Genomic DNA, 144,179 nt, shown 5'->3' on the forward strand with positions numbered 1-144,179 from the left:
TAATTGACCAACTTACCACAGACCTCGATTTATGTCTCCTGAATGATGGTTCCCCTACCCATTTCAAATAAATTGTTTAAATGGCTCTGAGCACTATGGGAATTAACATCTGAGTCTGAAGAGCCTAGAACCGCTCGGCCACAACGGCCGGCCCTACCGTCTTCAGTGTTGCTCATGGCACCTTCTCTGCTATCGATCTCACGATCTCCCCCCTGCCCTCGTGGCTTCCCTACACTGGTCATCCTATGATGACCCTTGTGGTAGTGACCACTTTCCAGAGATTCTAGCGTACCCTTGCTGCCACCAGGCAGACAGGCCCCCATGTTGGACATTCTGCAGGGCCAGTTGGCCTTTATATATGTCTGCTGTCCACTTTGACACCTCCCTCATGATCTCCATTGATGTAGTCGTGCAAGGCATCTCTGCTACAATTATTCATACTGCTGGCAGTGCTGCCCCCCTATCCACACGTCCCCCTCGTCGTCGACTGGTACTGTGGTGGACCAAGGATGTCACAGTCGCTGCCCAGGATCGCCAATGGACGCTGCAGCCATTTAAGCGACCCCTTCACAGACCCACCTCCTCGCTTGTAAGCATTTCCATGCTAAAGCTCGTTACCTTATGGAGCAGAGTAAAAAGGAATGCTGGGAGTGCTATGTTTTCTACCTGGGGACGTATGCCTCTTCATCACAGGTTTGGCCCAAGCTCTGTAGCCTTCTGGGCTGCCAGCGACAGTCAACTCTCTAGGGTCTTAACTTCAAAGGTGATCTGTACACTGATCCATTGGTACTCACAGAACACCTTGCGACACACTTTGCAATGACATCGTTGTCCTCTTTTTACCCTACTGCCTTTCTCTGGCAGACTAGCAGAGTTGGACAGAACCCCTCTGTCTCATCTTGCACCACGTTGAGCCCTATAATGCAACCTTCATTGAATGGGAATTGGTGCCGGCTCTTAGATCTTCACGAGACATAGTCCCAGGCACGGATTTCATCCACAATCAGATGATCTAACACTTCGGCGTCCCCCAGAGGCAACTGCTCCTCAGGTTCTGCAATCACATTTTGTTCACAGGTGTTTTTCCATCACAATGGCGAGACAGTATAGTTATCCCCATCCTTAAGTTCTGGAAAAACCCAACGTTTCCCAACAGCTACCGCCCCATTAGCCTAACGAATGTTCTTCATAAACTGCTCGAAAGGATGGTAAACTTCAGATTATGTTGGGTACTCGAACCACGAGACCTTTTGTCCTCGTATCAGTGTGGCTTCCAGGCAGGGTGATCTCCCACTGACCATTTACCCTGATTGGAATCAACCATTCGACAGGCACCTTTCCATGGTCTTCTTTGACCTCCATAACGTGTATGACATGGATTGGCGCCATCTCATTTTAGTCACCCTCCATGACTGGGACTTCCCTGGTCCCCTTCCGATTTTTATCTGTGAGTTTTTATCTCGCTGGCTCTTCTGAGTTCAAGTTGGCATTTCACTCAGCACCTCTCAGAGTGAAGAAAATGGCATCCAACAGGGTTCTGTGCTAAGTGTCACACTCTTCCTCATTGCCATCAATGGACTTCAGACCTTCGTTGGGCCTGGCATTGCGCGTTGACAGATTTTTGAATCTAGTGCAGCTCCCACTCGGTGGCGCCTGCTGAGTGCCGGCTCCAAGGTGCCATCCAAAGAGCCTCTGCGTGGGCCACAGCCCATGGCTTCCAGTTTTCTCCCTCCAAAGCGCAGGCTATGCATTTTTGTTGTCGACTCACAGTACACCCCAATCCAGAAACTTATTTAGGCAACCAGCTCCTGATATTGTAGTACAGTACCGTTTCTTGGGCCTTATTTTTGATAACAAACTGACTTGGTTGCCCCAAATTCGCCAGAGGCTATATGTATGGGGAATCTTAATGATCTCCGCTTCCTGGCCCACACTCTTGGGTTGCAGACCACTCCACTCTTCTCCATCTTTACCGTGAACTGGTCTTGTCCAGACTAGATGTTGGTAGTCAGGCCATTTGAACCATTTTTTGAACCAACTCCTTGTTTCTTAGACAATCGCCATTTGCCAATTCCGTGACTATCCTGTGCACCCTATGCTCTTTGCAAATGAGGGTTGTATTGATCCTAACACCTACCCGTGCGTGAAATTGCCGGTTGGCAGGCATCTCACTTCCCTCTGTCAGGATCTCCATCTCCTCTCAATCGACTGCACCCCATGTCTTTCCTCGCCTAGTCCCCCTTGTCTGGTGCCTAGAACACGGATTAGGACTGATTTATTCCAGTGTCCTAAGGTCTGTCGCTCCTATGGTTTATGGGCGTCTTGTCTGTATCGTCCTTCCAGAGTTCCAGGGTGCCACCATCTTGCACACTGATGGTTCCAAGACTATCGATAGGGTGGGATACGCTTTCACATCTCCTACTGGCTTCGAAAACCATTTATTGCCGAGATCATGTAGTGTGTTCACAGCAGGGCTTCTAGCCATTCACAAGAGCCTTTTTTTGGAATAGTAGTGCGTCGGCAATATAGTGGAATTTTCCGTCAGTTTTCGAGTTGCTGATTGGGACGTTTAAGCACGACCACTGTCGCGCGGGTGGGAATGTTCTGTGTTCAGCCTGTACGTGTGCTCTTGATTGAGTCGGCCCTCGCCTTTCGGTCGGAGTAGGTTACGAGACTGAGCTCTCGCTGCGCTGGACAGCCTGCCTTCCGTTGGCTGTCTAATATACTTTCATTTGATTGTAACTGTTTGACGAAGTTTCTGAAGTTTCGACTTCACCGTAACTTTCCGAGTACAGTTATCAATTGACGGTTCTGCGTACGAGCGGCCTATGTTGTCCGTCTTGAGCAGTTTTGGCTAAAGTTGACTGTATCGGAGTTGCTGTGTGACTTCGCCTGTTAAAATCAATCACTGCACCGTCAGTTATTTTGTTATGGTTTTTGGGCGCAAAACTGCTACGTTCATTAGCGCTGTACCGTCAGTGATTGTGTAGCGAGCCTTCTTCGTCTCCCTCAGAGGCGCATTTGTGTTGCTAGGAAGTCTTTAGTCTGGAACAACCAAACCAGGATAATTTGTTTCGGGCTATACTCGCGACATTCTCGGACGCCGAAGCAACCAGCCATCGCCTCCGTTACGCCAGATCGTGTCCTTTCAGTTAAGAAAACAGCTTGGTAATCTATGTCCGCAGCACTGGAAGATTAGGGAATTTTGCTATGTGACAGAGTTCAGCAGAGCGCATGTGTTCGTCTTTTCTAACGTGGTTCTGTCTTGGGTGTTCATTGTCTGAGTTATCACTACTGTAGCAGCAATTAGTGTTAGGTTGGATGGGTGTTTCTCTTAAGATTTGAGATGCAAGGAATTGGGTTCACATACCAGTTGGACATAAATGTCACAAGCTAGTTTATGGTCAACTTCACTTTCAAAGCATTTATTTAAGTATCCAATTTGACGTGTTGTAAATGTTTCATGTATTTTGTTTATTATTTTGATTTTAGCCATAATAAATCAAATTGTTATTTGGGACAGAACTTTCATTCTGTTGATCGGTAGAGCAACCCTTTCGTTTCTCACCACATTAATGAAACTTTTTTATCAAATTAATTTCTATCAAATTAAATTATTACAGGTGCCAAACTCTTTTCTACTGCACTTGCAGGGTCGATTAGAGTCAGTTTGCGTTTATTCTTAATCCATGTGCAACAGCAAAAGTCGGAGTTAGACAAGGGGGGCTTAGAGCATCATTTCCATATGAAGATTCTAGAAACCTTCATTTGAGATGTTTAAGGGAAACAGGACAACCTTTATACACAGTCCTGGAAGAGTACGGCTTTCTAATTCTTTACAAATGTTTACGCATTGTTGCCTACTGGTAATCTCCTTAATCTTTCTTAATCTCCGATTTTCTTATTTTTAATGTTTATTGTGACTTTTGTGGAAAACAGTTACTCGACGCAAGTTTAAGAGGTGCAAGAAGATGAAGAAATATATGCCCGCTAGCTGTGTGAAAAGAACAGAGCAACAAAGCTGACAGCTGTAACGAAAACTGTTTACGCGGTGAAAGCCCTGCTCGCGTGGCTCAGGCGGCATCACCAAAGGGAAAACAGTTCGGCTCGCGACGTTTTTCAGCCAGCGCTCTCCCGCAGTTAATTTAATCCCGAGTTACGCCGGAGACATTGGCGCGAAATCAAGGTGAGCGGTTTCCGCCCTGGGGTGTGTCGATTATTTCATTTCCCGGGAATTTCCTCGCCGCCTGCCTTCTCCTCCGCTCTCAGATTTTACTCAGCAGAGGTTTCCCGGCTGCTGAACTCCAATTTCCAGTCTGCAATCAGCCGGCGCTGCCGCTCTGATTACCGTCTGTCGGGGATCATTAGGGGGGAGCCCCGCGGCGTGTGACGTCGGCGGGACCGGGGCCACCCTCTGAAAGGCGAAGCCCTGCCCTGCCGTGCCGTGCCCTGCCCTGCCCTGCCCCACCCTCCTCCTTCCGGTCTGTTGTTGTTGCGGACGATGGCGGGTTCGACGGCCGACGTTCTTTCATACAATTATGAACCGACAGCGAAACTCTCTTGCAACAACTTTCTCGTACTTTGTTATACAGGATACTGTGAACACTCAATTTGGGAGCCAAACAGAACGCCCCAAAAGTGATTCTTCATTACATCACATTCGTTATACATGAAGGAACCCGCGGAATGTGGAAAGAAGTCAAGGATGTAGCACCCTGTTATTTCAGTGCAATGCATTTATATAACGTATCATTATATCTTATTGTGTTGCAGTGCTAGTATTAACTACTAGCTTAGCACCCACTGCTTCGCTCGCGTTTGCATAGTAATCACATAAAAAAAAATTAGGTAGTAGGCTTAAAAATCCTACCCCAAAATTAATGTATTAATGATCTGTTTCTTTTCCTATGAAATTTTGACAGTTTGTCGAGATGACTGTGAAATAGCTTTCTTTGATTTAGTTTACAGTTTGCAATGCTTTCTAAACTTCCCACGCAAATTAAGACTTCTAAAGCATTGACTTACTCGAATGTACTTCTGACCAAATAGTGATTCTGGTGGCTCGAATCAAAGTTTTATTTTAATCACTCCTTTTGCGTTTTTATGGTGATATTTCGGTAGAAAATTCCATCCCTTGACATATTTCTTTATATGTGATCGAGAAGTGAAATACCAGTTTTCTTTGATTTACCTTTCCTTTTTTAAAGAAGTTTTTTCTTAAAAAGTTTCATCCCTTTTTCAATCCTTTGGGTGTTGAATTTTGGAAAACCGTGAAACATGTTTTTCTTTATCTCTAACAGACATACCAAATGCAAATTTTCATAGATTTAGCTTTGCAAAAGCTACCATATTTGATAATTTCATAAAACTTTGCAACCCCTGTTTTAGTCCCTTGTGGGGTTGAATTTCCAAAAACATATCTGATGGAGAAGTCAAATATGCTTCCATAGATGTAGGTCTAAAATGCTTTAGCAGTTTTTTAACAAAGATTTATTTTCAAAAATTTCCAAAAATTCTGAAACAAGTATTTTGTTGTGTCTGATTGAGAAGAAATAAGTTTGCTAACTTCAAAAATGTCTTAGTAGGGACACATTTTCAAAAAGACTTTCATACCCTACTTCATACCCTACTTCATACCCTACTTCATACCCTACTTCATACCCTACTTCATACCCTACTTCATACGCTATTTCATACCCTGCAGGAGTAGGATTTCGAATAACACCATCTTAAATGCCGCCTGCAGTATAAGATCAACACATTGTGCAAATTTCAAGTTTCTGTCCTTAGTGACATTTGCTGGGAGATCCTGAGTCAGTGAGTCAGTGAGTCAGTGAGTCGAGACGTTGCCTTTCACATGTAGAGATGAGATAAGCTAAAACAATAATGTTAAGATTTTCTGAGCAGAATTTCTTCAGAGATTTAGGAGTTGCCGAGCAGAAAAATCTTTTATTCAGACTTAAAATTCGCATTACCCATAAGAAATTTAACAAGAATAAAAATAAATTCAGTCTAGATACGTTTTTTCGGGGAGTCGGGGGGAGGGGAGGGGGGAGGGAAAGACCGGGAAGTACTGGACAGTGAACTGTACCGGATAAGAACCGTTTCTAGTCGCTAGCATAGCGACAGCAACTGTCATTCCACTCCAGTGTGATCTGCTGAGGAGCAACAGCACTCATGAGATTTTGGCTCAAAGCAACAATGCCGGCCGCAGTGGTCGAGCGGTTCTAGGCGCCGGAAGCGCGACCGCTACGGTGGCAGATTCGAATCCTGCCTCGGGAATGGATGTGTGTGATGTCTTTAGGTTAGTTATGTTTAAGTAGTTCCAAGTTCTAGGGGACTGATGACCTCAGATGTTAAGTTCCATAGTGCTCATAGCCATTTGAATCATTTGAAAGCAACAGTGCTTTCCAGAGTGTCAAGTTATTTGTTCCTAATGAGTGGTTGGGTGCACGAACTTAACTTCGGAGTGTTGTTTTCTTTGCAAGTACATAGTATTAAATTCTTATTGTGTCTTTGGATACAACTGTTACTTTTTCTCTGTATACGCAGACTGCAATAATATCTGCTCCAACTAAAAACAATGGGAATGTTAAACTACCACATCAGTCCGTTCGAGTTATATCGGGCAAAGCAGTTTCAGGTTCTACTATTCATAAGACACCAAGAAAAGTTAGATTTTTACGGTCTTCTTTCTTCAGCAGGCAAAGGTGGAGAAGAAAGGACATAAGTGAACAATAGAAAAAGTGAGACGTCGTGAAATCACAATCAAGGAAGCTAGTGAGAACTAGTACATTAAGTTATGGACTTCAAGCTTTTTGGGAAAACTAAGTTTTCCATAGCCAAAATGGAAGCGAGTAAAGATTTTGACTATACTTTATGAAAAGTCATGCGCTCTCCAGGTTGATGACAGGCGAATCCATGAGATTGAGGTTGCAGCGAACAGCAGGTTTCAACACGGAACAAGTTGACGTATCCTCTGACACAGCAAGAGAGCTGACGGACGAGTTAAAATTTATAGCCATTTACCATACTATTATTACTTTTTTGCCAAAAAACAGCTCTTAGACATTTCCATTTCATGTCTGACACACCCCTCCAACAATTTAAACAATCAAAGTGCCAAGGGTGGCAGAAAAATTTGAAAATCTAAGAATTAATAAAATGTTTCGAGTTGTTATACCGTGGTCGAATGGATTTGAATTTAACACCCGTTTCATCCCCATGTGCGGAGGACAATCCCAAGAGGATGAAGATGATGTGTACCACTCTTCCTCCGTGGGCTGATAGCAACGGCACACGACGGCTGTCGACAACGGCCAACGGCGCTAGCGTATTCAAAACGTGTGACGTTGAGAGGTGGCATGAGCCCCCTCTCATATTTCTATCTTACGATTCTCCTCTCTAGTTGCATGCGGTGGAGGGTTGCTTTTCCTTAACACGCGTACTTCCCACGCAGCGTCTCTCGTCACCCGGGTGGGCCGGTGACAGGCGGGCTCTGTGGAACGGGAGAGAGTTAAGCCGACGTGTGTGAGGCAGTCGAGTGAATGCTTTTCAGACGCCGACATTGTCAAGAGACACGCCCGCTGGGGTGTGAAGTAGCGGCTGGGCTAGAGGTTCCGTTACTTCAGAGAAACTTTGCGAAAACACTTTCTGGCGGGCTACCAGCGAGGCGTGGGAATGACTTGTGTACCCACGCAGTTGTGGCGGGAAAATTCCCGCACTTTCTGCAAAATCAGCACAGAAATTGGCGCCAAGAATCTCCATTGGTGGAATGGTAGTGCTCCGGCAATGGAGTGGAATTTCCGCCGGTTTTCGAGTTGCTGATTGGAACGTAACCACGGCCACTGTCGTGGGGGCGGGAATGTTCGGTGTTCGGCCTGTACGGGTGCTCTGGGTAGTCGGCAGTCGCCTTTCGGTCGAGGACGTCGAAGCAGCCAGCCCTCGCCTGCGGTACGCCAGATCGTGTTCTGGGAGATAAGAAGACTGTTGGTAATGTACGTCCGCAGCACCGGCAGATAGGGATTTTTCCTAGGTGATAATCAGAGCTCAGCAGAGCGCGCCTGTTCATCCTTTTCTAACTGTGTTCAGTTTCGAGTAACAGCAATTACTATTGGGTTAGCTGTGTGTCTCTCTTGAGATTTGAGTGGAAAGGAATTGGCTCCACATACCACTTCGTCTTAAACCTCAGGATCTAAGTTAGGGACAACTTCACCTTTATAGTGTTTGTATGAATCTCCAATTTTAGCCAATTTGATGATTTATAAATTTCCTGTGTTTCTTTTACTATTCTGTGTTTAAGCTTAATAAATCATATTGTTATTTTGAACAGAACTTTCATTCTGTTAATCGATAGAGCAACCCTATCATTCCTCACTATGCTAATGAAACCTTTGTTTATTTAACTTATGTATCAAATTAAATTATTGCAGGTGCCAAACTCTCTTCTACTCCACTAGCAGGGTTGATTAGAGTCAGTTCGCGTATTTTTTTTTATCCTTGTGCAACAGCAAAAGTCGGAGTTAGAATAGGGGGGGCTTAGAGCATGATTTACACATGTGGATTCTAGTAGAATTTAGTGATAAATACACTACTAGCCCCGGCACCTCGCATAATATGGCGACCCTTGGCCTCGGATCTTTCCTGTGAATCTCTGATAAACAAACAGGATTCTTAGTAGGAACATTCAATTTTTTTTCTCTCTATTTTTTTTAATGATTAATACCCAAGTTTTTTTTGTTTTGGTAGTTCCGCGTTTAGTTTTAAGTAGCGGCGCATGACTACAGTTTTTGTTTTCAGTGTATATATTTTTTGTTCATTGTTTTTTTTGTGTTTCGCTGATGTGGTGTCTGTACCGCATCGCACTTTGTCGGATTTGTGTGTGGTTTCTGTACCACATCATATTGTGTTTGTGATTACAGCGTTGGAACAGCGTTGTTGAAATTTTATGTTTATGTGTAAAAAATATATGGAGTAGATTAATTTTATTGTGCATTTTAGATGAATTTGTTTTTATGAATGATAACGAGAAGTAAGGCACGACTATTATCGGGCGAAGCTAAAACAAAAGAGGATAGCATAATGGATAAGGGGCAGTTTACTGACGGGAATAGGTTCGGAGATGAGATGGGCACATTTTTAGGAGGACAGGACGCCAGGGGCATTGATGAGGAAGGTGATTTGGACGCGATCTCAGAGCAGCGTTGCGGCCGTGATTATGATAGTGAAGTAGAGGATGAAACAGAGACAGGCACACAGGTCGAGACGGTAGCAGAAGTTTATAGTCAAACGAACGAGTGCAGACAGAGGCCAGCTCGGTCACGTCAGAGCTCTAGCGCCCAGGTGTCCAGAGTTACATCGCCCATGTTTGAAGAGGATCAAGAAGATGACGTAAACCCAATACTGAGCTTCCTACGATCAATGAAAGAAGAAGCTGACGAACAGCGTAAGAGGGAGAAGGAAGAAGAGGAGAAACAACGTAAGAAGGAGAAGGAAGAAGCTGACGAACAGCGTAAGAGGGAGAAGGAAGAAGAGGAGAAACAACGTAAGAAGGAGAAGGAAGAAGAGGAGAAACAACGTAAGAAGGAGAAGGAAGAAGCTGACGAACAGCGTAAGAAGGACACGGAGGCAATAATTTCGCATATAGGGGAAATTCGTGGGGAATTATTAACAATAAAGAAAGAATGTGGAGAAGCAAAACAAATGTCAATGGTAGCACAAAAAGTAGCAGGCCTAGCCAAAACTGCAGCAACAGGGGCAATGAAAATCGCAAGAGTAACTCTTAAACTCGCAGGGCGCTTGCGACGTGCGACACAAGTCCACTCGAAATCCCTAGCGGCCTTAAAGACTCAAGGTAATATTGCGGTTACGAACATCACGAAACGAATGAAAGAAGTAGAGAGTCGGATAGCAAAACTAGAGCGAAATGGGCACACGAGCACTGCGCGTTCGGATACCAATGATGGAGCACACAGGATTGTGTCTCCGAGGAAAAGCCCGCCGTGCTCTAGCCCAGTGACAGCGTGCGGAACAAACAATGCACACGCAGAAACAGCGAGTAATAGCTCCAATAATTGCAGCCCACTTAGAAGAGTGAATGCTGAATGCCACTTCCACTGTGATACAGACGTAGCACATCACAGTTATCAGCAAGATAGATCAGGACACTCCGCAGACGTGCAAGTATCGGAAACGTCTGACAACACCAGTGCGAGGATCGGACAGAATTTTGATCACAATCACTTCCTGTCGATACTCAAATTCCAGAAGTTCAAAGATAATGGAGGGTCGATGCATCCGAAGAGCTGGGTGATGCAATTTACTAATTCATTACCGTCGTCATGGCCAAACCAGGCCAAATTAGAATTCATGTGTGGACACATCGAAGGCCAAGCCGCGGAAAAGATGCGGGGCGTGGCAGCGACGTGTCGGACTTATCAGGAATTTGTTGGTGCATTCCTGCGGACCTACTGGTCAAAGGAAACGCAAGACAGGATTAAAGAGGAAATAATATTTTGTCCTGAACTGGAAGTGTCCAGGCATAAGAGCGCAACCAAATTTTTTGATGACTTACTCAAGAAGAATCAGTTTTTAGATAGTCCATACAGCAACGGAGAAATTATTAAATTTTGCTTTTCGAAATTGCCAGTTAGGTATCAACAGACACTTGTCGGGAAGTGTGGATCTGACATAGATGCATTCAAGAGTCTACTGCGCGAACTCGAAGTAGTCTTCGATAAACAAGACGCAAAGGACAGGAAGAAGGCGCAAAATAACAAATACCACGGGCCAGCAAGGGAAGACGACAACAGATCGCATAATCGCACTGGTCAGTTAGGAAACCAGGGTTACCGAGATCAAGGTTACGCTATTCAAGGTTATGGAAACCAGAGACACGGAAACCAGAACGTCAGGGAACAGGGTCAATCCAGACAAGCAATCTGGGACAGGAGGAATGACGAACGGCAAAGCGACCGTAATTGGAGGGAGCGAAATCAAGGACAACAGGAGAACCAGGAGATTGAAATTAGACCTCCAAATCCTAATGCACGTCAGAGGAGGGGGAGTCTAAGAAGGGATTGACGCTAGTCCATAGGACTCCACCACTTCTCTCACATAAAGGAGTTCGTAGAATAGTAGTAGTGTAAGAAATGTACATAGTAGAATAGGCAAATATATGAACCTTTGTTCGGGGAACAATAATCGTTACATTAATAGATTAAGATTGCTAAAGTATTAACACGCTGCGTTGTCTTGCATAAGAATTTACTGCTGCTATCCTCTTTTTGTTTATGTTTGCGATCTCCAATGTCGATGGAGTAGGAGACACTACCTTTTCATGAGCAATGTTTTTGTCCTTTCCTATCTGGTGTCCATGTTAAGGGATAAGGATGAGTGACGAGACGTCGCACAAACGGGCGCATACAAGAACGTGCTCTTAGAAGCGTTCTGAGAGGTCGTGATACGCTCCATAGCGGCCACAACCAGTTCGTGAGACGTTCATACCAATGCTTGCAGGCACGCGTCAGTGCACTGCACGATTGTGGTATATTGCGCGATTTCGAGGGTGAATATGGGCAGTATAGTTTTTGCAGAGCTGCGCCGGTATCGTTGTCTTGCAAGTCGGGGTGAACCTGTGAGCATTTGACTCTAATGGTGCCCTAGACGAGAGAAATGAGGGCATAAAAGCCTACCATGCTAATGTGCTGGTTGGGGATTTAGCGTGCTGCTCGTTTTTGTCACAGATGAATCACCAAGGAATTGTACTTGGATATTCGTGACATACTGTGTAGCTGGCGTGTGTTGGGTGTCTGAATCCTCAACAGGAACCAGTCCTGGCTTGGTCATATTACATTGCTTCTGGAAAGGTGTACTTCGATCGCGAAAACCGCTTCACATAGAGAAGGAAGTTGCAACTATAAATTTATTGTCGTGTATAGCCATGGCTAACCCAGTCTCTGGAGTTTCAGTGAGGCGTAATGAAAACTCGGAGGTCATGTCGTACGGCGCGCACATCACTGTCGTCAATAGCGGCGAGCAGCAAGACATCTCAGCGTAACAGGAACTATGTAAGGGTATTGTATAAGGTAAATAAAAAAATAAATAAATAAATAAATAAATAAATAAATAAAATAAAATAAATAAATAAATAAATAAATAAAAGGGAAAGTACGATACTAGGATAAGTTAAACTGTAGGATTTAACAATAACTAGATTAATATTGTGGGGGTTTTCTACCACAAGTGTGGCGCGCGCCTGTTGAGTTGCTATTTTTCAGGTCACCAAACCACAGACCCGAGATGGAGGGACGACGGGCGAGCGAAAGTAGCGTAGTTGCATGTTCTTTATAGCACAGTAAAACTTAGACCTGCATAACAACATAATTTAATTAAAAGACGTAGAATGTAGATCGTTGGGATATGGTAGTTAATTCTTGAAGCATGTCTACTGTCGATCTATATAATTAATAGTAATATTAGTGCGGGCCCGCACATTTAGTTGTTCATCCACTACAAAGCATCAGTTATCACACACCATGTACTTACTGAGATCGGTCTCTACACGTATATCAAAATAAATTATTTCCATGTCTAGATTAGATGTTATAATGATTGCCATAGATTAATAACTATAAAAGTAAAATAAGAGTGTCTGAAATGACAGACCATCAATGTTTCATTAGGTAAATTTATTATAACATAGAAGGTCATGGGAAAAAGTTAGGCATAAGACTTTTGTAAGAATTGTACAGATGACGAGGAACGTGGCAATGCAGAGGCCAGCCAGCGCAAAAACAAGAGGTCTTCGGCTACCTGCTAGAGGGCGAGCGTCCCGTCCTACACGCTGACAGTCACCCGGCTGCTTACCTGAGGGATTACACGGGACCCTCGCCCCGCCACAAGCGAAAGTGGGGCTGGCCGTTGACCCTGACACGCGACAGCCTGCTAGCTCTCCGGACGCGGCAGCCGCTTGGAGGGATTCCCTGCGGCAGACCACGTTGTCGTGAGTACACGAAGAACATCACATATCGTGTCAGAACCTGCGCCTCATGTGCCTCAGGACAGAAAGGGACGCTCTATACTCACCTGTTTGGGTTTTTACAACTCACTAGCATTGGCCGATCTGCATACACAAAGCAGTATCGTGCCACACTAACAAATGTATGGTCTCATGTCTTACTTCTCCTCTCTATTAGAGAGCAGTTTTTAACAATAGTCGCTCCTAGTTCGATCCTGTATGGATGACCTCACACACTTGTGGAGTCACTCCACGTGCCATCATCCCTCGTCGAACTGCAATATTGGGAAACATAAAGTTCTGTCCAGCGAGAGAAGAGACCTAGACTAGTGATGTATCCCAACGAGTAGACCTCAGAGACAATTAATCGACGTGAGGAGAGCCTATCACTGTGTCTTCCTACCATACGGCCGTGATCATATGCGTGGGTCTGACTACAATCTCAACAGCGTACTGCAGACACTCCAGAACTCACTATTGCTGTTGCCACAACGTAGCAACTACAACCGACGTTTAGCCTTATGTGATGTCAGTACAGTGGAATCAGTGAAGTGCCACGGATATTTCTAACAATGTGATTTAGTGCCTCATTCTCAGCACAGTCGTGAACTTTGTGCAATGTGCACGCACAATTTGATGCCCCATGAACCTTGTTTTTTTTGTTTTTCTTAAATTTCTTTCTCTTATGTTGTTTCTGTAATGTATGTTATACCTTGTATGCGTTTGTGTTTTACACTGTAATTCTTATTACAGATTACTGTATTGTTCTCCACATCATGTTTTTTTTGTATTTTGTGTTTATTGTTGTGTGTATGCTAACAGTGTGCCTGAAGTCCCCATAAACTGAAGCAGATACCACCACTGTCATTGTGAATGGACCATCAGTTCAGGGAACATTTTGTAAAGGTTATTCTTGCTGCAGGGAGACAGAATGAATCGGAGGTTGTAACTAGATTCTGAAAACTCACAAAGAGATTGTTAACTTAAATATTATCATGTGTGAGTGAGGTCAGGTTAGTTTAATGATTAAAATTGTTGTAACATCTTGGGCATTTAATTGCGGAGCACTCCAACTCTGATTGTAAAGAATAAACTGCTCCATATTTGGCTCAGATGCCCGGGCCATGTTTAGAGCGTGAATGTCTGCGTGAATCGGTGTTTGGAAGGGGCTCCCTGGGTATGGATGTGTGATGTGAGTGTTAGTGTTCCATATTAAGAAGGTGAAGTTGGCTACATCATAAATAATCCTCCCTCTATGAGTTGCATTTTTCAGTTGCAATGATCTTTTTTATAGAGTGCGGTATGTGGAGTCACTTTGTAAGATTGTTCTTGGGCGATTGACTCACTACCTTGCTCCTAAGTGAGCCAACCGCTCACCAATTACAATCTAAAATGGCGTAGGGGCAATGAGAGGTGGCATGAGCCCCCTCTCATATTTCTATCTTACGATTCTCCTCTCTAGTTGCATGCGGTGGAGGGTTGCTTTTCCTTAACACGCGTACTTCCCACGCAGCGTCTCTCGTCACCCGGGTGGGCCGGTGACAGGCGGGCTCTGTGGAACGGGAGAGAGTTAAGCCGACGTGTGTGAGGCAGTCGAGTGAATGCTTTTCAGACGCCGACATTGTCAAGAGACACGCCCGCTGGGGTGTGAAGTAGCGGCTGGGCTAGAGGTTCCGTTACTTCAGAGAAACTTTGCGAAAACACTTTCTGGCGGGCTACCAGCGAGGCGTGGGAATGACTTGTGTACCCACGCAGTTGTGGCGGGAAAATTCCCGCACTTTCTGCAAAATCAGCACAGAAATTGGCGCCAAGAATCTCCATTGGTGGAATGGTAGTGCTCCGGCAATGGAGTGGAATTTCCGCCGGTTTTCGAGTTGCTGATTGGAACGTAACCACGGCCACTGTCGTGGGGGCGGGAATGTTCGGTGTTCGGCCTGTACGGGTGCTCTGGGTAGTCGGCAGTCGCCTTTCGGTCGAGGACGTCGAAGCAGCCAGCCCTCGCCTGCGGTACGCCAGATCGTGTTCTGGGAGATAAGAAGACTGTTGGTAATGTACGTCCGCAGCACCGGCAGATAGGGATTTTTCCTAGGTGATAATCAGAGCTCAGCAGAGCGCGCCTGTTCATCCTTTTCTAACTGTGTTCAGTTTCGAGTAACAGCAATTACTATTGGGTTAGCTGTGTGTCTCTCTTGAGATTTGAGTGGAAAGGAATTGGCTCCACATACCACTTCGTCTTAAACCTCAGGATCTAAGTTAGGGACAACTTCACCTTTATAGTGTTTGTATGAATCTCCAATTTTAGCCAATTTGATGATTTATAAATTTCCTGTGTTTCTTTTACTATTCTGTGTTTAAGCTTAATAAATCATATTGTTATTTTGAACAGAACTTTCATTCTGTTAATCGATAGAGCAACCCTATCATTCCTCACTATGCTAATGAAACCTTTGTTTATTTAACTTATGTATCAAATTAAATTATTGCAGGTGCCAAACTCTCTTCTACTCCACTAGCAGGGTTGATTAGAGTCAGTTCGCGTATTTTTTTTTATCCTTGTGCAACAGCAAAAGTCGGAGTTAGAATAGGGGGGGCTTAGAGCATGATTTACACATGTGGATTCTAGTAGAATTTAGTGATAAATACACTACTAGCCCCGGCACCTCGCAACGTCACGCCACTGCGCGGAAGAGGAATTTTGCTGTAGTCAGTGACGAGCCAGCGTGTGATTCGGACATTAAAGAAAGCTACCATCCCCCTTGAAAATGTTCTCCGCAGATGGGGACGAAACGTCGGGTTTTAAGTTGAAATACATTAATCCATAATAGCTGGAAACATTTTATTAATTCTGACATTTCCGGCCGTGAAAGCTTATATTTTACAAATTTAGCAGCATACATTTTTATGGCATCGAGTTTTGTAACTTTGCCAACTAACGTGCCGTAAATAGTGTTCGGTGTGAAGAATGTTACAGTCCATTTGTAGAAATTAGAACCTTTACCGACTTAAAGCTCCTGTTTAATTTATATTTATAAACAAGTGGCAATGCCTCGTAATTGCTAAACTGGTAAGGGAATTGGATATAAGTGCTAATGTTCTTCTTCCTTCTCTCTCTATCATCCTTCCCCCGTCTGTTTGTCCATCTCCTCCTCCTCGCCACCCATATGTCTCCACCTCCTCCTGCCCCCACTTTCCATCCATCTCCTGCTGTCCTCTCTTTTTGTCTATTCCCTCCACTCCATCTCTCTGTATATCTCCTTTTCCGTTTCTCTCTGACATTGAGCCTACCTTCTTGCTAATACAAACGAAATCTTGATTGGATATGGAAATTGTTTGAATAGAGAAATCGATTGAGATCACTGTTACAAAGAAGACAGAAGAGAGAGAGGGAAGATCCAACGAAGAGCGGCACATTTCGTCACGGTTCCGTTTATCCGGCGCGAGAGTTTTGCAGAGACGCTCGACAAACTCCAGTGGAAGGTGCTACAAGACAGGCATTGTCCATCACAGACAGGTTCACTACTGACATTTCAAGTGAGCACTTTCCTGGAAGAGTCGAACAAGATATCATTTCCTCCCACAGACATCTCAGGAAATGATCAAAACGAGAAAATTTGAGAAATTAGAGTCAGTACAGAATATTGCCGGCAGTCATTCTTCCCATGCTCCATTCGCGAGTGGAACAGGGAAGGGAGGATCGGTTAGACGCTCCAGAAGTACGCTTCACCACACACGGTCAGGTGACTTGCTGAATATGATGCAGGTATAAATGTATATGGGGTATGAGAAAGACCGCTGCTGGATCTGTCAGGATAGTAGCTACAACGAACTATATGGCACAGTTTTAATTTGCGAACAGCTAGGGTTGGAAAGTATGGGACGATTAAGATTCCGTTGTAGAATTTTAAAGATAAGTCGATAAGCCACAAATACAACTGTGGTGTCACCGCCAGACACCACACTTGCTAGGTGGTAGCCTTTAAATCGGCCGCGGTCTGTTAGTATACGTCGGACCCACGTGTCGCCACTGTCAGTGATTGCAGACCGAGCGCCGCCACACGGCAGGTCTAGAGAGACTTCCTAGCACTCGTCCCAGTTGTACAGCTGACTTTGCTAGCGATGGTTCACTGACAAATTACGCTCTCCTTTGCCGAGACGATAGTTAGCATAGCCTTCAGCTACGTCATTTGCTACGACCTAGCAAGGCGCCACTACCAGTTACTATTGATGCTGTAACACATGTACCGTCAAGAGCGATGTTCACCAATTATGGATTAAAGTTAAGTATTCCAGAAGATACGTACGTTTTTTGCTAGTCTCAATTCCTTGTCCTGTTCCACACCTCACGCCAGCCTGCGTGAGTTTAAACGCGTGCCTTTCGGCTTACTTATAGTGGGTTGGCTGTCTTGCCAATCCACAACAACAATTTTCATGTTTTCTTGTAAAACTAACTGTGAGGAAGTAAAGAAAACAGTACATTGTTCTGGGCGAGTCAAAAGTCTTTGGACACCTTCATAAGTTGGAACATTAAAGGGAAAATTGAAATGCGATGATGGGAACATAGGTTTGATGTGGGGCCGCAACTTCTGTAGTGAATGTCGTTCATGGCCACCATTTGAAATCCGCCATTTTGGATTCAAGTCATTTTTTTTTAATGGGAGGGGGGATGTATGACACATCAGATAACACTCGCTTGAGCTCTGGATGGCAAATGGTTCAAATGGCTCTGAGCACTATGGGACTCAACTGCTGTGGTCATAAGTCCCCTAGAACTTAGAACTACTTAAACCTAACTAACCTAAGGACAGCACACAACACCCAGCCATCACGAGGCAGAGAAAATCCCTGACCCCGCCGGGAATCGAACCCGGGCGTGGGAAGCGAGAACGCTACCGCACGACCACGAGATGCGGGCTGAGCTCTGGAATTTAGTGGTGTAATTTGTTTTCGCCTATTTTGTACAGGTTAGAGGTTATTAATGTTCAAAGTTGGGAAACTACCTTCATACCGACTGCTACAACACATGTTCTACGTGTTGTCCAACCTGTGCAGTGCACAACTGTAGTCTCCGCAACCACTCTGACTGCACACGGAGGAGAGTGTCTCCTGCAATTTGGTGACAGGCGTGTTGTATGCGTTCCTGCAGGTGTCTCAAATCAAGGATGCTCTCAGCATACACTATCTGCTTAAGATGTCCCCATAGATAAAAATCAAGGGGCGTTAAGTCAGGGGATCTGGTGGCCACTCCACTACACCTCAGCAACCAATCCACTTCCTTGGCCCTCCAACTATTCACGGACACCAATGCCATAGTGTGGAGGGGCCTCATCGTGCTGAAAATAAGATGGGGAAAATGCCGTCAGCGTTCAAAGTGGAAGGGAACACAAGGTCCTGCACCGGCATCAGGTACTGTGGTGGAGTTAAGGTGTTGTAAATGAAAAATGGCCCAATGATGCGGGTGTCCCATTCGCCACACCAAACCATCACTTTCGCTGGACTATATTATTGAATTGGAGCAACCCATTTCGGATTTGCGTCACTCCAGTATCGACAATTATGTCGATTAAGCTCCCCGTTCAAAGTGAAATACGCTTCGTCGCTGAACAGTATGCCCCTGGCAAACGAAGGATCCAGTTCGTGTTTTTCAGTAGCCCACAAGCAGAACTCCAACTGGCGATCAGGGTCATCCTTGTCAAGTCGACGTTACATCTGCAGCTTGTAAGGATGCCACTTACTGGTGTGCAATATCCGGGCAACAGAGGTTTGGCTTATTCCACATGCTAGCGCCACGCGACTGGTACTTCGTTTAGGACTTTCCACAAACGACGCAACAACCGCAGTAGCAGTTTCCTCATTGGTGGCAGTCCTAGGTCGCCCACTACGTGCACTATCGTGAACAGAGCCCGTCTCCCGGAATTTGGTGATCACGTGAGCCACCGTGTTGTGCGATACCGGTTCTCTGTCAGGGTGCCGTCTGATGTAGTCAGCTGCTATTGTTCGGTAGCTGCGTTCCCCTGATAAAAGGATGATTTCGATCTTCTGTTCACGTGTCAGTCCCATTTTAGATCACCTGGAACAAAGAGAGACATGAGTCAGTATCAAGGTAACTTTGAACATTAATAACGTCTAAACTGTACAAGATAGACAAAAACAAATTACACCACTCAATTCCAGAGGTCAAGCGGGTGTTACTTCAAGTGTCATACACCCCCTTCCCATAAAAAAAAGACTTGAATCCAAAATGGTGGATCTCAAGATGGCGGCCATGAATGACATTCACTCCAAAAGTCGACCCCACGTCAAACCTATGTTCCCATCATCACATTTCAATTTTCCCTTTAATCTTCCAACTTATGAAGGTGTCAAAGGACTTTTCACTCGCCCTATTGTATTTATACATATTACATTTTTGAAATTGTGATTTATTCTGTACCTATTCATGTATCTACTCTGGATAATAAAGAATAAACTGAACAGCAGATTGAGGTGGTACACGAAGTAACTTTACAGTTTACAAAAGCTTTAGAACGCAATCAACAAAAAATTATTTAGTTCCAATACAACCTTCTGCAACATCATAATATTGAAAAACTTCCTCTAAATGAAACATTTTCCAGAATAGTTTTTCGACGGGTTTGGTATGAGAAGTTTACAATCAGCGTATATCATTAGTTGTGTTTTATGGCAGTGATATATAGACTTGAAATGCAAAGACCATTCACAAAATTTAAGTGGTCAGTGAGCATGGGAGAGACTGATATTGGGGGTTAATAGAACAGCCTGGTGAACTACGAAATGGATCATGAAACGAACTGAGGCAGAAGGCGTAATTATGACTGAAATTAAAATCAAATGGAGCCGATTACGACATACCAAGGCGAATTAGTAGTATCTGAACTGAAGAATTACCTTGATGCATCCTAGGATATAAGACGAACTAGACGACCTTATTGAAAGTGAACAGGCGACATTATGAAATAGGCAAAAACAATATGGATGGGAATAGCTGAAGAACGTAATGTGTGAAGAAACGTGAGCGATTTCTTTATCAAGCAATGGATAGCTGGTAGTGGTGGTGATAGAACGGAAAGTTTGCAAGTCCTCTTTGCCCATTATACACAGCCTGAGGAATAAGTGGCAAGTACAGACTGCATTCTTTTTGGCTGTTTATTCAATCTAAGAACTACTCTGTTCGTGTACTTCTGACACATACGACGCATTCCATTTTCATCACAATAACAGTGAATTCGAACTTGCATCCGTACAATTAAATAACTAAAACATGTCCTCCACCGATAATTAACTAGCCCTAAGTCACAAGCACACGAAAGCGGTTCCTTCCTCATACTTCTTTACATACATGCCAATTCGCCTATGATTTCAAAGCCACAGATACACATGTGCCTAAGATAGGCTTCCAAGAAGTCACATTGGAATGAAAATATAAACCATGACATAAATGTTTGCGCATCAGTTACTAATGTTATTCAAATCAGTTCTAAACCAAATGTGAAGTACCTGGATTATTACTCTACTAGGAGCTGCTGCGTTAACGCCTTCAGGACAAGTTACGAAAATACGCGGATAAAGTGTTAATGAGAAAAGAACAAGGGTCCCCCTGACAAAATCGAAAGGCGCGTAATTTCATAAAAGAAAAGGTACCGGAATCTTCCCTTTAGGAAATAGGCATCTATGGGTTCACTAATGGTCACAGAGCATCAGCCAGGGGCCGTAATATCCTACTGATTCATGAGATCCGGAAGGTAGCAATAAGTGGCGAACGGTAGTAACCATGTTGCTTGATTTACTAGTGGCGTTCAGTGTTATTTCTTTGCATCGCCTGAGGAACAAGACACGAGCTTAGCAATACAAGACAAACTTCGAAATGGAACTTGCTGGACGGTAGAGTTCAGAGCATGGTTCTTAACGGGGAAAAGTTACCATTCGTGAAAGTAGCTTAACGCGTGTTCCAAGGGGTTGGTGCAGCACCGTTTCTGTTCACGATTTAAACATACGACCTGCTGAGAAACGTAGGAAGATCCACGAGCCTGCTCTTGCATACAGGGTATTCCAGACCATAGAGCCAGTCATATATGATGTAGAGGTCCCAAAACACATCATTTTGAGATTAGGAGCCAATATTGGAATTTAATGTTGCAAGTGATAGAATGTCTCGCATGACGTGGGAGTCAACTATTTGAGCATCGTCACTGGTGACACTATATTGATTTTTTGTTAGAAAGAAAGGAATAAAGAAATAACGATGTATAGCACCGGCTGTGATATCCCTTTGGTAGATTATTTCCTTTGAGGTTACGTGAGGGTGTTGATGTGCGAAACCCTTCTACGAACTGAGAGGGAATTTATATGAAAAATAAACGTTTTATTCCACAATATAGACTTCGGCCTTAGGCTATCATCAGGTGTTATACACATCAACCATAAAACTACAGTAGAAAACAAGCCGTCGTCAAAACGCCTATCTTCAGTAATATAAACCTGTTTAATCAAAATTAACTGCGAAAATATATGTCACATATATTTGACAGTGGCTGCGTAGACACAGTGTAGGGGAACTTAAAACCAGCGATTTGGTCATCTATTTTATTCCACAACCATATCGAGTGAATAAGTCATGCCAATTGCCAGTAAATTAGCCTGTTACTCAAATGTTCTCACATTTACGTTTGACAAAATTGGTTTATATAACCGAAGCTACATATTTTTGACTGGCTGGACATGGGGGTTGAACCCCTATACCATCCTCCACACCTACAAATCCTTAATCTGTCCCACCCTCCGTTATTCCGGTCCCACCTGGATATCTGCCCCCCCCCCCCCCCAAATGCTGCTGTAAGTCCCTCCAGATCCTTGAGCGTCATGCACTTCGCCTCTCCTTCCGTATATACGCCTCCCGTCCCCCACGTGGATCCTCGATGACCTCATTCCTTTTCCCCATCTGCTCCTATTCCTCGAACATATCGGCATACTCTACATCTCCCACCGCCTTGATCGCCCTCAGCCCCTGGTTGCTCCTCTCCTCTCCCATCCCCGCCCAATGCCACGCCTTCACTGTTGTCACCACTACCCTCCATCTCTACACCCTTCATCTCCTTTCCCAAGGTGGCTTCCATCAACTCCCTCTCCCGGATGATGCCCTATCTCCATTTATTCCTCCTATCAACTCCGATCCTCACCCCCCCCCCCCAACCTTTCCTCCGTCCTTTCCCTGGGCTCCCTCTTCGCCCCTTCCTTCTGTGTTTCTCCCTGCCTAACCTCTCCCTACCTCCCTTCTCCCCCCCACCCCGAGTCCTTTTGTATTCCCATCCTCTGCCTTCCCCACACCTTGTCACGTCCGGCCGGCACCCTTCACCACTCTTATGGGTCCTCATCCTTCATTGGCTCCTTTCCTCCCTCCCCCCCCCCTTCGCTTTTCCTCACCTTCCCCCCTTTTTTATTTTCCCATCATCTGTCCAGTTTCCGCCCACCTGCTTTGAGCTGTGGTATGTCATATGTTAGTGCAGTGTTCCATTGACTGTTCGGCGTTGTTTCGCCTTTTCCCGTGTTGTGAACAAAAACCATGCTGTCGCTGGGTGTGAATTTTATGTCTTTTGCGAACAGAAACCAGACTGTCGCCGTGTTTTTTAATTGTCTGTCTAGTATTTTACCTGTCTGCCTGATATGTATTTTATTAGCATCATCATCCCTTTGTTCTATGTTTTAAGTTCCACGCTTTTTTTCGCCATGTTACCCTTTGTCTCCGATTTTATCGCCTGTTTTTTTATTATATATTATCTTCACCTTTTTAAAACACTCTGTAGGATGAGGAGCGGCATACTAAGCTGCTGCCAGCCCGCCCCCTTCGGGGGGAATCGAAATTCAATAAAGAAAAGAAAAAAATATTTTTGACGATGCTGTTTGACATAAAGTGTATTATTTATTGATTCTTGTTATACTTCATAATGGCCTTAGGCTGACACTTAGATCATGGGAAAACATCTGTCGTACAACCAAATGGCGGTTATATTTTTCATAAAGCTTTAAGTGACTGTGGGAGTTGGTGCCCGTCTTATTTACAGCAGACAATCAGGACATCAGATGGAATTTGGAAAACTAAATGAGCTGTTCTAATTCGTGTATTCAAATCGTCATTCATCACTTTGACAGACTGAAATTGTTATTATTTCTCTGTCGACGAGTCAAACCCTGAGTTTACTTTGCTTTGGAATGTGTACTAAGTCTACCGGCTGTGTAACTATCCGATTTAAGGCAGCGTTTACTATGACTTTGCACTTACGTGCAGCTACGAAGCTAAAGAGCTCATCCCTTGTCTCACTCTGTACTTCCGTGACAAGCAGCGTGGTACGACAGAGCTGGCGGCTGGCGGCTGACGGCTGTGGTAGCGCAGAGTGGCGGCGCGCCAAGGGCTGCTCGCCGGCCACGTGAGCGACGCAGGGCCGGCCCTTAGGGCGCGGCGCCACTCCGCCCTCGGGCAGGGCTGGATGGCCCTCCAACTTTCCAAAAGGCGCCCGTCTCTCCTCTCAACTTCCCTCCCCCTGCCAGCCGCCTCTGTCCATAACGCGCTCCGAGGTAGGGGGTAGCCGCTTCGTCCCTGCGACTGCCTCCTCAAGCCCACCCACGCCCCTTTTCCAAAACCCCATTCCCTCCCACCAAAGACAGCGAGATATAGCCTCATCCGATATCCCTTCGTTCAATAAATAAAGACTCAAGAGTTTTTTTTTAACAGAGCGTAGTTTTTCTATTCTAAAGAGTTAGTATTTAGAGATTATATTATCTCAGCATTTATTTTACATGTACTGTTTTTCTACATAATCTCCATCACATTCTATGGCCTTACGCCAGTGTTGCGCAAGAGCAGCTATTCCTTTTCGGTAAATCCTCTTGTCATGCGCCCGTGACCAAGTTTTCACTGCATGAATTACGCTCTCGTCATTTTCAAAGTGCTCCAAACAGACAGAAGTCTGAGGGTGCCAGGTGTGGGGTTCAGGGTGGATGAGACAGTAAGGTCCAACCCAGATTGTCGATGTGTTCACGGGTTCTGAGACTTGTGGAGGCGTGCACTGTCGTCTTTGAATGAATTTTCTCGTGTGGTCGAACACGCCGTAAACTGTTCTTTAGTTTGTTGAGTCTTCATATATGTGTCTGAATTCATGGTTGACCTTTCTGTCAAAACACCGTCATCGATGGCACCATCACTACCGCAAAAGACTCTCGCCTGCAGAGGGTGCTGCCTTTAATTTCCTTGACGTATGCGTGTTGTGTGGTCTTCCTGGTCTAGAGGTTTTAATTCAATCGAAATTCTTTATTCTATCATCAAAAGTCACATGTTCTACTATTATTTACCCTTAAATATTCCGCTTCATATTCCGCCTCACATCTTTAGCAATAAAAGGCTAGCGTTCTCGACAAGTAACAAAATATCCTAGGTCTCAAGTCGATGCCAGCTACTGCGTAAATTTACAAAGAAAATCATCAGCAATGGTCGTCGAATAGTCCCGGTGTAAGGTGTCATCCTCCTCTTGCTAAGGGCCTTGACAAATGGTCGATAGCATGAGTACGAAAAATGCAACCGAAACCGCTACTTTAAATACACACAATGTGTATGCACAGGAAATTTCACCTGTAACTGAAAGAGTGTCATGACGATCTAATGGCAGTAAACCAACGCCAGCAGCTATACATGAGGTACAAAAGCCGTCAGAACAAGCAATAGAAGAAAACTTGTTCTCGACACAATGTCAGTTGGAACAGCGATCAACATAATCATAACGTGAGGTAAATTATGTTGATCGCTGTTCCAACTGACTGGATTTTTATCTTTTCTCATGACTCCCGTTTACGCTTTAAGTGTTAATCTTTCCGTCCGCAGCTCGTGGTCGTGCGGTAGCGTTCTCGCTACCCGCGCCCGGGTTCCCGGGTTCGATTCCCGGCGGGGTCAGGGATTTTCTCTGCCTCGTGATGACTGGCTGTTGTGTGCTGTCCTTAGGTTAGTTAGGTTTAAGTAGTTCTAAGTTCTAGGGGACTGATGACCATAGATGTTAAGTCCCATAGTGCTCAGAGCCATTTTGTTAATCTTTCCCACTTACTGTTCATAAGTGGAATGCTCGAGAAATAGTCTAAAAGTGATCCTACATATTCTCTATCAAGCACTTAAATTTGAAAAGCTGAATGGGTATGTAGGTGTATATGTAGACCTATTTTGTATCAAGCACCGTCATCAAGCCATCCAAAAACCATAGTCCAAAGATAATATGGCGTAAGAAACATTTACAAAATAGTTTTTCAATGATTACTAACGTATGATACAAAGTGCAGTTTTAAAATTATAAAAATGTCTTAAAATATGGAATCTGAGAAGGAAGATAGTAAAACAAGATTAAGGAAAAAGAATGTAATAAAATATTAGAATCAGAGTAACACAGGCAAGTTGCTATGTTCCGCTGTACCATTTACACAAGGGCCAAAGAAACAGGTACACCTGTCTAATATCGTGTAGGCCCCCGCCAGCACGCAGAAGTGCCGCAACACGACGTGACATAGACTAATGTGATGGAGGGAATTGACACCTCTAATCCTGCAGGGCTGTCCATAAATCCGTAAGAGTACGAGGGGCTGGAGGTCCCTTCTGAAAAGCACGTTGCAACATATGCTAAATATTCATGTCTGGGGAGTTTGGTGGCCAGCGGAAGTGTTCAAACTCAGAAGAGTGTTCCTGGAGTCACTCTGTAGCAATTCTGGACGTGTGGTGTGTCGCATTGTCCTGCTGGAATTGCCCAAGTCCGTCGGAATGCACAATGGACATGAATGGATGCAGGTGATCAGACAGGATGCTTACGTACGTGTCGCCTGTCAGTGTCGTATCTAGTTCTAGTAGGGGTCCTGTATCACTCCAACTGCACACGCCCCACACCATTACAGAGCTTCCACTAGCTTGAACAGTCCTCTGCTGACATGCAGGGTCCATGGATTCATGAAGTTGTCTCCATCCATCCATCGGCTCGATACAATTTCAAACGAGACTCGTCCGACCAGGCAACGTGTTTCCAGTCATCAACAGTCCAAGTCGGTGTTGACGGGCCCAGGGGAGGCGTAAAGCTTTGTGTCGTGCAGTCATCAAGGGAACACGAATGGGCCTTCGCCTCCGAAAGCCCGTATTAATGATATTTCGTTGAATGGTTCGCACGTTGACACTTGTTGATGGCCCAGGATTGAAATTTGCAACAATTGGCGGTGAGGTTGCAATTCTGTCACGCTGAAAGATTATCTTCAGCCATCGTTGGTCCCGTTCTTGCAGGATTTTTTTCCGGTCGCAGCCAATGTCGGAGATTTGATGTTCTACAGGATTCCTGATATTCACGGTACACACGGGATAATCCCCACTTCATTGCTAGTTCGGAATTGCTGTGTCCCATCGATCGTGCGCGAAATATGACACTACATTCAAACTCACTTAAACGCTGATAACCTTTCATTGTGGCAGCAGTAACTGATCTAAAAACTGCGCCTGACACTTGTTTTATATGGGCGTTGGCGACCTCAGCCCAGTATTCTGCCTGTTTACGTATCGCTGCATTTGAATACACATGCCTATACCAGTTACTTTGGCGCTTGGCGTTATTCTGCCGTCTATGTTTCATTATTTAACTTACAACATCCTCTATTTTATGCAAATTTTTATCTTTTACATTTTGACCCTTCTGTAAGAAATGAAATAGGAACCCTCTGTATGCAGGAGGCACTCTTATAACGTCTAGCTGTAATTTGCGTCTATTGAAAGCAGAGCATTGACCTTTACTTACAGTATGTGACGCACCTACTTCGGTAAGCGAGCTAGACGATTCAGCACCCCAGATGAGGGGTTGCCTGTATGTCTACATCATAGGTAAGCAACCGTAGGAAAAAATGTCAGTGTTTCTTAAAGAATATTTTAGCTAAGTACTTTAATCCTTTGTCGTAAGATGGCCTGGTGACGAAACTTGGTACCGAAACTTGTAACCATTAGACAGAAATAAGTGAGAATTCTGAAAGTGTATCGCAGTATTATGTAATGGGAGATGAAAATCTAATTCTCATGGATGACTGGGTATGTGTATTATCGGATGGAAGAGAATAAAGAGTTACAGAGGAATATGGGCTCGTTAGTAGGAATTACAGTAATCAAGAACTGAAGAATACTGAGATACGTTTGAAGTTCACTAAGGCTGTTGATACTGTGATAATGAATACCACAGAAGATGATCCAAGAACGGAAATTAAAAAAGGTGGACAGACAAATGTACGTACAAAGAAAGCAAATGCGAAGAACGCTTGGGTAACAGAAGAAATTCTTCAATGTATCGATGAAAGAAGGAAGTATAAAAATGCTCAGTCACTTAGCAGTGAGATAAATAGGAAGTGTAAGGAAGCCAAAATGAAGTGACTGCAAGAAAACTGCGAAGAAATCGAAAAGTAAATGGCCGCCTGAAAGACTGATTCTGCATATAGCAATGTGAAAACAACCTTAGGGAGAATGAAAAGAAAAGATGTCAACATGAAGAATGCAAGAGTATTTACCTTCTTGAATGTGGAGGGAAGAGTGGATACTCTGAGTACAGATACATACTAATAGGCATCTTCGAAAAAAGTCACCCACCGAACCCCAAAGATAGCAAGGACAGGTAAGTGTGAAGACAATAGTACAGTCACCTTACCATATCATGTATTCAAGTTGCTTCAAAGAATAATATATAGATGAATGGAAAGGTAGAGACATGAGAAACAAAAGGTCTGATGTTGTGTTCGATATTGGAAGCAAAACTTCAGAAAAATCTAGACGCGTCCAAAGGGTCTATCGATCTTGAAATAGCGTTCGACAATGTATAAAAAAGCAAAATGTTCGAAATTATCAGGAAAATAGGTGCAAACAATAAGATGATACGTATAACATAAAATATGTAGAAGAACCCAGATGGAAAAAAGAGGATGGAACACAGAAAACGGCGGGCTCGATTAAAAATGGCGCAAGAGAGAAATGCAATCTTTTCATCGAAGAAAGCAATGATGAAAATAAAAGAAAGGGTCGGGAGTTAGAGTAAAATTCGAGGTGAAAGGATATCAGTGATAAGAATAGCTACTGACACTGCTACCCTCGGTGATAGTGAGGCACAATAGCAGGGTCCGATAAATAGAATGAACAGTCGAATGAGTACAGAGTATGGATTGAGATTGAACCAGAAACAGACAAAAGAAATGAGAATAGCGAGAAGCCGCGCGCAGTGGCCGCGTGGTTTGAGGCGCCATGTCACGGATTGCATGGCCCCTCCCGCCGGAGATTCCAGTCTTCCCTCCGGCATGGGTGTCTATGTTGTTCTTAGCAAAAGTTAGTTTGGGTAATGTGTAAGTCTAGGGAGCGATGACCTCAGTAGTTTGGCCCCTTAGGAATTCAGACATGTTTTGAATAGCGAGAAACTTAACACCAAAATTGATGGTAACGAAGTAGGCGAAGTTATCAAATGCTGCTACCTTTGACGGACGCAGAAACGGCGACATAAGAAGCAGAATAGCACAAACAAAGAGGGCATTCCTGGTCAAGAGGAGTCTACTGGTATCGAACATAGGCCTTCATATGAGAAAGAAATTTCAGAGAATGTGGCTTTGGGACACAGCATTGTATGGTATTGAATCTTGGACAATGGGAAAACCGGAACGGAAGATAATCAGTCCGTTTGAGGTGTGGTGTTACAGACGGACGTTAATAAGCATATGGACTGGTAAGATACGGGATGAGGAAGTTCTCTGTACAATCAGCGTAGAAAGGCAAACAAACCCTGGCAAGAAGTGACAGGGCATTTGTTAAGACGTCAGGGATAACGTTCATGGTACGAGAGGGACCTGTAGAGGTAACAAAAAATCTGTAGGGAAAGACAGGTTTCGGAATTTAACCATTATACAGCACCTCAACTGAAAGGAAGGTGAATGACATACCTAACCTTGAGTAATGTACTCTCACTGGCTATTAATGAAATTGCTGTGCGAAGGTGGACACATCCTGCTGAGCTAGACATTCATTCAGTGCAGCAGAATATGTGGTAGCATGCGGAGATAAATGCTGACGTGACAGTTTGTTCCAGTATGACGTTACCCTTCGGATAGGGTGATCCTACAGGAATGTTAATATCTCCGTTATTCACGTGGATATTCAAAAGTATTTACCAAAACCCCAGATTAACTTTACTTTGGGCAGTAATTACAGGATAACATAATAATGTGTATAAAATAATAGAATTTACAGTTACAGGTAATCGTAACGCATATCGTTTCGTATAATCATTCAGCCAGAAACCTACACTACTGGACGTTAAAATTGCTACACCACAAAGATGACGTGCTACAGACGCAAAATTTAACCGACAGGAAGAAGATGCTGTGATATGCAAACGATTAGCTTTTCAGACAATTCACACAAGGTTGGCGCCGGTGGCGACACCTACAACGTGCTGACATGAGGAATGTTTCCAACTGATTTCTCATACACAAACAGTAGTTGACCGACGTTGCCTGGTGAAACGTTGTTGTGATGCCTCGTGTAAGGAGGAGAAAAGCGTACCATCACGTATCCGACTTTGATAAAGGTCGGATCGTAGCCTATCGCGATTGCGGTTTCTCGTATCGCGACATTTCTGCTCGCGTTGGTCGAGATCCAATGACTGTTAGCAGAATATAGAATCGGTGGGTCCAGGGGGGTAATACGGAACGCCGTGCTGGATCCCAACGGCCTCGTATCACTAGCAGTCGAGAAGACAGGCATCTTATCCGCATGGATGTAACGGATCGTGCAGCCACGTCTCGATCCCTGAGTCAACAGATGGGGAAGTTTGCAACACAACAACCATCTGCACGAACAGTTCGACGACATTTGCAGCATCATGGACTACGAGCTCGCAGACCATGGCTGTGGTTACCCTTGACGCTGCATCACAGACAGGAGCGCCTGCGATGGTGTACTATACGACAAACCTGGCTGCAAGAATGGCAAAACGTCATTTTTTCGGACGAATCCATGTTCTGTATACAGCATCATGATGGTCGCATCCGTGCTTGGCGACATCGCGGTGAACGCACATTGGAAGCGTGTATTCGTCATCGCCATACTGGCGTATCACCCGGCGTGATGGTATGGGATGCCATTGGTTACACGTCTCGGTCACCTTTTGTTCGCATTGACGACACTTTGAATAATGGACGTTACATTTCAGATGTGTTACGACCCGTGGCTCTACCCTTCATTCGATCCCTGCAAAACCATACATTTCAGCAGGATAATGGACGACCGCACGTTGTAGGTCCTGTACGGGCCTTTCTGGATACAGAAAATGTTGGACTGCTGCCCTGGCCAGCACATTCTCCATATCTCCACCAATTGAAAACGTCTGGTCAGTGGTGGCCGAGCAACTGGCTCGTTACAATGCGCCAGTCACTACTGTTGATGAACTTTGGTATCGTGTTGAAGCTGCATGGGCAGCTGTACCTGTACACGCCATCCATGCTCTGTTCGACTCAATGGCCAGGCGTATCAAGGCGTTATTGTTCTTGGTACTGATTTCTCAGGATCTATGCACCCAAATTGCGTGAGAATGTAATCACATGTATAACATATTTGTCCAATGGATACCCGTTTATCATCTGTATTTCTTCTTGGTGCAGCAATTTTAATGGCCAGTAGTGTACTTTCAACTAAGCACGATTATACGTGTCTTCATGAATGTAACGCAAGATTTTCTTGCGGCAACTGTTAGGCAAAGTACTTGTGGTTGTGCATTTGCGCGGAAGTGTCTGTTATTAAATAGACATGGTGTAGAATATTTATGAATTTCGTTGACAAGATGCTCAAGAAGACACTGCCTGAGATTTGAAACGCAACGAAAAGTAATTCTTAGTTGCCTGAACCATTTATTGTAAAACTCAACTCCGTAAGAACAGGCTTTAAAGGCCCTACGGTAGCGACTGACAGCCGTGTCATCCGCAGTCCACAGGCGTCACTGGATGCAGACATGGAGACGCATGGAGACACCGCTCTGCCGGCCGTTGTCAGTTTCCGTGACCGGGGCCGCTACTTCTCAATCAAGCAGCTCCTCAGTTTGCCTCACAACGGCTGAGTGCAGCCCGCTTGCCAATAGCGCTCGGCAGACCGGATGGTCGTTACCCATTCACCCACCAAAGTGCTAGCCAAACCCGACAGCGCTGAACGTCGGTAATCTGACGGGAACCGGGGTTACCACTGCGGCAAGGCCCTTGGCGCCAATCGCACGCTGGCCGGCCTCCCTCCAGGATGACAACGCGCAGCAGCAGCGGCCCGCAGGTGAAGACGAGATAAGCGCCGCGCCCGACTGGTGGCAGCCCCACTTCTGCGTTAGCCCCTTCGTTGGCCGGCGCATCGTACCCTCTTCATTAGCAATCTCTACGAAGCACAATTGTTTGTCTATTCCGAAGAAGATTGATTATTTTATATATCGCCCTTTGCTTGCGAGACATATCAATGTTAATACCTATAATTCTCATGTTGTTACAAGACTCATTAATAAGAACTGTTTGATTGTTCGTCTAGCAAAACGTATATGTAGGATTCCTAGACACATCAGACGCGTATGATTCAAAGTCTCAGTCAGTGCACAATGGTCAATGAAGCTGGCGGGGATGACAATGACAGCCAAACTATCACACATGCCAATGCAGTTAACGGCTACTGTTGAGTCATTGCTCGTCTTAACAGCAGTCTATACTAACAAATCTGTTGCGACTTTCTTTGATGCTGGTAGTTTCGCTATGCGCGGCTCTTTTTAAAAAGAAATAGCTCGGTGTAGTCACAGGGTCGAGCCGCGCACGTTTCCTTTCATGCCGCGCAGTTAATTCGTTGCAAATAATAACCTGTAGATCCTGTGGTAAAATAGTCTATCCTCTCGCTAGAATTGCGAGCTAATAAAATACACAGAAATACAAAATAAAAGGTAAATGAATAATTTAAAGAAATGGTTCTCTTCTGACGTTTGTAATTGATGAATAGAAAATTATGGTGAATAATCTCATTCAAGAAACGACATGACCAATAAATGGGAAGTGCTCCTAGGACGCTCACTTAAAATGGAGACAGGAAATACCATCATCAAATGCTGTAAATTTTTGCCCCAAACTAAATTTAATCAAAGATACGCGAAAACTAAGTCCATTTCGTTCTCACTTTTCACGAAATATTCGCTAGCTCGCAACAGTTCAAGGTGGTGATTTACAAATTACGATATGCGATAGACAGAATAGTAACTCATACTCTGTGTCTCCTAAGTTCCGTAATACAAGTGCAAAAATTATATAGTCCTACCCCAGAGCACATTCAGATCTCTCGAAATAGCAAGTCCATTCAGAAGTTAAGGTATGACAGCGCCCCCAACAAACACCTATAAGAAGGAATCGCGCACGTTACTGAAGAAAGATCTGCTTTCTACCAGAACTCGGGTAAGGTGTCCAGAATTGTTCTCTTGATCTTTCTCCACGAGAATGTCCCAGTCCCCACTTGACTCCCATAGCGTTCCGCTACTATCTGCTTTCCCATAGGGTGAAGGCCGACCCCACCGAAGATGTGTCGTTACAGATATGGTGTGATTTAACTTGATCACATTTCTGCAGTAAAATAATGCATTACAGCAGTACTTAAATAAAAGTAATGTTATAAACATTTGGTCACAGTCAGACCATGTACAACGATTAAAAATTAAAGGTTTGTTGATAAATAAAGAGGACAATATGTTTGCGCAAGTGTGCTCATGATACGTGACAACAGATTGCCCTTATACACTGTTTAAACAACTATTTACGCCTATTTGATAGAACCGTCATTTGGTTCTCTGTTCGATTGTCTGCTAACACATGCGACTGACCACTTTTAAATTAGCACAGTTTTTAATATCACTTCAAATCAACATTTAAAGTTACTGGCAAAACAGTAAACTCCTCATTAAATAAATACATAATTATGACAAAATAGGAGGGTTGGAATTTAAATAGTGGCAACACTGCTGTGGAGACACTATGCAATGGAATCTACTATTATCGCAGATAGCTCACGTTGTTGACATACCTACCTTACCTCCGCACAAATGGACTCGCCCGTTCCACTTGACCAGCGCACGCACAATCGAGGGTAAAACAGTCACGGGTGAGCGAGCAGTCTAACGTAACGGTGTCACGCCTGTGATGGTGTTATCCTAAAGAATTACGTTCCTCCACGGCAGACCGTCAATGCACAGTGTTACTGTTAGTTTTTGCAACATCACCTGCGACCAGCTTTGCGAAAGAAGCGACGACACTTTCTGCGCAACCCACCCATCATTTTGCACGACAATGCGCCGGTGCATACAGAGGAGCGGCCCCTAGGTCTGTTCGGTCGATGGGACTGGGAAGTACTGTACCATCGACTATACTCCCCGGACGTAAGTCCTTGTGGCTTTAGTTTTATTTCGAAGCTGATGGAACCACTTCGCTTCAGAACTGTTTCAGAGATACGACAGGCAGTAGACCGCTCCATTCGCACCATGAACAGAACATGCTCTGCTAACGGTATACTACGCCTTTCACATCGCTGGCAACGGGTTCTAAACAACGCTGATGACTACTTTGAAGGACAGTAACAGGTGCAAACGTGTAACTTTTGTGAATAAATAGTTGCCACTATTTATGTCCTAACCCTCGTATAACGTATTCATGCTGAATTCATTTGCTGTGTAATTATGACATACACGATGTTCTGACAAAAATTTGTATAGTGAAATAGATATAAAAAATATCATAAATCAATAAATAAAATACACAGATATGCTGCATTCAGGGATGTTGGCTATAGCGCAATGCTATCATCTGAGATACAGTTTGTTGAAATCGCATGAAGCAAGTTGTAAATTCAGAGTTTAACTGAGAAAATATTTATTCTCTGCAACATATTAACTTAGATAGTTTTAAAGATATTGAAATATTGTGGCGTCACTGGAAGCACCACATTTTTCTGAGATCGCAGATGTATTCAGATTTGCAACAATATTTGACTAAAGTGTTATAAATTCTCAAAGAAGTGTAAGTAGCCACCTCTCATCTCGTCTCAAAGTCCGCCATTGCAGCTCATTCCGTATTCTGTTAAGCGAGCGACCATTGTCCTGCTCCCCTCTTTGATATGTACCCACATCCCGCGACGATGCTCGTCTCTGCGCCTGGCTGACGGGAATCGGTCCACTAGCCGGACTGTTCGCGGCGCGCCCTATGCTGAGGACCCAGCAGCATTCCACCGTGCAACAAATTCATCTCACCTCGTACCAGTACTGAGCGGCCAATGAGCCCACCTAATTACATTTAACGTTACGCGTATCCAATCAGACAAATAAAATCTGAGCCGGCCGCGGTGGTCTAGCGGTTCTGGCGCTGCAGTCCGGAACCGCGGGACTGCTACGGTCGCAGGTTCGAATCCTGCCTCGGGCATGGGTGTATGTGATGTCCTTAGGTTAGTTTGGTTTAAGTAGTTCTAAGTTCTAGGGGACTTATGACCTAACATGTTGAGTCCCATAGTGCTCAGAGCCATTTGAACCATTTGAAATAAAATCTGACAAGGCTACTGCTAGAAGTGTCAGGGAAATAGCTATATTTGAGAAGAGTCGCATATCTACAGACCCAATCATCTAGCAGTTTCAAGAAACGAATTAAATTTGGCAATTCCTGACAAATTATAATTGGGAGACCTACAAGGCGCAACACACAGTTATAATCACCATCTGCCAAAATATTCTGTGCATTTTTCCGTGACAAGTAAACAATCTCTTCCTTAAAAAATCAGTAGTCCAAAGTACGTGAAAGACGCGCACTTCATTCACCATTCAGTGCTCGTATTCCATATTCCTAATCCCAGCATTCTGGTAGTCGGTAATATAGCAATTCAGGCCCTGTAAATAATTTCTATGGGTTCCATAATTTATTTGAAGATGGTTATAGTTGTCTCACACTGATCTGTGAGAGGAGCTTGGCGCCAGGAATTTTCTTTGTTTATGGGCGAGGGCAGCAGTCTTCCTAGCAGGCATGATGGCTTTCCGTTTCCCATCCTTTTTCCGATCGCCTGGGTAGCACGTGGTGTCGTTTGAAAGTTCAGTAGCGGCCAAAGTTTCTCCTGTTCTCAGTTCCCCAACCTGCCTTACCAACCTTGTAACTCCTATTTCTGTCGATTTTAACGTCGCGAGGTCGCCTCCCTGTGAGATTTCGGCCCTCTGATTGGCCAATTCAGGTGCGCGCCCGTTTTTCGCGGGTAGGCACAGGCCGCCCTCCACGGGTGGATAGTGGACAAAGGGGCAGTAGGGCAGTTCTAGTGTGACCGTGCCTGAGGCCGGAGGTGCTGCTTCCAGGAGACGAAGTTCGGTAGGCATGAGCGCCGTCGTGCACTGTAGACTCGCGCCCTGCGGCCCACAGGGAACCTTATAGATCATTGTACTGATGTGCGTTCCTTGAATTACGGTTTACGCAGTTTTTCTGTGTTACAAGACTGTAGGTTTTCCTTGTAGAGTTGGGCGTAATGTGCGAGATGCGTTGGTTAGTCACAGTAGCTTGCAGTACGGCACTAAAGTGCATACATTCATGCTCACTTTTCTGCTTCGTCTGGCAGTAGCTCTTTCAGTGCTCCTGTGTAAAATTCGACTCAGAATTTAGGTCTTCCTGTCTTGAAAACTAGAGCCCTTTATCCTACGCCACGTAGTGAGTGTCTGGCGCCCCTTCATGTTTCGTTAACGTAGTCGGACCGCGAGCCAAAGTTATCTAGTATCGCTCGTATGAATAGTTTCGCGTCTCGCTGGTTTTATTCCTTTAGTGCAGGAGGCTGCCTTGCAATTCACCCACAGTAGCATCTTTCTTAGTCTTTGGTTGATTCATGGTGGTGGTCGTTGCATTCCTGCAACCCATTCCTTTCATAAATTGGACTCCATTTGATAATACGGTGATCATTCCTAAAATTTCTTTTTTCCTGCTATCGTGGCTTGTTATGAATGAGCGTTGGGGCAGGCTGCTGAACTCAATTCTTTCTTCACCAACCTCCATTTGATTGTGTAATTGTTCAGTATTCAACTGTTAAATAAATGAGTCCTTTAATCTGTACATTCTCCCTTTCATTACGTGAAACCATCCTTAGTGTCACAATAGAATAATGAAGAACTACACTCCTGGAAATTGAAATAAGAATACCGTGAATTCATTGTCCCAGGAAGGGGAAACTTTATTGACACATTCCTGGGGTCAGATACATCACATGATCACACTGACAGAACCACAGGCACATAGACACAGGCAACAGAGCATGCACAATGTCGGCACTAGTACAGTGTATATCCACCTTTCGCAGCAATGCAGGCTGCTATTCTCCCATGGAGACGATCGTAGAGATGCTGGATGTAGTCCTGTGGAACGGCTTGCCATGCCATTTCCACCTGGCGCCTCAGTTGGACCAGCGTTCGTGCTGGACGTACAGACCGCGTGAGACGACGCTTCATCCAGTCCCAAACATGCTCAATGGGGGACAGATCCGGAGATCGTGCTGGCCAGGGTAGTTGACTTACACCTTCTAGAACACGTTGGGTGGCACGGGATACATGCGGACGTGCATTGTCCTGTTGGAACAGCAAGTTCCCTTGCCGGTCTAGGAATGGTAGAACGATGGGTTCGATGACGGTTTGGATGTACCGTGCACTATTCAGTGTCCCCTCGACGATCACCAGTGGTGTACGGCCAGTGTAGGAGATCGCTCCCCACACCATGATGCCGGGTGTTGGCCCTGTGTGCCTCGGTCGTATGCAGTCCTGATTGTGGCGCTCACCTGCACGGCGCCAAACACGCATACGACCATCATTGGCACCAAGGCAGAAGCGACTCTCATCGCTGAAGACGACACGTCTCCATTCGTCCCTCCATTCACGCCTGTCGCGACACCACTGGAGGCGGGCTGCACGATGTTGGGGCGTGAGCGGAAGACGGCCTAACGGTGTGCGGGACCGTAGCCCAGCTTCATGGAGACGGTTGCGAATGGTCCTCGCCGATACCCCACGAGCAACAGTGTCCCTAATTTGCTGGGAAGTGGCGGTGCGGTCCCCTACGGCACTGCGTAGGATCCTACGGTCTTGGCGTGCATCCGTGCGTCGCTGCGGTCCGGTCCCAGGTCGACGGGCACGTGCACCTTCCGCCGACCACTGGCGACAACATCGATGTACTGTGGAGACCTCACGCCCCACGTGTTGAGCAATTCGGCGGTACGTCCACCCGGCCTCCCGCATGCCCACTATACGCCCTCGCTCAAAGTCCGTCAACTGCACATACGGTTCACGTCCACGCTGTCGCGGCATGCTACCAGTGTTAAAGACTGCGATGGAGCTCCGTATGCCACGGCAAACTGGCTGACACTGACGGCGGCGGTGCACAAATGCTGCGCAGCTAGCGCCATTCGACGGCCAACACCGCGGTTCCTGGTGTGTCCGCTGTGCCGTGCGTGTGATCATTGCTTGTACAGCCCTCTCGCAGTGTCCGGAGCAAGTATGGTGGGTCTGACACACCGGTGTCAATGTGTTCTTTTTTCCATTTTCAGGAGTGTATAAATGTTGCTACAAGGTCGTGCATGTCTCGCGCCATTAATGATAAGATAAAGATTCAATATCGCGCGCCTGGCACGACCATAGCACGCATGGCACCGATAATAGTAATAATTTTCAATTATCCCCCATTGATAATCTGGGAAGTGTCCACGGCTCAGTGTGAGTACGTGAGCACTAAATCCACTTGATGTGGTGAAAGTAGTGGCCTCTGTTTTACCTTGCTGGTTTAAAAAAAAGAAACAAAAATTACAGCTCCTACAGCAAGGGGTAGTAACCTGTAAAATAAATCGAACCACCTCTTTTATACGCCAGGTACCGGATGGTGCATAGAGAATAATCAAGGTCTGATGAAGAACAGTACATCCTATTCCTCTACCATTATCAAAAACTCCAATCCCTGAATGGGTTGCCTTTCCTAAGAAAACAAGGCAGTCCCCGTGGAACATTTGGGAGCCACATTAAACATAGTGCAAAAGCCAGGGAAAGCGAGTGAATTGTACTACTTGTAGGAATACGTCATCTGCACAGGAATAACCGATAAATGACGCAAAGAAGCTAGCCGCAGGTCCATTTCCACCCTCTTACTATTGACAGAAACAAACCTGTAATCCTGCACAGTTTAACAACAAGAAACCAATTTCGAGCTTCCGTCCCAGTGAATTACATTATCAATGTGTGTCAAGATACATTGATGAGTCCAGTGACGAGTCAGAGGGTGGGTGGTTCCTACCCCACCTCTGGAAACTTCGTTTCTTTCTTTCTTTTCTTTCATCAGTCTTTTTGACTGGTTTGAGCGGCCAGTCACCAGTTCCGCTCCTGTGCCAACCTCTTCATCTCAGAGTAGCATTTGCAACCTTCGTCCTCAATTATTTGCTTTATGTATTCTAATCTGTCTTCCTCTAAATTTTCTGCCCTGTACAGCTACCCCTAGTACCACGGAAGTCATTCCCTGATGTCTTAACAGATGTCCTATCATTTTGTCCTTCTCCTTGTCAGTGTTTTCCACACATTCCTTTCCTCTGTGATTCTACGCCGAACCACCTTATTCCCCGCCTTGCCCGTCCACCTAGTTTACAACATTCGTCTGTAGCACCACATCTCAAATGCTTGGATTCTCTTCTCTTCTGGTTTTCCTACCGAAGATGCTCAGACATTTCTTCCTCAAATTAAGGCCTCTGTATGATATTAGTAGCTATCTCTTGACCAGGAATGCTCTTTTTGCCAGTGCTACTCTGCTTTCGACGCTCTCCTTGCTCCGTCCGTCACTCGTTATTTTTCTGCCTAGGTAGCAGAATTCCTTAACTTCATCTACTTCGTGATCATCAATCCTAGTGTCGAGTTTCTCACTGTTCTCATTTCTGCAACTTCTAATTACTTTCTTATTTCTTCGATTTACTCTCAGTCCATATTCTGTACTCATTAGATTGTTCATTCCATTCAGCGGATCATGTAATCCTTCTTCACTTTCACTCAGGTTATCCATGTCATCAGCGAATCCTGATATCCTTTCAGCTTGAATTTTAATTCCACTCTTGAACCTTTCTGTTATTTCCATCATTGCTTTTTCCTTGTACAGATTGAACAGCAGGGGCGTAAGACTACATCCCTGCATTGCAGTCTTTCTAATGCGAGCACTTTGTTATTGGTCATCCACTCTTATTATTCCCTCTTTGTTTTTGTACATATTGTATATTCCATGTCTCTCCCTGTAACTTACCCCTATTTTTCTCAGAATTTCAAACACCTGGCGCCACTTACATTGTCAAACGCTTTTTTCTAGTAGACAAATTCTTCGAACGTGTCTTGATTTTTCTTTAGTCTGGCTTCCATTATCAACCGAAACCTGATAAATGACTTTCTGGTGCCTTTACCTTTCCTAAAGCCAAGCCGATCGACATCTAAAACATCTTCAGTTTTCTTTCCCATTATTCTGTAAATTATTATTGTCAGAAACTTGGATGTATGAGTTGTCAATCTGATTGTGCGCTAATTCTCACACTTGTCAACTCTTGCAGTCTTCAGAATTGTGTGGATAATATTTTACCAAAAGTCAGATGGCGTGTCAACAGACTCATATATTCTCCACACCAACGTGAATATTCGTTTCTTTGCCCCTGCCCCCAATTATTGTAGAAATTTTGGTGGAAAGATACGAGGTTTCGAACTGAAATAGTGGCAACTGTTTATTCACAATTGATACAAAAGAGGTAAAACTTTGCACCGGTTACTGTGCTTCAAGGTAGTCACCAGCGCTGTGCAGAATCCGTTGCCAGCGATGTGGAAGGCGTAGTATACCGTTAGCAGAGCCTGTTCTGTTGACGGTGTAAATAGAGCGGTCTACTGCCTGTCGAATCTCTGAAACAATTCTGAAGCGAATGCCACGAAGTGGTTCCTTCATCTTCAAAATAAAACCAAAGTCACAAGGACTTTCGTCCGGGGGCCGGCCGGAGTGGCCGAGTGGTTCTAGCCGCTACAGTCTGGAACCGCGCGACCGCTATGGTCGCAGGTTCGAATCCTGCCTCGGGCATGGATGTGTGTGGTGTCCTTAAGTTAGTTAGGTTTAAGTAGTTCTAAGTTCTAGGGGACTGACGACCACAGCAGTTAAGTTCCATAGTGCCCAGAGCCATTTTTTGAATTTTCGTCCGGGGAGTATGGTGGATGGTACAGTACTTATCAGTCCCATCGACCGAACAGAGCAGCCACAGCTTGCTCTGTATGCGCCCGCGCATTGTCGTGCAAAATGATGGGTGGGTTGCACTGAAAGTGTAGCCGCTTCTTTCGCAAAGCTGGTCGCAGGTGATGCTCCAAAAACTAACAGTAACACTGTGCATTGACAGCCTGCCGTGGAGGAACGTAATTCTTTAGGATAACACCATCACAGTCGTGACACCGTTAAGTTAGACTGCTCGCTCACCAGTGACTGTATTTCCCTCGATTGTGCGCACCCCGGTTACGTGGGACGGACGAGTCCATTTGTTCGGAGGTAAGGTCGGCATGTCTACAACGTGTGCTATCAGCGACAATAGTAGATTCCATTGCATAGTGCCTCCACAGCAGTGTTGCTACTATTTAAGTTCCAACCTACGCATCCATCCCTTCTTCCTTATTTGATCGAAAGTCCTGCAAAGCTCTTTCCAATTCTTATGCTAATACTTGATCCCCTATCTCTTCTCAACAGAGTCCTGTTTGTTCGTCTATCACATGAGAAAAATCTTCCCCTCATAGAGGCTTTCAGTGTTCTGTTTTCATTTATCCGCTGTCTACTCCGCATTTAACAGTGGAATTCCCATTGCGCTCTTAATGTTACCATCCTTGATTTTAGTGACACCGAAGTTCGTTTCGACTCACCTGCATGATGAGTCAGTGCTTTCGATTGTCATTTCTTTTTAGATTTCTTCACACTTTTCATGCAGCCAGTTTCCCTGCACTTCCTATTTCTTTAATTACTCAACGACTTGTACTTCTGTATTTCTGAATTTCCCTGAACATTCTTGTACTTCTTTCTTTCCTCAATCAAGTTAAGTATTTCGTCTGTTACCCATGGTTTCTTCGCAGTTACATTACCTTCTGTGATTGCCCTTTTTTATACATATTCATTCCTCTTCAACTGTAATACCTACTGAGCTATTCCTTATTGCTGTATCTATAACCTTGGAAAACTTCAAGCATGTCTCGTCGTTCCTTCGGTATCGCGCTTCTTTGCGTATTGATTATTCCTGACTAATCTCTTAAGCTTCATCACTACTACATTGTGATGTGCGTCTGTATCTGATCCTGGGTGCGCCTTACAATATAGTATGATTTCGGAATCTCTGTCTAACCATGTTGTAATCTAAGTGAAATCTTGCAGTATTCCCCGGCCTTTTTCAAGTATACCACCTCTTCTTAAGATTCTTGAACAAAGTATTCGCTATTATGAGCTGAAATTTATTACAGAACTCAATGAGTCTTTCACCTCTCTCATTTCGTGTCCCAAGCTCATGTTCTCTGGCAACCGTTTCTTCTGCTCCTTCACCTACAACTGCATTACACTCCCCCGGGACTATTAGATTTTCATCTACCTTCACGTACTGTATTACCGTTTCAATATTCTCATATACTTTCTGTGTCTCTTCATCTTCAGCTTGCACCGTCGGCATGTGTACCTGAGCTATCATTGTTGGTGTTGGTTTGCCGTCGATTCTGATAAGAACAACCCTACCACCGACCTGTTCAGAGCAACACTTTTTCCTACCTTCCTGTTCGTAAACGAATCCTATTCCCGTTATACCATTTTCTGCTGCTGTTGATATTAGCATATACTCCTCTGACCAGAAGTCCTTGTCCTCTTTCCACATCACTTCACTGACCCCTACTATATCTAGATTGAGTTTTTTGCATTTCCCTTTTCAGATTTTCTAGCTTAGCTACCACGTTCAAGCTTGTGACATTCCACGCCCCAACTAGTAGAACGTTATCCTTTTGTTGATTATTCAATCTTTTAGCAAGACAGTCGTGTCTCAGAGGACAAGCTGGAGTTTACATCATCGACAGCCTTGTGCCAGAACGATGAGATTCCCTCCAGTCTTCCGACTCAGAATGCTGGTCGCAGAAGCATTAGTCACCCAACTGCCACAAATACAAGCACATCGACTGAAGTGAAAGAACCCAATGTAACCCCGACTCCCACTAACGAACAGCCACCAGCTCTGCAGCAAGTCAAAGGATCGTCGAACTGGAGGTCGCGTCCAAGTATCCTGTAGCGCTGGAGCAAACGGATGAGTCACCAGGACTCCACACTTCCGCTTGGAGCGACGATATCTGAATCGACTCTGACTTCCAGTCACCGGCGGCGCCTCCAGAGGCCACGATCTAAGCATAAGTAGGCTGCAGCAGCAGGGGCTGGACATGACATCTACGATCTCGTCATTTGCCTTTCATTACCTGCAATGTGACACCGAACCTAGCCTTACCATGCCCCCAATCATACAGGATTGAAACGATAAATACAAACCACAGAAGTTCTCCCCTGAAATTACCTCTGTTACGAGACATGATCTGGGATTGTGACGTTGCCATTGCATTCCGACAGGAACCACATCTGGCTGCTCCGGATCACGTTGTTGGATAGATACCTTACACCTCTGTGGTGACCACCTTGCCAGGGACATAGCTGCATATGTTTATGACGGAATTCCCATTACGGAAATGACCATTCTATGATCAGAAAGAGGCATTTCCTTCATCACTATGGACATATATACCAACAACAGTGGGAGAGAGTCACATTATACTCTGAAGATATTGCCCCATTGTTCTTAGGTCGTTATGCTAGTTGTATATTTGGAGGCGACTTCAACTGTGTTTTGGCAACAGAAAAATCTGACACCTCACTTTAATACCTGTCAAGAACTCATCCGAGACCTCCGACTCAGTGATTCATGGGAAGTTCAGCAGTGCCCGTGGCCCCGCATATCAAACAAGCATTCGGAAAGTGGACTTGACAGAATTTACGTTTCCTGGGAATTGTATATGATATCCAAGATGTTGAACTGTGGCTGCTGGCTTTCTCAGACGTCAGTGGATACGTCTGCACACTTCTCCTCAAATCGCAACCAGTCTGGTGTAGTCGCACGACATCGAAAGTGAATAACAGTCATCTCTAGGAGCCACAATGTTAACGACATGTAGCAGAGACTTCGACGACTTGCAAACGACGACTACCTACCTACGGAACGACTTTAGCGTGGTGGTTAGGGTGTGCCAAAACCTCGTTATGGTAAAACCTGATGCGATGCGCGAAGGACATGCTGGAATGGCACCGACAAGCAATTAACTACTATTATGCTGTCCTCCGAAACTTGGAAACCCAAGGACCCAACACAACCATGGATGGAGTAGCAACGAATTAAGGTACGCATAATAACGACGGTCTGACATCATCTACAGGAGGTCCTCATGAGAACGCGTCTACAGGACTCACTGGTCCACGACAATACTTACAATGCGTCCTGTCGCAACCTACAAAATATGACGACGGCGGAGCGTACCAAAACTTGTCACGTTATAGGCACAAGCCCCCACCTAACAATCTGAAATGGTCACTGCTTTCGCCAATCACTACTGGAACACCTACGGCCCTAGGATTGCTGATGCAACAGCAGCTGGTCAGACCCTGTCTTATATCAACTGTACCTGCACCATCCCTGATGGAGAGAATGCGCAATTGATGGAACCGATCCGCAGGAACAACGTGGTGACCACCATAAACAAGAATGGCATTAACAAATCTCCCCGTATGGATGGTCTGCCTATAGAGCTTTACCGTGCCTTCTGGATGTTAATGTCCCAGCAACTTTTCACGCCGGGCCGTGTTAACAAAAAATAGTTCAAATGGCTCTGAGTACTATGGGACTTGACATCTTTGGTCGTTAGTCCCCTAGAACTTAGAACTACTTAAACCTAACTAACCTAAGGACATCAGACACATACATGCCTGAGGCAGGATTCGAACCTGCGACCGTAGCGGTCACGCGGTGCCAAACTGAAGCGCCTAGAACCGCACGGCCACACGGACAGGCGGCGTGTTAAGCCTCCCGGCTTTGTCATGGTCGTCATAATTACTACACATAAGCCACGCTGTGCTGTGGCAATCACTAACTACTATCAGGTAACCCTCCTTAATGTGGATACAAAATCTTTGCCCACATTTTGGCTGTGCGCTTTATCCCCTTCTTCCCAGCATCCTTTCACCAGAAAAGACAAACTCACGTGGTCGGGTGACAACGATATTCTCCGGTAAATATCTGAAGATTTCAACAACATCGTGAATAAACTGTTCAGTAATGTAGCGGTTCACATTTCCTAGGGTTCTTAGGAAACCAAAAAAAGACAGATGTGGTGTCCTCTTGTTGTTGCTGCAATTTACTGCGTTGCAGACGCTCCCGTTTGCAAAAACCATTCTACAGACCAATATAAACAATTACAATTCGCTTTCGCTTTCACAAGATCTCGCCGAACTGAACAGTATAACTTCCTGGCCGCTCGGAGCGATGCAGTCGCAATGGATAACTAAAAGAAATGGACTGAGTGTTATGGTAGACCGTGACTAAAGTAACTATTCATGGCCAAATTTAAGGTATGCAAATTTTCATTTACATGTTTTCATTAAATACGGAACAATGTTTGATACGACTTATACAGGATTACAGTAATAATTTATATGAAACTTCCTGGCAGATTAAAACTGTGTGCCCGACCGATACTCGAACTCGGGACCTTTGCCTTTCGCGGGCAAGTGCTCTACCATCTTTTTTTTTTTTTTTTTTTTTTTTTTTTTTTTTTTTTTTTTTACAATGTAAGTAATAAATACGTTTGTGTCATTCGCAGTTTGTTCATAAGTGCCTTAGTTTACAAATTTCCCCATTAAGCTATATAAATGAATTGCTTTTATTTCTGGAATAGCATTTTCCTTCTGGCTTACCGCAAATTGTTTTCTGCGCTATGTTTTTTACTGACTCGTTACAAGTACAGATTTTAATCGAGCCGTTGAAAATCTCTGTTTCCGCCCGGGATCGAACCGGGGACCTTCCGCGTGTTTTTTTTTTTTTTGTTTTTTGTTTTTTTTTTTTTTGTTTGTTTGCACAGGTTGAGGTAAAAAAGAATGTTCTCGAAATCTTCAAGTAACTCAGGTTTTAGTTTTTTTCTTAACGAGTGACAATGATTTTCTTTTGAAAAATACTTCATCATATTCTTGATTAAAAATAGGGGTGTCCAATATTTTTACGGTATTTTTACTAACATTCAAAATTATCACTAACATGCAATAATCTAAGGAGCTGAGATGACCTTGACCTGTCTAGTTTCGTGGGGGCCATTACAGTCAGTGGAATGAAATGAAATGTCGCGTGGCTAGGGCCTCCCGTCGGGTAGACCGTTCACCTGGTGCAGGGCTTTCGACTTGACGCCACGTAGGCGACCTGCGCGTCGATGGGAATGAAATGATGATGATTAGGACAACAAAACACCCAGTCCCTGAGCGGAGAAAATCTCCAACCCAGCCGGGAATCGAACCCGGGACCTTAGGATTGACATTCCGTCACGCTGACCACTTTTTTTTTTTTTATTGAATAAACGTAGAGTACATATATATATACACACAAAGCAAAAGTTCTTCAAGGTACCAGTGAAACATATACAAATGAGTGTTAGGTAAACAAATTATTGGAATAACAGTAAACACAACAAAATATAACATATCTTGTTTTCCTTTTTTTTGTTTTTAAATAATTTTTTAGTGAACAAACTAAAAGTACATATATTTTTACTATGCAAGAGTTCTTCAAGGTACCATTGAAACATATACAAATGACTGTTAGTTAAACAAAAAAATATTAAAATGAAAACCATTAAATACAACAAAATATAACATATTCCGTCTTCTTCCATTTTTTTGTAAGTTTGTTTTTGATTTTGGTCGATGCATGAGAACGTGGATAAGGGTGTTGCATCATGTGACAGGTAGGCATGGTACACCCCAACTTTGAGGGGGGTCAAGGAAGACGCTGCGGAGAAAACCGGCAAAAGTTTGTCGGTAAGATGGTTTTCGGGTGAGGGTGCTATGCGCGGTCACAACTTTGTACCAGAAGTCAAGGACTGTATGCGGACCACTCTGAAAGAGGTATTCTAAAGCCTGTCCTCGAAACCAGATTAGGGTATGGTGCTTAGCAAGAGGGTAGTGAAATGTCTGGGGCAACAACAGGAAATCCGGGGTTACCGTCGTTGGCGGGGCACGGAGGTAAAAGCCCACGATTCGTTGGATGAGGAGCCATACGTTTTGTTTCAGGGGGCACGTAAGACGGTGCTCGTCAGTGTCTTCGAGCTGACAGTCAGGGCAGAGTGGGGAGGTGGCCAGTCCTATGCGATAAAGTCGGCTATTAGTCGGGAATTTTCGATAGACTAAAACATACCAGAGTGCAGACACAGACGACGGTAAAAAGGGTGCATGCACACACCCCCAAACCGTGCGCCAGTTAATGTCAGGATGCTGTAGCACCATGGGGTCGCAAGGATTGGACAGCAGAAACAAACGATAATAATCTTTGGTACGGTGAGGACGGGTGACTGGAAGATCGGCCCGAACGTAGCTGAGTTCTATGAAACAATTGGCGACGTGGTACAATAATGGAGAAATAGGTGCCACATTGATCGGTGGATCGAGAGAAGCTGGTCGGAGGATATCTAAGAGACTGCGTGTTAAGGACGGGACCGGCCCCTGCCAGTGCCGCAACAGAGTGTGGACAAAGAGTGCAGAAGATCGTGCCCGCACGTTGACGAGTCCGAGGCCACCTTTTGCAGGAGGCAGTGTTAGAGTGTTGTAGCGGACTTTGAAAAGTGTCCCTGCTGACACGAAATATCCAAAGGCTGATTGGATGCGGCGGCCAAGGAGTAACGGCATTGGGAGGATCTGGGCGACGTGTACCAGTTTAGGGGCGACATACATGTTGACATAGGACACACGTTGGAGTTGGTTTAAGTTACGGTGCACTTGAACGCGGACATGGTGCCGAATCGACTGCAAAAGCCGCCGGTAAGCCAGGGCCACTGTGCGGTGTGTGGAGCTCGTAAATTCGATACCCAAGTAACGAAGGGTGGCACCGACTGGGAGTGGGGTCGGCACCATAGCCGGGAGGCCGCGCCCAATGTGCATCATAGTCGATTTACGGACGTTAAGAATGCTACCAGAAAGACGTCCATACTGGTGGATCCAATGGATGGCGTCATTGAGTTCCGTGGAGGAGCGGGTGAGAAAGAGGAGATCGTCCGCATAAGCCCTACAGCGAAAGGTGTAGTCACGCAAAGTGAGGCCCTGCAGTCTAGAGGTAAGTCCAGTGATGAGGGGCTCAAGTGCAATGGCATATAATAAAGTAGACATAGGGCATCCTTGACGCACAGAGCGGCGTATAGGGATCGGTCCTACAAGCCTCCCATTGACTTGTACCATCGAGACCGCGGGAAGCAGTAACCGGCGAATGGCATCGACAAAAGGCAATGGGAACCCCATACGTGTCGCCACCATGAGGAGGAATGGGTGTCGAACGCGATCAAAGGCACTCGTGAAATCGACGGATACCAGTGCTGCACGAAGGCGACAAACCGACGCCAGTGCAATGAGGTCACGGCATTCTCCTAGGGCTGTTTGTAAGGTGGCCCCACAACCACGTGCAGTCTGCTCAGGTGAAAGGACCGTAGGTAAGACGGTACGTAAGCGCGCTGCTAAGAGCCGTGCATAGATTTTATAGTCTGCATTCAGTAGTGTAAGGGGGCGATATGCAGAGACATGAGACCCTCCCTTCGGTTTAGGCACAGGTAGAAGAATGCCAGTGACGAATTCAGGTGGAATTGGGAAGGACGGAGTAAAGAGTTCCTGAATCATTTCCGTCCAGCGAGGAAGCATTAACGTGGTGAACGCCCGGTAAAACTCCACTGGGAGACCATCGGGTCCGGGTGATTTGTTCTTGGCCCCTTTGTTGATCGCATCTACCACCTCTTCTGCGGTGATTGCAGACATCATGGACGTTGACTCCGCTGCGGTGAGGGTCCGATCAGGGGAAGGACGGAGATCATCAGGAATGGGCGTCGCCATCGGTTCATCATCATGAAATTGGCGATAATGATCAGCAAAGGCAGACACCACTGCCGCCTGTGTTGTGTGGTGAACACCATCGGAGGTCGTGATATTGGGGACAAAAAGTCGACGTCGACGATTATGGTCGGATGCGGCATGGATTGTGGATGGGGTTTCGTCGTGGAGGAGGTCTTGTCGTCGGGAACGCACCACGACACCATGCAGTCGTGCACGTTGAAGAGAGAGGAGACGAGCTTTAGTACGCTGTCGTTCCCTATGGGTGTCTGGTGATGGAGGGAGCGCATCGAGCTCACGGAGGACGGCGTAGTGAAAATTTGTGGTGTCTCGATGCCATGCTGCTGCTTCCTTGCCACATTGTATGAAGGCCTTTCTGATCGCAGGTTTGGCACATTTGAGCCACCAATGGAACGTGGATGTGTACTGCGGAAGGCGTCTTTCGCAAGACGCCCATGTAGTGGCAATACATTGTCGGCAGTGTGGATCATTAAGGAGGGAGGTATTAAGCTTCCAGTAACCTCTGCCGCGCCACACTGACTGAGGTGGCAGAGCCAGGGAGCAAATGACGGCGCAGTGGTCCGAAAATGCAAGGGGCCAACGTTCAGCTTGGGCGACTTCATTGCCAAGGTGGGCAGAGACATAAAACCGGTCCAGTCTGCTCGCAGAATGTGCTGTATAATGCGTAAAACCGGGGGTATTGCCATGAATTTTCTCCCAAACGTCCACTAGATGAAAATCTTCGATTAAGGTGAGCAGCGCCGGGCATGGCGAATAACCAGGCACTTGGTCCTGCGGATGGAGGACACAGTTAAAATCGCCTCCCATGATAAGGCGATCATATCGTCCAGAAAACAGGGGCGCCACGTCATGTCCGAAGAAGGTGGACCGCTGCCGACGGTTCGTGGAGCCAGACGGAGCGTAGATATTGATGACGCGCGTGTCGAAGATGGTAACAGCCATGCCTCTTCCACAGGGAAGGATTGTCGTGTCCTTGAGTGGGATTCCTTCGCGTATGTAGAAAGCCACTCCACGCCCTGATTGATCACATGTGGAAGTGTATGAGTCGTAGCCGTAGACTGGTGGTAGGGTGGCAACGCGTACTTCCTGAAGAAGGGCGACGTCGACGTCAGAGGCCCGAAGCATGTCACATAGGAGTTGCAGCTTGGGTGCAGTGCCGATCATGTTGATGTTCAGTGTGGCAAACCGGTACGTTTGTTTCAGTGGTGGTGGACGCGCATCTACCATCACCAAGGGGAGGGCACCGACAGGAAGTTCCGTCCCATCGGCTGCAATGCCTCGCTTTTGATGTTAACAGGCAGCCTTGTCCGGCGGAGGCAACTCATCCGGAGGAGGGGGCGTATCTTCCTCAACGTCGTCGGCCCATGTTCCTGTGCCGTGGGTCTGTCCAATGTCCATGGGAATGGCGTCGTGGTGAGAGAGATCTGTAGTTGTCGGCGGGGAGACAGGCGTCTCAACCTGCGCACCGATCGTTACATTGTGCGTGGCAACCTCCATGGTGGTCCCGTCCTGCGAAACGTCTTGTTCATCTTGAAAGTTGTCCGCCGACCTCTGTGTGGAAATGTCGGCTGGCTGGGTGTCGTCGTCGTCGTCGTCGCGGGTGGCGACGCTTTGAGAGCCCGTGGGTGAACGGCGACGGCGTTTGCGCCTACGTGGCGAGCGTTGTTTGCGCACGTGTTCCTCAGTGTCGGACGACGGCAAGGAGGAGCGTCGACCTGGTTCGAAGGCGTCGGTGGGGACAATGAAATTGTCAAACAGGTGTTGTGAAGAACTACTGTTCTCCTCAGCTTCCGGTGCGGGAGCCTGTTCGGCGGCAAGGTTGTCAGGTGGGACGTCCGCACCGTCCAAAGGTGACTGGGACGGTGGGACGTGCCGATCGGAAGGACCGGGCGACGGACTGGACGAAACTGTAGACGTGGCAAGAGCCGCTGCGTAAGTGACCGGTAGGGCGGTCATCGTGGGTGTGACGGACGCTTCCGACAACGGGAGCTGCGCGACACGTCGTTGAATGCATTCAGACCGTAGGTGACCTTCTTTCCCGCAACCGGAACAGGTCCGAGGTTGGCCGTCGTACATTATAATGGCACGGCAGCCTCCGATACGTAGATAGGAAGGCACGTGTTTCTGCAACTCGATGCGGACCTGTCTAACACCGTTTAAAACGGGATAGGTTTGAAATTGTACCCATCGTTCGGCAACATGTTCCAGAACGTTGCCATAGGGACGGAGCGCCTCGATGACGACGTCTGCAGGTAGTTCGAACGGCAGTTCGAAGATCCATATCGTCCGTGTGCCGAGACCTGCGTGATCGACGGTAACGGGTCCGACGTTGCCGTCGGAATGACAGAAGCGCAGTCCACGTTTTGCCTCTTGGAGCACCTTGTCGCACGCCGCATCGTTGATCATTTTGATGTAGACGGTACTGCTAACTATGGACAAGTGGATACCAATTAGATTCGTTGGTGGTATCTTAACTTCATCGCGTATAAATCGTTCTACCTCCAGGGCCTTGGGTCGGGCGAAGTCGGAACAAAAGTTGAAACGTAATGTCTTCTTCCGATAGTTGTGCGCCATGGTGGTCTAGAAGGGAAAACGGCACTTACAGCGGCCGAAGTAAACACAAACACACCGTGCGCTCCTCGCCCGCAGCGCTCTGGCGCGCGACCGCCTCGCAGCACTGCCGGCGGCAGACTGTGTACCTTGCAGAACTGCAAGGTTCGCAGGAGAGCTTCTGTAAAGTTTGGAAGGTAGGAGACGAGACGAGATACTGGCAGAAGTAAAGCTGTGAGGCCGGGCGTGAGTCGTGCTTCGGTAGAGCACTTGCCCGCGAAAGGCAAAGGTCCCGAGTTCGAGTATCGGTCGGGCACACAGTTTTAATCTGCCAGGAAGTTTCATATCAGCGCACACTCCGCTGCAGAGTGAAAATCTCATTCTCGAAATAATTTATATGTTAAGAGATCGAGTTTAAAACACTATACGCCGCAGAAATTTTTGTGTGAACATGATAAAATGTTTATCATCAATAGCGTAACGTTTAGGTCGTGTTGATGATGTTTTAGGGTGTACAATATCATCTTACGGGTTTGCTTGCTTGTGATGTTGCATTGGATCTTCACACGTCACACCTCTAATCTCTCTCTCTCTCTCTCTCTCTTTCTCTTTCTATCTCACACACACACACACACAAACACACACACACACACACACACACACACTAGAGAGAGAGAAAGAGAAAGAGAGAGAGAGAGAGAGATTGAAGTTAGGAAGTCACATACAGCGTTCCGAAAGAAACACAACACAATTGCAAGACATAGCGGTAAAAGAACGAATTGAAAATGAGAGTCGCGGAAGAAAGTGCTAATCCACAAGAGCGTGTTTTGTATGGTTAAATTCAAATACAAAAACTTAATTTTACTAATACAGGGGAAATTTTCTTGCAGCTGTATCATCCCGGCGGTACTCTAGGAATTTGCTGCTACCAGCATGTGGTGCACTTGAAGCAACGGATAATGTACCCATACCAAGTCTTTCTCAGGGGAGGGTTAGCACAGTCTTCGGCCGAATGTTTAAGGTGGTAATTTGAAGTTCTGGTATAGCATCTGCGACACCTGAATTCGATGCCAGGACTTTACACTGAAATATAATCAACAGATGTAGGTAAACCCGCAGTGGAACGGGTAAATTAAATAAAGATGAACCGCAATTAGCGCTCGCTCAATTTCTTTAGCGAGGGGAGCAGTTATTATCTTGATATTGGGCTGAAGATTAATATCGGTGAAGTATTTCTGGAGTGGGGAGTGTGGGGGACGGGAAGAAGGGAGAAGGGGATCCAATCTCGAGAGATTAACTCGTAAATCATTTCGCTCCGACTGCCCGCCTGCCGACACCGATGAAGCTACCCAACGCGAACTTTGCTGCTCTTTCCTCTTCTCCCACCTTCCTATATTTGTTCTCAGATCTTTCCCGCTGGATCTTCTGGTTGGTCAAAGTCGCTTTCGCCTTTTACGTGTGTGGCCTCTTTATATTGTGTCCTTCCCTCTATAACGTTTGCTACTGGTGTTTAATAGAAAGTAGGAGTGAGACTGTGACAAAACTTCTTGAAAGAAAGCTGCGCCACTTCATTATAAATTAGTATTCATTTATTTCACACTACCATGATTTCGACTTCGTAGCCATTCCCAAATGGAAATTGGAATTCACAAAACTCCGACATGCCTCTATGACATACATCTGGTCCTAGAAACCAGTCGCCGTATTATACAGGGTGGGCCACTGATAGTGACCGGGCCAAATATCTCACGAAATAAGCATCAACGAAGAACGAAACTCGTCTAGCTTGAAGGGGGAAGGCAGATGGCGCTATGGTTGGCCCGCTAGATGGCGCTGTCATAGGTCAAACGGATATCAACTGCTCTTTTTAAAAAATAGGAGTCCCAATTTTTCTTACATATTCGTGTAGTACGTAAACAAAAAATGAATGTTTTAGTTGGACCACTTTTTTCGCTTTGTAATAGTCACAAATATATGGCTCACAATTTTAGACTAACAGTTGGTAACATGTATGTATTTGAAATTAAAATACAGAACGTAGGTACGTTTGAACATTTTATTTCGAGTGTTCCAATGTGATACATGTACTTTTGTGAACTTATTCCTGAGAACGCATATGTTACAGTGTGATTACCTGTAAATACATTAATGCAATAAATGCTCAAAATGATGTCCATCAATCTCAATGCATTTGGCAATACATGTAACGACATTCCTCTCAACAGCGAGTAGCTCGCCTTCCGTAATGTTCGCACATGCTTTGACAATGCGCTGACGCATGTTGTCAGGCATTGTCGGTGTGTGTATATGAGAGTCTGCACATTGCTATTACCGGTATTCATGACGTCCATCACTCAGCTGATGTCTGGAGTTGATGAATGCAGGTCAGAGCAATGTATCGGCTGCCACAAACGCATTACACTTGGTAAAAACAGTATTCATCCTCCACGCACAATGTTTGCCTTATTATGTATCTTTGATATTCGTCATATTCTGTAATACACTCCTGGAAATGGAAAAAAGAACACATTGACACCGGTGTGTCAGACCCACCATACTTGCTCCGGACACTGCGAGAGGGCTGTACAAGCAATGATCACACGCACGGCACAGCGGACACACCAGGAACCGCGGTGTTGGCCGTCGAATGGCGCTAGCTGCGCAGCATTTGTGCACCGCCGCCGTCAGTGTCAGCCAGTTTGCCGTGGCATACGGAGCTCCATCGCAGTCTTTAACACTGGTAGCATGCCGCGACAGCGTGGACGTGAACCGTATGTGCAGTTGACGGACTTTGAGCGAGGGCGTATAGTGGGCATGCGGGAGGCCGGGTGGACGTACCGCCGAATTGCTCAACACGTGGGGCGTGAGGTCTCCACAGTACATCGATGTTGTCGCCAGTGGTCGGCGGAAGGTGCACGTGCCCGTCGACCTGGGACCGGACCGCAGCGACGCACGGATGCACGCCAAGACCGTAGGATCCTACGCAGTGCCGTAGGGGACCGCACCGCCACTTCCCAGCAAATTAGGGACACTGTTGCTCCTGGGGTATCGGCGAGGACCATTCGCAACCGTCTCCATGAAGCTGGGCTACGGTCCCGCACACCGTTAGGCCGTCTTCCGCTCACGCCCCAACATCGTGCAGCCCGCCTCCAGTGGTGTCGCGACAGGCGTGAATGGAGGGACGAATGGAGACGTGTCGTCTTCAGCGATGAGAGTCGCTTCTGCCTTGGTGCCAATGATGGTCGTATGCGTGTTTGGCGCCGTGCAGGTGAGAGCCACAATCAGGACTGCATACGACCGAGGCACACAGGGCCAACACCCGGCATCATGGTGTGGGGAGCGATCTCCTACACTGGCCGTACACCACTGGTGATCGTCGAGGGGACACTGAATAGTGCACGGTACATCCAAACCGTCATCGAACCCATCGTTCTACCATTCCTAGACCGGCAAGGGAACTTGCTGTTCCAACAGGACAATGCACATCCGCATGTATCCCGTGCCACCCAACGTGCTCTAGAAGGTGTAAGTCAACTACCCTGGCCAGCAAGATCTCCGGATCCGTCCCCCATTGAGCATGTTTGGGACTGGATGAAGCGTCGTCTCACGCGGTCTGCACGTCCGGCACGATCGCTGGTCCAACTGAGGCGCCAGGTGGAAATGGCATGGCAAGCCGTTCCACAGGACTACATCCAGCATCTCTACGATCGTCTCCATGGGAGAATAGCAGCCTGCATTGCTGCGAAAGGTGGATATACACTGTACTAGTGCTGGCATTGTGCATGCTCTGTTGCCTGTGTCTATGTGACTGTGGTTCTGTCAGTGTGATCATGTGATGTATCTGACCCCAGGAATGTGTCAATAAAGTTTCCCCTTCCTGGGACAATGAATTCACGGTGTTCTTATTTCAATTTCCAGGAGTGTACATCGACTAATTTATAGGAACAGTATACGTTATTTCGACGAAGACGTGTCATTTAGACATGTAGGACATTTTTCGAAGTTTCAACTTGCACTTGAGGACGGGCTGTTACGCAGAAATGGATATTGTTGGAAACAAATGAACAGCAACACTGATACCAAGCGAGGTGGCGCAGTGGCTAGCACACTGGACTCGCGTTCGGGAGGACGACGGTTCATTCCCGCGTTCGGCCATCCTGATTTAGGTTTTCCGTGATTTCCCTAAATCTCTCCAGACAAATGCCGGGATGGTTCCTTTGAAAGGGCACGGCCGACTTCCTTCCCTAATCCGATGAGACTGATGACCTCGCTGTTCGGTCTTCTCCCCCAAAAACAACCCAACCCAGCAAACCAACAGCAACACTGAAGTGACAGAACTTACGGGAAAGCGATATGTACACACGCAGATGGCACTAGTATCGCGTATACGAGGTACAAAAGGGCAGTGCATTGGCGCAGCTGTTACTTGTACTCAGGAGATTCATTTGGATAGTTTTCCGACGTGGTTATAGCGGCACGACGTAAAATAACAAAATTTGAGCGTGGAATGGTACTTGGAGCTAGACGCACGGAATATTAAATTTCGGAACTCACCAGTGTCTAGAGTATGCCGAGAACGCCAAATGTCAGACGTTACCTCTCACGACGAACAACGCAGTGGCCGATGGCCTTCACTTAACGACCGAGAGCAGGTGGCATTGGCGAAGAGTTGTCAGTATTAACAGACGAGCAATACAGGGTGAAGTAACCGCAGAAATCAGTGTGAGACTTCCGAGGGATCTTTCCATTAGGACAGTGCAGCGAAAATTGGCGCTGATGGGCAAGGGCAGCAGACGCCACACGTGAGTGACTTCGCTAACAGCACGACGAAGTCTGTAGCAACCTCTCCTGGGCTCGAGAGAACATTGGTTGGGCTCTGGACGACTGGTAAACCGTGGCCTGGTAGGATGAGTCCTTACTTCAGTTGGTAAGAGCTGGTGGTACGATAAGAGTGTGGCGCAGAACCCACGAAGCCATGGACCCAAGGTGTCACCGAGGCACTGAGACAGCTAGTGGTGCCTCTATAATGGTGTGGACTGTGTTTACGTGGAATGGACTGGATCCTCGGTTATGTTCGGCCACTTGAGACCCTTTTCAACCGTTCTTGAACTTCACAATGGAATTTTTATAAGTGACTTTTCGCCATGTCACCGGGCCACAGTTGTTTGCGATTGGTTTGAAGAACATTTTGGACAATTCCAGGGAATGATTTGGCCACACAAATCGTCCGAAATGAATCCCATAGACATCTACGGGACATAATCGAGAGAAGAGTTTGTGCATAAAACCCTGCACCGGCAACACGTCAGCAGTTGTGGACGGCTGCAGATGCAGCGTGGCCCAGTATTTCTGCAGGATACTCCCAATGACTTGCCAAGTCCATGCCACCACCCGATGCGTATACTGAGACATTTCAGTGGATGTGATTATTGACTATCTTACCTGCCTGCATACGGCTACGTCGTGATTTGTGAGATAGCATGCAGTTCCACGAATTACCCCCCGTCGCGAAAGCAACGTAGACATAGCCAAAGTCGTTATATGTGGATGTTATGTAACTGAATATTACTGCATACACCTGAGCAGTGAGTGCATCTGACCGCGATGCGGAAGACCCAGCTTCTATTCTCTGTACTGGCAGGAGTTTGTTCTTTGTTGGGAGTCTGGAACCGCGCGACTACTACGGTCGCAGGATCGAATCCTGCCTCGGGCATGGATGTCTGTGATGTCCTTAGGTTAGTTAGGTTTAAGTAGTTCCAAGTCTAGGGGACTGATGACCTCAGAAGTTAAGTCCCATAGTGCTCAGAGCCATTTGAACCATTTTTGGGATTCTGGAAGGGGGTACACGTCACCTGAGGAGCTACTTACCTGGAGATTCCAAAGTTCACGCGTTTCACCAACTGGATCGGTAGTGGATTCCAGGTTGTAGTAAAAAGAGCCACGCTGATATAGGTAACACTGAAAGTTTCCTTTAAATGTTCTTTTGGTTTGATTTGATTTTGTAGTACTGGCTTGCTTGCTTGGTTCGGTGTAACTTTGTTTTGGATAGCTCTTTGCATCTGAAACTGCGAGAGAAACCAAATATATCCGCCCGTGAGAGTACAACATAAATCTGGCCCTGTTTTAAATCTTTCTAAATAAATGTACAGACTGATTTAAATTCTGAACTTGTAAGGTTGTTACTTTAATTTGCTATGAAATCGGTGCTAATAAACAATAAAAGCGGTTTAAAAGCTGTGAGCTGTCTGGGGAAGTTAACCGTGCATTACTGCGCAACTGTTTCACCAGGTATCTAGTCTAGCTTACCAAATTCCCAACCAGACTAACATTAATTATAATCTTTTAATAGTCATACAACAACCGGTAATATATATATATATATATATATATATATATATATATATATATATATATATATATATATATATAAAAGAGAATTTAAATAAAAAGAAATAAATCAGTTTATATTTGGAAATTTATTTTAACATTGATCATTGAAATTTCAGCATATTAAACTTGATTCATTACTAAGGTGGTGCCTTATTTAGTATTGTGAAAATGTGAGTTTGTAATCTTACGGAACACATCAAATAGGGAGCCAAGATTGGGAGACTACATACAACACTGCATTCATAAAATAACACACAAAGAACGTTGAAACATATGCAAGAGGAAATGAACAACCAACCGATTCAATTTTCACCCAAAGAAGTTACGTTCGTAGCGCAATCCTGTCCGTCATGTATTTACCACACACTGGTATACTAAATTCATACTAACCCTCTGTGAAATCTTCCCGAAAAGAATAGCTGAGGGTTACGTTGATGCTTTCACCACATGCTTCACGTGGTCAACCTGGTTTACACAAAGAGTGTTGTGGTGTCACCGCCAGACACCACACTTGCTAGGTGGTAGCTTAAATCGGCCGCGGTCCATTAGTACATGTCGGACCCGCGTGTCGCCACTGGCAGTGATCGCAGACCGAGAGCCACCACACGGCAGGTCTCGAGAGACGTACTAGCACTCGCCCAGTTGTACGACGACGTTGCCAGCGACTACACTGACGAAGCCTTTCTCTCATTTGCCGAGACACAGAATAGCCTTCAGCTAAGTTAATGGCTACGACCTAGCAAGGCGCCATTTGTACCATTGCATGTATCTCAAGATAGTCTCACATGTATCATCAAGAATGCTGTATACCAAAGGACGATATAAAAGTTAAGTGTTCTAATAGCTACGTTCTATTCTTTATCACATTCATTACGAATCCTGTTCCAGACTTCGCGCCAGTCGGCGTGTGTGTACGTGTGCCCTTTCGGCTACCTGTCACTGTGGACTGGCTGCCTTGTCAGTCCACTACAAGTGTAACTCCACAATAATTTTCATAATTAAAATAAATTACATCGAAACGGAATTTACTAAAGAAAAACCTTGAACTGGTTACTATCGTCTTACTATTAACCTGATGGGTCAAACAGTTGTATAAGCACGTGGTACTGGTCTCACAAAGTACACCCCACGTGGGTTGAACATAATGAAAAGTTGCTATATTGAAAAATATTGTCAAGACGAGGCGTTATAATCACACAAGCATTCGCATTTAAGATTGATGATCTTAGTTAGAGTTACTGATCAACACGTGGTTCCACTTTACTCACAAAGTAGTGACAAAGCAACTACTGGAATATATTCTGAACTTCAGACGCGAATTACACTGCGTTGCAATTTAAGATAACTTTAGATATTTTAGAGATAAACCTGAAATAAAGATGATTAAATTTTCAGTTAGGCTGAACTTAAGAAATCCATTATCCTGCGGACTTAGCAGACACGCGCTTAGCTGGAGATCTTACCACTTCAGACGCTCGCCACGGACAGACTGACCTGCGCTCCTACCGAGCGTGCTTCCCAAATACAAACGGAAGTGACCAGAGAGGCAGCTTCCTATACCAACATGACAAGGGACAGACAGGACCATACTAAGCATAGAAACCTCTCTGCTTTTAGAAAGCGTAGCTACCTGTTCCGACGTTGGTCCTACTGTTCTCTAGCAGACAGGCTTGTCTGCTACCATCCAGCATGCAACTACAAATACATTTGCTCATTCATCCTCTCACACAGAAGGGAAGGGGGATGACAGTATTTTATCATATACAGTATATAAAAGAAAGCGGATATAGGTTCCGTATGAGACTGTGTGACATGAATTACATATAAAATGTGTTTTAAAGTGTAGTAGTGTGACAGATCGTTCTTGTTTATGTGTAAAAGTAACCCGTTCCACTACTCAGTCTCCTCCCAGACAGTCAGAAACGCCACAGTAAATTTAGAAGAGGAATTTATGCCGTAAATGACAACAGACTTAAGAAATAAACATGAAAGGAATCCAACAGAGACCTTTCTAACTTTACTATTGACCTCTTTATATAAAATGGTCCCTGTGCGTTAATGACCTGCTAATAATGGTGTTCATTAAATGGTTCCGTTGCGCTGATAATTTTCGTAGCAAAATAAAAATGAAAACTCTTCCGTCGTAATTGTGACTGCTTGGAAACGCAGGGCTTGCTACTCAGTGAGCGCCAGCTGCAAATTTCTAACTACTGTAGCTGAGAGCGTAGTGCAATGTTCCAGACGGCGAGTAAACTGCCGGTATTTTATACACATCACTGAGTGAGACACTTTTCTATTAAAAATGACTTCGATCGAGGATGGGGGCAATGCTCTTAAGTGAAATATTTCTTTAACAAACTGTTTTTAAATTATCCGATGTATTACTACTTGTATGCAGTTCATGTTAAAACACTCATTACCATTGACAAAATGCAACATTGATACCAATCACTTACTCTCACAAATGTCAGATAAATCAATAATACACATGAAAATACCTTGCAGTGAAAATTACTCAATCTTTAATGAAAAATGTAAATTTCCCTGATGTGGATGTCTCATTCAACAATGATTCTAGACTACGCACGACTGCAGTGCCACTAAATAAGAATTTTACCTTAATTCCTTCTGATACGCTTTTCTGAACGCATTATATCGCATTTTATTCTACACTCCTGGAAATGGAAAAAAGAACACATTGACACCGGTGTGTCAGACCCACCATACTTGCTCCGGACACTGCGAGAGGGCTGTACAAGCAATGATCACACGCACGGCACAGCGGACACACCAGGAACCGCGGTGTTGGCCGTCGAATGGCGCTAGCTGCGCAGCATTTGTGCACCGCCGCCGTCAGTGTCAGCCAGTTTGCCGTGGCATACGGAGCTCCATCGCAGTCTTTAACACTGGTAGCATGCCGCGACAGCGTGGACGTGAACCGTATGTGCAGTTGACGGACTTTGAGCGAGGGCGTATAGTGGGCATGCGGGAGGCCGGGTGGACGTACCGCCGAATTGCTCAACACGTGGGGCGTGAGGTCTCCACAGTACATCGATGTTGTCGCCAGTGGTCGGCGGAAGGTGCACGTGCCCGTCGACCTGGGACCGGACCGCAGCGACGCACGGATGCACGCCAAGACCGTAGGATCCTACGCAGTGCCGTAGGGGACCGCACCGCCACTTCCCAGCAAATTAGGGACACTGTTGCTCCTGGGGTATCGGCGAGGACCATTCGCAACCGTCTCCATGAAGCTGGGCTACGGTCCCGCACACCGTTAGGCCGTCTTCCGCTCACGCCCCAACATCGTGCAGCCCGCCTCCAGTGGTGTCGCGACAGGCGTGAATGGAGGGACGAATGGAGACGTGTCGTCTTCAGCGATGAGAGTCGCTTCTGCCTTGGTGCCAATGATGGTCGTACGCGTGTTTGGCGCCGTGCAGGTGAGCGCCACAATCAGGACTGCATACGACCGAGGCACACAGGGCCAACACCCGGCATCATGGTGTGGGGAGCGATCTCCTACACTGGCCGTACACCACTGGTGATCGTCGAGGGGACACTGAATAGTGCACGGTACATCCAAACCATCATCGAACCCATCGTCCTACCATTCCTAGACCGGCAAGGGAACTTGCTGTTCCAACAGGACAATGCACGTCCGCATGTATCCCGTGCCACCCAACGTGCTCTAGAAGGTGTAAGTCAACTACCCTGGTCAGCAAGATCTCCGGATCTGTCCCCCATGGAGCATGTTTGGGACTGGATGAAGCGTCGTCTCACGCGGTCTGCACGTCCAGCACGAACGCTGGTCCAACTGAGGCGCCAGGTGGAAATGGCATGGCAAGCCGTTCCACAGGACTACTTCCAGCATCTCTACGATCGTCTCCATGGGAGAATAGCAGCCTGCATTGCTGCGAAAGGTGGATATACACTGTACTAGTGCCGACATTGTGCATGCTCTGTTGCCTGTGTCTATGTGCCTGTGGTTCTGTCAGTGTGATCATGTGATGTATCTGACCCCAGGAATGTGTCAATAAAGTTTCCTCTTCCTGGGACAATGAATTCACGGTGTTCTTATTTCAATTTCCAGGAGTGAAAATCACCAATCGAATCTTTATCTCCTATTATACAATATTCAAACATAAACAAAGAAGCACTTTAATTTGTCCACATTGTCACGAGTCCTCTGTTCCGCTACTGTGATAACGATAGAACTCCTGTGACCCCCGTTGCCAACAGCGATGACAAAAACAAGCAAGCAAATCTTCCAGCGACACAGTTACTCTGACCAAAGATTGCAAGCACATAACAAGCGATTCAAAGTACTTGAAGATTAGCGTTTGAGACATCCAAAGTAAGTACAAAATCCGGAAATACAAATAAAATCCCGATAGACTTCTTTCAACATAATACAAACTTACAAGTCTTGGACGCTTCTCAATGCCGGTGCCTTGTCAAAGCTCAGAAGACGATTAATTCTCCAGTTTTATGCTTTCTACTAGATTTATTTTTGACACAAAGTATAGCTGTAGGAAAGTGGAACTAATTACTTCTCCTTTGGTTAAGGTGAACCCCGTCTAGTGTGGGGTCCTCTGTACTCGCCATTTGGGACATTTATTTTCCCGTGCGCCACCCGACTGTGTATCGTGAAAACCTGTTCTGTCTGTGATCGTATTTTAACTGTTCCTGGATCGTATTTTCTGAGGGAAAAAGTGTGGAATAGCCCAGTATTTTCTTACACGAACAGGGAAACCCACTGTGAAACCAGTCAGACTGGCCTGTGCACCAGCCACGGTCGTTAGTTCGTCGTGCGAATTAGATCCGTGTCTGGCCGAACTTCATGCTGTTGCGTTGCGCGTTACGATACACGAGCAAGCCTGTTACTTGTATTCATTTGTAATAATGAACATTGCGGTACTTTCCTAGGAATAGTGAACTGCCAGTGTTGTGTCGTAATCCGCACTGGTTTTCACAAGAGATAGACAGCGCCTGGATGATCACATTATTTACAATGGAAAATCCCCATCGCATCTCGCTTAGATTTAGTGGTTAAATGGCTTACTAGAAAGCCCATCAGAAACTGAACACAGATAAGGCATGAAAACAGAAAGAAGGTGTACTGAACTGTGTAAAAAGAAGCGAAACAGAAACAGTGGTCCAAGCTAAAGACATGCAACATCGAGAAATTTGCAAGAGGTTTGGCGTCATGATCGTGAGATCACGGTGTTGGCCTGCAAAGCGAAACATCCGTGTTCAGATCTCTCTCATGCTTAATTTTTTTCACAAAATAATGATCTTTCCTTCCAGTCTTTGATCTGTCTGTTTTCCTTCTGTTCTCTTGGCACTGTCTTACTATACATTCGTTATAGAATATGAGTCACGTTGTAGGACTTGTAACACTATAGGTTAGACATTACATACCTTTTGTTGATTCATTTAGCTTTCTATTTTGTCAACATCCCATCGTTGAACTTCTGTAATTGGTGTACGATTAATTCGATACTGTAAATATAATCTCTGTAATGATCTTTTGTCTTCCTCATATAATCTCTTTGGTTATCTCTAAAATTAAATAATTTTATTTAAATAATTTTTTGTAGAACTACCAATATATGCAAATGTTGTGTTTTATTTAAAATGTTTGTTTGCTATTATGTAAACTGCTGACATTCACTTAGTGTACCTAGTTATTTTGTATGTAAAAGGTGTTGTGGTTCCCCTCGGGAACGGAATTGTATAGCGCGCGCAAATTGTGGTTGGCTTAGGTAGAAAAGGTGGAACAAAGAGTCAGTCGGGGACGAGTTATCAAACTAACAACTACTCATGTAAAAAGTTGTGTATTGGGCTGGTTCCGAGAGAGGCTTTTCCTGACGCTTTCCAATTCCTCGTATGGATGGGTAAAGAACTGGAACTATTCTGAAATTTGTATCTATCATCGTCACCAAGAAATGACAGAGTCCGGCAATTCTACTTGCAAATCCACCTACCAACATGCAATCGCCACCACATTGCGCAATCACTGTAATGGAACACTACAGTAATGAACAGTGAAGGATCAACTCATTGCATGTTTTAGTATGCACAAATATAAGGTAACTTATACTCGAACCCTTACACCTACCTTTATTTTTTGTCCCTAGTCACTAAAGTGATTACCGAGTGTCCACATTGTGAAAATAGGAAAGCCCAGTGTTTTACTAATTAATGCCACTTGAACATAGTAAAAAGAAAGTTAAAGTTTATGTTGCGGAACTGAGTAATATAGTAAATGATGGTTGTTGAAAATAATCTTTCTATTAAAACGGTTTATTAATGTTTTGTTGCCAAATTCTAAAGTGAATGTTCTCAAAACTGTGGCTAATAAAGTTTCGCTTAGTAAATGATCACATTGCTGCCTATTGCAAATCGCGAGTCAGTTTCTTACAGATATGTCAAGTTGTGTTCTACTGCAGTAAGAGTTGAGAACTAATACTGTTGAACGTTACATGTTCATACTTGTTAAGGGATTGTTTGTTACATGTATTGAAAGTGTGTTTAGTATGCTCTGCTACAGTGGTCAAGATTAAGGGGCCCCCTCCACTGAAAGTAGTTCAAATGCACAAAGTTACTTAATTATAGCAAGTTTCAATTACTTTTCTTATTGAAGTGAACTTCTGTAAAATATTGGACTCCCTTTGTGTATTAAAAGTGCATATTAATGGTGTAACGGGATCAACAGGTTGTCTATTGTGCTCATGCTAGATAACTATTAATAGGAAGACCACTAGCCGGCCGCGGTGGTCTCGCGGTTCTAGGCGCGCAGTCCGGAACCGTGCGACTGCTACGGTCGCAGGTTCGAATCCTGCCTCGGGCATGGATGTGTGTGATGTCCATAGGTTAGTTAGGTTTAAGTGGTTCTAAGTTCTAGGGGACTGATGACCACAGCAGTTGAGTCCCATAGTGCTCAGAGCCATTTGAAGGAAGACCACTATCTATGAAAACAATAATTTCTTTATTCAAAAGACAGTGGGAAGTAACCTGTTAGTGAATTCTATTTCATTCTAAATACAAAATTATTTAACTGAGAGAGACTTAACCTGTGACCAGTTCACAATTTTGCAGTGAACTACATTTACAATTTTATGTCAGCTAGGAAAATGTTTGAAAAGTAATACTGAGCCTATGTTCAATTTATGATTCTACAGTGAATATTAATAGTAATGTTATAAAGACCATTCAGTTTGAATAAGCCCTGAAAGTAACAATGTGTAGTATTATAAGGTTATATTTATGCAAATAGTTTGTTCTGATCTGTTAGCTCCAACCTTAACCTGAACATACCGTATTCAGGTGCCAGAGTTCATTGCCCTCGCGTGTGGCAGAGTATAGGTTGTGTTTGTCTGTTAAAGTTACTCATACCTATTTTCTTGAACAAGAATGTTAATCATTCTCTTGCCTAATTAGGCTGGCGACCGTTTTCTTTATTCTTTGAACAGTGTAGCTAGGTAAAATATTATTTGTTACTGTTTGAATATTTACGTAATTTTTACTTTCACTTCCGATAAGCCACCTCCGTTAGGTACAACACGGTCAACATAACAAAATTCCTCTCAGAGGGTAACACTGCTCTGCTTCTTCATACTAGAATTACTTGAATAAAAATAATTTCATTATATGAACTGCCTTCAGCTTTGAGGTTATGGTATAGTAGTAGCAGACGATAGTATTATAGACTACATTACCCTAGCAAGTAAAACTGATGAATAGTGAAAGCAGGCGATATGCCGCATCAACTTCACACAAAAATGAAAACAACAGAAAAAAACGCAAGTGAACTATGTTTCAACAAAGGAATTAAAGAGTCACAACATCCAAACCGGAACGCAAGAGTCATAACGTGCGGTACTTGGGTAGAACAAACAGCAGATACGTACGTCTGGAGGTCTCTTCCTAACAGCTCGCTGTTGCAACGGACGTTACACCAACACACACACAAACACACACACACACAGACTTTTGAATACAGCGAACAGACACGTCAGTGATCGGACGGAAAGTTCATGATTTTTTAGAAAGAAAGAGGGCCACGAGAGAGGTTTGAACTCAGATCTTTCCCTTCGCAGTCCAGCACAGTAATCATATAACCACGATGCCGTGGCTATTCAAATTCGCTCCATGTTGCACATCTCGATTGAGCTTGGACCGCTCAGTGTTTCCGTTTCGCTTCTATTTTCATACGTCATTACACTTTCACACTGTTTTCATGTATGATCTGTGTTTAGTTTTTGACGGGCTGTTTTACCACTAAATCTAAGTGGCGTGGGATGCGGAGTTTCCCTAGTTGTTAGTATTAGTTCTCAGCAACAGCGTACACACTATTCGACACCAGTAAACGCTGAAACAGTTCAAAATCAGACTCCTTACAGGAAAAAAACAGGGAACGAAAACCTCTAGACGGTTGAACGAGTTACTAAACAGTACCCTACGCTTTTCATCAGGTTTGGTGTAACAGTGGTATTCTTGCACCGAATAACTTTTGTTTCTCCTTCAACAGTCACAACTTCAAACTCTCAACACCTACATAAGATTGGAACGTTAGAACATATCACGGGTACAAATGTTAGTAGAAAATAAAGTGTAGGACCCACATTCGTTTAACGACATCATCTCATAAAAAACGTATGAGTAACATTATAATGCAAGAAAGTACTGTACATACACAGAAAGCAGTACCACTGTTATGAAGCGAAATCGAGCCGGTGTTGTGCATAAGCAGAAAACATTTCTCATGGTTTAAATACTGGAAAAACTCGACCTGTTACTGTTTCATGCCTAGCGCAATGTATTTCTAAAATTTATTCTTATTTTCAAGTGCATTTGTTTACGTAAATATTTTTGTGACGTTTACTTGTTTGATTTTATGCCTCTCTTGCAGTATTGTCTTTTTTTATGTACTGTAGTCGGAAAATCGGACAAAATGAATGTTGGAATGTTTTTATCTGCTAGCGTTAGATATGATATTTCTGTTTGTCTACTTAAAAGTACTCCGTCTCCTCCAGTATACAGAATATCACACGCAGGCAAGTCATAACATACACTTTTTGTTTTTGTAATCATAGATGCTACAGAGATTTTAGGATGGTTTCAAAAGAGTTTGGATGCAGTCAGAGGCGTTAAATTTTCTTTAGACTACATTATACAGGGTGTTACAAAAAGGTACGGCCAAACTTTCAAGAAACATTCCTCACACACAAATAAAGAAAAGATGTTATGTGGACATGTGTCCGGAAACGCTTAATTTCCATGTTAGAGCTCATTTTAGTTTCGCCAGTACGTACTGTACTTCCTCGATTCACCGCCAGTTGGCCCAATTGAAGGAAGGTAATGTTGACTTCGGTGCTTGTGTTGACATGCGACTCATTGCTCTACAGTACTAGCATCAAGCACATCAGTACGTAGCATCAACAGGTTAGTGTTCATCACGAACGTGGTTTTGCAGTCAGTGCAATGTTTACAAATGCGGAGTTGGCAGATGCACATCTGATGTATGGATTAGCACGGGGCAATAGCCGTTGCGCGGTACCTTTGTATCGAGACAGATTTCCAGAACGAAGGTGTCCCGACAGGAAGACGTTCGAAGCAATTGATCGGCGTCTTAGGGAGCACGGAACATTCCAGCCTATGACTCGCGACTGGGGAAGACCTAGAACGACGAGGACACCTGCAATGGACGAGGCAATTCTTCGTGCAGTTGACGATAACCCTAACGTCAGCGTCAGAGAAGTTGTTGCTGTACAAGGTAACGTTGACCACGTCACTGTATGGAGAGTGCTACGTGAGAACCAGTTGTTTCCGTACCATGTACAGCGTGTGCAGGCACTATCAGCAGCTGATTGGCCTCCACGGGTACACTTCTGCGAATGGTTGTAAGTAGGCTGTTTAGGTTTTTTTATTGATAACGCCACCTCAGTATGAAAATCACCGGCTGTGCCGTGTGCAGTCTGTGGCTGCTTTGCATTGTTGTAATACTCAACCATTGTAGTGTTAGGCAGCTGGCTGTGAACAGCGCGTAGCGCTGGGCAGTTGGAGGTGAGCCGCCAGCAGTGGTGGATGTGGGGAGAGAGATGGCGGAGTTTTGTAATTTGTCATGATATCAAGGTAAATACATTGTTGGTTCTCTATTAATATCTTTCATTTGCTAACTATCCCTATCAGTAGTTAGTGCCTTCCATAGTTTGAATCTTTTATTTAGCTGGCAGTAGTGGCGCTTGCTGTATTGCAGTAGTGGGAGAAACGAAGATTATTGTGAGGTAAGTGATTTAGTGATTTGTGAAAGGTATAGTTTAATGTTAGTCAGGGCCATTCTTTTGTAGGGATTTTGTGAAAGTCAGATTGCGTTGCGTTAACAAAAATATTGTGTGTTGAAAGTCAGATTGCGTTGCGCTAAAAAATATTGTGTGTCAGGTTAAGCACAGTCATGTAAAATTATTCAAAGGGGAAGTTTCATATGTCGACCCTTAGCCTAGGATACCTCACTGGAATCTTCTGATTTTTTCTTGTAGTTTGTATAATTAGTGTAGATTTTGTTTATTGCTAGCGCGTAATTGTAGAGAGAATCTCCATTGTAGTTGTAGTTTTTCAGTGTTGTATAGTAAAATAGTTGTGGCATGCATGTAGATTTGCACCAAGTATTTCGCAGCTGCAATTAACTAGATATTATTTTCAGTGTTATGTTAATGTGTTCTCTTATTTTTTGATCTTCAAATTGTGTTTTTCTGTGTTGTCGTGTGAAATACTGTGACAATAATGGCGTGTGAAAAACGTAATACCAGGCTCCAAACTAAATTGAGAAATGACAGTGAAGACGATAGCAGTATGTTAGCGCCGCAGAATAATGAATTAACTAATGTTAAAAGTAGTAATTTGATAATTGCGCATAGGGAAATGGAGCGGGTTGCAAACAACGGCGTAGACAGTGAAACAATCAGTGAGCAGGAAAGCATTATCGATCGGTCGGTCGGCAACAGCTCGCCTCAGGAATCCGAAATGACAGGACACAATTTTTCAAATACTGTAGATTCAGGTTTTGGATCCTCACCGTTTTCTCAAATAAGTCAAGACACATTTTCTGCTTGTCAAAATGTGAATGTTGCCGGTGAAAATGCACTGCCAAAAAGCATAGAGAAACAGATTCCAGACACTAATACATTATTATTGCAATTAATCCAACAAATGGAACAAAATCAGAGAGAAATGAAACAAATGGGACAAAATCTTCAAAAGTTAGACACAATGGAACAAAATCTTCAAAAGTTAGATACCACACTTGAACAAACACGTGACGATTTAACTAATGAGTTACATCACATTGAATCGAAATGTCAAAAAGTCTGTAATGACGTAAAAACACAAATTTGTGAACATTTCCAACCTATTTTTTCGCGGCATGAAAATGCACTACAGAATCACGAAGCAGCAATAAAAGAACTGCAAACTACTGTTCATGAAAATCATGAGACCTTGCAAGCTAAATTTGACTCAGTTGCATCTACCGATTCGGTTACGCAACTTGCAAAAACCCAGGAAAACTTAAAAGACACAGCAGAAAAACACACTGAGGAAATAAGTACATTATCGGATAAAGTAGCCGATCTTTCAGATCAGTTCACTAACTTATCTACGAGGGTAGATGATCTGAATGACACAACACCTGTAGCCTTCACTGACACAGAAGAGTATGAACAAATTAGAAAATTCAAACAAAATCAAAATCAAATTAATACGCAACACCAAAGAGAAATCCGCGAAGTACAAGATCAGCTGACACAGGTAATACAAGAATTACGTATTTCAGAGGACACTCGCGCCCCAACACGGGAAGAGGGACATAGAAATACGGAACAACCACAAAATAATAACACAAGACACTTCGGAAATTATGAAAGAAATTGGCAAGGCACACCGAATTTTGAGATGGAACCGCCGACACGACGTAACAATGACCGGTATGCTACTCGCCGACACGATGATTTTGACTATAAGCTGTTCATTACTACACGTAAATTTAAAACATTTAAGAATTCTGCCAACGACATTCATCCACAAGCATGGCTCCATCAATTCTCTCATTGTTTTCCTTCCAACTGGTCATTGGAGCACAGGTTAGAATTTATGTGTGGCTACTTAGAGAATGAACCAGCTGTAAGAATGCGATCGGTCATTCACGATTGCCACAGTGAAGGAGAGTTTTACCATGCCTTCCTCTCAGCATATTGGTCTCAAGCCACACAAGACCGAGTAAAACATGGCATCATAATGATGAAACATTTCGAACAATCTGAATTCTCCAGTCTTGTGAAATATTTTGAAGACATGTTGCACAAGAATCAGTACCTGTCAAACCCATACAGCCCCTCAGAACTCATCCGCATTTGCTTAATCAAACTGCCTGAACATTTGCGACATATTATTTTGGCAGGACGTTGCAAAGACGACATTGAAGCATTTCAAGGACTCTTACAAGAACTGGAAATTGACACTGACAATCGCGGAACGCAGGAGCACAACAATTACAGATTACATCCGTCGCAATTACGCGATGAAAGAAATAATAACTGGACGCGACAAGACTATTCTCACAACACAAATCGTGACCGAAACAGACACCACCCGTATAACAACCGTTGGCAGAGTAGTAATAATTACAGGGAAAGATCACCTCTCCGCAGTAATGACTATCACAGAGACAACCATAGAAACAGACAATATGGGAACCAAAACAATTATTATCAAGGGAGACGGAATAACTTCAGACGCAACAGTTCGGCGCGCAGTTACGATTCAGGGAGAAATTCTCCACCACATGACCGACAAACAAGAAATTATGAAAACTACCGACATGACGACAGACGATATATTCGTAACGACAGACCTGAATTGCATCAGAACTGGCGGGATTTAGACACGGCAGGGCCCTCTCGGCAAGGCGAATTTGTGGCAGTTCGGTCTCCGAATCCCATTAACGACGCGCGCGAGCGGAGAGACAGACAATGACCCGCACAGCAGGCAGCCGCGTGCGCCAGCTGGCTCAGGGAAAAATAACATTGACGCTAACCTTGAGAAAAATTCCAGTATTCTTTAACGACGTATACCGCATGTTAATTGCATTGTTCAAACTCTGAGTACTATGAAGAGCAAAGGTTTACACCATATTTCACACGTAAAACCGTTTATTGAGAGATAATGTGCTTTTTAACTTGAGATTTTAATGAAACATTTTGATTTACTTGAAAATACATTCTGGATTTAAAGTACTTTCAGTGAGATACCAGACGACACAGTGGTTAGTTTATGTGACAACTACACGGTTTTATCACGACGCTACTAATGAGTGACAATTTACAATGTTGCTTTTGCGGTGTATCTGTTTTATATCTGCACAGTTTTCTGAATTCTTCTGGAAAGAAAAACATGTTTTAGTAGTAACTTTTGTGGTATAGCAATAATGAGGCAGCCTTTTACGTGGCACAACAATACGTTACAGCACAGTACTTTCTTCATCACAACAATAAGCATAACTAAGATATCTATACGCAAAGCATTTCACTTTTGTGTATCATCAGGTAAGTACATTGACTTCTGTAGAACTTAGCTTTCGGAGGACGATAACTACGAGACTTCCACAGAGATTATCTTACAACATGACGCACAGTTTAGCGCTACAGGACACGTATTTGAGTGATTAATTTTGTACTTAAAACATTTATTTTTAAAGATTTTTGAATTGCAAAGAAAGTTTTCCGTGATACATTTCATTCCATTGCTGTAATCTGTAACACCTAAGGGTATAATTACATTAATCCTCAGGGGGGTACACGCTTACTTTGTGTATCATGTGTTTAGCACGCACAAGGAGCCCTAGCTAATATGGTATTTGCTTATACAACTTTACACATCGGTACCATATTTCTCTAACACAGAATTACACAGCTATCTGATTATTTACCTGAGAGAGACAAACATTTATTTTACAACATTAGTGACAGATGTTTACGTAATTACACCGTTGGATAACTTCACACTTACGAAATTGTATTTTGTCTGTACTTTGTCAACTGTTCATACTTTTTCAGAACCATTGTGATACTATGAGAGCGTTGAATGATGTATTTGGTATGAGATAATGATTTTTAAGGTACGTTTGAGGTAGATGACACTTTTGACATGAGCAGAGAATTTTTTTAGGTTTTGAAACTGTTGGAGGAAGCTACGACGATTTTGAGAGTTGACTGAGGTATTATGATGTTATTTTTACGACGACGATGTGTATTATGCTGTTGAGGTATGTTTATGATTAATAAGCTAATGTTATATGAAGAATTTGATTATGCTATGTATCTAATGATGAAGTATTGAAGAAGCGTCGACGAATTTATATATGTGTAATAAGGTAAGGAATAATGAATAGTGATTAGGGCACTCTGATTTGTGGAAAAGGTTGTTGGAAACCAAGATCGTACTTTAAGAGTTATGAAATGTGTGTAAATGCGTGAATGTATCACAATGCCGACGAAAATTTTTTTGGACACTGTTATATCAATAAGATTTTGTTTCTACAGATTGGTAACGCAAATTCTCACCCTGTGAATTTTTGTAATATAAGACTGCCATTGTAGTGAAAACTGCTGTCGTAAATATTTCCGTACGAAAGTTAAGTGACCACCTGCACGTAATGCGTCGCGGGCACACAGCTGAGTCAGACGCCTGAAAAAAAAAAAAGGGGGCCATTATTGCGAGCCCCTTTTTCAGCGGCACAGGTAAAAAAAAAAAAAGGGAGGCCATTACCCTTCTTTTGTAGAGAGCATCGCAAAAACGACAGGGTCGAACTTGAAAACGATGAGAAACATTTCACGGCTATTGTCGTGCTAATTGAGAGAAATGCCATATGGCTAGTGAATGACGTTTCACGCCTTGCTTTGCCCATTTTGTTTAATATCTAGTTTCTAGCTGCACTGCAGCACCGGTTAAAATAAAATTTTATAGATGTACTAATATAAATATTTTCTGTCTGCAGATCTATTAAATAATAATTTTGTAATCCACATTCTTCGAAAAAGGAGCTCTTGGAATGGAAAGAACAATAAGAAGGGACTAATACCAGGAACTGCATACATAATTTTCTTTTCAACTACTGAGTAATTTTTTGTAGAATTAGTTTTTGTGGTGCACCACTTTAATTACTTAGACATTAAGATGTGATTATACATTTCCCTTATCTGCATTGTTGTCTTTACTATAATATTTTTCTGCTTGAGCGTTGTCATGTTTAGATATAATTTATTGCTTTTGCTTCTGCTGTTTGCCAGGCATAATGTTACTGAATTTGACTTTGTATTACGCTGTTAAGCCAGTTTTACTAATGATTATTTTATTGTTTGCTGCGCATTGCCTCATATTAGTTGTAATGTTGAATTGCTTGGTAATTTAGATTTACTGTAGCTTGCTTTGCCAGTTTGAAATTTTTGTCATTGATGTTGATTGTTTTATGTGATGCTGCATTGCCTCGTCCCTTGGTATATATATCTGAGCTCAGTAGATTTAAGTTAGCTTAAGAGGGGGTAGACTATATAAGAAACTAACTATGATGAATTGGAAGCAATGCATTGACAAGGTGTATAAAAAAAAGATTTGGGCCTAAATGAGTATTGTACAATGAGCCATATTTATTTTGAAAGACTTATGGTTGGAATACAGAAAAGAGGTACAGATAGGACTTTTTGGGAATAATGATGAACACAGGGAGATCTCCAAGAACAAAAAAGGTTTTGTTCGCACAATACTGCAGTACCAAAAGTTACACTGAAAACGAACCCTATCCATTCCTTTTGTGTCAGCCCTCTATGTGTTTGTGTACCCTTGTGTATTTGTGTTTTTCCTGTCTTTATGTGTTTAGCTGATTAGAGCTATGTTGTAGAATTTTTCTAATACTATGTTATTTACTTGGTAAATTCTGTTTTGTTGCTCATATGTGGAGGTGATGTTTCAAAAGTTATTCTGATCTTTATGTAAGTACTTATGTCATTATTTTTGTAACACTGATGTATATGTTTATTTCTATTCTTTTGTAAAGCCCCTATTACTACGAATGTTATCTCTACTATTATGTTTTTAATGATGTTTTCTGTACCCTTGTAATTGTATTCTTATGTTATAAAATTGTAATTGACACCTGGTCATCAAATTAAGTAACTTGTAAGTTACATTTCACTGCACACGTTTCTGTTGGTCATAGTATATGGACAATATGTGAGAAGTAGGGAGTGATAGTGTTTGCATGTGATTTAATGATTCAGCAAGGGACTGGATAACAGCATTGCTGGTTCTGAGGACAATTCCAAAAACTTTGTGAGTGCACAAGTGGTGGTTATGGACTTGCTACATTATCCGCAAGACTCTTCGATGGTGATTGTGCACCTGCACAGTCACAACAGATGGTTGCTGGCCATCTCTACAAGGACTACAGTGGGTCTGCACCTCTGGTGGCCCACCAGTACCGTCATTTCTACAAGGACTACAGTGGGTCTGCACCTCTGGTGGCCCACCAATACCATTATTTCTACAAGGACTACAGTGGGTCTACATCTTTGATGATCCATCAATACCATTATTTCTACAAGGACTGCAGTGGGTCTGCGCCTCTGGTGGCCCACCAATACCATAATCTCTACCAGGACTACAGTGGGTCTGCTCTGTGATGACCTACCAAACGATATTCTTCAAAACTTCGATAGACTACGCTGTGGGTTTGCTCTGTTGTGGCCCATTACGTGTCAGCATGTCAAGAGTCAGCACTGTCTTTCCGTTGGAAGGACAACGATACTTCTTCAAGACTGCATGGAAATCCACTACGTCTATGTGCATTTTCTTTTACTGCTCAGACTTTGAGAAAAACACTGCAATGTGATGAATGATCAGGACTGTCTTTATGGACTGTGAGAGAATTTTAGCTTTTGACCAACATTGTATCAATAAGTGTGTGCATTTGATTTCTTTGTTATTGTAATTACGATTATGAAAAATTTTAACAAATATGTATTGGCCAGTGCCCAACAAAATTTGTCAAATTTTTTGTGGGGAGCATGGGGGCTATGTAAGTAGGCTGTTTAGGTTTTTTTATTGATAACGCCACCTCAGTATGAAAATCACCGGCTGTGCCGTGTGCAGTCTGTGGCTGCTTTGCATTGTTGTAATACTCAACCATTGTAGTGTTAGGCAGCTGGCTGTGAACAGCGCGTAGCGCTGGGCAGTTGGAGGTGAGCCGCCAGCAGTGGTGGATGTGGGGAGAGAGATGGCGGAGTTTTGTAATTTGTCATGATATCAAGGTAAATACATTGTTGGTTCTCTATTAATATCTTTCATTTGCTAACTATCCCTATCAGTAGTTAGTGCCTTCCATAGTTTGAATCTTTTATTTAGCTGGCAGTAGTGGCGCTTGCTGTATTGCAGTAGTGGGAGAAACGAAGATTATTGTGAGGTAAGTGATTTAGTGATTTGTGAAAGGTATAGTTTAATGTTAGTCAGGGCCATTCTTTTGTAGGGATTTTGTGAAAGTCAGATTGCGTTGCGTTAACAAAAATATTGTGTGTTGAAAGTCAGATTGCGTTGCGCTAAAAAATATTGTGTGTCAGGTTAAGCACAGTCATGTAAAATTATTCAAAGGGGAAGTTTCATGGTTCATCCAACAATGTGTCAATCCTCATTTCAGTGCAAATGTTCTCTTTACGGATGAGGCTTCATTCCAACGTGATCAAATTGTCAATTTTCACAATCAACATGTGTGGGCTGACGAGAATCCGCACGAAATTGTGCAATCACGTCATCAACACAGATTTTCTGTGAACGTTTGGGCAGGCATTGTTGGTGATGTCTTGATTGGGCCCCATGTTCTTCCACCTACGCTCAATGGAGCACGTTATCATGATTTCATAGTCGATACTCTACCAGTGCTGCTAGAACATGTGCCTTTACAAGTACGACACAACATGTGGTTCATGCACGATGGAGCTCCTGCACATTTCAGTCGAAGTGTTCGTACGCTTCTCAACAACAGATTCGGTGACCGATGGATTGGTAGAGGCGGACCAATTCCATGGCCTCCACGCTCTCCTGACATCAACCCTCTTCACTTTCATTTATGGGGGCATTTGAAAGCTCTTGTCTACGTAACCCCGGTACCAAATGTAGAGAGACTCTTCGTGCTCGTATTGTGGACGGCTGTGATACAATACGCCATTCTTCAGGGCTGCATCAGCGCATCAGGGATTCCATGCGACGGAGGGTGGATGCATGTATCTTCGCTAACAGAGGACATTTTGAACATTTCCTGTAACAAAGTGTTTGAAGTCACGCTGGTACGTTCTGTTGCTGTGTGTTTCCATTTCATGTTTAATGTGATTTGAAGAAAAGTAATAAAATGAGTTCTAACATGGAAAGTAAGCGTTTCCGAACACATGTCCACATAACATATTTTCTTTCTTTGTGTGTGAGGAATGTTTCCTGAAAGTTTGGCCGTACCTTTTTGTAACACCCTGTATAGACAGAGTTGTCAATTATAAAATTTATTTCACCATTACTGGCTATCCACTTACCCATTACTGGCTGTCCATTTACCCTTTACTGGCTATCCACTTACCCATCACATTTTTCATCCACTTCCCCATTACTGGCTATCCATTTACCCATTACTGGCTATCCACTTACCCATTACTGGCTATCCACTCTCCCTCTCTCTCCTTCCCCCCTCTCTCCTTCCCCCCTCTCCCCCCATTTATGATATTTACTGCAGTTATCACATGCAGGAGAAATATTCGAAAGAATTAACTGACTCACTATCTAATCACTAAGAAGTCTTTCTCCTTCATTTTTTGAGTGTTCGAAAATTTCATGCTCCTCCATTAAATCCGTTGTATGTCACGTAGGGTGTCCAGTGTCTTTTTCAGTGTGTTACTATCACTGATTTTGCGAACTGGTTGTGTGTAACAGTTCTTGTGTTCAGTATAACTAATTTAAAAGTTCCTGCCAGTTTGTCCAATGTAGTATCTTGAGCAAGTTTTACATGTAATTCTGTGTATTCCTGAATCTGAGAATTTATCTTTTAATATTTCTTCAGGTGTGGACTAATTTCTGTTGTTGTTTGTGGAGAAGATACTTTCACTTTAAGAGACCTAAGTAGGTTTCCTATTTTCTTAAGAAATGTCACCTACATAAGGTATGCTGGTCATAAATTTGATTGTCTCATTTGTTCCTTTTAAAGAGCCAAGAAATTTTCTTTTTGTTATTTGTTTTTTAATTTCATTTATCTTTGAGCCGGGGAAGTCACTGGCCACTGAAGTGTGCTTAATGATGTATAATTCTTTCTCCCTGTCGTCTCGATTCACTGGCTTTTTGTTTGCTCTGTGTACCATCGTTGTTTGTGCAGCTTTCTTGTGCACAGCTGGATGACATGATTTGGCAGGGATTCTATTGCTGCAAGTTGCCTTTTTTCTATCTATCTTGAAATAGTGCCTATTGTTTTGATTTTCTATGCAAACATCTGGAGAATCAATGCTATTACTTTCTTGGGATTCAGCTGTGAAATTTACTTTCTTCTGTACATTATTAAAAAAAATTATGCGGTTATTTGCCTCCTTGGTGTCATCTTTGACTAAAACTGAGGTACAGTCCACACCCCTTTTGCAGTATAATACGTTTTTAAATAGGGTTCACGACTGATGAATATATTCTGTTCTAAGTGGTTCATGAACATGTCTGCTATTGTGCCAGACATGGCTGAGCCCACGACTAACCCATCTGCTTGCTGATAAACATTATCCTTTAATGGAAAGTACTTATTGTTGAAGATTACTCATAGTAAATATGTAAATTCAATAATTTCAAATTGTTAACATTTTCTGTGCTTTAGTATGTTGTTCTTTATTACTGCAATGGCTGCCGGCAGGTGTGACCGAGAGGTTCTAGGTGCTTCAGTCCGGAACCGCTCAGCTGCTACGGTCGCAGGTTCGAATCTTCCTTCGGACATGGATGTGTGTGATGTCCTTAGGTTAGTTAGGCTTAAGTAGTTCTAAGTCTAGGGGACTGATGACCTCAGATGTTAAGTCCCATAGTGCATAGAGCCACTTGAATCATTTTTTGTAATGGCTTTTTTAAGAGGGAGATTGGAATACAGGTTCGTGATGTCTAGTGATGTAAATGGGCAACATCTGGAATGTTCATTTCTTTTATTTCAGTGATGAGCGTGGAACCGTTCTTTGTAGTATATTACTTGATATGTGAAATAGTTTTTCAGGAAGTGATTGAGTCTGTGTTATAGTTTGTATGCAGGGCTATTTATAATGTTGACTACAGGTCTCGCTGGACATCCTTCATTGCTAATCAAATACACGTTGTCTGCAAAGCATGGACTAAACAATTCATTAGATAATCTCGCGTTTCCGTTTCAAGAATGGCAGTCATTAAAACAAAGGCGTTTTTCTTTGCGACGGTATCTTGTCATGAAATTTCAATCACCAGTTTTCTCCTCCGATTGCGAAAACATTCTGTTGGCACCCACCTACATAGGGAGAAATGGCCTTCACGATAAAATAAGAGAAATCAGGGCTAGCACGGCAAAATTTAAGTTCTCGTTTTTCCCGTGCACCGTTCGAGAGTGGAACGGTAGGGAGACAGTTAGAAGGTGGTTCACTCAACGCTCTGCCAGGCACTTTATTATCAATAGCTGAGTAATCAGGTAGATAGATAATCAGTATGTTCATGACCAACCCTGAAACAATCATGAATATCTATGGAATTTTTCTGGTATCCTGATCCAAAAGAATCGTCATAATGGTGTCCCATATGAATTTCATTTACGTCGTGCGTGATCGAAAGCCAATTTTAGGAAAAAAGTGATTTGTGAATCACATTTTGTCAGAGAGTCCTCTAGTAGCGACTCATTTTTTTTTTTTCTGAAAGTACGTTCTGAGTATGAAAAGTCATTATTGAGTGTATCCCTGGATATAAAAGTCAGTATTCCAGTGAACGATACTATGTTTCCTGGAAATTATACTGAAGTAGATTACTTATAAGATAGAGGAGAAGATCGTGGTAACATTTTGTGCTAATCAACAGTTATGGGGCTGTGGCCTTGCTCGTAAGACTGTTAGACGTGCGTACAACTTTAACGAACCTCAAGGATTATTTCACAATTATGCACTGTAGCTAGTTGTGACACTTCTTAAGTCGGGTACAAAGTGGAAAGGCTCATAAAAGTGCCATATGCAGTTAGTGCACTTTAAAAGGAAATTTCCTAGCCCCACTTTCAGTAAAACTTCTCACGGACATAAAAAGTACATGTGTACTGTTCTCCCTCTCCCACTGCTGTAAGATACGCCACAGAGAGAAAAGTTTCTGTTCCAGTATCCCTCAAGTAAAGCGGAGCAGCTAGCGGCCACATTGTCGAGATTATATTGTGGCGATCACGGCCTTTGTGCGTAAATGGCAAGTTTTTAACAAGGAACGTAGAATACTGAAAACTGACAGAATTTTAAATTCCGTACAGCAACGTGAGCTTACTGTAACTTTTTTCATACCGAGACAAAGTGTCTTTTATAGTGCTTTAAAAATTTCAATGTCTACAGAATGATTTGACACCATTCACTCGATAATTACCCGTAACTGTCTTCCCACAACGTTTCGGCCTAAAATGGCGACAACATATCTGCAGAAGAAAAACTGCGCCGGCTCGTCATTTACACAGTTGCTATTGTAGGCTTAGGTGCACTTAAGATATCTCCGCTACTTAGTCTCCAACGAAATATTAAGTGTTTATTTATTGAAAACATATCCTTTTTGATAAGCCCATCAAAGAGGAAAACTATGATCTTTCTGCATAAAAACCTGCAACATTATTTCATTCGCCAATCGAAAATATGAAACAGTATCAATTTTTAATGAATACCATTTCGCTCTGTGTCACAGTAAATTATTTGTAACAATTTACGATGACTTTTCGTACGCTGGACGTCCATTTCGTACGATGACTTTTCGTACGCTGGACGTTCATTCCGAAAAGTTCTGGTTTCAACGACATAACATTCGTTATTTCATACGGTGCCCTGTTTCTCATATTACGAAAAACTGTTTCAGGTACGAATGTAATACAATGCATAATACAAATAATTTTAGTTGAACTTTTGTTGCTTACCGGAGTACAGAATGAATCATTCCTTCTGTTTTTCTATGTCATCTCTTGGTTATTTGCTGTAAATAAGGCAGTGTAAAAGATATAGACAATAAAGCTTGACTGGCTTTGTTGTTAACTCCTTTTCTGTGGCGAGTATCGAATAAAATTTGTTCGACTGTTCATGACAACAATGTTCCTGAGCGAAAAGTGACGCGGTGTTTGAGAGAGATTCAAATCTCTGTCAAGCCATCGAGTTTTAAGTTCTCTGTAGTTTTCATCGTTTAAGGCAAATGCTGGGATGGTTCCTTTCAGTTGTCCACAGCTGATTTCCTTCATCAATACGAATTTGTGCTGAGTCCTTAATGACCTCATCGCACACAACTTTAATCCCGATTTCTCTTCCTTCGTTCCCCTACAATATTACACAACTAAGAACTTTTCTCACGCGACTGAAATAACATAACACGCGAGTGTTAATCCCTGCCTCTTTGTCCGTATTTGGATAATATCGAATAATAGAGCAGTTGTCTTCGGACTAAATAGAAGACATTAAATTTTTGTACGTGAATCACTGTGTCTGACGAATATCTTGCCGTGTTACCGGAACCAGTCTCCAACGCTTCATTAAAACTTTGCGCATGCAGCTCTGCCGGGCGGGCGTTGAAACTTTCACGAAGCGTCAAGACAGCTGGAAAAAATTAGAGGGTGTAGTGTAATGAAAGTCTCCATGGCCGAGAAACAGCTGCAGTAATGTAAATGTTTAGTAATTAGCTTCAGTGCCCAACAGCGGGAAATCCACAAGTGACCTAGATTCTACACGCCAGGTATTGTGTTGTTGGCAGATACTGACGTAATAGGAAAATAATGCCTGTACAACAATTTACTCCTTCCCCTGTGCCGTATCGTTTTCTGTGCTGACGACGATAAAGGACTTGTTTACTTGTCTGCACCTGATATCCGGCACGGTATCCAGTGTGTGGTGGCCATGAACCCTGTCGGTTGCAGCCCCCGGACCGCACACGGATCACTCGGCTGATGGTTGCACTGTTGACTCCCCACGTGTGCCAAGGAGTAGATGCCCATCACCCTGGGGTATTTGGACTCCTGGCAATGGCCATCCTGCCAGGTGACCTTTGCTGCAGCTGGGTGCGCCCGTGGGAAGGGCCCCTGGTCGGAGTGGGTAGCATCAGAGTGCATGACACGCCATGAACTGCAGTACATCATCTTTTGCTGGTGATCTCTTAAGTGTTCAAGGTATAACTTCAATGCTAAGAAATACGACCCCATACCGTTCCCCCACCCCAACCCCTCCCTTACCACATCATGGGAGGAACACCAGGCTAAGGATGGCAGTGAAGCTTATTCACCCTGGTACCTTGTATGTATGAGAGTTGATAGGGAAACTTTCTAGTCAATGAAACCTCAGTTTCTTGTGGAGAATTTTGAGGACAGGTTTTGGGGAGATGGACGCTTGTCCAAAATGTGGTCACGATCGATCTTGATAAAAACAGCATCCTCTGCCCAGTCACGGGCACTACTCGCCTGTGACAAGCTGGGGGATGTCTCTGTTACCATCACACCCCATAAGAGCTTAGAATTGTCCAGGGTATTATATTCTACAGGGGCCTTCTTTTACAGTCTGATGACGAGCTGTGCACCAACTTAGAGCGTCGAGGTGTCCATTCCGTCTGGCGCATTCATCGGGGTTCGAAGTACAATCAGGTTGCCACTGGTGCCTTCATCTTGGCCTTCGAGGGTGACACATTGCCCGAGAATTTCAAGGTGATGGTCTACCGCTGTGATGTCAAGCCATATATCCCTCCCCTAATATGGTGCTTTAAGTGCCGGAAGTTCGGCCTTATGTTTTCCCGCTGTATTTCCAGCGTCACATGTCGAGATTGCGGACGTCTACTACATCCCAATACTCCATGTGCCCCACCTCCCATCGGTGTCAACTGAGGAGAGCACCATTCCCCTCACTCGCTGGACTGTAGGATTCTACAGAACAAAAGGAAGATAATGGAATACAAGACACTGGAGCGACTGACCCACACTAAGGCTAAGAGGAAATATGACAGGCTACATCCTATGCATATGACATCAACTTATGCCGCCGCTATGTCTTCGGTTCTAGCACCTTCCATTCCACTGTGCACAGTTGGCTCTCAGAGCCGTGAGACTCCACCTGTCCCCTTGATGGTGGGGGGCACTTCTATCCCTGTTCCTCCCGCATCACCTACTTCAGGAGCAACACCCCCTACCATCAGGGACGTCAGTTCCCCCTTCTCGGCCGGAGAAGCGTAAGTCTTCTTTGGCTACTCACACTAGGAAGAGGTCCCTTGGGTCATTCCCTTCCCAGTTTCCTACTAGTGGCAAAGAGCACACCCGTCAATGGCTGAAGCAACCAGAGGTAACTGGTCATAGGGCTTCTCGGTCCTCCACAGTCCATGAGACTGAATCAGTGAAGCCCACCCAGACAGACAAACCTAAGGAGTTTTTTTGGGGGTCATCAGTCTACTGACTGGTTTGATGCGGCCCGCCACGAATTCCTTTCCTGTGCTAACCTCTTCATCTCAGAGTAGCACTTGCAACCTACGTCCTCAATTATTTGATTCACGTATTCCAATCGTCTTCCTCTACAGTTTTTGGCCTCTACAGCTCCCTCTAGTACCATGGAAGTCATTCCCTCATGTCTTAGCAGATGTCCTATCATCCTGTCCCTTCTCCTTATCAGTGTTTTCCACATATACCTTTCCTCTCCGATTCTGCGTGGAACCTCCTCATTCCTTACCTTATCAGTCCACCTAATTTTCAACATTCGTCTATAGCACCACATCTCAAATGCTTCGATTCTCTTCTGTTCCGGTTTTCCCACAGTCCATGTTTGACTACCATACAATGCTGTATTCCAGACGTACATCCACAGAAATTTCTTCTTCAAATTAAGGCCGGTATTTGATATTAGTAGACTTCTCTTGGCCAGAAATGCCTTTTTTGCCATAGCGAGTCTGCTTTTGATGTCCTCCTTGCTCCGTCCGTCATTGGTTACTTTACTGCCTAGGTAGCAGAATTCCTTAACTTCATTGACTTCGTGACCATCAATCCTGATGTTAAGTTTCTCGCTGTTCTCATTTCTACTACTTCTCATTACCTTCGTCTTTCTCCGATTTACTCTCAAACCATACTGTGTACTCATTAGACTGTTCATTCCGTTCAGCAGATCATTTAATTCTTCTTCACTTTCACTCAGGATAGCAATGTCATCAGCGAATCGAATCATTGATATCCTTTTTCACCTTGTATTTTAATTCCACTCCTGAACCTTTCTTTTATTCCCATATTTGCTTCCTCGATGTACAGATTGAAGAGTAGGGGCGAAAGGCTACAGCCTTGTCTTACACCCTTCTTAATACGAGCACTTCGTTCTTGATCGTCGACTCTTATTATTCCCTCTTGGTTGTTGTACATATTGTATATGACCCGTCCCTCCCTATAGCTTACCCCTACTTTTTTCAGAATCTCGAACAGCTTGCACCATTTTATATTGTCGAACGCTTTTTCCAGGTCGCCAAATCCTATGAAAGTGTCTTGATTTTTCTTTAGCCTTGCTTCCATTATTAGCCGTAACGTCAGAATTGCCTCTCTCGTCCCTTTACTTTTCCTAAAGCCAAATTGATCGTCACCTAGCGCATTCTAAATTTTGTTTTTCATTCTTCTGTATATTATTCTTGTAAGCAGCTTCGATGCATGAGCTGTTAAGCTGATTGTGCGATACTTCTCGCACTTGTCAGCTCTTGCCGTCTTCGGAATTGTGTGGATGATGCTTTTCCGAAAGTCAGATGGTATGTCGCCAGACTCATAATTTCTACCCACCAACGTGAATAGTCGTTTTGTTGCCACTTCCCCCAATGATTTTAGAAATTCTGATGGAATGTTATCTATCCCTTCTGCCTTATTTGACCGCATTCCTCCAAAGCTCTTTTAAATTCCGATTCTAATACTGGATCCCCTATCTCTTCTAAGTCGACTCCTGTTTCTTCTTCTATCACATCAGACAAATCTTCACCCTCATAGAGGCTTTCAATGTATTCTTTCCACCTATCTGCTCTCTCCTCTGCATTTAACAGTGGAATTCCCGTTGCACTCTTAATGTTACCACTGTTGGTTTTAATGTCACCAAAGGTTGTTTTGACTTTCCTGTATGCTGAGTCTGTCCTTCCAACAATCATATCTTTTTCGATGTCGTCTTAGCTTCCCTGCACTTGCTATTTATTTCATTCCTCAGCGACTTGTATTTCTGTATTCCTGATTTTCCCGGAACATGTTTGTACTTCCTCCTTTCACCAATCAACTGAAGTATTTCTTCTGTTACCCATGGTTTCTTCGCAGCTACCTTCTTTGTACCTATGTTTTCCTTCCCAACTTCTGTGATGGCCCTTTTTAGAGATGTCCATTCCTCTTCAACTGTACTGCCTACTGCACTATTCCTTATTGCTGTATCTATATCGTTAGAGAACTTGAAACGTATCTCGTCATTCCTTAGTACTTCCGTATCCCACTTCTTTGGGTATTGATTGTTTAATGTCTTGAACTTCAGCCCACTCTTCATCACTACTATATTGTGATCTGAGTCTATATCTGCTCCTGGGTACGCCTTACAATCCAGTATCTGATTTCGGAATCTCTGTCTGACCATGATGTAATCTAATTGAAATCTTCCTCTATCTCCCGGCCTTTTCCAAGTATACCTCCTCCTCTTGTGGTTCTCAAACACGGTATTCGCTATTACTAGCTGAAACTTGTTACAGAACTCAATTAGTCTTTCTCCGCTTTCATTCCTTGTCCCAAGTCCATATTCTCCTGTAACCTTTTCTTCTACTCCTTCCCCTACAACTGCATTCCAGTCGCCCATGACTATTAGATTTTCGTCCCCCTTTACATACTGCATTACCTTTTCAATATCCTCATACACTTTCTCTATCTGTTCACCTTCAGCTTGCGACGTCGGCATGTATACCTGAACTATCGTTGTCGGTGTTGGTCTGCTGTCGATTCTGATTAGAACAACCCGGTCACTGAACTGTTCACAGTAACACAACCTCTGCCATACCTTCCTATTCATAACGAATCCTACACCTGCTATACCATTTTCTGCTGCTGTTGATATTACCCGATACTCATCTGACCAGAAATCCTTGTCTTCCTTCCACTTCACTTCACTGACCCTACTATATCTATATTGAGCCTTTGCATTTCCCTTTTCAGATTTTCTAGTTTCCCTACCACGTTCAAGCTTCTGACATTCCACGCCCCGACTCGTAGAAAGTTATCCTTTCGTTGATTATTCAATCTTTTTCTCATGGTAACCTCCCCCTTGGCAGTCCCCTTCCGGTGATCCGAATGGGGGACTATTCCGGAATCTTTTGCCAATGGAGAGATCATCATGATACTTCTTCAATTACAGGCCACATGTCCTGTGGATACACGTTACGTGTCTTTAATGCGGTGGTGCAGTAGTGAGAGAATAAAAAAAAATGCAGAAGACCTCCAAGAACCAAGGCACTGTGGTGGCACCCACAACGCTGCTACCTACAAGTTCTACATCTGAGAATGAAGTGGCATCTGCTGAGGACCTACACTCATGCTCATAAATTAAGGATAATGATACAGCCCTCTGGTGGGCGGTGTGCAGGTTTAAATCACCTCAGGGTATGACCATATGGTGCATTTGACCTGCCGCCGTCACACAGTGGCGCTGGCAACAGTCTACATACGCAGAGATGTGTTGGTGCATGCATGAGTACGGTGCAGTGAGTAAGTGGGCAGACGTTTTCAGACATGCTAATGGTTAATGTGTGCTGAAAATGGCTCAAAGAACATATATAGATAACGTTATGAGGGGTAGAATACTAGGGCGACTGGAGGCTGGTCAAACACAGCAGGTCGTAGCACGCGCCTTCCATGTGCCACAAAGTGTGTTCTCAATATTATGGCAACGATTCCAGCAGACTGGAAACGTGTCCAGGCGCTACTGTACGGGACTTCCACAGTGTACAACACTACATATTGCTGCACAACTTCAAACCCTTTGACACTTCAGGAGCTCTGACAGGTACTGGTGCAAGAATGGGAGGCTATACCCCAGCAGCTGCTCGACCACCTGATCCAGAGTATGTCAACCTGTTGTGCGGCCTGTGCACGCGTGCATGGTGATCATATCCCATATTGATGTCGGGGTACATGCGCAGGAAACAGTGACATTTTGCAGCACATGTGTTTCGGGACGGTTTCCTCAACTTACCACCAATACCGTGGCCTTATAGATCTGTATCATGTGTGTTCCCTATGTGTCTATGTTGTTAGCACCAGTTTTGTGTAGTGCCATTGTGTGGCAGCACATTCTGCAATTATCCTTAATCTATGAGCATGAGTGTAGATCTCGCTGGGCCCTCAGACACAATGGATACTGATTGCACAGGTACTCATCCGGTGGCAGCAGGTGACCCTGACGCATAGACTGCCTCATTGAGTGTTTCATGCGTTCCCAGTCTCACGATCACGTCATTCTCCAGTGGAATTGCAGCGGTTTTTTTCACCACCTGGCTAAGCTACGGCAACTGTTAAGTTTTGCAGCTGCTTTCTGCATTGCCCTCCAGAAAACCTGGTTCCCAGCAATGTGGGCTCCTGCTCTTTGCGGCTACAGGGGATATCTCAAGAACCGTAGCGAATATAATAGTATGTGAGGTGGAGTTTACGTCTATGTCCTGAATTTGGTATGTAGTGAACCTGTGCCTCCTCCTGAAGATGTGGCTGTCAGGATATGGACGACGCAAGAAACAACTGCAATGTTTATCTCCTTCCAGATGGTGCAGTACCTCTGAACGTATTGGCTGCACTGATTGATAATTTCCATAATCCTTTCCTACTTTTGGGAGATTTTAACGACCATAACACCTTGTGGGGTGGCACAGTGCTTATTGCCCGAGGTAGAGATGCCCCGACTTCAGAAGGTGACGTATGGCAACCCAATGGTCGAGACATACCTCTCCCAACTCTCTCTTTTCAATACAGATGCCACAACACTTTTCAGTGGGGCACATGGCGCATATTCGGCCATTGACCTTTCGGTTTGTAGTCCTGGCCTTCTCCCATCTATCAACTGGAGAGCACACTTCCCTGTCACTACCCTGCCGTCATGCCCATGGACACCTACCAGATGGGCTTTCAACAACGCACACTGGGTAGCCTTCACCTCTGCTGTCAACGTTGAATCTCCTCCTCATGGTGCCAACTATTGTTTCTGCGGTGCAAAAGTCGACCTCTCCTTCTTTAGGGTGCCCCAGGCGAAAGTCAGTACCTTGGTACTCGCCGGAAGTCGTTGAGGCAACTAAAGAGCTCGGCGAGCTCTACAGCGACGTAAGCGGCACCCTTCCCTAGAGCACCTAATAGCCTTTTAACGAACCCGTGCCCACGTTCGCCAGCTCATAAAAAGACGGAAACAGGAGTGTTATGAGAGGTATGTCTTGAACATTGGGTGCCGTATATCACCTTCCCAAATCGAGTTGAAGATCAGACGTGTTTTTGAGTACCAGACCCCAACAGATTTCCCTGGCGTTGCCATCGATGGCGTGTTATCTACCAACGCAATCGCAATTGCCAAACACTTTGCTGAGCACAATGCTCGGGCCTCTGCTTCGGAGAATTAACCTCCGCCTTTCGCACTGTCGAACAGCGGATGGAAGGGAAAGTCCTCTCGTTCACTACACGCCACAGTGAACCCTATAACGCCCCATTTACAGAGTGGGCGTTCCTCGGTGCCCTTGCACATAGCCCCAACACAGCTCTTGGGCCAGATCGGATCCACAGTCAGTTGATTAAACATCTCTCATCTGACTACGAGCGATATTTCCTCGTAATCTTCAACCAGATCTGGTGCGATTGCGTCTTTCCATCGCAGTAGGGGAAAAGCATCATCACACCAGTGCTCAAACCTGGCAAAACCCGCTTGATGTGGATAGCTATCAGCCAATCAGCCTCGCCAACGTTCTTTGTGAGCTGCTAGAACATACAGTGTGTCGGTGGTTGGGTTGGGTCCCGGAGTCACGTGGCCTACTGGCTCCATGCCAGGGCGGTTTTCGCTAGGGTCGCTCTACCACTAATAATCTTGTGTCCGTCGAGTCTGCCATCCGAACCACCTTCTCCAAATGCCAACACCTTGTTGCCGTCTTTTTTGACTTATAAAAAGCTTGCGACACGACCTGGCGACATCATATCCTTACCACATTGTATGAGTGGGGTCTCTGGGGCCACCTGCCGATTTTTATCCAAACTTACCCGTGTTCAGGATGTTGCCTCCAATATTTCCCCCATTTCCAGGAGAATGAGGTACCGCAGGACTCTGTATTCTGTGTATCTCTATTTTTAGTTGTCATTAACGGCTTAGCGGCAGCTGTAGCGCAGTTCGTCTCACCTTCTCTGTATCCAGACGACTTCTGCATTTCGTTTTGCTGCCCCAGTACTGGTGTTGCTGAGCGGCGCCTCCGGGGAGCCATCCACAAGATGAAGTCATAGGATCTAGCCCACGCCTTCCAGTTTTCAGCTGCAAAGTCGTGTGTTCTGCACTTCTGTCGGCGTCGCACCGTTCATCCGCAACTAGACCTTTATCTTAATGACGATCCACTCACTGTAATAGAGACATATCAATTGTTAGGGCTGGTTTTCGACGCCCAATTGACTTTGCATCCTCATCTTTGTCAGCTTAAGCGGAAGTGCTGGCAGCCCCACTGCCTGAGCGACACAAACTGTGTCGGCGGCGCCCTCAGCATTGCGTTTGCTCGACCCAGTGCACCACTGTGGAGTTCGCCTAGTGACGGGAACTTTTAGGACGAGTCTGGTGACAAGTGTCATTGTGGAGGCTGGAGTCCCTTCATTGAAGATCAGCTATATACAACTGCTCGCCAGTTACGTTTCACACGTTCGTAGTTCTCCTCAGCATCCGAATTACTGTCTCCTTTACGCACCTACAACAGTTCATCTCCCTCATCAGTGGCCCAGGGCTCACGGTTTGCTGTTTGTACCCAATTCCTTCTATCTGAACAGCAGTCCTTCCCTTTACCACCTCCCATCCAGGTCCATCCGCATACACCTCCATGGAGTACACCTTTTACATGACCCTAAGGACTCAGTTACTCCTGCGGCTCTCCGCTGTCACTTCCTCTAGATTCTTGAACTGTTCTGGGACTCTGAAGTGTTTTACATCAACGACTCGATGTCTTATGATGATTTTGGCTTCGCCTACGTCCAGAGGTCATATTAAACAGCATTCCTTGCCGATGGCGGCAGTGTATTCACTGCAGAGCTGGTGGCCATCTCTCGTGCACCTTAGTATATCTGTTCATGCCCTGGGGAGCTGTATCTTCTGTGTACTGACTCCCTGAGCAGCTGTCGACCAGTGCTACCCTCGTCATCCTTTGGCAGCGACCATCCAGGAGTCCATATATACCCTGAAACGGTTCAGTCGTTCAATGGTGTTTGTCTGGACCCTGGGACATGTCTAAATCCCAGGAAACGAACTTGCTGACAGGCTGGCCAAACAGGCTATGCCGAAACCGCTTCTGGAGATACGCATCTCTGAATCTGCCCTGCGTTCATTATTGCGCCGCCAGGTTTTTTGGCTTTGGGCATAACCTCCATACGCACAACAAATTGCGTATCATTAAGGAGACTATGAATGTATGGCAGTCCTCCATGTGGGCCTCTTGCAGGGACTCTGTGGTTCTTTGTTGGCTCCGCGTTGGCCACGCTTGGGCGACCCACGGCTACCTGCTTCGCTGTGAACTTCCGTCTCAGTGACGGTGAGGCGCCCGGTTGACAGTGGCCCCTACTCTGGTGCTCCGTCCTGTGGTGTCACCGCCAGACACCACACTTGCTAGGTGGTAGCCTTTAAATCGGCCGCGGTCCGGTAGTATACGTCGGACCCGCGTGTCGCCACTATCAGTGATTGCAGACCTAGCGCCGCCACACGGCAGGTCTACAGAGACTTCCTAGCACTCGCCCCAGTTGTACAACCGACTTTGCAAGCGATGGTTCACTGACAAAATACGCTCTCATTTGCCGAGACGATAGTTTAGTATAGCCTGCAGCTACGTCATTTGCTACGACCTAGCAAGGCGCTGTACTCTTCAAGAATGTATTCTTAACAAATAATATTGTGAATCATGTACCGTCAAGAGCGACGTTCATCATTAATGGATTAAAATTAAGAATCAAACTAATTATGTCCACATCCTGAATTCTAATTCACTGTCATGTTCCAGACCTCACGTCAGTATAGTCCTTCCCTTCTCACGCCAGCCTGCGTGAGCTAAAACGCGTGCATTTCGGCCTCCTCTAGTAACACGGTGTTGGCTCTTCTGCCAACACAACAGTCCCAATCTGACTGTCCTGCGACAGAATCTTCGATTGCCGGACTCGTTGCCACTAATTTTACCTGAAACGCCTCATCGGCAGATAGTTTTACGTTTTATTCGTGAGGGTGGGTTTTATCATTTCATCGATGTTTTAGCGCATGTCCTTTGTCCCTCTGTGTCCTCCACCCTAGTGCTTCTTTTTATTCTCATGTTCAACCAGTCATGGCAATCTGCTTTCTTGTTTTAATCTCCTCTACCTGTTTCTTGTGTCCCTCTGTCTGGTTTTCTTGCCCAATTTTGTCCATTTTAGTGTTTATTGCCCTTTTGTCTTTCTGTGGTTTTTTCCATTCTTCCAGCTGTGTTTTGTATGTCTCGATTGTTTTACTCTCACCCTTGTGGAATTATTTTAATCAGAATGAGGGACCTTTGACCTAGCAGTATGGTCTCTCCCCCCATCTTTTAAACCAACCAACCAACCAGATGTCCACGCACAAGTGAGGCATGGTTTGTGGGCGCGGAGCTTGCTCCTGATAGCGTGAGGTTCAGATCAAGGGAATTTGGTGGCCAAGACATCACTGTGAATTCGCTATCATGCACCTCAAACCAATATGACACGATTCTGGTTCCGTAACAATAACAGTTATCCGTCTGGAAAATGTCATTACTGTTGGGCTCACGCAGTTGGAGCACAGTAATGTTCGCATGGTCTGCAACTGGTTCAAAAAAAAAAAAAAAAAAAAAAAAATGATTCAAATGGCTCTGAGCACTATGGGACTTAACATCTTACGTCATCAGTCCCCTAGAACTTAGAACTACTTAAACCTAACTAAGCTAAGGACATCACACACATCCATGCCCGAGGCAGGATTCGAACCTGCGGCTGTAGCAGCCCCGCGGTTCCGGACTGCAGCGCTAGAACCGCACGGCCACCGCGGCCGGCTCTGCAACTGGCATGGCGCCTTCAACTCATGCCAAAGGTACCATGAAAACCCAACAATGTCTCCCATAATAAAATACTGAACGTACAGGCATGAGTTCTTGACACGGTGTATGTTTCGAGCAGCCATTCGTTCATATGACGGCTTATACAAACACGACGATCGATCTGGTACAATACGAATTGTGATTCATTCAGCCATGCAACGTTTTCCGTTGATCCACGGTGTAATCTCGATGATCCCACGCCCACTGGAATTGTAACGGATGTTTTTGGCTTGACTTGGGAACATCTGTTGATCGTCTGCTAGTTAGGCTCACGTTAGACAACTTGCTCTGAACTGTTTGTGTTCTGCATTACTTGCGCCTGCACCAGCACTGCCGTCAACGATGCGACAAATCGCCGACTATTGGGCTTTACAGCCTCCGACCCCGTTCTTGTGTACTGAGGCGTGCCTGTCCAACGTCATGTCGACTGCTGGTGTTTCCACCACTTTCCTTAGCTGGCAACAACAAAGGTAGGCGATCAGCCGACCAGCATTGTTGTTTCCAGTGTGCTCGTTCCCAGGCACAGGGCGATAAAAATCTGCTGTATGTCAAAGGCGCTTATGTCATTAGATTTTCCCATTTGAGGATCTTATCTGTCTGCGATTATAACCTTTCCTTAATGCGACACGTGCCTGTAACGCGGCCACGATATTCAGTTGTCACAATGTCTTGCCTCATTAGTGTACGTCATATCCTGTAACTTATGGCGTAATTTTTAATGAGGGATATATCATCTCAGCCTCATAGCCTGTGGGATTTATTTATGTACTAGCGAAACCCCGTAGACATTGTCCTGTCTATCAACTTTTATTTACCTCTACATACATAAAAAAGGATGATCTGTGATTAATGTAGAATCAACAATTCGATGTACAAAAATGTGGAAAAATGAAAAATAGTACGTACTGATGACATTCCATGATGGACTATCCATATTTCTGTTAATCATGTAAATTAACAATATGTTTGAGTCTGCCGTTTGCTATATAATTTTCGGTACCAATTCAAATAATTTCCTACGCTTAATGTTTGGTGACAGGAGAGGCATCCTAAGATGGCTTAGTTGTATTTGACACATATTTCTTTCGCCTATAATCTAAAGAAAAACGGAATGTCAGTACCCTATAAACAAAAGAATAGTTCGATCGACGTCCAGCACTCAAACGTAAATATTATGTCATCTCAAACTCAGTACTAAGTATTAATCATGGTCATAATCACTGCTTGAAGACTGAAACGATGATATGATTTTTACGACCGACTGAATGGTATAGAAGTTCTATGACGAAGCGCTACGTAGTGGCGAAAATTTCTTCGGCCTGTGCACAAAACAAGAAGTGAATGTCATTCGCCTAAAAACGGAAGTAGAGTAGTTAGTGATATCGACGTTCAGGGCTCACCAATATGTAAATGATATTTCATTTTACTCATTAGTCAACTACGAAGCACTGCTACCATCACTCTTCGTTACTTTTGAGGATCGAGATATCGATATGATTTTTGCGATTGACTGAACGATATGGAACCTGATAAATTGCAGTGCCATCTAGCGACGAAAATTTCCTTCGCCGATAAATAAAAGAAGAGTGGAAAGTCATTGGTCTATAAACAAAAGAATAATAGCTGTTCGTATCTACGTTCGACACTCAACCAAAGTAAATATTATTCCTTTCCAAATTCAACCACCAGTTAGTGATCATCCTCACAATCACTACTTGTTGTTATTGAGGACTGGAGCATCGAAATGATTTTTGTGATTTTTGCAATCGATAATACGTATAGAAGCTGATGTGCTCTAGCGCCATTTAATGGTGAGCTGGAGCAAAGTGGATAGCATAAAACCATCACCATCTCCACGAATATATATATATATATATAGTCATGGTGATCAACATGCCTACTAATTCCAAACATACTGTATATGCCAATGTTCTTTTTTACATATAAACACTTATTCATCTCTATTTCATAAAATCTACCCTCTGCAATTTCTGTTGCAGATTTTCTTTCACACAAAGTAATACTTTATGACAATCAGTAATTGTTGAAATCACAATTATAAAGTTACTTGTAGCTTAATATAATGTTTACCATACCATCATGAGAACAATAAACTTACATTAAATGAATTTGCTACAGAGCCACCATACATAAAAATTAAACCTCCTACTTCTATTACTGTTTCGTATCTATTCTACAAACGCTGATATTTTTATATCTTGCGAATTCCTTATCGTGCATGCTAATTACGTACTGTACATAATATATTCCATAAACCTCTGTTGGGTACACTCCAGCTGTTAGGTGTCTCCGCACTGCTCGAGTCTTTATAAATCGTAGTTGGTTACTGTTACTGTAATTTTTATATCAAATTATTTTATACCAAATTATACATACTACCTATATAGTTTTATACAAAACAGCCAATAATACACGAGCAACATTAAAATATAAACTGATGTATATCTTTGGTGAGAGGTCAAGCAAGAATCTTCGACAATATTTTAGAATGTGCGTGTGCGATTTTGCCCAAACATAGATCTGCGTCTTTTAGAATGTTACGCTATGATTCAGAAGTAGTTGCCTTATAACATGTGCCTGAAGTTCACAGACTGTTGCTACATGCTCGGGACCGCCTACCTTCCAACCGTTAGATATTACTGAGCGTCGGATCCTAATTTTCGAAGAACGCACTATGAGACAAAAATATGACGCACCACCAAAGAATTTTCAACAAATACAGTATAAGAGGAAAGGTAAACAAAAGAAAAAAAAAAAAAACGAAGCATCACGAAACAATTATCCGAATGGGACGTAAATCGGTACATGTGATCTACATGTACGTAGAAACAAAACGTTACAGTTTCAAAAACGTTGGACGATTTATTTAAGAGCAAGAGATTCATAAATCGAACAAGGCAATAACGCTTTGCCCTGGCCCTTATGCAAACAGTTATTCGACCTGACATTCATTAAAAGAGTTAGACGTCCTCCTGAGGGCACAGTGGCAAACGCTGTCCAACTAGCGGGTTAGATCGTCAGAATCCCCAGGTAGTTGGAGGGCCCTGCCCATAATGCTCCATATGTTGTCAATTGGGAAGAGATATGGCAAAGGTAGATTTGGCGAACACGAAGACAAGCAGCAGAAACTGTCTCTGTGTGAGGACGCGCATTATCTTGCTGAAATGCATGGCGAGGTTGTATTGCTATGAAGGGCAACAACACGGGGCGCAGAACATTGTCAACGTACCACTGTGCTGTAACGGTACTGCGGAGGGCAACTAAAAGAGGTCCTGCTACGAAAAGAAATGGCACCCCAGACCAGCACTCCTGGTTATCAATCCGTATGGCGGGTGACAATAGGGTTGGTATTACACTCACTGCTCGTTGCGTCTCCAGGCACGTCTGCAACGTGGAGTCTTATTGACTGGAGTAGAATTGCCTTCAGTGATGAGTCCCGGTTCAAAGAAGCTCCGATGACCAGCAAAGACGTGTCAGTGGTGGGAGACCAACCTGTCTGTCGCTTTCCATGAGGGCTCATGGTCTGGGCTGCCATTTCGTTTCAAAGCAGGTCCCAGCCGGCTGTCATCTGTGGCACCTTTGCAGCACAGCGGTACGTCGACGATACTCCGGGCCCCGTTTCGCTGAGCTTCATGGCAAGCCAACCTGGGCTTACATTTCAGCAAGATAATGTCCGCCCACACACGGAGTGTCTGTCTGTCTGTCTTTGTGCTTGCCAAACTGTATCTTGGCCAACAAGGTCGCCTGATGTTTCCCCAATTGAGAACATTTGATGGTTCAAATGGCTCTAAGCACTAAGGGACTTAACATTTGAGGTCATCAGTCTCATAGACTTAGAACTACTTAAACGTAACTAACCTAACGACTTCACACACAGCCATGCCCGAGGCAGGATTCGAAACTTCGACCGTGGCAGCAGCGCGTTTCCGGACTAAAGCGCTTAGAACCGCTCGGCCACAGTGGCAATCGAGAACGTTTGAAGCATTGTGGATAGTCCCCGAAACATCTATGGGTTCTGGCGATCTAACACGCCAGTTTGACAGAATTTGGCACGATATCAGGACGACATCCGACAACCCTAGTAATCAATGCCAGTATAAATATATGCTTGCAAAAGTGCCAGACGTGGACCAACCTGTTTCTCACTTGCTCAGTTAGTGAAGCTCTTTTACCTGAGTAAATCACGCAGTTTTTCTGAAATTATAATCCGTTGTTTATCCGTACATCTAAATCATATCTACCGGTGTATCTTTTTAAGAACTTATGTCGAATAGAGACAATGCTCTGCATAGAGTTGCAGTCTTTCTCTGATAAAAGCGAATGTCCCAAGAATCCCAGCGGCCTTTGCATGTCCCTCCTACTCACTCTGCCACGCGTTTACCTTCCATCACATTAGGCTGCCTGTGGGGTGACACAGTCTCTGGTCTGTTGGCTGTGCCGGAGTCACACGGCGTGAAGCAGGTCAAGGCCGCGTGAGCCGTTAATCGCTAGATTAAGCCCTGGGCCCTCTCGCTATTGTTAGCTCTCGGTTCAGTTCGCGGTTAGCCGACAGCTGGGAAGTCGCGCTATTAAGCCGTCGACTGCAGAGAAGCACATCGACCTTCCCATGGCCTCTTGCACAAGGCCAAACACTGTTATAAAGGGAGTCAGCTTACAATTCCTGCTGTTGGCACTACAACAGGCCCTTACAATTAATAGCCACTGCTCGTATATGAGAATTCTTCCGTCAGCAGTCGACAACAGAAAACGAAAGACTGTCGAAAGGTCCTACAATGGTTTCCTTCGTTGCCACATGAGCTGCAGTGAATGTTTTGTAGGAATTAAAAGGCAGAAGGTATTTTCGTGTGTGTTCTTACTATTACTTCTTCTTCCCAGTCGAGCTGTGATGCAAAATTCTCTTCTACTTCACTGTCCGTGTATGTAAATGTGTTTTAGTAAAGTTAAATGAGAATACCAGCTATGTATAGAAAACCCGATATCTGCACCCAAATGAAGAATAGAATGGCCCTACTCACAAATATACTAACTTTTGGCAGCCCCCCCCCCCCCCCCCCCCGTTTATTATTAAGAGTACATCTGAATATTTTTAATTCCTTTCCTTAGTTCTAACATGTAAGATGTGTAAGCCCAACAAACACTCAGCACTGGCGTAAACGAAACCTTGCTGTCCTCGTCTCACTCCTTTATATCTGAATATCTCTCTCTCTCTCTCTCTCTCTCTCTCTCTCTCTCTCTCACACACACACACACACACACACACACTCACACCGCCTCCATGTTCTCCTTCATATTTACCGTGAATTCTGTCGTTATTTTTCAGTCCGGAACCGCGCTGCTGCTGCGGTCGCAGGTTCGAATCCTGCTTCGGGCATGGATGTGTGTTATGTCCTTAGGCTAGTTAGGTTTAAGTAGTTCTAAGTCTAGGGGACTGATGACCTCAGATGTTAAGTCCCATAGTGCTCAGAGCCATTTGAACCATCTGTGGTTATTTGCATGTTTCTTTGATGTTATTTAAATGAAGAGCTGATTGCTAACTCTAACTCACAATAGAGCCACCCAAAAACCAACAGTCTCTACCCTATCTTAGTCTAATATCACATATATCTTTTTTAAATTTTGCTACTATTTTCGACATAACGTTTTCAAAATCTCACCTGATTACATAAACGAGTTTAAGCTAAATAAAGGTGACTAAAAAGGATTGTTGATCCACTCGAAATATTTACTCCAACGTACGTATCTATTCATCTAATCAATGAAAGAGCTCCATAATACGTAGACTTACTCGGAAATAATGGTTTTGTTTTGGAATATGTTCTTTGTACTTTGCTGTTCTAGGGTCGTAACACAATAAACACAGAGATAGAAATAAATCTACCTGATGATGGAGGTTTAAACCTATGAAATTCGTTGTGGGAATAAATAGAACAGTGAGTGATAACAGTAAACTTCTTGATTCACTCGATATCGATTTAGTTCTTTTTATTTACAGCGTTTTTAGTTTTCAGTTAAAATTCTGTAGACATTTTACTTTCCGGGATACGCGTGAAGCGAGTAGGCACCAAAGACTGCATAATAAAAAGGAAAAAAGTTTTTTCACTCGCTTGACTCGGTGTCGCATTCGACATAACAAAATCCCTTCCCACATTTATTTGGTATTTGCCTTTCATTAATTAATCACACTTTTAGTAATTTCTACTTCATTTTTTACGTTAATAAATTGTAGGATTTCATAATCCGAAGATACGGTAGTGGAGTTCAAAGAGAAAATAAAGAAGATGAAATAGGATATAGTAGGTTAGCGTAAGTGCGACAAAAGCGAAGGGCATCAAAAATTAAAATAAAATTAAAACACGGTCTGAATGGTTGAATATTTTATAGATACAAACTCGCTTTTTGTTTTAATGTATGAATACATACAGTTGTCGATAGTCATCAAGCTCTGTTCTTTCAGAAATGTAAGAAATTATTACGTGCTTAGACAGGCATACGACGATACGAAGCCGCGCGGGATTAGCCGTGCGGTCCAAGGCGCTGCAGTCATGGACTGTGCGGCTGCACCCGGCGGAGGATAGAGTGGAGGAGGAGGAGATTAGTGTTTAACGTCCCGTCGACAACGAGGTCATTAGAGACGGAGCGCAAGCTCGGGTGAGGGAAGGATGGGGAAGGAAATCGGCCGTGCCCTTTCAAAGGAACCAACCCGGCATTTGCCTGAAGCGATTTAGGGGAAATCATGGAAAACCTAAATCAGGATGGCCGGAGACGGGATTGAACCGTCGTCCTCCCGAATGCGAGTCCAGTGTGCTAACCACTGCGCCACCTCGCTCGGTGGAGGATAGAGTCCTCCCTCGGGCATGGGTGTGTGTGTTTGTCCTTAGGATAATTTAGGTTAAGTAGTAAGCTTAGGGACTGATGACCTTAGCAGTTAAGTCCCATAAGATTTCACACACATTTGAACATTTTTTTGACGATACGAACATCAGTCTCAGCTTGTTTAGTCACATTCCACCTGGTGCGGGAATCAAGTTAATATTGTTGGCGAGCGTTAGGTGATGAATGGCATAAGTATGTAGACGATGCAGGTTTGGGTCGGCCCGGATAGTCTGGCAGAATAGTCGAAGGGCATGAGACGACCTCTCGCGAGTAGAGAGAACGGGTTCGAAATGCGTTCCGTCACAAATTTTCATATTTCACTAACTGGCAGTACATCTACACCGATTAGACAAGAATTCGCTGTCAGCGAATAAATTTCGAATTATTTTGTACAGCTGTGGCTCGCCAACAAGGTCTCTTCCTTCAGATACGCAACTTAACGGGAAAAATTGCAACTGCGGTTGTAGATTCATTTAACAGTTGCTGGTGGTGATGGCGGTTATTGAATTTTATAGCTACCAGAAAATGGAATGTTTTAGATTCTTAGGATGGGTGCATAGAAGAAAGAGGGAATAGTTGCGTTCATTTTATTTGCGAAATTATCGGACGAAAGGCATGGGGTGACTGATTTGAGAATACTATACCAAACCACTGGTAACGGCAACCTATCCCGTTTGGAAACAGCAACAAACCATCTTTTGCTTGTTTCCATACAAGGAATGCATTTTCTTTTAAAATAAAGAAACATTGTATATATTCCGGGTGCACCGCTGACCGTCCATTTTATGGTTTAACAGGACACACAAAGAATATGGAAATTTTCGAACCGCGCTCAGATTTAAACTTTTGTCAGTCTGACTCACTCCCAACAGTGGTACCGTAATGTACGAGGTGTGGCTAGAAAAAAACCGGACTAGTACTGGTGAAACAATAAAACGAATGCAATAAGGCTGAAAGTCGCGTGGCCTGTCACGTGACTCTCGCTCCGCCTACTGCTCGAGTTTCATCTGCCTCCTGCACTCAGTCTGCCCGTGGCGTCGGTTTTAAGTAGTTGACGTTTTGTCTGTGCGTCGGAAAATGTTGAGTGTACAGAAAGAACAGCGTGTTAACATCAAATTTTGTTTCAAACTAGGAAAATCTGCAAGTGAAACGTTTGTAATGTTACAACAAGTGTACGGCGATGATTGTTTATCGCGAACACAAGTGTTTGAGTGGTTTAAACGATTTAAAGATGGCCGCGAAGACACCAGTGATGACACTCGCACTGGCAGACCATTGTCAGCAAAACCTGATGCAAACATTGGAAAATCGGTAAACTTGTTCGACAAGATCGCCGTTTAACAATCAGAGCAGTGTCTGAGTTAACAGGAGTTGACAAGGAAAGTGTCGAACAAGTTTACCGATTTTTTCAATGTTTGCATCAGTTTTTGCTGACAATGGTCTGCCAGTGCGAGTGTCATCACTGGTGTCTTCGCGGCCATCTTTAAATCGTTTAAACCACTCAAACACTTGTGTTCGCGATAAACAATCATCGCCGTACACTTGTTGTAACATTACAAACGTTTCACTTGCAGATTTTCCTAGTTTGAAACAAAATTTGATGTTAACACGCTGTTCTTTCTGTACACTCAACATTTTCCGACGCACAGACAAAACGTCAACTACTTAAAACAGACGCCACGGGCAGACTGTGTGCAGGAGGCAGATGAAACTCGAGCAGTAGGCGGAGCGAAGGTCACGTGACAGGCCACGCGACTTTCAGCCTTATTGCATTCGTTTTATTGTTTCACCAGTACTAGTCCGGTTTTTTTCTAGCCACACCTCGTATAGGGCAAACAGTAATGCATACTAGGATGGCGAGCCTGACGGTTGTCAACCCGTTGCGTTTGAAAGGAAGAGGACACTATTGGATGGAAAAGTACCTTGACTAGAGGATAACTCGGATTTTATTAATTCTCGAAGGTTCAGCAGATCTCTGGTGAAGTTCAGCATCAGCTATGAGACGGTCGTTACAGTGTCGTCGAGAAGGGGGTGAGGTTGGCTTTTGCCATATTGCTGGGATTGAACCGCACGGGGAAACGGTTGGAGAACTACATCTACATCAATACTTCGCAAGCCACCTGACGGTGTGTGGCGGAGGGTACCTTGAGTATCTCTATCAGTTCTCCCTTCTATTCCAGTCTCGTATTGTTCGTGGAAAGAAGGATTGTCGGTATGCTTCTGTGTGGTCTCTAATCCCTCTGATTTTATCCTCATGGTCTCTTCGCGAGATAAACGTAGGAGGGAGCAATATACTGCTTGACTCTTCGGTGAAGGTATATTCTCGAAACTTCAACAAAAGCCCGTACCGAGCTACTGAGCGTCTCTCCTGCAGAGTCTTCCACTGGAGTTTATCTATCATCTCCGTAACGCTTTCGCGATTACTAAATGATCCTGTAACGAAGCGCGCTGCTCTCCGTTGGATCTTCTCTATCTCTTCTATCAACCCTATCTGGTACGGATTCCACACCAGTGAGCAGTATTCAAGCAGTGGGCGAACAAGCGTACAGTAACCTACTTCCGTTGTTTTCGGATTGCATTGCCTTAGGATTCTTCCAATGAATCTGTCTGGAATCCGCTTTACCAACTATCAACTTTATATGATCATACCATTTTAAATCACTCCTAATGCGTACTCCCAGATAATTTATGGAATTAACTGCTTCCAGTTGCTGACCTGCTATTTTGTAGCTAAATGATAAGGGAACTATCTTTCTATGTATTCGCAGCACATTACACTTTTCTACATTGAGACTCAATTGCCATTCCCTGCACCATGCGTCAATTCACTGCAGATCCACCTGCAATTCAGTACAATTTTCCATTGTTACAACCTCTCGATATACCACAGCATCATCCGCAAAAAGCCTCAGTGAACTTCCGATGTCATCCACAAGGTCATTTATGTATATTGTGAATAGCAACGGTCCTACGACACTCCCCTGCGGAACACCTGAAATCATTCTTACTTCGAAAGACTTCTCTCCATTGAGAATGACATGCTGCGTTCTGTTATCTAGGAACTCTTCAATCCAATCCCACAATTGGTCTGATAGTCCATATGCTCTTACTTCGTTCATTAAACGACTGTGGGGAACTGTATCGAACGCCTTGCGGAAGTCAAGAAACACGGCATCTACCTGGGAACCCGTGTCTATGGCCCTCTGTCTCTCGTGGATGAATAGCGCGAGCTGGATTTCACACGACCGTCTTTTTCGAAACCCATGCTGATTCCTACAGAGTAGAATTCTAGTCTCCATAAAAGTCATTATATTCGAACATAATACGTGTTCCAAAATTCTACAACTGATCGACGTTAGAGATATAGGTCTATAGTTCTGCACATCTGTTCCACGTCCCTTCTTTAAACGGGGATGACCTGTGCCCTTTTCCAATCCTTTGGAACGCTATACTCTTCTAGAGACCTACATTACACCGCTGCAAGAAGGGGGGCAAGTTCCTTCGCGTACTCTGTGTAAAATCGAACTGGTATCCCATCAGGTCCACCGGCCTTTCCTCTTTCGAGCGATTTTAATTGTTTCTCTATCCCTCTGTCTTCTATTTCGATATCTACCATCTTGTCATCTGTGCGACAATCTAGAGAAGGAACTACAGTGCAGTCTTCCTCTGTGAAACAGCTTTGGAAAAAGACATTTAGTATTTCGGCCATTAGCCTGTCATCCTCTGTTTCAGTACCATTTTGCTCACAGAGTGTCTGGACTTTTTTTTTGATACACCTACCGCTTTGACATAAGACCAAAATTTCTTAGGATTGTCTGCCAAGTCAGTACATAGAACTTTACTTTCGAATTCATTGAACGCCTCTCGCATAGCCCTCCTCACACTACATTTCGCTTCGCGTAATTTTTGTTAGTCTGCAAGGCTTTGGCTATGTTTGTTTGCTGTGAAAGTCCCTTTGCTTCCGCAGCAGTTTTTTAACTCGGTTGTTGTACCACGGTGTCTCTTTTCCATCTCTTACGATCTTGCTTGGCACATACTCATCTAACTCATATTATACGATGGTTTTGAACTTTGTCCACTGATCCTCAACACTATCTGTACTTGAGACAAAACTTTTGTGTTGAGCCGTCAGGTACTCTGTAATCTGCTTTTTGTCACTTTTGCTAAACAGAAAAATCTTCCTACCTTTTTTAATATTTCTATTTACGGCTGAAATCATCGATGCAGTAACCGCTTTATGATCGCTGATTCCCTGTTCTGTGTTAACTGTTTCAAATAGTTCAGGTCTGTTTGTCACCAGAAGATCTAATATGTTATCGTCACGAGTCGGTTCTCTGTTTAACTGCTCAAGGTAGTTTTCAGATAAAGCACTCAACAAAATTTCACTGGTTCTTTGTCCCTGCCACCCGTTATGAACGTTTGAGTCTCACAGTTTATACCCGGCAAATTAAAATCTCCACCCACAACTATAACATGGTGGGGAAATCTACTTGAAATATTTTCCAAATTATCCTTCAGGTGCTCAGCCACAACAGCTGCTGAGCCAGGGGGCCTATAGAGACATCCAATTACAGTGTCTGAGCCTGCTTTAACCGTGACCTTCACCCAAATTATTTCACATTTCGGAACTCCGTCAATTTCCTTTGATAATATTGCACTTCTTATCGCTATAAACACGCCTCCCCCTTTACTGTCCAGCCTGTCTCTGCGGTATACATTCCAATCTGAGTTTAGTATTTCATTACTGTTTATGTCTGGTTTCAGCCAACTCTCTGTCCCTAGTACTATATGGGCATTGTTTATTAACGAGAGCAGTTCTGGGACCTTTCTATAGACGCTCCTGCAGTTTACTATCAGCACATTAATATTGTTATTCCCTGTTGCATTTTGCCTACTCCTACCTTGCCGCGACTCAGGAGGCGTCTTGTCGGGCCTAGGGATGGAATCCTCTAACCTAAAAAACCCACATCACGCCACACGTACTCCGCTACCCTTGTAGCCACTTCCGGCGTGTAATGCACTCCTGACCTATTCAGGGGGACCCTACATTTCTCCACCCGATAGCGGAAGTCAAGAAATTTGCACCCCAGATCTCCGCAGAATCGTCTGAGCCTCTGGTTTAAGCCTTCTACTTGGCTCCAAACCAGAGGACCGCGATCGGTTCTGGGAACGATATTACAAATACACTCCTGGAAATTGAAATAAGAACACCGTGAATTCATTGTCCCAGGAAGGGGAAACTTTATTGACACATTCCTGGGGTCAGATACATCACATGATCACACTGACAGAACCACAGGCACATAGACACAGGCAACAGAGCATGCACAATGTCGGCACTAGTACAGTGTATATCCACCTTTCGCAGCAATGCAGGCTGCTATTCTCCCATGGAGACGATCGTAGAGATGCTGGATGTAGTCCTGTGGAACGGCTTGCCATGCCATTTCCACCTGGCGCCTCAGTTGGACCAGCGTTCGTGCCGGACGTGCAGACCGCGTGAGACGACGCTTCATCCAGTCCCAAACATGCTCAATGGAGGACAGATCCGGAGATCTTGCTGGCCAGGGTAGTTGACTTACACCTTCTAGAGCACGTTGGGTGGCACGGGATACATGCGGACGTGCATTGTCCTGTTGGAACAGCAAGTTCCCTTGCCGGTCTAGGAATGGTAGAACGATGGGTTCGATGACGGTTTGGATGTACCGTGCACTATTCAGTGTCCCCTCGACGATCACCAGTGGTGTACGGCCAGTGTAGGAGATCGCTCCCCACACCATGATGCCGGGTGTTGGCCCTGTGTGCCTCGGTCGTATGCAGTCCTGATTGTGGCGCTCACCTGCACGGCGCCAAACACGCATACGACCATCATTGGCACCAAGGCAGAAGCGACTCTCATCGCTGAAGACGACACGTCTCCATTCGTCCCTCCATTCACGCCTGTCGCGACACCACTGGAGGCGGGCTGCACGATGTTGGGGCGTGAGCGGAAGACGGCCTAACGGTGTGCGGGACCGTAGCCCAGCTTCATGGAGAGGGTTGCGAATGGTCCTCGCCGATACCCCAGGAGCAACAGTGTCCCTAATTTGCTGGGAAGTGGCGGTGCGGTCCCCTACGGCACTGTGTAGGATCCTACGGTCTTGGCGTGCATCCGTGCGTCGCTGCGGTCCGGTCCCAGGTCGACGGGCACGTGCACCTTCCGCCGACCACTGGCGACAACATCGATGTACTGTGGAGACCTCACGCCCCACGTGTTGAGCAATTCGGCGGTACGTCCACCCGGCCTCCCGCATGCCCACTATACGCCCTCGCTCAAAGTCCGTCAACTGCACATACGGTTCACGTCCACGCTGTCGCGGCATGCTACCAGTGTTAAAGACTGCGATGGAGCTCCGTATGCCACGGCAAACTGGCTGACACTGACGGCGGCGGTGCACAAATGCTGCGCAGCTAGCGCCATTCGACGGCCAACACCGCGGTTCCTGGTGTGTCCGCTGTGCCGTGCGTGTGATCATTGCTTGTACAGCCCTCTCGCAGTGTCCGGAGCAAGTATGGTGGGTCTGACACACCGGTGTCAATGTGTTGTTTTTTCCATTTCCAGGAGTGTAGTTAGCTCTGATTCCACCCCGCGAGCGAGGCTTTCCGCCTTCACCAATTCCGCCAACCGCCTGTACGAACTGAGGATGACCTCTGAACCCAGACGGCAGGAGTCATTGGTGCCGACATGAGCAACAATTTGCAGTCGGGTGCACCCAGTGCTCTCTGGCCTTCCTACCCGACCTTTCCACTATTTCCCTAAGGGGCTCCATCATCCGCCTAACGTTGGAGATCCCAATAATAAGCCCCTCCCCCCCGTGTGCCTCCTCGGACCTTGCTGAAGGAGCGGCCACATGTCCACTCACAGGCAGAGCGGGCGATGCCACACGGCCAGCCTCCACATTTACCCTCCGCCTCGTGCGCCGCGAACGCCGCTGAACCCGCCACTCCCCTTGGGGAGTGGGCGGCACAACCGCGCCCGGTACCCGCGAAGATGTCTCGACAGCAGGGACTGTGGGTGAAGCATGTAACACCTGGGGTGTACCATGCGACGCACCAGACTCCCCACTGCCTCTACACTCCGAGGCAGCAGCCTGAAGACGGCTGACCGCGGCCATCAACACGCTCAGCTGTTCGCGAACAGTGGCCAGCTCCTCCTGCGTCCGTACACAGCAGTCAATCCTATCCATCGTAAGAAATCAATTTACTGTAGAGAGTTAATCAACTTTTAACTAGGCTGCTAATTCACTAAAGGCGGCTGATAGTCGACTAAACTGTGGTTGCTGGGACACTTCTTGTAGAAAACAATGAAAATAGCACTACCTGTCTCTGGATTGTATTGAAAACAAACACTAGTATTACTGGCACTATGGTTGACTAAAGGGACTCTCTCTGACTGTATTCAAAACAAACACGAAATCTATGGAAGACTATTACTAGCACTCGACAAAGCTTTCTAAAAGCAAAAACACACGGAAGAAGAAGTGACAAGTATAAAAAAAAACAGTTAATACTTAAATTAACGTATCTCCTTGCACAGCAGACGTGAAGCAGACGGCAGTTACGACGAACTGATGCTAAGTTTGTTAAAAGTGTAATAAATGAGATGGTTGTTAGTAAGACATATGACTAACCTGATACAAAGGTGCTCGTAATTGGTTTATGAAGTGGAGAGTAAGCAGCTCCGAAAATAAGTGTGGAGTGGATAGACTTAGGATTTATAGCGAGTGACAGAATTCTGGGAAAGCGAACGTCCAATTGACAAATGTATAGATAAGATAGTATTGAATCAAACAATTTTAGGTATGGAGTATGAAGAATAGATTAAATGTTCGGTCGGCTGGAAGTTTGTCTTTGGTGATCTTTCTGTTGCATGGTAAGAACATCTGGTTCCAATGCTAGCTTGCGATAGAGTTAGCCCGAGATATTTTGTTCATGAATAAATTTTTTAGCTGGGTATTTACACATTGTTGCAGTTGATGGATCATATGTGACACATCAGGTTTCTGAGGAGGTAAAATGATAAATTCGTTAGCAATAAATATTACGTCATTTCAGTTTACTAACGCAATCAAAACTTGCTTTTTTGCTGTAAAGTACTCACGCAGTTTACCTCATTAATCATACTTATGTTACTTCTTAAAAATGTTTCGTGTTAAAATAAGGGCAAATAGGGCGAAAATACACCAGCTGCTAGTCAGGCCTAAAAAAAACCAGCTCCATGTACACGGAGCTGCACTGTTTTCGAGCGATTCTTGGTATGTGTGAAACGTTTATTTGGTGTAGATAGTGGTAGTTATGGATGAATTAATTTTTTCTTGTTTTCATTCTCCTCCTACAGCATCTTTGTAGATCTCGAATCATGATAAATATTTTATATCAGGTTTTGTCGGCAATAAAAATCTTGAAGTTAGTTGCTTTCTTTGAAGGCCAGCATTCTTATACTCATTGTATGGCCAGTCGAGGGGGAACGAGAAAAAACTGGCAACCTTGCTGGCAACACATTCTGACGGTAGGAAAACAATAAATGGCATTACAATTATTAAAATAGACATATAGTTCCAGGAACAAGTAAATGTTGTAACTATGTATAAACAGAGAAACTAGTATCTAGTGTTAATGTTAATAGATATATTAAGACAGTCACAGGGACGCCTCATATCAAATACTACAAAGTATAATACAACGATTTTTAGAAACTAAAATCAACTTTTGTAGACCATCTCCGACAAAAAGAACCGCCACTCTACCACAGTAGGAAAAGATAAGACAATATTCGCATTGGGTAAGAAGAAACGTCTCCTGTTCCTACAAGAGAACTTACAAATCCAAAAGGCGTTAATAACACGTAATAAACGACCAAACAAACAATAGCAGCCAAACGTAATTTAAATTAATAAAACATAAAGTATATAAAGAATAAACGCCTTTATGCACCACAAAAATATCGTATAAACATGGTGCTGTACCGACCCCAGATCACCCACAAGTTCTCAATTCAACAGCAATAATCGACTTTCTAGATAACTTTTTAGGAAAACAATTTTCAAATAATGATACAAAGTTATTATGAAATAAACTGAATTTCACATTAGCACCTCTTTCCGTATGTATATTTACCTAATCCCATATCACCTCCTGTAACTTGCTCTTAAATCAGTGTGTGCTGTTCTCATTAACACTTTGCCTCTCGGCGACACCACAGTGGTGTCGTGTGCGTAGCATCGCTCATTGGGCAGCGACACCATAGTGGTGTTATGAGCATAGTACCGCGCAGTGGCCGGCGACACCACTTCAGTATCTTTTTCATTCTGTTGGTGTTTTGTTTAGGTAACAGTAAGTTACACACGTCAACAAGTTTTTGTTTTTATAAGTATTTGTGCACTTTCATCAAGGCAGACGAAAGAGACGATACGATTATTTACGATGAATGCGCGGACGTCTTGTCTAACGTTCCGGACGTCTTGGCCGATTGGGAAGAAGACACTGGATATCAAAAAAATGAAAGTGAAGCAGAATCGTCGGGAGATACTGTAATACGTCCAAGAAAAATTCGCCGAACGCTATGGTTGCCAACAGATTCGGATTAATCAGGCGAAGAAGACAGACTTTGATTTACTGACGACCAATAATAAATTTGGAGGATCTACAGGCCCACATGTATTTCCCAAAGATACACACAGCGTCGTGAATATCGTAGAATTATGTATTTGGACCGATCTATTTGAATATATTAGCTATGAAACCAACAAGTATTACAGTCAAAATTGCAATAGAAGGTAACTGGATAAAAAAAAAAAATGCTAAATTCGTCGACGTCACGGGACTCGAACTTAGAAAATGGTTTGGGCTTGCTATATTTATGGGAATGTAAAAAAAGCAAGGATCGATGATTATTGGTCAACGAATCCGTTGATAGACACACGGATATTTCGCAAAACGGTATCCCGCAACCGATTCAGACAAATATTATCATTTTTACATTTTCCCGACAACAATAATAAACCGGATAATGTAGACTGGCTTTTCAAAATGCAATTCGTAATATATTATTATACTGAAAAGGTTAAAAGAAACTTTTAATCTAAGTCAAAACATCTCAATTGATGAAGGAAAGATACCGTGGCGTGGACAGTTAAATTTTAAAGTTTACAGTCCATCGAAAATTACGAAATGTGACATACTCATTCGGATGCTGTGTGATTCGAGTACGAGATACATTTCCTCATTCAAGATATATTCCGGCTCTGGAAAGCCTGTAGCAAATACAGCGATGGAACTATTGACACCTTCTTATGGAAAGTGGCATCACCTCTACATGGATAATTATTAGTACAGTGTAGAACTTGCAGAGAAATTACTTGAAAAGAAAATCCGAGTTTGTGGAACGATACGGCAAAATAGAGGATTTCCGGAAAAATTAAAGCACGCAAAAGTCAATGTGTTCGAAGCTTGTCAGCAACAGAAAGGTGACAAGAGGCCGGCGACAACCGAAGTAATCCAAATTAGCGCTGCCGGCGCCAAGCGAATAAATTTGTGGGAGACGTGCGGACGGCAAAGTGTTAATAAGCACCACGGTTTCAGTGTTTTGTATGAACTTTCCTCAGGGATGTAATATGCTATATTGTTTATTTCTGTTAATTGTACATCATGATCAGATTTTCCATTAAACCTGAGTACATATTAATTGTTTCAGCCAGAGTACTGTCTCTAAAAATATTATCAATCATTTTCTTACTATTTTGCTACACATGAGTTGGAAAGTAGACTGACGAATTTACATTGAAACCAGAAATACTGATACTAGTTCATTTTTACTGCTCGTATCTTTTAAGAAATCTACATTGAAATCTCATCAAACTACTAACTACTTCCTATCTGACAGACAGTTCAATAATACAACTAGATTCCTGATAACCAGTTGAAAATTTCCTAGAGAGGGGGCGGGGGCTGTAGACTATTTCAATTACCAGGGAAATATTCTGCAGTGACAACGTACAAGCACATACTTCTAGGTTCTGATCTGAACAAAAACTATTTGTTTCAATATTTTTGACTTCATGTCCAACTTGTCCATTTTCCATGGTAACCCCACAAGAAAATCTAGGCTATAATCCCTGGTATTTAATTCTCCATCATTGTGCAAGGCTGCATGTTAGGCATATGCCTTCAAAAAATACTTGCGAACATTTTAATGTAGTATTTGATGTTAACAAATTCCATCCTGATATTGATACTCTTTAATTTACTTACTTCTTAGAACAGACCTTCAATTGCATTTGATTATACTGAAGTTCACCACCTTCCACTGGTCTGTATGCCTGGTAGAAGCGCCAATGCTGTGCCACACCACTACTTGCGTGCCCCACGTTTGTTAATTTCACAATCCCTCCTTGTTCCTCAAAGGTCACTGCACTTCCACTCTCATTTCCATAATAATCATGCTGAAAAGTTGGTTTCCCTGACGTTTGAGCAGGTTTTGTTTAATGAAAATTATGTGTAAATCAAATTACAATTTCAGAGAATTTACTGGTCTCATACAGATACGATTCTGTGTGTACAGATTAAAGTGGCGAATGAAAATTTGTACCAATGGCAGGAGTGGAACCCCGGTCTCCTGCTTATACATGAAGGTGAATTTAAAGTATACCGGTGTGGCAGTGAGAATTTGGATCAAGGAGGTAGGCGTGCCGTGGTAATCCGTACAGCTGTGTGAGTCCCTGTGCCAATGTGGCTTAGTGGCTAAGGCACCTGCCCAGTAATCAGGATTCCCAGACTTGTTACAAATTTTTACTTGCTGCTTCAGTCTATGTACATAAAACTATGGCTCCTCGAAAAAGATCAGTTGGCTGAACGATTAAATTGTATACAACAAAGTAAACGTTTCTGTGCAGTAAATAAATTACGAATTGAAACTTCCTGGCAGATTAAAACTGAGTGCCCGACCGAGACTCTAACTCGGGACTTTTGCCTTCCGCGGGCAAAGGTCCCGAGTTCGAGTCTCGGTCGGGCACACAGTTTTAATCTGCCAGGAAGTTTCATATCAGCGCACACTCCGCTGCAGAGTGAAAATCACATTTTGAAATTACGAATTGTTTATAGTTCCTGTAGAAAGTCTCCCTTGGCCATGACACAACGAGCACAGATTCAGAATGTTCCTGGTCTTCCATAACTTTTACAACAGTTTCTGATAGATTATCTAAATTCTACGATGATTAATAATTGGCCAATACTTACTTAAAGCTCGAGATTCATGTTCCACGAATGAGAGGCGTTCATGAAATCGCATTTTGCGTCACGAACAGTGAAGCCCGGAAACGTAATTCATTGAAATTGTACTGATGAAAGTTCGGTTTCAAATGTGACGATGGAACAAATATATGTTGACACAAGGGCACGAATTTGTCTAAGAAAGTCACCCAACGACATCTGCCGCTTGTCCACCACTTCTTCAGCAGACTTCGGTTGTGACGTTGAAGAACCGAAGGCTGAACGCCTCGCGCGGACCTGAGTGATTTCAGGAGTTCATGACGTCAGTGCCAACTTACACATTCTTTAAAGTACACACCAAAGTGCACGCTCAAGCGAAAAGGAAATGTCACCACAATTCACACATCAGTACTTCACCCACAGAGAGCAAGATATCGTGGCGTCGAGTTCTAAAAGGCAGTCAGAAATTCTTGCTTTCTCTGCGTTATATACCGTGAAGAATGTGAAAAGGTGAAAACTGTCACTATGCATGAAAAAACTGGAGAAGAGAGAGAGAGAGCCTGAAATTTCTCCGAGAATATTTTTATAGGATGAGCGCTCGTTCCAAAATTAACTGAGGATGAGCGATGATAATTATCTATTGCTACTGGCCTTGGGCAACAGAAATTAAAGAATCAGTACACTGTGATTAGAAAGGAAATTACTTATTCCGAGAGTTATCGCCAACTTCAAGATTCCATGCTCGTAGTGAATCATCGTCTGTACTTTCGGTACTTCAACAACCTCACTACAAACACCACTGATGTTCAAGGTCTCAAAGACATGTGTTTCTCGGCAGTACTATGGATGCAGACTTTTTATTTTATTTTTGATTTCCTATGCTGTCGCCTTCTGCCTACCATCTGTTAACATAATAGGACAGCATATTTTGTTTAATGATGAAGAAGGTTTTTTTTTCTTTTGTAATAATCTTTACTTCTCATCTCGAAAACAGACTGCTTCAGTTCATAATGTTCAATTAAAACAATCACTTGTTCTTGCCGTAGTGATACCACATTCAATCTATCATTTTCTTCTAAGAAACATTTCGTCACCGGATCACGAGGGCAGTGAAGTGAACAACCGGGACGTTCTCACCGCGTGAAAGTACGCTGGAGATTGAACGCATTGGCTTCTAACGGCAGTTTCCGTGTAACACCCTATGTGCTTTCGCGCATGGATATAGACTTGCCTCGCGTTCCGGCAACATGCAGGAGGGGGTGAGGTTAGTGAGCTTAGCAGATCTGTGCAACAACGCAGGCCTTTCCTGTACCGAACATTCTAGCCATTCCTTTAACCGCACAAGTGACGTCATAGAAGTAGTATTAAGGACATTACAAATTCATACCATTTAATGGGAGACTATGTTCTCCTACTAAGAGAATTGGCCGAAAGCATTATTTTGGGTAAACTGTCAGCCACATACAAAAATTACCACTATCAAAAGGACAGTGTAATCAGATATGAAACTATAATTCTTCTATGTTTTCATAGATATGTATCATTTCTGTACTATTACATTTACAATTTCAAGTCAATTTAGCGTTGTCATTGTGCCTTTGTTATGTTCCAGGTAATGATCATCGAGCTCCAGAGAGACCCGGTGACAACCGTTAGCTGCAGACGGCTTACCGTCTAGATACTCTCTAATTTTGCCAAAATCCAAAATGGGCCTTGGTGTTTGGTAAGTTACATGGTTCCATCTGTTGTCGTATAACGCGAAGTGTGAAACTCACTTTTCTTTCGTCGCAGTGAATATTGTGACTCCTTTTTCCTAAAACGTTACTATTCTTTCGGTTATTTCAAGAACACGTTTCAGTAAACAGGCAAGTATAAGCTGAACGCAGGCATTTGTCCGTGATTCACGTTGCTAATGGCTCTTAGATTTGCACTCTAAATGGCATGTCTAGAAATGATGAATATAAGACTACGTTACTGAGCACATGAAACACTACTTCAATCCTGCCTTCAGGAGTAGCAAGATACGTACCTTTTTGCGCAGTATGTAGAATTTAATCCATTTGACAGTCATGCATATTACAGTACGATGAATGTCCACAAGGCAATGGTTGGTTCCATTGTCGACCCTCAGCAAACGCACTACAGCAGTTACTTTGTGTTGGTTTGCGGAGCAGTCATAAAGTGTATATAACCAGTGCCGTATTGTATTGTATTGTAGTCCGCAGGTCGTGGTCGCGGGGTAGCGTTCTCGCTTCCCGCGCCCGGGTTCGATTCCCGCCTGGGTCAGGAATTTTCTCTGCCTCGTGATTACTGGGTGTTGTGTGATGTCCTTCGGTTAGTTAGGTTTAAGTAGTTCTAAGTTTTAGGGGACTGATTACCATAGATGTTGAGGCCCATAGTGCTCAGAGCCATTTGAACCGTATTGTATTGTATTGAACTGGCGACTTAGAAACGACGGAGAGGCTCCGTCCCTGCCGCAGCCCTCAGTGGTTCACAACCCCACAACAGGCTGCAGCAGTCCACTCACCCCCACCGCCGCCCCACACCGAACCCAGGGTTATTGTGCGGTTCGGCCCCCAGTGGATCCCCAGGAACGTCTCACACCAGACGAGTGTAACCCCAAATGTTTGCGTGGTAGAGTAATTATGGCGTACGTGAGCGTGGAGACAGTGTTTGCGCAGCAATCGCCGACATAGTGTAACAGGCGGAATAACGGGAACCAGCCCGCATTCGCCGAGGCAGATGGAAAACTGCCATAAAACCATCCACAGACTGACCCTCGACACTAATCCGCCGGGCGGATTCGTGGCGGGGACCGGCACGCCTTCCCGCCCAGAAAGCAGTGCGTTAGACTGCACGGCTAACCGGCTGGGCACCACTGCCGTTCACGTCCTTATTTATGTAATTCTACCGTTCTGGCCCAAAAATGATCAGAATGCACCATGTTCTCTGTATTACCGAGGAGATTTTTAACGCCCCCTCTCGTTATTCTTCATTTTTATTTATGTCATTTTTTAATTCTGTCCAACGAGACATATCTATGAAGAGTAAACTTAAGACTTTTGCCTGTTGGTGAGAATGTGATGCACAAATAGCAGCTTAAGCTCCGAAATAAAAGACCTCAGAGCACTACCCCCTGTTAACAACTTTTACGTGTTGCGCAACATTCTTCTAATAATTTGACCACAGCACGCATGGGAAACTATCACATTGAAACAACACCTTAGTGTACTCCCTTATATGTTTGTTAAATAAACATAGAAGTCGTAGGCAGTTATTGCAATGTGACTTGATTAACAAAAACGTAGGTAACTAATACGAAATATTAATGTTAATTGTTGGCGGTGTGACTGACATAGATAGAAAAACTATTAGAACAACAAAGTCAGAGTTCCTCATCTGCATAACTCGCATTTTCAAAGTAACAAGAGAAATTAATCTAATGTATTCTGCATTAAACTAATTAAATTATGAGATGCTCAGAATGCGTACTCTCGGACATGAAATTTCTCACTGCCCCGTCAGCAACGGGCGAAAGCCAGGAAATAAATGACGAAGAATGCCAAGTTCTCTATAATCTCTCTATGGACGGGCGACAGCAAGCTTGTAAACAGTGTTACAAATATAAACAGAGGGGAACGCTGCAAAAGTTTCCCTGATGAGGCGTATAAATACGCATAAATAACTTACTACATTTGTACAGTGTGTAACTGGTCTTTTAATATTGGTTGACGAAGCGTATACAGTGTTCAGGTGGAGAGACAGTACCCAGGACAAACCAGTTCATAAATACTGTTCAGATGGTGCTAAATTTCTCAAGTTTCATGGTCACAGAATGGTAGGATTCTTGTCGACATCCATGCTAAACAGATGCTTGTCGCATCTAAAATGGGAACGTAAGGGCTGAGCATCCCGAGGGCCGTGTTTAAAGGATTAATGCCCACAAACTGCAACTTCAGAATACAGTTGGCAGGCCCTGGGAAGATTCCCTGACCGCTGTTCTGCTGAGCTCACCAGTTGTCCTGGAATTCACTTCCTTACGTGGTGACCTTTCAGCCACCACCCAACAGCAAGTCCCGCCCACTTTAATGTGAAAGTAAATTTAACTAAACTGATTCAGTACCATCGACTCTTAAGAACAGTTCATGTAACTGTAGCTGTTCACCAATATATTTTGCGTTGGTTGCACTCCACAGCTTTGACAAACTTTGGAAATGACAACATCTAACGCTGTAACAGAATACTTGTTGCAGTAACTCACGGTGTTGCATGGTTTCATTTCTACGGTCTATGCTGGATTTATTCTTCCCCCCCCCCCCCCCCCCTACCTAACAGAGCCTGATCCATATACATTTGTCTTTGTACAAAGTAGTTTCTGTCCTATTATGAGCTCCTCAATATTTTTGTTTCTGCCTGAAATTTAGCCCAACTTCAGCCCCCACTCTGTAAAAGTCTACTTATTACGAAAACTACGTCCTCACAAACTTTTATCGAACTTAAGCTCGTTGACTAACCTTTGACCAAACAGAACGTAATTTGAACTGAGCGGTACCTGATATGAATTCAACTTGTCTTTGTATTAAACGCGCAACTGAAGTAAAACGATTATCTGGCGCTAATCAAAACTTCCACTTAGCTCGCGTCTTCACAACATTGTTGCAGATTTATCGAAAACACAATAGCAAACAGCAAGCTGGCAACGGCTACGCTACATTTCTCTTTCTAAATAAAATTTCCAAACCATCACATCTCACAGTCTGAATATAATGTGTAATGATAAACAGTGGGAAAGGGGAGAGTCACTATTCCTATGAAACGATATTCCAAGACAACGATTTTAGAATGAAGTATGTATTCAAAAAGACAAAGTAGAACGAAAAATCTTCGATAGGATCTGATATACATGGAAAATCTAATAGCGGAAACTACTGAACAGAATAAGACTATGATGAAAACAAGAAATTTCCTTTACTCAGACTCCACATTTTCCTTGTTACAACGGCAAATGCCTTTGTAAATAAAATAAAAAAAGGGAACAGAGATGAAAAGGAATGCAGAAAGAACTTGCAGAATTGGTTACAGAATGACTTTGAGTGTAGACAGTTCCCCTTAAGCAAACCACTGATGTAATTTTTTGCTTAACAAGAAAGGAAACAAAGAACGAATAAAGCACTGGAGAGCTGTTAGCCTCCTATCCAAAATGTACAAAATATTCACTAAAATTACCACCAACTGGATACTCGCTTAAAGGAACAAGCTAACTATAAAAGTGGCTACATCACAGGGGACCGTTTGAAAATCATAAACGAAACTCCACAAGGGGGCAAAGATTTTGAATTGTGGTTTGGCTTGCGGATGACATACGCGTATACTATGGGATCTTTAGATTCAGTGTGTAGTACGCCCCTTGAAAAAGGATTGCTTCAGCTTACGTCGCTCTATTAAAAGGTATACGTTACAGTCTTTACACCTCCACTTCCTTCCGTTTTCACAATCATATAAAACAGTTTGAACGGCACCATAGTCGTCTTAGATTGTTCAAATGATACGTTTAATAAATACGCTATAGCAGTTTTGTCCGTTTAGACCTATTTAATTTGAACACAGCGAAACTACAAAAACAGTGTTCACATACAGAATTAACTCGTTAGGCATGCATCATAGTTATATCATAAAACGAGAAATTATTCACGTTTTGAGTTTCAGCATTAAATATCAAACTTGTTGTTCTATTTTTGTATGTGACTCTCAGTTCACTGACTGCATTGTACACATCTAGTGCAGATAAACGTTAAGACCACATCGAAGAACATAACGAAATAAGTTTCGAAGAGGAGCTGCAAATTGACTTCAGCACAGCAACATTAACGTACAGGGAACGAAAACAAAACAAATTAACGATAAAGAACAAAATATTTAACCAGGCGAACATCAGCATTTGGGGAACATATTAATAGAATAAAAATATCGCTTCAGTTGTCAGTAATTTCTTAATATATTGCGCGACCAGTTTCGAAGTCTAAAGCTTCACATTTAGGTGCCACCAACTGTGGTCAAGAGGATGGTGACTAACACACAAGTGTTTTGGGACCGACGTGCAAGATGACACGTCAAGTTGTGAGAAGTAGTGCATTCACGTAATTAGGAAAACATAAATGTGTGTTAGTTAGGCCAGTCAGTCATGGCGATTATGCCTGTAGTGGACTGTTAAGGCAGCCAGTCCACAGTGAAGTAGCCGAAAGGGCACGCGTCAACTCACGCCGTCTGGCGGTAAGTCTGGAACAGGATTCGTAATGAATGTGATAAAGAAAAGAACGTAGCTACTAGAACACTTAACTTTTATATTGTCCTTTGGTATACAGCATTCTTGATGATACAAGTGAGACTCTATCTTGAGGTACATGCAATGTTACAAATGGTTAATGGCGCCTTGCTAGGTCGTAGCCATTAACTTAGCTGAAGGCTATTCTAACTGTCTCTCGGCAAATGAGAGAAAGGCTTCGTCAGTGTAGTCGCTAGCAACGTCGTCGTACAACTGGGGCGAGTGCTAGTACGTCTCTCTCGAGACCTGCCGTGTGGTGGCGCTCGATCTGCGATCCCGACAATGGCGACACGCGGGTCCGACATGTACTAATGGACCGCGGCCGATTTAAGCTACCACCTAGCAAGTGTGGTGTCTAGCGGTGACACCACATTCCTCCCCCGCAAATCGGCGGACGGTCGTGTGATAAGGCTTCCGCCCGCCGTGGGGAGGACCCCATGTTGACGAATGCGATGAGGTGGGAAGCCTAACAACAGGCGAGGCTGTGCCACCCGCACCCTGCCATTCGGTCCGAGGGGAGCTAGGAAACGCCTGAAAACCTAGTCCAGGGTGCACGTCAACATGCGGTGTATGCGCCCGTAGAGAGACAGGAGGGGCCGAAGGGTCGACCTCCATTGCGTCGGGGGATCCGACGCGCGATGACGACATCTGGGCCGGAGCGGGCAAGAGTTCCATGGCGGAGGACAGCTGGTCACGGGAAGCGATCGGCGGCGCGTGACCCAGGAAGGCGCCATGCGGTGGCTGCAGCGAAGCGTCCACTGCGGGCGGCGCCGGCAGCTCTGCGGCGGCGGCGCGACGCCATGAGGCAAAATGGAAGGCATCGTCGGCAACACCTGGGGATGAGGCGAGCCAGTAGATGGGTCCCCAGGGCGCTGACCGGACGGCACCGTCGCTGAAAGCAGACGGGGAGCGGCAGAACCCGGGCGACGACAGAGGCGCAGCTGATTGAGATGCCGACGCACCTCACCAGAGGCCCCCAAAACCAAATACATCGCGCGGCCGAGGCAGCGAAGAATGCGCCCTGCGAGCCAACGCCGTGAACCGCGATAGTTGCGATAGAATACAACGTCGCCAGGAGCAAAAGCAGGAGTCTGCCGCTGCACAGGAACCTGATGCGGCGGATGCAGCAAAGGCATCAAGCTTCGATGAGGACGACCATGGAGCAACGCAGCCGGCGAGCGACCATCGCGGGGCTGAGAGCGATACGAGGACAAAAAGAGCAATAACGCGTCCTCCCGAGAATGCGACTCTTTCAACTTCAACATCTGTGACTTGAAAGTACGGACCAATCGTTCCGCGGCACCGTTTGACTGAGGCGAAAACGGCGCGGATGTCAGATGTTGAATACCATTGGCCTTGCAGAATGACTGAAATTCTGCGGACATGAATTGTGGGCCATTGTCGGAAACAATAGTCTGCGGAAGACCTTCAATGCAAAAGATAGCAGACAACACTTGGATAGTGGCAGAAGACGTCGTGGAAGACATCTGCACAACAAAAGGAAAATTACTGAAAGAATCGACCACAACCAACCATCGAGCATTCCAGAATGGACCAGCAAAATCGATATGTAAGCGTTGGCAAGGGGAAGTGGCGTGCGGCCATGCAAAGAATTTCCGCGGCGGTGCGGATTGTTGTTCGGCACACGCCACGCAAGAAGAGCACATATTCGTAATCGCAGCATCGATTCCGAACCAAGTACAGTGCTGACGAGCAAGTTGTTTCGTGCGCACTATACCCCAATGTCCTTGGTGAAGGAGCCGTAAGACAGAGGACTGTAACGAACGTGGGACCACTACTCTGGACTGATCATTATCAGAACGCAACAACAAAACACCACGTCGTACAAAAAGTCTCTCCTTGGGAGCAAAAAATCGGCGAACCAACGGATCCTCGATCCGTGACTTCGACAAGGGCCATTGCGTAGCAACAAAACGCAAAACCGTAGCAAGGACAGGGTCAGCAGCTGTGGCTGCAGCTACACGACGAAAATCAATCGGAAACGATTCGACCACGTCATCGGTTTCCGAATCAATGAACCTGCAAGCAAGTTCGGAAGAATCGAATGCTCTTGCGACCTCATCACGCAATGCGTGGGGAACATTGCGTGCTCTGAAAACTTTCGGTTGCGCGTTGACTTTCAGTTCAAATTGTGCTTCATAGTTCTTAGCGCAACCAAGGCCCGGTGCAAAAATGTCTGCAAATTCGTCACATAGACTAGAAACACGGTCTGAAGGCACAGTCTCGTTCACTGATAGGACCTGATTTACTATAGACAAGTTAAACAACTGAAATAAATCTAACCCAAACAAGTTCACTGCAGTAGAAGAACGAAGAACGTAAAAAGACACAAGTTTTGTCTGTTCCTTGTATGTGGCAAGAAGAGTGCACTGTCCTAATACAGGGATATTCTGTACGGAATAACTCTTGAGCTGAACATTTGCAGCACGCAACGGAGGTTTGCCCAGTTGTTTGTACGTGGCGTGATTGAGCAATGAAACTGCAGCTCCGGTATCGAGCTGGAACGGTATCACTTGTCCGGCAAAGTCCAAATCTACAAAAAGTTTATTGTCCTGCTGACGACAAGAGCGACTGTTTTGGGCAACTTGAACAGACACTGGAACAGAATCACGCGCGACGTGACGGGACTTCCGTCGACGTCGACGCACGCTTTTTGTGGGACGAACACAGTCACTGTTTGAGATAGTGGCACGGGACGGGGTGGAATTAACTACATGAATATCCATGGGCGAAGGTTCACGAGCCTGATTGTCCTTGGTTCGATTCCGGCGCGAAGCAAAGGGCCTGGAATGGTTGCGATTGTCTGATCTGAGCTTTTTCTGGCAAACACTTTGAACATGTCCTTTCTTATGACAGTAAAAGCAAATAGCTTGGCGTGACGGGCAATTCTCACGCGAATGTCTAGTTGCACACCGCGGGCATGATTTCACTGCATTTGCTTGCTTGCGCTGGGACACGTGGTTGCGCGGACGTGCGCGAGGGCAGGTTAGCGTTCCGTGCAGGGGGCCCGGCGGGCCGGTTAATGTGACACACGGCTGGCGAAGTTGCAAATGACTCCTGAGCAAAGTCAAGTGTGTCCTGCCTATCCAATATGTCTATCACTTGTTGAAGGGAGGGATTGACGAGTTTCAAAATCTGTTCCCGTATGCGAACATCTGAAACGTTCTGTGCAATTGCATCACGCACCATAGTATCTGAATAAGGGAGTCCACAGTCACATTCAAATGCACACTCCATAGTAAGTCCTTGCAAAGTTGCAACCCACTCCCTATTAGTCTGACCGGCCGTACGTTTTGTACGAAAGAACGTATACCGCTTTGCAACTACATTAACTGTTTCTTTGAAATAGGCATCTAAAGCAGACAAAATTTCTTCGTATGACAGAGTTGCTCCGTCGCGCCGGGGAAACAATTTCACTATCACACGGTAGGTGGACACACCTACACACGAAAGCAAAAACGGCTGCCGCTCATTACCTTGAATTCTGTAGGCGGCGAGATGAAAACCAAATTGTCGGGACCATTCTGTCCAAGATTCGTTGGCTGCATCAAAACTACGGAAGGACGGTGCAACGGCGTGTTGTGGCAGTGGTAGCGATGAAGCGGCGGCGGCCGCATCGTTTTGCAGCGTACGTTGACCCTGGACGAGCTGTCCCAGGGCATCCAATAACGCCTGCGTCTGCTGAGTGTGCAAGCGATAAAATTCGGACAGTACATCTGGAGAATGTGGCGAAGCCATGACACAAGTAAATGTAAGCAATGAGAAAGAAGAAGATCCTGATTAATCCTCGTCGCCAATGTAGTGGATTGTTAAGGCAGCCAGTCCACAGTGAAGTAGCCGAAAGGGCACGCGTCAACTCACGCCGTCTGGCGGTAAGTCTGGAACAGGATTCGTAATGAATGTGATAAAGAAAAGAACGTAGCTACTAGAACACTTAACTTTTATATTGTCCTTTGGTATACAGCATTCTTGATGATACAAGTGAGACTCTATCTTGAGGTACATGCAACGTTACAAATGGTTAATGGCGCCTTGCTAGGTCGTAGCCATTAACTTAGCTGAAGGCTATTCTAATTGTCTCTCGGCAAATGAGAGAAAGGCTTCGTCAGTGTAGTCGCTAGCAACGTCGTCGTACAACTGGGGCGAGTGCTAGTACGTCTCTCTCGAGACCTGCCGTGTGGTGGCGCTCGATCTGCGATCCCTACAATAGCGACACGCGGGTCCGACATGTACTAATGGACCGCGGCCGATTTAAGCTACCACCTAGCAAGTGTGGTGTCTAGCGGTGACACCACAGTGCCCACGTCAGGCAAACGCATGGGACTGAAGCTAAAAAGGTAACAATGAGGGAAGGCTCTGAACGGAAATGAACTCAATAATAATGTAAATAAGTAACTGAACTGACGTGTAGAACCAGTAACCACAGTGCCCGTCTGGAAGGCACGACATGGAAGTGGCTATACACGGTTCAGAATTACTTGATAGTTGACACATCATGCGTTGGAACTGGTTTCCTCCAACCACAGCGCTCGACCGAACTCCGAACAGTTCCCCATTGCCGAACTGCCACATCAATTAGTTCACTTCCAGTTCCTTGCATGGGTTCCTTGTAGTGCTTCGAACCATCACACACACACACACACACACACACACACACACACACAAACGATGCTAACGAAATACTCACGTTTCATATACAGCGCTAACCAAACACCACCTGATCCTTCCAGACAAGGCATGATTCAGTGTCATTTATACAGTTATTGCAATCATAGAGATTGACTTACATTAAATAAGCTTCGTATGACAGTGTGTGAAGACAAAATTTTGAAGGCTGTCAGTTAATCGTTGCAACTACGATGCCAGAGCCATAAATACAAGCGCCTACTGCAGTGTAATGGAGTGGCGTAGAGGTTAGTGTACAAAACAGATGTGCAGGAGGTGGAAGGTTCGAATCTCGTCAAATGAAGAGAAATTTTGCACTTTTCTAAGTCTACTATTAAGACTTCGATTATCATTTTTATTCGTTTAATTGCTTTAAATTAATTTTTTTAATTCTAACACTTTGTTGTGTCATTTTCAAAACCGTATGGACATTTTCTTTGTTCTTACTATTCTTGCTATCAGTCATTTTTGTTCGAGATTTCTTTCTGTCAACTACAATCTGCGACCAAGTGCCAACCAGGACTGCTCATCAGTTGGTAACACAGCATCCCAAATAGCCTGTGTGAGGACAGTTTCAGGTAAAAAGTGACAGCGAGAAATTACAGGTTGCTTTTACAGCTAAAACTGAAATTTTGCTGCGGAAAATGGCTATGTAAAGAAACATATTATAAGGTTTTTCTGTCTTGAGTTTGCTGGTGGAGGTTAGCCTTAAACGTCGTGAATAAAGCGATAGTGATTATAGTTCTGCTGCAAATACATCACTGTTTATCCCGGATACACTGCACATCACAACGTTTTTGTTAGCTTATGACATGGGTTATTTTCAGGACTACAAAATCCGTCGTCTGCTGCAGTTCAAACATTGATCATTTGAAATCCGCTGTTGGCAGAGCATCTCCCATTTCCGTCATACCTCACGATGACTGCTACCAATATTACTCTGTGTTGCGCATTAACAGCATTTGGGAAGTCATCGGCCGTGTTGGTCACCTATAACGAAGCAGTAGGCAGCAGCAGATGTGGCAGCACTGCAGCAGCAAGTGACAAACGCCAACTGCCGAGCAACTTTAATCGGACTAGAGTGCAGACGGCTCAGAAACCAGCTGACTGTGCCGTCGGAAGCGACTGATGGAGGAGCCAGTGAGGTGGGGTACTGAAGTAGATAACCGATAACAAGCAGGCAACGAGGACTGACTGGTTTGTTCACCTACATAAGTGTGGTTTATAACACTGATACAAAATAGAAGTATAAGAATAACTTCAGTAACATATAAATATGAGTACTTGGCAAAAATGCATTTAATCAAATGTGAAAGAGTGCATCGGAATATAAAGCTCTAACATAAAAGAAACTAAAACAGAGGTTCAGATAACATATAAAAAAGTTCATCCGAAACTTGAGCAATAAGACAACAAGAGATGAAGTGTGGTAGGAGAATTATTCCAACTGTTGAGATCGGTACTCTCTATAATCTCGTCTTCAAGAGCCAAAACAAAATCTTAATATAAATTAGTTAGGCTTAAAATAATACACAGAACAGGAATAACAATGTGCACATATAACACGGCATGGTGCTAACTGTTTAATTTTGGAATATATTTTTGTATACTATTAGTACCCGGTATTTTAGTTGTATTTTTATTGAACATCATGTTCTGATGCACACTGTAACGTTGGATTTTATGCAATTTTGCGCAATAGTCATGTTTGTATGTTACTAAATCTATCATTATATTTGTAGTTCTGTTTCGTATCCATCTTGTGAACCTTACTTGTCCAAACGGACGCACCAGTCAGCCCCCGTTAGCTGTTCCTACTTCGGTTCCCCACATCATTGGTTCCTAGCTCACCCACTTCGGCCGCCACGGTCAGCTGGCTTCTGGGCCACTAGTCACTTCCGTGTCGTGCTATCCAGGTGGGCGCTTCTGCTACTGATCCTGCACGTGCGTTCAGTTATTTATTTACATTATTAATGAGGTCATATACATCCGGAACCCTCTGGCAACGTTAGCCTCTTTGTTCCAGTCCCATGCATTTGTTTGACATGGGCGTTATTATATTCACTTCCTTAATCCACTTTAACACTTTGCCATCCGGCGACACCACAGTGATAGCGGTCAAAGGCTGGCGACACCACAGTGGTGTCGTGTGTCGTGAGCTTAGTACCGCGCAGTGGCAGGCGACAGCACTTCGGTATCTTTTTCATTCTGTTGGTGTTTTGTTTTGGTAATAGTAAATTACACATGTCAGCACGTTTTTTGTTTTTATAAATACTTGTGCGCTTTCAACATGACAGACGAAAGTGACGATACGATTATTTATGGTGAATGCATCTTTCTGATGTTCTGGACGAATTGGCCGATTGGGAAGAAGACATTGGATATTAAAAAAAAATGAAATAGAAGCAGGATTGTCGGAAGATAGTGAAATACGTCCAAGAAGAATTCGGAGAACGCTACGGTTGCCAACTGATTTGAATGAATCATACAAAGAAGACAGATTATGACTTACTGAGGACCAGGAATAAATTTGACGGATCTCCGGGTCCACATATATCTCCCAAAGATACATAGAGCGTCGTGGATATCGTAGATATCGTGGATATATTGGGAACGATCTATTTGAATACAGTATATTAGCAACGATACCAACAAGTATTAAAGTCAAAAGGCAATGTGTTAGAAGCTTGTAATCAACGGAAAGGTGGCAAGCGGCAGGCGACAAGCCTAGTAATCCGAATTAGCGCTGCCGGCGCCAAGCGAATAAATTTGTACGAGACGTACGGACGGCAAAGTGTCAATTATCAGACTAATATAGAATTTAGATATGTGGAGGTATTTGTCAGTTAATGTTTCAGTCAACTTACTGAGCCGAAGTTTTGCATCAACTAAATATTTATTTAGCCCGGAAAGTGATTCAATTTGAAATAGTGGTCACGGATGTTTGGAACATAATACGTAATAATCATGAACTCACAGACGATAAATTTAAATTTCAATATTACATAACTTTTTTATACTCAGTAATCGCAAAATTTGTTTTAATACAGTATTAAATTGAGATTCCTTAGAAGTTTTAAGTGCTGTTGAAATCTATGGCCCAAGGCATCCAAAATGCTTCAAAAAGTGGTTTTGGATACTAATGTTTTCAGTTTGCTCGAGGGAATCGCATATTTAGAATATCTTACATTCGATGTCTATTGAATCGTCCCCCCCTCCCCTCCCCCCAATAATGTAGCGTTGGTGATGCACCGGATGTGATATAAACAGCGCAGGAAAATGAAATGCACGCAATCACTGCCAATGCCAAGCAGGACTCAGTGCCCGCATTCTTGCTTTATTTTATCTCCTCTCATTGTTTCCCAACAAGCAGCTCAGTCACTTTCTCTGTGTTTCTTAACTATAACCCGATTAAAATTACTTGACAGCTGACACTCTGTTGCCGCTTCGGGGTTGCCACATCAGCTGCCGGCAACAAAATAAGAACAAGGTTGAAACATCTAAGAAGAAGGTTATGTCAACGAGTCGGCATGGTCTTAGAAAGCACCGCCCGTGCAAAACTCAGCTGCCCTTTTCTCACATGCAGGCTGTTAACGAAGGTACGAGCATACGGAATAGGTTCACATATATGACAGTGCGTAGAAGACAGTATGATGTCCTCGACGGCGAGTGTTCACCAGAGAAGAGGGTATGGTCAGGTGTCCCACAGGGAAGTGTGATAGGACCGCTGTTTCTCTCTCTCTCTCTCTCTCTCTCTCTCTCTCTCTCTATATATATATATATATATATATATATATATATATATATATATATATATATATATATATATATATATGATGTGGTGGATAGGATGGGCAGCAATCTGGAGTTGTTTGCTGATGAGGCTATGAGTTACAGCAAGGTGTCGAAGCTGACTGACTGTAGGAGGATGCAAGATATCTTAGACAAAATTTCTAACTGGCATGATGAATCGCAGCTAGCTGTAAATGTGGAAAAACGTAATGTTCAGAAACAGCATTCCTAACGTCCTGCTTGACACAGTCACGTCGTTGAAATATCTGGACATCATCTGCTGCGGTGTAATGTCCAAGTTTCACGGAGCTACGTTTTTGGCAATGACTGATGGTGTGAATGCTACTTTCGTCCTTACTGTAACATTTACGTTGGACACAACCATTTACATGCGGCAAAGCCGTTCTCCTACAGAATATATCTTTTCTATGGCGGCTGATCTACAACGGTATGCGGAAATCTGGAAACATCAAAGAAAATGCACTGGTTGAAGGTAAGAAAGCCAACATTTCGTTGGTACTAGTACCTATCAGGAGAAAGAAAACTGGCGTTCTACGGATCGGAGCGTGGAATGTCAGATCCCACTTAATCGGGCAGGTAGGTTAGAAAATTTAAAAAGGGAAATGGATAGGTTAAAGTTAGATATGGTGGGAATTAGTGAAGTTCGGTGGCAGGAGGAACAAGACTTTTCGTCAGGTGAATACAGGGTTATAAATACAAAATCAAATAGGGGTAATGCAGGAGCAGGTTTCATAATGAATAAAAAAATTGTATAGTAGGGAAAGGAAGAGAAGGAAACGTAGTAGGTGAATATGGAATGGGGGTAATGAATGAAAGAGGAAGCAACCTGGTAGAATTTTCCACAGAACATAACTTAATCACAGCTAACACTTGGTTCAAGAATCATAAAAGAAGGTTGTACACATGGAAGAACCCTAGAGATACTAGAAGGTATCAGATAGATTATATAATGGTAACACAGAGATTTAGGAACCAGGTTTTAAATTGTAAGACATTTCCAGGGGCAGATGTGGATTCTGACCACGATCTATTGGTTATGAACTGTAGATTAAAACTGAAGAAACTGCAAAAAGGTGGGAATTTGAGGAGATGGGACCTGGATAAACTGACTAAAGCAGAGGTTGCACAGAGTTTCAGGGAGAGGATAAGGGGACAATTGACAGGAATGGGGGAAATAAATACAGTAGAAGAAAAATTGTTAGCTCTGAGGGATGAAGTAGTGAAGGCGTCAGAGGATAAAGTAGGTAAAAAGACAAGGACTTGTAGAAATCCTTGTGTAACAGAATAAATATTGAATTTAATTGATAAAAGGAGAAAATATAAAAACGCAATAAATGAAGCAGGCAAACAGGAATACAAACGTCTCAAATATGAGATCGACAGGAATTGCAAAATGGCTAAGCTGGGATGGCTAGAGGACAAATGTAATGATATAGAGGCTTATCTCACTAGGGGTAAGATAGATACTGCCTACAGGAAAATTAAAGAGACCTTTGGAGAAAAGAGAGCCACTTGTATGAATATCAAGAGCTCAGATGGAAACCAAGTTCTAAGCAAAGAAGGGAAAGCTGAAGGTGGAAGGAGTACATAGAGGGTCTATACAAGGGTGATGTACTTGAGGACAATATTATGGAAATGGAAGAGGATGTAGATGAAGATGAAATGGGAGATACGATACTGCGTGAAGAGTTTGACAGAGCACTGAAAGACCTGAGTCGAAACAAGACCCAGCGAGTAGACAACATTCCATTGGAACTACTTACGGCCTTGGGAGAGCGAGTCCTGACAAAACTCTACCATCTGGTGAGCAAGATGTATGAGACCGATGAAATACCCTCAGACTTCAAGAAGAATATAATAATTCCAATCCCAAAGAAAGCAGGTGCTGACAGATGTGAAAATTACCGAACTATCAGTTTAATAAGTCACGGCTGCAAAATAATAACGCGAATTCTTTACAGACGAATGGAAAAACTGGTAGAAGCCGACCTCTGGGAAGATCAGTTTGGATTCCGCAGAAATGTTGGAACACGTGAGGCAATACTGACCCTACGACTTATCTTAGAAAATAGATTAAGGAAAGGAAGCCTACGTTTCTAGCATTTGTAGACTTAGAGAAAGCTTTCGACAATGTTGACTGGAATACTCTCTTTCAAATTCTAAAGATGGCAGGGGTTAAATACAGGGAGCGAAAGGCTATTTACAATTTGTACAGAAACCAGATGGCAGTTATAAGAGTCGAGGGGCATGAAAGGGAAGCAGTGGTTGGAAGGGAGTGAGGCAGGGTTGTAGCATGTCCCCGATGTTATTCAATCTGTATATTGAGCAAGCAGTAAAGGAAACAAAAGAAAAATTTGGAGTAGGTATTAAAGTCCGTGGAGAAGAAATAAAAATGTTGAGGTTCGCCGATGACATTGTAATTCTGTCAGACACAGCAAAGGACTTGGAAGAGCAGTTGAACGGAATGAACAGTGTCTTGAAAGGAGGATAAAAGATGAACATCAACAAAAGCAAAACGAGGATCATGGAATGTAGTCAAATTAAGTCGGGTGATGCTGAGGGAATTAGATTAGGAAATGAGACACTTAAAGTAGTAAAGGAGTTTTGCTATTTGGGGAACAAAATAACTGATGATGGTCGAAGTAGAGAGGATATAAAATGTAGACTGGCAATGGCAAGGAAAGCGTTTCTGAAGAAGAGAAATTTGTTCACATCGAGTATAGATTTAAGTGTCAGGAAGTCGTTTCTGAAAGTATTTGTATGGAGTGTAGCCATATATGCAACTGAAACATGGACGATAAATAGTTTGGACAAGAAGAGAATAGAATCTTTTGAAATGTGGTGCTACAGAAGAATGCTGAAGATTAGATGTGTAGATCACATAACTAATGAGGAGGTATTGAATAGAATTGGGCAGGAGTTTGTGGCACAACTTGACAAGAAGAAGGGATCGGTTGGTAGGACATGTTCTGAGGCATCAAGGGATCACAAATTTAGCATTGGAAGGCAGCGTGGAGGGTAAAAATCGTAGAGGGAGACCAAGAGATGAATACAATAAGCACATTCAGAGGGATGTGGGTTGCAGTAAGTACTGGGAGATGAAGAAGCTTGCACAGGATAGAGTAGCATGGAGAGCTGCAACAAACCAGTCTCAGGACTGAAGGCGACAACAACAGTACCTAACATGAAACCGCAGAGGAAAGATTCGGGGAGACCTAGACAGAGCGATTAATGTTCTACAAAGAAGGCTCTTCCGTTTTGTTTACACCATGTAACATGTAATGCATGTTACAAAAGCAGCAAATCAGTAAGCCTGTGTGTCATCATTTCGAAGACAAATTTCGTCAGACGTCTTCGTACTTACAATCGTCTTGAATTCGTTGTCACTTTAGCTAAAACACATATCTTTTGCTAATTAATCTCACATGCAACACTAAAGTGAATGTAGTCCAAAACCTGGAAGTTTCCAATGAACAGCTTTCTAAAGTGCATAGTCTGTTTATAGCCACGTTTGCTTCTTACGAAAGGCTCTGAAACTGACTCAGCTGCTTGTTGGGAAACAATGGGACAAAAGAAAACAAAACGAAACAAAAGAGAACGCCGGCCTCCGTCCCGTCCCGCTTGGCAGGGTTTGCCGCTGAAAGCGTTGGCTGCGCTTTCCAAAATTTTTGGGAGACAATAGCAACCATGAACAGCCACTTACGGAACAACAGTCGCAAAGAATGCGAGGCACTGTGAACAATGAGAGCGCCTGCGCACTTACTAAACGTTATGCGAGACCGCTGTAAAAACTTTCGTCATTAGTATGTCCTGAGGGTACTTACAGGCACGTTTGAATGGGGATTCATGTTCTTAGAAGCTGCGTATTGGGTATCAAACCCTGTGCTGTATTGAAGACCGGTAGACTTCCCGTCGATGCGTAGTACCTTCTGTTAGACGTAGAATCTATTATGTAAAACCAGTTCCTTCTAGAAAGTTCCGTAGATTACTGTGGCTTTCTAAATAAAAATTCCTAACGCTTACATACATCGGGAAAATTATTATTTCTGTGTGTTTTGGCAGTATAAAGTTCCACAGAGTTGTATCTATTTATTTATTTTTTGAAAAATTCAGCAGTTTCTGTTTTTTATACGATCTATTCGATCAACGTGAAGCTGAACGTACTGAGACTGCCAGCAATCTGTCTCTTTCAATTATTTTGATATATCACTCTCCTCCCCTCCAATGCCAACTTCAAGGGGTCCAACGTTGTCAAGACACTTATCAACCAGTCCAGTGATGAAGGAAACTGCGAGTTAAACTATAATAATGATAAATTTCATTTATTTTTTAGTCTTGTAAAGTTTCCATCCTCATTCCCACAAACAACCGTCATCTCACAGGTGTAACACCATAGCGACTGTCACCAGTTAACCTGACGACCCGAAAAACTCTAGATTCGACACTAATAGGTGTTGTTTCTATATAATTTTCCATATCAGCTAGTTTCCAACCCTACCCCGCTTATTGGTTTGCAAAGTGTGTATTATCCAATGTCTTCTTTCTACATTTGGCAAATGGGAGTTTGTTCTATAAGTGCCCTAGCTGATCTGGAGTTATTTCTAATTTTACATATATTTTTTTCCCATCCTCCATATCCATCCACATGAATACTAAGCGTTTCTTATTTCACAGGTGCTCCATATATATCACCAACACTCAGGTATAGAAAGTTCAGTTGAAATTGCTCCCCGCACTACAGTGTTCTCCCAGAACATAAACTGACGGAAAAAATAGAGAACGCCACGAAAGACAATGTAAATGTTGGAACGATGACAGCATATAGCACCTGGGGATACAATATGTCCTCATAATGCTTTCAACTTTCAACATAGTCCGGCAGGAGACGTCATTGTAGCATAGGTAGCTGAACGCCGTTTGTGTCTAAAATTAAAATGGTGTACCTGCATCCAGTATCCTACCCACTAATCACCAATTCAGGTATCATACTATGCCGCTACATCCACATGACATCTTGCGCATGTCTCCATGCCTTATGCATCTTCTCCCGTAGGAGCTTCAACCAACCTAAGTTGGTTGAATTCGCCCCGACATAAATTCTTCCTTCCAACTCGAGTGAACAGCGCAACAACTCAGCCCATCCTTACACTTTCCTCTCGCTACCACACCATACCTCATTGTTAGTTGCCTCCTGAATGTTCACAGGGCCCCACTGTCATGCTCATATCTCACCACCACCATTATTTCACTCATCACCAGCATCATCATATGCCATGGCAGGATCACTTACTACACTTCAACTGTTGCGTAAAATCTATAAATTTGTTAAGTACATAAAATTTGTACGCCGACGTTTGCCATTAAAAACAGAATTTATTTTCAACTGACTAATATACAGGCTGTAAGCGATAACTGTTCAGGGCGGTGTAGATGAAGTCGAGATAAACAGTTGATATGGGACACTCGGTCTAGCAAGCCGGGAAGCCGCCTCAAATTGGCGTACGATAGCCACCTAAATTACGGCGCATGCCCGCTGCCCGTGATTTTTAATATCCACTCGCTGCTACGTCACCGTCTTAGTCGGCTATTTCGTAAACAGAATTAATTTTAACTTTCCTGTGAGGGTAATTTAAGAAAAAAACACTTTTGTAAACGTTATGCAAAAACTATTACAATACGATCAGAACTAAACATCTACAACTAATGTAGTATCGTGGTAGAAAGACAGGACAAACAAAACGATTTAATTGTTCATTTTCTGTTGTTAAAATTCACATATAACGAGATACAATATGCACTAAGGTCAATTCTACATTTTGTGAGTGCAAGAGGAAGGGATCTTCAATATTCGAAGACGATTTTAGCCTACATGCACTGTAGCTTAGGTGGTTTTTGTGGATCAGTTTGAGGTTGTTTCCCGGCGTCATAGGCCATAAGTGTCCTGCATCAATTTGTTCGTCTCGATTTCATCCACACCATTCTGGTACGTTGTAAACAGGTATCGTTTAAAAACTATATATTAAAACTTTTGTTAAATACATAAAACCATTGGCTTAATAGCGGTCTTATTCGCCGCCAGTGCTGTCCCCCCATGTGGGTAACTGAAAGAACGGTAAGGGAGTGTGAAGCAAACGTATAGAGCAAGCTGCCGGGATACCAGTGTCCAGCATATAAATCCATTTCCTCGGCAGAATAAAACAAAATTAAATGGGCGTATACCATATTTTGGCCGAGCGTCCCCTTCAGGGGAGTTCGGCTGCCTGGTACATGTATTTTTATTTGACGCCTCTTTGATGACTTGGGCGTAGATCGTGGCGAAATGATGATGAGGAGGAAACTCACACATCCTCAGTCCAGAGCGCAGAAAATCCCCGACCCGGTGGGGTTCCTACTCCTGCTTTAAGTAACAGTTCTGCCAAAAAGTCCGTGTTTTGGTTTCTGTGCAGGAAATACATTCCGTCGACCTCGAAGTCCATCTCCTTCAGTCTCCGAGAACGGAGGCTATTTCAGTGATGAAAGACAGCGTTGAAGGAACACCGACTTACACCTAGCAAGCAGGGGTACATAACTTGGTGACAGTATCTTAGAGTTTGTAATATCTGGCGTTTGGGGTTCTATCTATTTACCTAAAATGGATTAAAGTTCAATTAATTACACTTCATTGTCTCTCGAACAAATTAAATGCCCATCAACTCCTAATATTACCGTAAGGTACAATCAATTTAATTTCACTTTTATACCGTTCAGCTACTATCCTTCTACATCAGCAAATCACATTTGAGTAACTGACAGATGGTTCATCGAACCATCTCCAAAAAATTCTCTATTATTCCAATCTCGAACATTCTCGATGTACTTCGTTAATCCCGTCTGATAAGGGTACCAGACCGCGCTACATTACTCCAAAAGAGGATGGACGAGCGTAGTGTGTAACCTCCCCAGAGAAATTTGAAAGACAATATTTAATATAAATGGAGCCAAGTGAAAGCTCCCCAGAGAAATTTAAGATAATATTTTAAACGAGAATAGACATAGAGCTAATTGTAGCCTCCCCGTAATTATATTTAATGACAATGACAATTAAATAAAAAAATAGCAATCTGACCCAAGTATAAGTTCCTCACAAAAATGGAAGTCAATTCAGTGATAATAAAATCTCAGTGACAATGAAAACGCAAATAGACCGAAATGTCGATCTTTAGGCCCTGATTAAACTCAAATTCTTACCTCAGTAAAACTGGATCTGCTCTTATTTTTCGCCATAGCTCGAAGGAAATGCATTGCAAAAATTTTGAATTTAAGGGAAACTTTTCTTTAAGGAATACCAAGGGAAATATTTCTTTCAATAAAATGTTTCTTTTGTTAAAATGCTTGGTTTAAAAACAAAATTATTATTGGGGCGATTCTTGAACAAATTAGTTACAGTTAATTTACATTACATTATCAAATGTGCGCAATGCTGCTTCATTACCTTATTTAAAAATCTACCTCGTCCTGAATCTTGACCAGTGTGCCATGTCGACACCCGCCGACTCCTCACACACAACTGGGACTATCTCTCGCGCGCTACTACCACAGACTACGTCATCTCGCATGCGCTACTACTCTCCAACTGCTAACTCGCGACTGAACTGCAACTGAACTGCACTCTCACGCAGTCAAGCGCAGACTAGGAACTCTGTGGTCAAAGATTTTATAATGCCTCGCCATCGCTGCTACCGAGTACATACGCGTTTCATAACCCTCCACTGGGGGGGGGGGGGGGGGGGGGGCAAAAATTTTGGCAGCGATGGTGAGTCATTTGGACTTGCCAAGCGCGGCAAAATTTTTTCTTAACTAATTAATTCTACCATTACAGAGAATATACAGATGTAGCAAATTTGGTGCACATGCACCAAGTACATGACAAAATGTGAGTACAAAACATTAGCAAATCAGAAAAATGTATATACAAATTATTTGGTAGATAACAAAGTGCACACGCACTGAAAAAACTCTTTAGCATTTTCAGAACAGAATGGCAAAAAATCATGTTGACAAGTGACATGAGTGCACATGCACTGCAGTTGAGAACACATCAGCAAATGACGAAATGTATATACAATGAGTAACAAATGACATAAGTGCATACGCACTGATGTATTGAACATATCATAAAAGGTATACAGAATGAGTACAAATCATATTGAAAAATGAGAAAAGTGCACAGGAACTGAAGTTCAGTAGAAAACATATTAACACATAACATAAGTGCACATGCACTGAAAAACTCTTTAGCATTTTCATAACAAATAAACGCAAAGGTAAAAAATCATTTTGACAAGTGACATAAGTGTACATGCAGTGCAGTTGAGAATATATCATCAAATCAGAGAATATTAATAAACGGCAAAAATACACACGCACTGTAATACAGAGCATATCAGAAAGTCACAAAATATATACGTAATGAGTACAAATGGCATAAAGTGCACACACACTGAAAAACTCTCTAATATTTTAACGACAAATACACCTAATGAGTACAAATTATATTGACAAATGACAAAAATGCACACGAACTGTAGTACTCTAGTATTTTTCTACAACAAACAAACAAATCAAGGAGTGTGATAAAGTGCATATGCACTATACAAGTCTTTAGTAATTTCAGGATAACTGATCTTATTAACAAAAGAAAGGAAGTGCACACGCACTGTATATGACTTTTTCATTTTACAAGAATTAGGGAAGGGATAGGAAGGATTGCACCATGGTTGTAGCACTTAGGTTGCACGCAGCTGCACTGAAAGTCCATATCTTTCCACAGGAGTACAACACCAAGTGAGACAATTTGCAGATGTTTTCCCAGAAGTATTTATCAGCGTATCGAAGACACTGAAATGTCGTAGTAATATTTCCTGTTATCATTTTGGCAGTACATCAGGTACACCAAACAGTGGGACCATAATAATGTCTTCATCAAAAATTGGTTCAAATGGCTCTGAGCACTATGGGACTCAACTGCTGTGGTCATAAGTCCCCTAGAACTTAGAACTACTTAAACCTAACTAACCTAAGGACAGCACACAACACCCAGCCATCACGAGGCAGAGAAAATCCCTGACCCCGCCGGGAATCTAACCCGGGAACCCGGGCGTGGGAAGCGAGAACGCTACCGCACGACCACGAGATGCGGGCAATGTGTTCATCGCTCACGGTGGTCGACAGCATGTCTTGTCAACACCACGCTCTTACAAGGCACACCAAAGTAGAATTAGTGCAAAAACCAAATATAGTGCTCCATGATCATGAGGATGGACAGGACAAATGGATATTACAGTAATTCCAGGTAGTTAAGTCAGAAGGTGAAGGACATTAAGTCACATAGTAGTCTTCATTGAGAATTACATTAGTAGTTTGCGGCATTCATAGCCCAGTTATTGAACGTTTCTGTACCATGTATTTAGTATTACAGAATAATGTTCATAAAATTAAATTATTGGCATCATGGGTAATCGTATTACAATAAACAGTGGCAGTCCTTGGCCAGTCACTAAGCATATTTAGTATGACAGAATAATGTTCATCAAAAGTCATCATTGATTAGGAGAGTCAATTATTGGCATAGCATTAACATAATTCATTGATTTATACAAATTATTGGCACTCATTGCCAAGTTACCAAAACATGAAAAGTCACCATTGAAAACAGGAGCTAATTTTGGCATAATTAATAACATAATTCATTTAGTTACATTAATTATCGGCACTTAATGGCCAGCAAGTATTGAACAGAATAAAACATGGTTCATCATTCAGTATTATTCAGAATTCTCTTAAATGAGTAGCATTATCTGAAACTGGTGATACACACCATTAAGAAATCATGTTTAAAAATCAGTTAATTACAGTCATAGCATTAATAATCATGGGCATTATAAGTAGTCTCATTACAATAAACAGTGGCAGTTATTTGCCAGTTACAAAGCATTATTTTATATATTTTTTGTATCATTAAGAAGTCATTACTGAAGTGACATACTATTCAGAGCTGATCAGTATTACTCAGAATTCTCTTAAACTAGTAGCATTATTTGGGACTGGTAATACATTTTTTTGTTTGTTTTTGTGCTAGCAATGCATTGCTTTGGGTAATTATAAGGGAAAGCAAGAAGAGAAAAAGAAAAAAAACAAAAAATTTGCTTCTGGGTTGTTCCTGTAAATGAAAAATGTGTAACGTCATTCGTCATGAGTCAGCTGTAGCAAGGTTGTGACACAAGTGGGTAAAATAAAAAAAAAAATGCAAGTACTAGTATAGGCTTAATAAGTAACAAGTTTAGTAACTATCATGAAAGGCTTCTCCTGGAAAAAATACAAAATGGATTATTGAGCTGAAAGAAGAAACGCATACTATGCTGAAAAGTAGTGAACTTCGAATTAACAGGTAGTGAAATGTGTATAAAAATGTGTTCCATAGCTGTCCTTTCCAAAACCTTCAGTCATCATACCATACGATATAAAACATACTGTCAAAACAAACTGCAACAAATACTTAAATAACTACATAGCATAAATACATAAATTTCAACATCATCCTCATCTGTAAAGAAAAACTTTATTATTCATATTATCTTAACTTCATTATTATCATCACCTGTAAAGAAAAACTTCATTATTCATAGTAGCATATTCTTCATCATTATTCTTCATCAGCATTCATTATCATCTGCAAAAAAAAAATCACTTCATTATTCATTACACAACTATTCCTTATCTCTAGCATATTTCATCACTAAAACTAAGATGTGTAGTTCTGTCTGACAGCCTGCATCAATCGCCTTGTATTCTGAAAGAAAAAATTAGTTAAGACTCCTATTCTACGATGTATAGTATATTCTTGTTAATGCTTGTTAATTCTGATGCATTTACTCTTCCTCATAAGGTTTTTTGCATCTTCTTTCTTTTATTTCGTATGTGAAATTCCCATTTTTGTTTAATTTATTTCCTTTACGCATCATTTCTTTCTGAAATTGATGAACAAAGATTAATGTCTTGCATTTAAATCATATACCCTCTAAATAATGACTGGTTCATGGTGACATAATTAAGCATACAGCATAACATGACAGAAAACGAAATATGTCAAAGGCATAGGCAGTGTTCAAAGGCAAAAATGTACCGAGAATATCACAATACAGCAGAAAAAAAAGGAAATGTGTAAAATAGTCACGATGTTGAGATATCATAGGGCAAAAATGTCAAAGTCAAATGGTGTGTTATACCTTAGAGGCGAGAATTAAAGACTTTAATGGAGAGAGAATTTGATAAAATTAATACGTCATTACATAGAATTGCATAATTATTCATAAAATGCGTAAGTTCATCTGGAAAATATGCACGGTCTGATGTGTAACGACAAGAAGAGCGACCTGCTAACCTTACCTTGCCGGGCACTTGCCAAGAAAAAATACGATAGTCATCAATAATTAGTCACGTGAATATAATTGCAGAAATGATCATTAAAATTAGTAAATAGCATTACAGTGTGATAAATCGTAAAGTATGTTCACTCAATAAAGGGTTTTATGTTGGATAAATGGTGGTTTCCTTTCGATTTTCTGGTTCTCAGAGTTTCGACGTGTACAACATTGGGGTGAGGAATGCTGCGAATTCGATATGGACCTGCGTATAGAAGTTCAAATTTACTGCACTTACCTTTTATTTTATTGGATAAATAGTGTGTTCGTACTAATATCTTCTGTCCAATGTGAAGGTCTCGGCGCGTACAAACCTGTTTTTGTTGTCTTCTCCGGCGCTCTGCGGCACGTTTGATGTTGTTCAGCGCAATGTCAATTATTTCGTGGTGTCGTAATCGACGAGATGTAGGAAATGTTACTAATTCTTTAATTTTGTTTGGTGGTTCAACGTTTTTCAGTATAACAGACGGAGATAGCATAGTGGATTCATTTGGAATGGAATTAATTACATCTTGGAATGAGAATATGTGTGTGTCCCAATCAATATGTCTTTTGTGGCAGTATATTCTACACAGTTTACCAATTTCTTTCATTAATCGTTCACAAGGGTTCGAAGAAGCATGGTACTTGGATATATAGATCGGAGAAATGTTTCTAGTTCGTAACAAATGGCTCTGAGCACTATGGGACTCAACTGCTGTGGTCATAAGTCCCCTAGAACTTAGAACTACTTAAACCTAACTAACCTAAGGACATCACACACATCCACGCCCGAGGCAGGATTCGAACCTGCGACCGTAGCAGTCGCACGGTTCCGGACTGCGCGCCTAGAACCGCGAGACCACCGCGGCCGGCAGTTCGTAACATGCGTGTCCATATAGCAGAACGAAATTGTGATCCATTATCGGAAATTACTCTCATCACATGCCCTACATGAAATAGAAAATGTTTTACAAATGCTTTCGAAACAGTTTTAGCAGTAGCTTTGCGTAACGGAGTGAAAGTAACAAATTTTGAAGTGAGCTCAACAGCGACAAAAATGTAGCAAAAACCTCTGTTAAATCTCGGAATTTGACCAAAAATGTCTACTGCGGCCATATGTCTTAATTTAACAGGTACAATGGGATATAATGTAGGAATATGTGAAGTGGTGTCTGACTTAGCTTTCTGGCAAATTTTACATGACGCTAAAACTCGTCGTATACGTTTCTCCATGTTGGCAAAATAACAGTTCTGTCTCAGTATAAGAAAACATTTTCTGGCTCCGTAATGTGCGTAACTTAAATGAGTATACCATATTAATTTGTTAACTAGTTCGTCAGGAATGCATAATAACCAATTGTTGCTGTCAGGATGAGAGCGGCGAAACAGAATGTCATTGCGTACAGTGTAGTGGTTCCTAATCGTAACATTATTCCTATCTTTCCAAAGGTGTTTAATTTCTTTCCACACATTGTCTTTACTTTGCTCTTCTGCTATGTCCTGTAATGACGATGAAATAAAATTTTCAAATGCAACTTGCTGAATGTACATAACGCTGAAATTTGCTTTGCAGAAGTTAGTTGCCACGTCTTGCTGATTGTTGCTGAGAGAACGCGATAGTGCGTCTGCTATAATATTTTGTGTGCCGGGAATGTGAACAATCGTAAAATTAAATTACTGTAAATAAAGTTTCCATCTGCTTAATCTGTCGTGAGTGAATTTAGCCGAAAGTAAAAATTGTATCGCTCTGTGATCTGTGTAAACGGTGGTATGTCTGCCATAAAGAAAGTGCCGAAATCTCATAAATGCCCAAACAACACATAATGTTTCCAATTCTGTAACGGAGTAATTTCGTTCCGCAAGTGACAGAATGCGGCTTGCAAATACGATGTTTCTAATTACTGTTGAGCCATCTTCTTCAATCTCCTGAAAAATATGTACGCCTAAAGCGGTGGTAGAACTGTCGGTGGCAATGGAAAAATTTCTGGTAAGATCTGGGTGCGATAAAAGTGGAGCATTCAGCAAAGCATGTTTCAGGTTCACAAATTCAGAATGTGCTTGCTTATCCCATGACCAAATAGTGTTTTTACCTGTTAATTGGCATAATCTAGGTGTGTCTAAAGCAGAGTGATGAATAAATTTGCGAAAAAAGTTAGTTAAGCCCAAAAAACTGCGTAGTTGCTTTTTTGTCGTAGGAACAGTAATATCACGTAGAGCTTGAAGTTTTTCCGGATCAGGTGCAATGCCTTCTGCTGAAATTACGTGTCCAAGAAATTTTATAGAAGTTTTACCAAAATACGATTTACCGAGATTAACTGTGAGTCCTTGTGCATGAAAAGTTTGTAACAGTTGTTCAAGAATCAGATTGTGTTCAGTCCAGTTAGCTTCTGCAATAAGAATGTCATCTACGTACGTCGTAATTCTGTCCTTAAGTTCTGTCGGAAGTATTGTATTCAAACCGCGAATAAAAGTTGCTGAAGAAATAGTTAATCCGAACGGTAATTTACAAAATTGATAACAGTCGCCAAAACAGAGAAATGCTGTATACTTTCTGCAATTCGGATGTAGCTGAATTTGCCAAAATCCCGATTTCAAATCTAATGTAGAATAAATAGCCGTACCATGAAATTTCTGTAGTAGTTCTTCTAGTGTCTGTGGTCGATCTGTTTCATTAATAATAATGTCATTAATGTGACGTGAATCAAGTACGAGGCGAAGTGAGCCATCTTTTTTCTTAACAATATGTAGCGGGTTTATGTACGGACTAACTGCTGATTCAATAATTCCTTGGTCAAGCATATCCTGCAACTCCTTTTTAACTTGTTCTCTGTGGATATATGGAATGGGATAATGCTTTGCTTTAAATGTGTCGTGCTGTTTGACTTGAAATTCATACATAAAACCGGACATAGTACCAGGAATGTTGTCAAAAACTGGAGCTTGCTGTAAAAGAATTTTGTGTAATTGCGTTCGTTCATCGTCTGTATTTGCACTGCTTTGTTTGACCTTGTCCGAAATCATCTGCATTATGTCGTAGTCAGCTTCGTCTGGAATGTTATAGTTATGTACGTACGTATCCGTGAACAATGTGGAACTACAGTCTATGTTACGTGATACGGAAATGACCTCTGTACAATTAATTGTTTCTTCTTCTGCCGATAATGAATGCTGAAACTCTAAAGCCAATTGCACATTTTCATCCTTCAACATTAAATAGGAATTTTGAAAATCGATAACTGCGTCGTGTTGTACCAGAAAATTAGTGCCTAAAATAACGTCTGTTGTCAATAAAGGAACAATCCAAAAATTTGAGTGAAATGTGTGACCTCCAATACAAAATGATAAATGCGTCTGTAATTTAACGTCTACTCCTTTACTCGATACTGCTCCTTTCACTTTCGTTTTGCCTAAAGGTAATGTGGGATACGTATTCTCTTCACTCGTTAAAAGTTTCCTCATTTATAACTGACATAGGTGATCCGGAATCGATTACTGCTGAAAATTTCGATGAACCAATTTTAATTTCGATGATAGGATGTGAAATAGTTTTCTGAACAACTGGTCTTTCCTGCAAAAGAGTGTCTCGTATGTCGTCAAAAGTAATTACATTTTCATGAACAACATTCTGCGTGTCTAAGGTTGTGCTTGTGTTATTGGAAGATTCGACCTGTACCGTATCTAGTCAAATTCTATCTGACGTATTATTATTATCAGGAGGATGTTGTGGCATTTCTACTATTTGAACTGTTCTATTACTTCTTTCAGACGTGTTACGCTCTGGATGATACCTACTGTCTGGTTCATTCATGAGAATATGTTCTTGCGGATGATTTTGCTGTTGGTAAGACCGACTGTTATTAGATGTACGCTGAAAATTGTCCTCATTATTTTTACGTCTATCGTAATAGTCATTCCTATACGGTGCATTGCGATAGGAATTGAACTACTGTGTTTTCTGCACGTAATTATTTCCTTGCCGGCGTGCGTTACTATTTGTTGTATCACGGACTATACGTCCACGCGGTGAAACATTAAAGCTTGGCTGACCTTGTGCATAACATTGTTGGTTAGGTATGCTAACCGACTGGTTCTGATGTTGTTGCGGAGAAAAACGTCTATTGTTACTAAAATGTGGTTCTTCTTGCTGAAAATTTTGACGGTATTGATAATTGGAATTTTGTCTGTTATTAAAGTTTTGGTGGTTGTCGTTCCTAAAGCGTCTGTTACTTTTACTATTGAAATTACGTGGCTGATCGTAATTTCTGTACATTTGTTGGCCTTCGTTGTTATACGAAAAATTTTTGTTTACGAAAGAATAATCAGATTGCTGCACTTCTAAAAGCTGCAGCAGATCCCTGAATGCTGAAATATTTTCTTTTTGCTGACCTGTTAGAAGTGACACTCTTAATGACCGTGGCAATTTAGAAATGCATAATTGTATAAGTGCAGATTCACTGTACGGTTCACTTAGATACTGGTTTTGTTGGACCATGTGCTCAAAGAATTGCGTGACACTGGGAAAATTTGTGTTCTCATAATTCGGTAAACTAATTAACTGATCTTTAATTCCGCGCTGTGTCGTCTTCGACCAATACGCTGATAGAAAAGCATTCTGAAACTCTTCTACTGAATAACATTGTCTCGCGATCGGCCTCATACGAGTTTCCGGTTCGCCTTTTAAAAAGTTGCAAATAAATTCAAGTTTGTGTGTTACGGGCCAAGTCGGTGGAAAAGCAAAGCTAAATTGTTGAATCCAATCCAGTGGGTGAATCTGTGTTCTGTCATTCTTAAACACTTTAAATTTTCTTAATGACAGAAAATGTTGTGTTCGAAATTATCGTCTCTGTATGACGGAATAGGTTCTGTATTGTAAGAGAATCTGTTAAACTGTGGTTGTTCGGAATCTAAGTCCCGTACTCTCTGTAGATTACCCAAATTATATGCGCTGCGCGAGTCTGACAAATGTTCAAAATGTGGCGTCTGCTGTGACGTATTATTAACTGAAATATTTTTCATTTCTGTAACTTCTTGCTGTAAACTTGACAATTTTCTATGCAATCTGTTATTAGACGAATCGATCTCATTAATCGTCTGCTGTAAATTTTGAAATTCAGGTGTTTGATTAAATGAAACCGGTGAAGTATCGTCTGATTTGCTGTCATTATCACTTTCGATAAAATCAATACGAATGGCCAATTCATCACATTTTTCAGTCAGTATTTTTACCTGATCATCGGTTTTAGAATCAGAGGCATTAATCTGTTTTTGCAACTTACGTGTAGTTTCGTTCAGTTTTTAACGTCAGCTTGAATTACATCGGAATCCTGTGTTAGTTCTAATTGTTCGAATCTGTCTGTCACTATCTGAATATCTGCTGTGTGTGTATCTGTTTTTGATTTAAGGTCAGAAATCTCATCACGTAATTCCGCGTTCAACTGTTCGATCGCATTAATTTTGTCGGACACTGTAGCAATATTGTTGTCTACGTACGTTTTTGCTTTCGCAAACATTTTACGTTTGTCTTCTTGTCTCTGAGCAGTGATTGTTTCCATGACTTGACGTTTGACTTTATTTTGATCCTGGATAAATTTGCGGAAACGCGTATCACTGTTTTGTATGTGAAGATTAAAGCGTTCGTCAATTTGAGTGTCCTGTTGTTCGAATTTCGCGTCTATCTTTGCATCCATTGTACGCGAAAGTTCTGCTGTCATAGCTTTAAACTCGTCGCGTAATTGTGTAGCCTTTTCAGAGCATTGTTTAGCGACTCCGCTAATTTCCTCTCTAAGTGTTTCTGTTGTAGCTATTTGCATTTCCCTTAATTCTTGCGCAACAGATCTAATTTCTTCGCTACTTTTTCTGGAACACGCCTCAATTTCCTCGCCCAACTGTTCCTTAATGTCATGGCACTGCGCGGCAACGGCTCTAATTTGTTCACTAAGCTGTCTGGAATTGTTGTCTAATTTTTCATTTAAGTGTTGTTTGAGATTTTCGTTATCTTGTTTGTTCTGTTCTCTAAGTTGTTTGAGATCTTCATTATTATTGTCTAATTTTTTACTAATTTCATTAAATTGTTGTTTGACACTCTCGTTTTGTTTTTTGTTAACTTGAAACAATATTGCCATAATTTGATCCAAGCCAAAAGTAGCTGTTGCATTCTCTGTGCTGTTTGATTGCGTACCTGCAATTGTCGCGTTTTGTGTGACCATTTGGTCATTCTGCAATTTACAAAAAGGTTTGCCAGTCGAATGTACACTGTCGGTTACTATTTCGGAATTAAATAAATCCGTCCTACTTTGAGTATCCTGTTCATTTTCATTAGAAAAATTTGTCTGTTCGTCACTTGAATTTTCCAAACCGGGTGTGTTAGGGTGGGCAGCGCTCATTACAATAGTGTGCCCCGCGTCATCGATTGTCGTCAAATCAACAGAAGACACAATCGAGTTCGTTTGTTCATCATTAAGGTCTACATCATTATTAATGGTTGGAACGCACTGATTGTTAGTGAACGCAGGATTGTCATCATTACACTGCGTGTCATAATTACTATCAGTCACGTTGTTTAAGTCGGTAATTTCATTCAAAATACCCCGCGATACACTATTCACAGTCTTTCGCGGCATTTTTACAATAGTCAAAATTATTCACAAAACAAATAAGCACAATGCAAAAACAACACACAAATACAACAGAGCAAAGAATTACCGATGATCTGAGGAAAGAAATTCACAAATTAGTAAAAGCGTTGCGTCAAATGCTATTTATATTTAAGCAAATAAGAGCAGATATCTGGCTACGTTTCAGAAGATTCTCAAAGAAATACGATCCTGGACCGGGTCTCGCCAAGTGTAACATCCCCAGAGAAATTTGAAAGACAATATTTAATAGAAATGGAGCCAAGTGTAAGCTCCCCAGAGGAATTTAAGATAATATTTTAAATGAGAATAGACATAGAGCTAATTGTAGCCTCCCCGTAATTATATTTAATGACAATGACAATTAAATTAAAAATTAGCAATCTGACCCAAGTATAAGTTTCTCACAAAAATGAAAGTCAATTCAGCGATAATAAAATCTCAGTGACAATGAAAACGCAAATAGACCGAAATGTCGATCTTTAGGCCCTGATTAAACTCAAATTCTTACCTCAGTAAAACTGGATCTGCTCTTATTTTTCGCCATAGCTCGAAGGAAATGCATTGCAAAAATTTTGAATTTAAGGGAAACTTTTCTTTAAGGAATACCAAGGGAAATATTTCTTTCAATAAAATGTTTCTTTTGTTAAAATGCTTGGTTTAAAAACAAAATTATTATTGGGGCGATTCTTGAACAAATTAGTTACAGTTAATTTACATTACATTATCAAATGTGCGCAATGCTGCTTCATTACCTTATTTAAAAATCTACCTCGTCCTGAATCTTGACCAGTGTGCCATGTCGACGCCCGCCGACTCCTCACACACAACTGGGACTATCTCCCGCGCGCTACTACCACAGACTACGTCATCTCGCATGCGCTACTACTCTCCAACTGCTAACTCGCGACTGAACTGCAACTGAACTGCACTCTCGCGCAGTCAAGCGCAGACTAGGAACTCTCTGGTCAAAGATTTTATAATGCCTCGCCATCGCTGCTACCGAGTACATACGCGTTTCAAGTGTACTTCTGTAGCATCTTCGAAGTGCTCTGTCAATAAAACGCAGTCTTTGGTTGGCCTTCCCCACGACATTTTCAGTGTGTTCTTTCCAATTTAAGTTGTTCATAACTGTCATTCCTAGGTATTTACACTACAGGCCATTAAAATTCCTACACCACGAAGATGACGTGCTACAGAAGCAAAATTTAACCGACAGGAAGAAGTTGCTTCGATAAGCAAATTATTAGCTTTTCAGATCATTCACACAAGGTTGCCGCCGGTGGCGACACCTTCAACGTGCTGAC

Source organism: Schistocerca nitens, chromosome 1 (assembly GCF_023898315.1).
Source record: "Schistocerca nitens isolate TAMUIC-IGC-003100 chromosome 1, iqSchNite1.1, whole genome shotgun sequence".
In the NCBI taxonomy this organism is placed as follows: Eukaryota; Metazoa; Arthropoda; class Insecta; order Orthoptera; family Acrididae; genus Schistocerca; species Schistocerca nitens.